The sequence below is a fragment of the Patiria miniata genome, unplaced genomic scaffold (assembly GCF_015706575.1).
Source record: "Patiria miniata isolate m_02_andy unplaced genomic scaffold, ASM1570657v1 HiC_scaffold_6, whole genome shotgun sequence".
Taxonomy (NCBI): domain Eukaryota; kingdom Metazoa; phylum Echinodermata; class Asteroidea; order Valvatida; family Asterinidae; genus Patiria; species Patiria miniata.
The window spans coordinates 1,382,540-1,514,005 of NW_024037073.1; the positions used below are offsets into that span (position 1 = coordinate 1,382,540).

The 131,466-nt window shown below is 38.8% G+C and overlaps 2 protein-coding genes, 1 non-coding gene and 1 pseudogene across 5 annotated transcripts; 2 read left to right on the forward strand and 2 right to left on the reverse strand.

Annotated features, from left to right (window-relative positions):
- LOC119742719 overlaps positions 1-2,449 on the reverse strand; it is a 13,696-nt pseudogene extending 11,247 nt beyond the window's left edge.
- Positions 2,450-7,477: 5,028 nt separating this feature from the next.
- LOC119742524 (advillin-like) lies at positions 7,478-63,009 on the forward strand. 3 transcript variants are annotated; one of them, XM_038218483.1, is made up of 24 exons: positions 7,478-7,629; positions 14,530-14,708; positions 21,737-21,802; positions 23,049-23,176; positions 23,752-23,857; positions 24,149-24,259; positions 29,081-29,274; positions 30,213-30,291; positions 31,982-32,080; positions 39,493-39,646; positions 40,711-40,835; positions 42,068-42,205; positions 43,206-43,364; positions 44,376-44,486; positions 45,001-45,084; positions 46,360-46,418; positions 47,311-47,410; positions 47,956-48,093; positions 48,621-48,686; positions 49,627-49,752; positions 52,389-52,454; positions 56,378-56,407; positions 57,729-57,836; positions 58,601-63,009. In XM_038218483.1, the coding sequence occupies exons 2-24, from the start codon at positions 14,565-14,567 to the stop codon at positions 58,712-58,714; spliced, it is 2,505 nt and encodes an 834-aa protein (XP_038074411.1). In that variant the 5' UTR covers positions 7,478-7,629; positions 14,530-14,564; the 3' UTR covers positions 58,715-63,009. The 3 variants fall into 3 exon arrangements, with proteins under 3 accessions (XP_038074411.1, XP_038074412.1, XP_038074413.1); XM_038218484.1 differs by lacking the exon at positions 56,378-56,407; XM_038218485.1 differs by lacking the exons at positions 52,389-52,454; positions 56,378-56,407; positions 57,729-57,836; positions 58,601-63,009 and adding an exon at positions 50,364-50,438.
- On the forward strand, positions 58,133-58,205 carry Trnaa-ggc. The gene has a single exon. It is a non-coding gene; the product is annotated as a tRNA-Ala (tRNA).
- Positions 63,010-83,209: 20,200 nt separating the features above from the next.
- Positions 83,210-113,538, reverse strand: LOC119742523 (CTD small phosphatase-like protein). Its single transcript, XM_038218482.1, has 9 exons — positions 113,103-113,538; positions 104,713-104,834; positions 102,236-102,274; positions 96,566-96,667; positions 91,213-91,269; positions 88,599-88,691; positions 87,171-87,269; positions 84,846-84,932; positions 83,210-83,612 (listed from the first exon to the last, which is right to left on the reverse strand). Exons 1-9 carry the CDS (start codon positions 113,176-113,178, stop codon positions 83,475-83,477), a joined length of 813 nt encoding a protein of 270 aa, XP_038074410.1. The 5' UTR covers positions 113,179-113,538; the 3' UTR covers positions 83,210-83,474.
- Between the last annotated feature and the right edge of the window lie 17,928 nt (positions 113,539-131,466).

Genomic DNA, 131,466 nt, shown 5'->3' on the forward strand with positions numbered 1-131,466 from the left:
TAATTGATGCAATCGTTAAAACACCACGGCAACATTCTGAAACCGTATAAAAAGACCGCTGACAAAATGAGTTGACTTCTTACCAAACCGTTGCATTTACTGATGGCAACGGACGAGCTGTTATGCGACACCAACTCCCCGAAGTAGTAGCAGTCCCTCTGTACCTCCTGACTCGCCACCACCGTGCCGTTCCGTCCAAGCGTTTCCATCCGCAACCCCTGCCGGGCCAGCCAGGGGTTCTTGCTCAGGCGGAGGTGGTAGTCCTCCCGGAACGCGGTGAAGTGGACGTCGTGTTGGTGGCGGTGCGGCACGGCATCACGGAGGGGTTGTTTTGTGGGAGAGTCGGTGGGCAGGTCCCAAATGTCCACGATGTCGTAATTTGGGTCCCCTACAGGAAAAGATTTGCCAAAATTGTGTTTGATTAATTAATAAGTCCAGGGATGGGAATGGATTATTACACGACAACAAAAAGGGTCAACTCCACTTTTGGGGGGTAAGACTCTACACGTTATTACACACAAAGAGTTCCTGGCGTGCAAAGAATCTGTGTTCAAGTATAGTTTTTTTCTTGGCCTGTTAAAAGCCAAACTCTGAGCACTGTTGGTTTTGTTTCTCCAGAATAGTCCGGATATAAATAGCGTTGAGCCTTCTTCCTAATATTTTTTTAAACTCAAAATTAAAGCTTGAGAATTCCGAAAACTAACGGGTAGGTCATATTGTCAGATGAGTTCACATTACCATTTTTGGATGTCACGGTGATTCCTCCGAAGTAGCTTTTGATGTCTTCATGCGTAAGATCATGTCCGTCCTGATTAATTTACCAACAAAGAAAAAAAGTGACTTCATTTTAGAATGCTTAATTACGAACGTTTGTTTGGTGAAGTCACTTTGATTAGTCCTATGTGTATTGTTTACGAAGAATAATGTTGTTAAAAGGGCGATGAGATTGTGCTGTATGTTTCGGTAACAGTCTTGTTACATCATTTGCAGCTAGGATAAAAATGGGGTCCCGTTTAAGAAAAAAAATCACACTTTGTTCTCTCTCCGGCATCCCAAACCAAATCAAAATAAACCGCTGTGTGGACCATCGATCTGTTCGCGCAATTTCCACTGAAGAAAAGATTGTCTTTTCCCCGGCAATCACAGTTAACTAGGTCATTTTACTTTGTAAAGTCGAATATACGGTTAACTGTTATATACCTTCATACTTTGAAACATCCGTCGACACTCCAAGCCGTACTTTTTAGAGGTCAATTTAGTTGAGGTCAAGGCCATCAACAAACGACATTTCCCAACCAAAACAAATCCGAATACTCAATTATTCCAGGTAAAGCTAGCATGGAAGTTGAAAACACACCTTTTCGGCAATTGCAAAAACATCTGTTGAAACTTTAAGGGTACAAGTAACGAGTTGTATTCTACTTCCGATTCATATCCTTGACCTCAACTTGTATCACGCTCAAGTATTACTTTTGCTTTGTGTAATGGCCATCAGGTATGTGTTTTCCCTAGTACAATTTGGTTGAGGAATAAGAAGACAGTTTGAAATTTATTTTTGTCGCATACCAGTTGTGCAAAAGCGCTTTCTTTTGGTTTATTTTGTTTGCGAGGAAAGACAAAGTTGCAACACTCTTTTCGCTCCTTGCCGTGCTCATTTTATCACTTCATTGCAATAGAGCCGTCGTAGATGCGTTGATGAAATTAAATCGACCAGCAATATCAATCAATGCACAGTCAAAATTTCACTTCAGTGATGCGTCAGGCAAAACAAAAACAAAACAACACTTATAAACAAGTTATAAAACAATTGCTTCCAATAACTTTAGGCCTAAACTGTGGTTTTAATTTCTTGTAAAAAAATACCACTCTGATTCACAAGCGAAAATCCTTTTTCGACGTTCAGTATTTGAATTTATTATTGGTCAGAAAAGACATACCTCCCCACCTTTTGATAATTTTTTTTTAATACAGTGTATCTTACAGCATAATGTAAAAGCGTTCTCTTATCGTGAACAGGGTAATCTCTTCAAAATGAATTACACTTATAGAAAAACCGCAATCAACGATTCGAAATGGCCAACTCCTCATTTTTACCGTGTGATTCATTAAAATCAAACAAAAACAGATGAACAGTTGAATTCCTTTCTTGAACTTTGTTTGCATTCTCAAGATTTGACGCACGATGAAAAAAACTGTCCTCCAAACACTTTTCAAAGAAGTGAAAGAGTAAATTTCATGGGAAGAACCTGCATGGTGTACTTACCAAGATCGCGGGTGACGAAGTCACACTTCGTGCCGATAACACCGCTGCAATGAGGGCAACTACAGACACAAAAGTCAAAGTCATTTTGAAACAACTCCAACTACCTAAAAAGTTTATAAAAAGCTGAACTCGTCTTATAAGAGAAATATTCTGCTAGCTTCACTCTGAAAATGTGAGTCCGATCACCCGAACTTGCCCTTAAATAACAGTCCAGGACCGGTTGCGAGGGTGAGTGACGTCATCTTCCTAGTAAAAGTTGTCCACAAACCCAGCTGTGAATTGGCCAGCATACCCGGACGTGGTAGAATCGTGAACTTAGTCATTGCCAAATTACATCATGACTTCAAAATGTTGCCCATAAAGTCACATTAAATTTGGGTGACAGATCACGGTTTTTGTGCGCCTTGTTGCGTGGTTTAGTTTTTAAAGGAGCACTATTTGTTTTTAATACTTAAAAATGACTTTGTTAATTAGCTTGGTAGTGATTATGAATTTGAGATTCGGTCAATGGCGTAACTATAGGGTTAAACTTCTGCGGGGGCACCTTGGGGTGCATACAATTTTTAAGTGCATGGGGGGTGGGGGGCACTATGATATCAAGTTATATTTTTGATCAATTCAAGATTTTCAATGGGGGCACCCGGCTGGAAAGGAGGGGGGGGGGGACCGGCGTATTATGAGGGGGCATCAAGGACGGACCCAACAACAAAATTCCAGGCCACCGCAAGCGCTGCAAATTCGAAAAGCGGGGGGGGGGGGGCTATTTTGACGCTAGAGGGCGATGTTTTTTCTTATCAATTTATTCACAATTCAGAAAGTCGTACGGTTAAGGGAAGTCCAACAATAATCATCTCAACAAACAACTTTTTTTTAAAAGACACTTCCATGCATGGTAAGCGGCAAATTTCGTAGTTACGCGACGTGGATTTGTCGTTAACACAGCGCATTCACTACATCGTGGCCGTGCGGCATCTGTTTGTCTCTTCTGTTGATACACTATCCTAGACGGTAGCAATAATTGCTTCGGTTTAGCTCGGCTAAGTTCGTTATAGATGGGCGCGGACATCCGGGATTTTTTTATTTTTTTATTTTTTTAACATTATTTGGCTTTACGTAGCTCCCATACCTATGTTCTTGGAACTCAATTGTTCTTGAATCTAGGTTGCTGAATGGTAACACATAGCAACCAATGAAAACTGGTGTGCAAACGAACAGATGTTTACATCGGATGACGTCAGCCCGCCCCCACCTATACCAAGAAAGTCTCTAAAACACATCCAAAATAGAAACTGTGAGTCCAACTTAGGCCCATATGTGGGAGAGGCACATTGTATTCCCCTTCAGTAAAACCTTATGGTAAAACACTTGAACAAGTTCGATATTTTTCTCCGAACTAATTTTCAATTTGTATATTTTATTTTGACGAAATGGCGTAATTGAAAACAATGGCAGAACCAGGATCGTCCACGGGTGGCTGGGGTTGTTGAAGTCCAGGATTTTTAGAGGGATGGGGTTTGGGAGGGGGTGGATGGGGGGGGGGGGGGGGGTTGGACTAGACTTTGAAGTCAACTCATAGAGGCCAAATGCCTAAAGCATTGAATGAGCTAGATCTGCAATAATATGACGTTATTCAGGCAACTGAAGGAAACGTTTTTTCCCCCGCAAACCTTCCCCTTCAAGTTGGATCTGCCTTTGAAAAATAAACTTTTATTTTGGTTCACTTTCGAACAAAAAGAGATCCATCTGGATTATTGTCGGGCTGCAACTAAATCGAAATTTGCACAATAATTATTCGATAACTAAACGTTAGCGATATATTTATTTTGCTCCATGTGTCATTAATTTAAAAGTAAATAACTTTTTTGTATTATTATTTTCAATATATATAAAAATATTAGCAATGAAAGATAATTATTTATCGGGACCAAACACGAAAAGAGTCACGGGGATCGAGAAAGCAACTTTAAAAATCCACCACGCACTGACTTGTGTCTTGTCTCTGGCTTGAACTAATTGGACCTATGGCATGCAATGTAGCTTGAACAGAGACCGTCCGGTCATAGCACTTCCAGTACCGGTTGAGTACCAGGAATACATGATGACAACTACGCAGGGTGTTTGTAACTTACTGTTACCACCGCACATTACTAGACATACTCACTTACATGTACATGATCAGGTCATATCCTGCACGGGCGGGACCACGCCCCCTACCAAGGCCTCAGATTTGGTATTTGCTATAGGTGGTCATACACTTAAAGGGATCTTGAGATGAATCTTTCTTAGGAACACATTTTGTGCAACTTTCCGTCCTCCTTTCAATGTATGAAAACTATTTGGCATTATCCCTTTTGGTTGTTTGAAAAGTGCACTTCTTTAAACATTTAACAAAGTGTCCATGCTTTTCCGGAAAACTGAGAGCGCTGTTGCTGTGATGTCGTTTCAGGAAGAAACTGTTCAGTTTAGGGGTTTGCTGTTCAAACTGTAAACCCAAAGATTTGCGCATTAAAAACATATATGTGAGAAAAGTTTTTATTGGCATTGGCGTCGCCAGGATTTTTTTTCCGGGGGGGGGGGGCAAAGCAAATTTCATTATATTCTCAATTTATCATTTTTTCTAGCGTGAGTAGGGGAGCATTTGCCCTACCCACCCCCCCCTTCAAAATAATTTTTCCTTTTTTCCCCCTTGTTCCTTTTTTTCGTTTTTTTCGTTGCCCCCCCCCCCCCCCCCCCCCTCGCGACGCCCATGTTCATTGGCTTACTGCCAGGTTCGGACACAAAACGAATCGCCAAAGAAACTGAGAAAATTTAGCAGCAAAGCACCCAAAATATTCTGGCAACTTTTGATATTACTTTTTGTATTTTTGTCATTATTGTATCATGTTTTATGTAATCCAGGGCCCCCAGGGAGAACAGTTCATTGACAACTGATGGGGCTACCCTGGTAAAATAACACAAAATAAAATTAAATAAATAAACAAATGCTGAAATAGCTGAATTATTGAGGTTTCTCCCTGAAATGACATTGCACTTTTGCTCGTGAGTATGGAAATTTACATTAGCATAAAAACCAAAAAGAACCACAATACCCTTGAAAATGGCAAAACGAGAATTGAAAATAAGGTTAAATGAGGACACTATAAGGTGCATTTTCAAGGATTGCATTAGAAACATTACATGGCATGTGCCCTTTAATGATCTTAAGAAATGGTGAAACTTAATGATTTACTTTGTCGTTCCAAACCCATACAAACAGAGCCGCACCCGTATGTGGTTAGAAAATAACAACTATTTGCTTACTTTGTTGCTATGAAGTGAAATTAATATTATGGGAGCGGGACGTCCGTGAAAGGTTTGTCTGTGGCTTACTGTGACATAGCAGAAATAATAACAGAAGAAGCTTTCTTCTTAGTGAAACTGGAAAATTGGAGGGCTGAGTCAAGGCTGGGGCGTGGTTGGAGTGGCTACCCCCCTCCCTCCCGACCAAAAATAATTATTTAAGTCATATATAATGCGAAAAAGAAAATCCCAAATTTTCTTAAAGGCATATATAGGATCATTTTCTTTTCATGCATTTTGTTCGGTTCCATTTATTTCTTGATTGTTTTCTTAATGACAGAATGCCAGACGGACTATTTTCACTGGTTGTTCATGGTACTGATATCTTTAATCCAAGTAAGCTGTTTGATATTAATTCGGTAGGTTACTTTTGCGATAATTGCAAAGGATCCTATACGCCTTTAAAGTCGTCACTCAATGTTGCAAATCATAATAATTATTATTCCACTGTATGCTTCAGGCTTTATGATCTGTTTATACGTTTAATACTGCAACGACTCATCCACCACAGCCCCCCCCCGAAAAATCTTCACTATGACACATCTGCCACCCTCTTTTAGACAATCTTGGATCCGCCATTGCACACCGCACGATTTAGAAATGTGGTATTTGCTAGAAATATTTGTAAAACATTATGGATTAGCTATTTTGCATACACTGTGTTTGAGCTTACATTGGCTATCAAGAAAAGAAAATATGGGTGGCATTCGGTAACTAGAACCCGATCTATAGTTTCCTTATTATTTTTGCTTAAGAAATTAGGCGGATTTGGGTCCATCCAAGCTCTTAAATAATTGCAAACGTTTCTAGGTAACAACATTCGCAACAATGGAAAATAAAGGGGGAGGGGTCCGACACTAAATGCACGAGATACATCATTTCACCACAAATGTTCACACAAATGCCAGAAACTCAAGACTGCGACCACACTGAAATCTTTGTGTTCACAATTCTACTGTCCAGATTCGTAACCGTTCAGGTATCGTAGCGCCCTCAATATGTCTAGAGGCACATGAATGTGCTCATCGCATTTACCAGATTAGAGTCAGATTAGAGCCAAGTATGCGATAAAAGCGTGCTACTGTTTTCCTTTGACGAAAGGTTTTAGTTTCGTTCTTTTATATAGACATTTTATTTTCTTTGTGTACACAGCCAGGAACATTTAGGTCTCTCAAGTCCCGAAATGGAAACATGTTCTCGATATTTCAACAATGAAACTTGACTAGAAACCTGGATGTGAGAAATTCCGGACTTGGAGGTCGCAGTTGGTTGTAAGGCCGCAGCAATGATGTTTACCGCTATGGCTTCTGTTCCTTGCTCTATGCTTATTTATAGATTGTCTTCAGTAGCGAAATTCATAGCCCGTCATCATAAGGAACCTAAATACCTGACGGGACACGGTTAACTTAGGTTTACGCAGTGTGCTTTTCCGCGTCTCACATAGCAGAGGAGTTTCTCTTTTTGTCGTTGGTTATCTAGGATCAATTTCTCCTTGAGGGAAAGATCGGGGGTGTTTTTGAGAACGGACCGCTCCCCCATATGGTGCATGTGCAAGTACAAATCGAACGCAACCACTCACGCGGAACAAACTTGGACTCTGTCCCCAACCTATATTACTCCACCCTACCCTGTAGCCTGCATTATGCGGACCTCAGCTGCTTCACTTAAATAAAATTTAAACCCCACAACATCAATTTTGTTCGGAAATTCTTTTATTTTAATCTCTTTATTTCCTTAAGTTTTTCTGCCCTCAATAATAAGTCAATATATTTCTCAAAAACGACGGATCGGAGGAGAAAACCACAGTGTTCGAAAACAAATATGATTAAATGCCAAACGACTGGATCAAGTTTATTAGAAGCCGCTTCATTCATTCATGGGTGTGTTCTCATCGCTGGTTCCCGCGATATAATTGATAAAAGTAACTAGTGGCAGTGCACCATCGATCGCACTGCATCTCACACATGTACCGCACGATTCATTGAGCTGGAATCTTCTGGAATTCAAGTTTTCGTCTGAAATTTAAGGTAAGGAAAGCTTATGCACTTTGTAGAAATCGTAAAATAGATTGTAGCTCTTATAGTTTATTGTAATATGCGTTTACGAGTGACTGACAAGTCTGTAAATTTGATATATATTGTGAGAAAAAAACCCGTTCAAGCTAATTCACCGGGCCAAAGTAATCATGTAGGCTAGGCCAAGGCGTATGGGTCCGGTTACTGCACCGGGTCATGCAGATCTGAACAACTTCCGGTATATTCGAAATCGAGATAAAGTGGAGTCTGCCTGTGCCTCCGATTTTTTTTCTTCACTAAGTAATGGTGTAGATAGGGAGTAATTGCAGAATACCTCGCCACTTGGAAATACACTCCTAAAATCTCTGGCTACGCGGTCACTGGCGGTTGGAATCACTGGCATGACTGGAGTGGAAAAGCATGAAAAGAAACAATTCAACTTAAGTCCAAACCAAATGTTGCCAGCTACGCGGGTAACTGAGTGGGGGTCCCCTTAAGAACGAAGCAACACAAAATGAATGGGAGTTGCTGAAAAACTTGAAAGTCCAAACCAACTACCCTGTTGCTGGCTACCCAGCTACGAAGTGGGAGTCCCCTGAGCTTGATATGCTTGAGAACGAAGCAACATAAAACGAATGGGAGTTGCTGTAAAAAATTCTAAGTCCAAACCAACTAGGGGTCTAGGCCTACCCTGTTGCCGGCTACGCGGATACGGAGTGGGAGTGCAGTGGAGCTACTCCTAGAACTATGATGTTCCGCAGAGTGGAGTCTGCGGAGCATCATAGTTCTAGGAGTACAGTGGAGCATGACGTGCGTGTGTAGGCCTAGTAGTACATGTATACAGGTAGCGCTGAGAAGGTTTATTGAGTGCAAACAACCGTGACGCTGTAGCCGGCTACGAGGTGCATAGATCGAGTGGCAGGGAATTTTGCAATTGTGTCGGTAAATTTTGGTGTCGTCCTTATAAGTTTGGATACGTTTGGTCTGCACAATTGTCATTTCGGAAAGAATTGCGTACTAGGACTTCAAGTTTTTTCAACTTTACACTGATTTATTTTCAAGCGCTAAAAAGTTGCTTCCTGTATTTTAATGTATCCATTGAAATAAGAGTAATTAATGAGTATTTAATAAACTAAATATTCATGGGAAATTAAATATTCATAATGATGTATTGCACTGTCATTGGCCCACGCGTCGTTGATGTCATGCGCATCGCTAGACTTGACTAGACTCTTCAATCATTGTCGATATTGCTGCCCACAATGTCTGCTGTCCAAAAATGTGTGCATGAAAAATGTGCTCCAAAAAACACATTTTTCATGACATGTATTCGCATAAATTATACATGTACAGAGCTTCCTGGATTTGTCTTGGAATGAAATCACAAGGTAAGGTGAGCATTGATGTGTTCGGCGGCAGATAAGTGGCACTCAACTTTCATTCCGTCATTTAGAGCCTCTTAACTGACGGGTATCATTTTGCAAGTTATGGCAAAATAGTATGCAAAGTCTATGGCGTAAATAAGCCCAATCTATTGTATCAAACTCTCCATTGACAGTTGACTTTCATTGTATAGTGAACATCCACTTAGCTAGTTGCAAACATGAGATAGAGCCGAGTTGTTTAATTAAATATTAAATATAATTAATGACTTTTATTTTTCTTTCTTTGGCATTTGTGTTCTTGGGACATGGAAAATGTTATTTAAAAGAAAAAAATACTTCTTAATAATATGAAAATAGATTTGGGAAGAATACTATACATGGACATCACTAATGTTTCCCTGCAGTGACCTACATGTATCAGCCATCAGAAAGGCTATGTCCTAAAAAGTCAAGTTTAGCAGGGAAAACATTGAACATTTTGAAGCATTTACTGAGAAAACACTTGGAATTTTTCAGACCAGTGTCATAGGGTTTGTGCACAGGGCGTCAAGTGATGTCCAGGTATGGAACTCTTTCCCTTGATTTGTATTTTTACATTCAATTTTGCTCCGTTTGTGCAAGTCACTCTTGTTAAAATAACAACATCAACCTTTCAAGCGATGTGTTCCGAATGCAGTGCGCACGCAAGATTCTCCAACTTTTGAGAGCATGGAGAGTTACCCACGTGAATGTAGCCCTGCCCCTACCGGTAGATTGGTCAATTTATAACACCAGTGACCATGGGATTAATGTGGCAGACAGTGACTGAGGTCCTTGAGTTTGAAATGTCATCACATCAATGCAAATGAACCAAGCACCCATTTTATTTTTTTTTAAAGAGGTTGTGGAATGCTCGAAGACATTTCCGTCATTTTTCGGGTATGTAGCCTAAGGTGTGATGAAATAAAAACGACTATTGTTTCTGTCATAAGATGAGTACAAAAGGTACTTTTGAGAGCTGTTTTTCAAGTCCTGTCATGCCTGTTTCGACCCGAACGTGCAATTTGTGTAAAAGTCGTCGTTGCGGGCAGCAAACAAAACACAGTAAATCGTGACGTAATAAACAGGACTCCCGATGCAGAGTAGCATAAACGAGTCCTGTTTATTACGTCACGATTTAGTAGTATGTTTTGTTTGCTGCCCGCAACGACGACTTTTACACAAATTGCACGTTCGGGTCGAAACAGGACCTGAAAAATAGCTCTCAAAAGTAACCTTTGTACTAATTTCATGACAGAAACAATAGTCGTTTTTATTTCATCACACCTTAGGCTACATATACCCAAAAAATGACGGAAATGTCTTCGAGCATTCCACAACCTCTTTAAATGATCTGGCATTCCCAATGCACAAACAGATTTCCCCACTGTATCCTGTGCCAATGTGCTGTGTCTTCTTCTGAAATGAAATGCGGCTAAATCTCTGCAACAAAATATGAGGAGCACTAGGGTTTTGGAACTACTCCATCCTTACTCTGCTGAATTGAGATCAAAAAGAAAAAAATCTTTTGGATTTCATTGATCTGAATAGTGAATAAGGGATCTTTTACTCTAGTTGTGGGATAAGGCCAAAAAAAAAGTCTCCGGTTTCTGGTATGGAGCTTGCCCAAAAAGTGGTGCGGCGACGCGGCTTTTTTTTTTTATTACCTGATTTTTTTTGCTTCAAATGTCGGCTGATGACTGCAAATGGTGCCCGACTAAACTTAGTGCAAATATATGGGAGTCCAGAGAGGCCACATAAAGCTTATTCTCGACCATAACCCAATCTAAAAACATGTTAAAATTGTGCAGCAGCAGGATTCCAGTCAAACCAGTGAGTTTGGCGGTTTTGAGACATCATCTTTCATTGAAAAAAAAACTTTTTCATTTTGCCGACGCGCATGGCTACGGCGATGCGCGCGCATACCAGAAACCGGAGACTTTTTTTTTGGCCTAATGCTAGATTTGATGACAAGTCGTATTTTGTCTGTGAACTTCAGTCGAACTCCATCGACGCGGCTGGTATACGTAATCGGCCAGGTTGTGACAAATCTAGCGATTTACGTTCTCGCACCGTTATTCAGATGCAAGCAGCGCAGTGCATTTTGCAGTGAGATCCAATCGCGCACTGTTATGCAAGTCAGGACTCTTTCATTCCATTACATGGGGAGTTCTAAACATATTAATTATTATTCCAAACATAAAAGAATTTGACATAAAAGAATTTGTGAAGTGTAAGTCTCATGCTGAAGAAGAAGATTGAAGCTGGAATAAGAACCAGTCAATTCAGCTTGGCAATTCGGTATCGGTACCCGTGCACAGTTACGTTGCTCACCTATTTCACTGGTACACATTGCACTATCCTAGACGTGACCACCAGCGCTTGCATATGCAAATGTAACACGTTCTTGTGCTTCATTTCTGACATTTAGGGAGTATTTGCTAGACTTTACGTTCAACAATAAGCCTTCTGCAAGTAAAGGTTGACCTTTGTTTGCAGCAATTTGTACACCGACTTCACCAAACTTTGACTACAACACTGTTCTTTAATTTAGGCAGTAATTTAAAGGGCCTAATTTTGAAATCGGAATTCACCTGACTGACAACATTTTAGACACTGTTTTTGGGGGCAAGGTCTTGCATAGTTTGTTAGTTATATTTACATTAAAAATCAATTGGGTACTGGTAGGAAATTCATCCAATATATGTTTGATTTTTTTTCCGCCTGCCAATACTATATTTGGAAATGTGAGATTTCTTTTATTTTTTCTTTATGCTTGGTCTCGGTCTCGGAAGTCTTGGTCTCAGTGTTGGTCTCGGTCTTGGCCTTCGGAAGTCGAGTCTCGGTCTCAAAAACTGGTCCCGGTCTTGGTCTCGGTCTCGGTCTCGAATGCCCCGGTCTCGGATATGGAGGTCTCGACTACAACCCCGTTCTTCATACATGTACATGGTCTTGTAGCTAAAATTGTTTTGGAACAAATAAAAAGACAATACATGTAGGGCCTATCTGTGCAAAATATTCTAATGTATGAATTTAAAAAGGGGGGGGGGGTGGCCGGGAAAAAAAGGAAACAGGCGGGGATGAAATGGTAATTTTTTTTTTACTTAACTCAAGTTTCTGGACAAGTCTGAAATCTACTTGTTTGTTTATACATAGTCTGGCTGCCTAAAATTGTAATGTCAACTTGTAGACAACGATACACTTTTTTGGAAAAAGATGAGATTGTTTTATTGTGCTACAAATATGGAGGACTACTTCTGAGTTTATTTTCCGGTACTTTGTGGTTAATGAATGCCTTGTTTTAATTTTAATTTGTTGAACGAGAAAAGGTGCAAGAGGTAAAATTTCTAGAAATGTCATGTAACATGCCTATTAAATTCATGCATTGGCCTGCATGCATGGTACATTCACACCCTTGCGCACAGTGCAGTGGGAGTGGGACCACAATGTCAGGCCATTGCGGCCCCTCACCGCAACTGTCACACGCTGTACAAAGCTATTGTATTACCGGCCTACACTCATTGTTCCTGCCTAGAACAAGGTGTGTCATTGACTGAGCCACACTCACACAAGGCCAATGTCCATATATAGGGCTGCGCATGTTTGGTGGGTGTGGTGCCTGACTAGTGCACTACTGGCTAGACTTGTCAAGTCCCTGTGTAGCTCTGGATTTCATTCTTAAAATCACAAGCAAAATTACCGGTACAGTGCATACTAAGTAATAAGTTGGACTAGAGTAAAAAAAACTGGACTCACTACAGCTTGCAAGTTGTTCTGTTTTTGATTTCCTGATTTTTGTTCGACTCGGTCTGGAACGATCTGAGCAAATTCAGAATGAAATTAGAAATTGATATATTTTATTGAGTCAAGCACTTGATCGTTGGTGGTTATCAACAAAAGTAAACATGAAAGGGTCACTTGTTTGACCTAGAATAAGCTTTAGCTGGGTTTAGTGTGTGCAATTTACATTACGATCACACTCTAATTGGGTTGAAAGTCTTTCGTCATGGTACATGGACATACAATGTACCATGCAGCCTGTTCAAGGTCTATTTCTTTTCAACGTGTATTTGGTTCTCCCATATGCGTTTTATTGATTTGATCCAATTGTTGTAGGGAAATGCAATTTTGTGAATTGGAAACATTAGACTGGCATATCAGTCTGTGAGATGTGTGATAGTACGATTGTACACTTTTACTGACACCCCTCAGTGGGAAAGATTTCCATTATACGAAGTTCACAAATTTTCCTCTGTATTGACTAACAAGCCCCCAGATAGCAATTTCATGTCATCAAAGTCAATTTGAGCAGTGAGAAAATACAAGCATTTTCTTAGAAAACACTTAGAATTTGTCAGTCCAATCTCATAGGGTTTGAACGCAGGGTGTTGAGTGAACTTCGTATATGGAAATCTTTCCCCTCGGTGTTCTTCACAACTTTTGTTCATAAAGTTGCAGCACATATGTGGCAGTTTGGTCTTTAGCACCAAAATCCCATGGAAAGAAAGTTTGCCAAAAGAATTAAGTTAAACCATAACAAGGAGTGTTTCTGTAGCACTTGGGATCTCTTTCTTGAGTAGTGTGTAATTAGAAATTTCAAACACTGCTCATTTTGTCTTTTTTTTTTAAGATGAGCAGAACACAAAGTTGAATTAAAATTAATGCGTCCAGTTATCGATATCTTCTTAGATTTAGAACCACACCAAACTCTCAAGAGTTACATGTACATGGTGCAAACAAAAAGCTCCTCATAATGATACATGTAAATGAGGAGTAAATTGATTCTCCTCTATGCAAACCATTTACAGTCTTATTTAAATGAAAAGTTAGATATCCTCAACAGTCAGTACATCCATGGAGGATTCTTCCATGGTGCATCATACTACATGGAAACATCAGAGATTTGGTCCCTTTAAGAATAACAGACATACCTGGTGTTCTGACGATATCTTGAGTGCATTTACTGGAAGATTGCCTTTCATAAATAAATCAATGTCTCATCAACCAAGATATCATCACTTGTGACATGTGTGATGGCACTACTGTATCAATGTACATGTAATAGGACAGCAGTGTTTATGTGTTGACTCAGTATGGAAGGAATCCTCATAAAAAAAAGGCCAGCAATCGTCCTGCCATAGGCACTGCCAGATGTTACTTAGTGGCCACTGGTAGGGTAGTATGGTGGAGGGATGGCCCTATCGAAGTAAAACACCCAGTCGAGGTAAAACACTGGTAGCCGGGTAGCTGGGATGGGTACCCGTAAAAGAAACCCAACACCCAAAATTCAAATCCCGGAAGTTGTCGGAAGGGCTTTATAGCTTTATTGTGTAAACTGCAACTTTTGCGAATGTCATCTGTATGTATGCATGTATGATGTACATATATATGTACATAATCCTGAAATCTGTATTTTGTTTTCCATGTTCCAATTCATGTTTTCCATGAATTGTTAGAAGTTTAAGAAGTCTTTGTCATACTCTTCTTTTCTTTCTCAATTCACATACAGTTGTCTGCCAGTAACGCCGCCAGCGCAAGAACAACATGGGTATGGTGGACCCAGAGTTCCGTGGAGCCGGCCAGAAGGAGGGGCTCAAGATCTGGCGAATTGAGAAGATGGCCGTGGCCAAGATCCCGGAGAAGGATTATGGGTATTTCTTCATGGGGGACTCCTACATCGTCCTGCATGTTAGTATTGCAATTTTTTATGAAGCTCTTAAATGTAACAGGCAAATTCTTGGGGAACATTTCCAAACCTTGTCTTTGTCCCTGGATTCAGATTCATATCTGGCTGAAAATCATTTGAATGTTTAATATCAAAAACAACCCGAAAAGGTAATTTAAATTTTTGCCTCATTGTAGAGGATTTGATGTTTCTGAACCAGAACACAAATATAGTGAGCAGAGTCTCTGAAATCAGGGGAATAAAAATCTCCTGAAACTGAAACGAAAGAGGACTGGAAAATATTTTAAGTTCCATAGCGTACTCCGTTTGTGTGTCTGTATGGGTGTCTGTACATGTGACATGTATGTTGAACTTGAAATACTAAAAAAAGAATCGGATGACAACTGACAAAGGATGTTATTCGTGATCTCCACCAACTCCCTGCACCATACCCTGGGGATCAAAACATTGCTTTATATGGGCATTGTGGCCTAAACCACAGTTCACGGATGCCGCGGTATCCGTTTTGTTCATAGCTGTACTGTATTGCTTCCTGTATCTGCTTTTACACCAAACAATGCCAGGATTGTTGGACTTGAGATGTGGGTGTAGCTACTATGGGAAATGCTAGGGCAGAGATTTTTGAAGGATGTCCCTAGCTGGATAATGCAGGCTGAAAGTTTGGCAACAGAAGTTCCTTCAGACGTTGTGCTCGAATGAAGTTAGAATCACTGGTTTTGGATGCTCTTAAAATAGCTCAAGTACATTGATTCGCACTTACATTGTATGCTTAGAATGTTAACTGGAAAAAAGTCTGTTCCTGCATGTAGCATTCAAGTGTACATTTCGTACATTCATGACAGACACGTAGTGTTCCAGTGGGGGAGTGTGGCTAGGGTTTGTGACTTCGCGATCAGAGGGTCAGGGGTTCGAATCCAGCTGCTGAACATATCGTGTGCCCTTGGGTAGCCTTTCTCCACCCAGGAGTATTAATGGGTACAGGCATTAGCTGGGGAGTAACCTGCGATGGACTGGCATCCCATCCAGGGGGAGTAGAAATATTCTCAGTCATTTCTGCCAAGGAAACTGGAGATAAACGCAGGCCTGATGGGCCATATGGGCTCGTGACAGACTTTACTTTACTTTATGAGAGCACATGTAGGATATAAAGTGCAATGCATTATGTCCTGAGCACAAGGTTAAATCAGGTCAAATAAGGTCAGAGTCGGGAATGAGGAAACATGATACAGTAAATCCCCTAGGCCAATTCAGTGACTTTTGTACTTCCTTACAGCAATTAACTTTTACACAGTGTAAATCTGATTAAATTGATCACAGCCCCGGTATTGGATTTCTGGCTGTTTTAAATGCATTGTTTACAAACTTCAGTCAATTGTATCTTGCTTCCTTTTCCTTGTGGTTACCTGTTCATTTCATTGTGGCCACCTGTCCAGAATGGCCACTTTGTCAATGGTATCCATCGTGGACACTTCTCCATGATGGCCACAGTATTATGGCCACAGTATGAGGGCCACAGTATGAGGGCCACAGTATGATGGCCATCATACTGTCACGTTGGCCAAAGTATGATGGCCACAGTATGATGGCCACTTCTCCATGATGGCCACAGTATAATGGCCACAGTATGATGGCCACAGTATGATGGCCATCATACTGTCACATTGGGCAAAGTATGATGGCCACAGTACATGTATGATGGCCACTTCTCCATGATGGCCACAGTATGTTGGCCACTTCCCCATGATGGCCACTTCCCCATGATGGCCACATCTCTATATATAGTATGGCCACTTCTCCATGATGACCATCTTTCAGCGGCCACTGCAATTAATTCCAGTTGCTATTGCATTGTGTATACTATCCGGTGCGCAGATTATCCTATAAACTGTGCCCAAAAAACTGCCCATTAATTTATTTATTTATTTATTTTGTTTTATTTTACCAGGGTAGCCCCATCAGTTGTCAAGGCACTGTTCTCCCTGGGGGCCCCGAATTACATGAAAACATGATATAATATCGGCAAAAGTTACATTACCATAAAAGAACCCAAGGAATTAAAACCACACAAAATTAAAACCATAGATTAAAACAGACGGTGTATAGATAAAAAGATTTAAAATGGAACATTAATCTTGAATTAAAAAATTACTTTACACGTATCTTGTTAAATATGAGGGAGTGAATTATCGAGTGTCCATGGTCCTTATAGGTCTTAAAATACAAACCATAATTATGTAAAACCAGCACCACTGACCTGTAAATTTAATGCGATTTAAAATCAGTTAAAATAAAAAAAATCAGTAGGCCACCCTTATATTCATATTTTGCATTTTCACACTCTCAATAAGTAATCTTAGTTCTTACCCAGACAGGGCATTATTGTCATAGGTTACTTATGGCATGCAGATTCCAAATCCAGTGATACGAACAGCTTACATTTTCATCGCTGCATTTCAGCGCAGCTGCTTACACGGCCCAGTAATTAGATTAGTGTTGTAAGTCATTACAGAATCGCGTTAAGTCTCAGCTGGCTTGCAGACAAAAACTACTAGGCATCGAAAGAAGAAAAAGTACAAGTTCATGTATGCGAAAAGAAGCTGATTGCCCGTATGACTCTCAGAAATCAAGACCTGGTGGTGACCAAGTCTATGCATAATTTATTTCTGTTACCTTGTTAGTCACCTTTAACCTCGCTTGTCACCTTTAACTCTACGTCCTTCACAAGCACAAAAACCAGTGACACCTCTTGGAGAATTCAGAGTTAAAGGTACCGTACACTACTAATAACGGGTATGGTATACAAAATTAGCATTTGCTGTAATTTTCAGATGTAAATGGATTTGGGGTTAGCATTTTGTAGCAAATGTTGTCACATTGGCCTGTTTAATTAAAGTTTTGTGTTCATGGATGCCGGAAGCCCCCCCCCCCCCCAAAAATGCTGTTCTTGTAGTCTGGCTCCTTGACCCTACTACAGACGAAAAGGGGCAGCTTATTTAATTATAGAGAATTGTCAGGTCAGGGAACCAGACTAGCTGGCTTGCACCCGTTCACAGATGTGTACCAGTAACAGATTGCAAACAAAATGTGGACTTAAACTAAATTTGGTAAATTGGGGGCAGTATTTGAAAAAAAAAGTCAGTTTTTTTTCCAACGATGGAAAACTTTGGAAATTGATACAAAAATTCCACTTGTATTGAAAATGACAGCACACCAGATGCCATGATTTCACATGATGCTTAAGACTATCGTTCACTTACAGTCAAGTACAATAGTGAATTTAATTTGGTAGTTTGGTTTTTTTAATGTTTGCGAAATTGTACATTTCCTAAAAGTTTGACCATGCATACCATGTTCAAATCAGACTGAGCTACAGGGCACTTCGTTTTGGGAAACTAGGAGCAAACATTGTGTATAAAACATGATTTTCATTTTGATTTTCCTCAAATACTTTGACAAATACTAGTACATGTAGTTAAAAGGTGAAGCAGTTAAGCATTGACTGAAGATTCATCTTAAAAAGACTTGAAAATAGCGGTTAAGTGTCAGACCAACTAATCTCACTCTCTGTATTTTAGCTTAGACCCTTCTGAATTCAACAATATTCATTAAAAAAAATGTGCATGGTGTACAATTTGCTACATTTTGTAAATCCACTAGAGTCGCTGTAAAATCCAACAGAAATTATCGATTTCTGCAGTTGTGGGCTGTAGTACTTTATGAAGAAAGGTCAATGGACGGAGGAGCCAGCTTTTTTGTGTTCATGAATCCGTACTTTGTAAGTTAACCTTTATAATGTACTTCCCGTCTACGTGCAGATCGTGCCCTGTAGGGTACATTTTGGTCGGCAACTTTCACCCATGAATGATGAAGTTCTGGTTGACCTGCACTCATGACCTTTACCTGCACTTCCTTTAAATTCACGGGTCACCCCGCATCAGGGATTGACAGGGGATAGGTAGAGGTCAAGGGTGAACTCTCAATAGTTTGTATAAAAATGGCCATAAATTAGTGAGTTGGCATATATAGGCCTATTGTACATACATACTTGTGTATACTTTCTATTTAAAGGGAATGTACATCATTGGCTTTTGCTGTTTTAAATTTTTTTAAAAATGAACTACATGTATTTGAGGGGTTAGTATAATAGATCAAATATTGTTACACTGACATGTTTGAAGTTTTGTGTTCGAAAATGCTGGAAAAACAAAAACGTTCAAGTAGTCTGGTTCGCTGACTCCACTAAAGATGAAATGGATCAATTTATAGATGCCGGAAAATTGTTAGGTCAGGGAACAAGTCTAGCTGGCCTGCACCCGTTCATGAACATGTAACCAATAGCAAACAAAATTTTGACTGAACAAAATGGTAAATTTGGAGCAGTAGTTGAAAAATAGTTAGGTTTTTCCAACGGTGGTCGGCCGACCACCGTTGGAAATTTATACAAAAATACCATTTTCTTGAAAATGACTTCACACCAAGTGCCATAATTTTACAAGATGCTTGAGACTGTCATTAACCAACATCCTAGTAAGGTTTTTCGTAAAAACCTGGTAGTTTTATTTGTCGATATTTGCAAATGTTGTATATTCCCTTTAATATGGTACGTGTACATTTAACTTAGGAGCTCAGGGCTCAAAATACCCTTATAAGTGTGTTTGAGTGAATTTTAGTGGTTTCCCCTTACCCAAATAGTTCAGTGGTCTTGTTTCTTTCGACATTTACATTTGTGCATGGTGGTGTGTATAATTTACGGGTAGTATGGAACCGGGCACCCTATTGAAGTATAACACGAGTACAAGAAACCCAACCCCAAAATTCAAATCCCGGAAGTTGTCTAAAGGCTTTAAATAGCTTTACGGTGTAAACTGCAACATTAGCGAGCATCATCTGTCGTGCATTAAAATACACATAAACACGAAATCTGTTTTGATTATCAATATACATGTAGCCTGGTTTTCATTTTGAAAATGCCCCACAAATGGCATTCGGAACCGTTCTTTTTCATCGCTTAAGAAGTTACTGAGTAATTTGTAAAGTTGGTTTGGTTATCCAATTTCATAATCTGAAACCGGTTCCTGACATCAGCGGTCTGGTACCCGGGTACCTGGTTCCGATGCACACTCCGAGCACTCAGCTTACAAAACACAACAGAGTACAGTCGAGTCTCGTTAATACAAACTCGTTCGGACCTAGCCAAATTGTTTGTTATATCAGAATTTTGTTTTAAGAGGAACATCAGTCCTATTCATTGTGCACATAAATGCACAGTCGGGACTAAGACTTTATGTTTGTTATAACCAGAATTTTGTATTAACAGAGTTTGTACTAACGAGATTCGACTGTAATGACATTAATAGTTTACAATCTTAATGCTACTAAATTTGTCCAATACATATAAAATGATATTACTGTTTGTGAGGAAAAAATGGCATCGTAACGCTGTTCTCATTTGCAATTTAAGCCTCTTTAGCAGGTCAAAAGTTTAGTTTGTTCTGCTCTAAACAGTGTCCGAAATTATAAGGCTTAAATCTTGCCTGGGATTTTTCAGATATGTCTTTGAAATTCTTTTCATTTCAATTTCTTTAGCCACTACACCTGTGATACAGGAAATGTTTACTGAAAATTAAAGCACTTGGTTTGTCCGTTCTAATATCTTCATATATAATATGTACATGTACATGTACCATGTTGTCTAAACACTTGCATCAAGCATAGAGCAAGGAACAGATTTACCCGTGTGTGCAGTACACTGTACGTGTGTTGGACCTACAGTACATGTACAGTATGTATCAATGCAATGTACACGTAGCTGAAAAGGTATGTACATTGCATTACACATTCAGTGCTATCTGTAATAACACACTCGGTGAAACATACTGAATTTTTTGCCATATAATTTCTAAAGCTACTCTTTAGACTTTAGGAAGAAACTGTTTATTTTTCAAATTCCAGAGAGGCTGTCCATTGAAAAGTCTTATTTATGTCTGCCCCTCATGACAGTTTTGTTGCTTATCCATAAATACATGTATTGTCCAACTCCATTCGTGGATTTGTGATTCATTAGGTATTGGCCTGTGAACGTGTGTGGGAAAATGTTATTCACTGGGTAAATCAAGGTCTTCGGGTGCGTTTACATACAATGAATGACAGTGTATCAATTCACAGTGCGGGCCGAGGGGTACACGCTACACTGCACATCAGACAATAGTCACGGAAATTCGTTTTCCAATCCTGAAAACAGATCAAGCGTGCTGGGCTCAACCTCGACAACTATGTCATTGCATTATAAAATGTAGCCATTGTCAGCATTAAACCCTCCACAGGTATTGAGTGGTGCGCTATCAAATGTACGGGAGGCAGAATTTTTATGAAGGAGGTTTATAGATGGTATTTTGATAGTGAAAAGTTTGGAGTAACTTTGGTCTGGGGAAAACTGATCGCTTTTTTATCGATTCAAGATTGGACAGGGTAAAAAACTTATTTGAGGTGGGAATAAAACACGTTACCTCCAGGACACTTTACTTACGTTCTACCAACTGAGTTATTCAAATTATTCAGTGCTTTATTCCAAAAGTCATAGACATAAGTTCAAATCCTAAACTGTATTTTTGTTCACAATTTTTATTTTTAAGGGGGATCCATAAAAAATTAAAATCCAAATCATAAGACTCCCGTGTTAGTATTTACCCAATTGTTATCTGCCTGATCAATTAAACGAAAGTTGAGGTCAAAATTTTTAGTCATCCTTTTTCAATAATTTTCAAAATGTTGTAAATTGTGCAAACTGATACAGAAACTGAATATTGACCTTGACTAGATAAGCCTATAGTCAGCACACAAAATAATGAAAAACAAAATAGGATGTCACACACATTTTAGATCTTATGTATATACGTGGTGCAAGGATGTGCTGCATTGCCGTAAAATCACGTAGGCTTTTGAGGTCAATTTGCATGCTCTCTTTCTTAAAAACAAGCAAAAATAGTATCCAATTGTGATTGTTTTATCTGAATTCCCTTTTGTGCTGCAGACAAGGTCTTCAGGCAACAGCTTTGTATGGAACATCCATTTCTGGCTTGGAAAAGAAACATCTCAGGTACAGTGGAAACAACCAAAAACAAAAATTTGAAAGATTTCCGAAATTTTTTTCATTATTCTTACTTATTCCAAATGCATATAAATACGTGATGTTTCATGGATTTCTCGTGATATTCATACATTTTGTATGAAATATTTACAAGTAATTCACTCAGGTGGGACTCGAACCCGCGACCTCCTGCATTCCAGTGCAGACGTCTTACCACTCGACCACCGTCTTACCACTCGACTATCGTGTGGTAAGACGTCTGCACTAGAAGGTGGGAGGTCGTGGGTTCGAGGCCCACCCGAGTGATTTTTTCCAACTTTCACTCGGAAGGTGGCACACTAAGCGTACAGTGTTTGTACGTCGGTGAAAGTAATTCAATTTTACATTGATTGTTTTATAACGCCTGAATACATCCCGGTCATCTGAGTGGTGGGTCGTTTATCAAGTGTCATCAAATTATTTGTCCCGACCCATGGCCCGGCCGCACCGCAAAAATAGAAGTTCCATTGCATGGTAAATAGAAGTTCCATTGCATGGTAAATAGAAGTTCCATTGCACGGTAAATAGAAGTTCCATTGCACGGTAAATAGAAGTTCCATTGCACGGTAAATAGAAGTTCCATTGCACGGTAAATAGAAGTTCCATTGCACGGTAAATAGAAGTTCCATTGCACGTTAAATAGAAGTTCCATTGCACGGTAAATAGAAGTTCCATTGCATGGTAAATAGAAGTTCCATTGCATGGTAAATAGAAGTTCCATTGCATGGTAAATAGAAGTTCCATTGCATGGTAAATAGAAGTTCCATTGCACGGTAAATAGAAGTTCCATTGCATGGTAAATAGAAGTTCCATTGCACGTTAAATAGAAGTTCCATTGCATGGTCACACTATTGGTGGCGCTAAAAAAACACAACGCTGATGGTTCTGATAACAAGGACTTATTCAGGGGTTGCTTAAAATAAATATGAATGGTTCACTTTCTTACATTGGAAAGAATAATTTAATTCTGTTACAGATGGAACGTTCTCCTCATGGAATGGAACGTTCCATCTGTCACCTCATGAAATTATTCTTACCATTGCACTTGTAAACATTCTTTATTTGTAAAAGCACTATAATTCACAAGCAAAATGGAAGCAAGGAAGCGTTCACGTAAGGATTGCACACATCAGAGAAATGAATTACGACTAGACAAATATGGGAAGTCTATCTTGAATTGCTTGAACAGTGATCAGATTTTCTTGATTGCGTGTAGGATGAGGCGGGTGTGGCAGCATACAAGACCACAGAGTTGGATGACCATCTGGGCGGGTCCCCCACCCAGCATCGGGAGGTGCAAGAATCCGAGTCCAAACTCTTCTCGTCTTACTTCAAGCAGATCATGTAAGCATACTTTTCGTGCTTTTTGTTGTATACTTTTTACAATTACTCATTCTTCGTAGTTAAACCTAGTCCGAAAATTTGGGACTCTCAATACTGTGTATTCCGAATCCATTACTATCCAAAAAAAGGGCCGTATTCTGTAGGATTTTGTTGATCAGAGCAAGAGCAGCAGATCTTTTGCCCTAACTGTTGGATACAGCAGGCTGCCTCGTAAATATCTAAGGAAGAACCATCGGCTGGAGTCTCGATCCTGCATTTGCCAGATATCATTGTAAACTAGTTGTCAGATTTTAGCAGTTCATGAAACACATTATTTCCTCAGAAAACATTTGACAGAATGTTGCTTTTTTTTTGGGGGGGGGCAGTTGGAGAAAAACCCCTGCCAAATCTAGGGAAAACTAACAGTATGGGACTGGAACTGAAGTCTCATAGCAACCTGAGTAGGTTTCTGACGCTCGTCACAGAGGTGAAAGTGAGGCAAGCGCCACCATGCCAACAGACAGATCGCAAAGGGACCATTGCTTATCTTTTGTATCAGGGATTCTTGTCATTTTTTCTTCTTCTTTTCTTTTTAGCTACCAGAAGGGTGGCATTGCCTCCGGCTTCAGACATGTGGAGAGGAACAAGCATGACCCCAAACTGTCAAAGGTCAAAGGCAAGCGCAACGTCAGGGTCATCCCGGTAAGTTTTCACGCGGACGCTCTGCGTTATATCACCAACATTGTACCTTGTGTGCAGGGTCTTTTTGAGCTGTGTAGTGGGGACGAAAATGTTAAAAAGTCTTTCGAAACAATAAAAGGTAATGTTCCTTGGAACTTGAGGTGATGTATTCCATGGAGTCCATCAGATCGTCATACGTGAACTTTTTACAGTATGTCGCATGATCGATTCTCAACCGATAAGATATCACAATCTACTACTATGCTATAACAATATCAAGATTTGGGTACCGTGTTTGTTTGGGTTTTCTAGGTTGACATGACATGGGATTCCTTCAACAACGGCGATGTGTTTATCCTGGAGCTGAACCCGAAGATCTACGTGTGGTATGGGTCCAAGGCTAACCGGCAGGAGAAATTGAAGGTAGGGTTAGGGTGGGTGGGACATACCCCTAAGCTATAAGAGTGAGGCGTGGCTGTAGGGTTCAGGAAACAGAAAAGTTAGAACATTTTTTTTATCCAGTTCACGTCGGATGACGTGTATACACCCAAAGGTTTTGCGGTATTCGGAACTGATGACGGATAAACACGCAACGAGCGAGGCCGGAAATATCTGTCAGAGATCTGCTCACAGCGAGCTAGGCCAGAATATTAAGGGAGGAGATCAAAAGGATTTTTCCCGTTCTGACGCGAGCGCACGGGAGGAACGGGCCTATTGTTCCTAATCCCCCCGGGCGCCTGCGTTCGCCCGGGCCCCGTTCCGACCGCGGGATCACGCTCGAAATTGCCTAACAATAGCACAATGAAATGGTCACGCTGGGTGCCCACAGCACGGTAGTACAATAGACCTGTGCGGTGACGACGGTGGATAATGGCAACTGCTCAAATACTATCCGAAGAAACATCGGCCACACTGAAATTTACAAGGAGACTTTGGAAATGTTGTGATAAAATAATGTTTGTTGTTTTCTCATCTCTTGCAGGCGATGTATAGTTGAAAGATGGATAGTGATTTAACTTGTTAAAATGCTCAACAAATCGAGAAGACGTTTCGGAAATTAGAGTTACATTGTACATGTGCATGTTTGATAGTTTTGTGTATTTGAAGGGAAATGTGCAACATTTTACAACAGTGACGTCTGATGGAGTGACTGAAGGAAATATTCCTGAATAAACGATCCCAGCTGGACCCGCCAACCAACCCATGGACTAAATAATGTCCCGGGGCCACCACGTGGTTGATCTCAGGAAAGACGCACTGCTAAACTATGTCAGGCACAGCTGGCCACTGGTTATCTACTGTCAGATCAGCGAGGCTGGCTACATTTATATACAATTGTAACAATCGTGAATCGGTAGTTGGCATTTTTTTTTCGTTGGATGTCTCATAACCAAAACCATTTTTTCGGTGAGGATATTGAAAAGCATGAGCAGGTATACCAATAGCCCCAACAGTAACATTATCAACTACCCAACAAAGAAGTTGATAATACTTCACATTTGTTTGCATTCTTTTGAGCCTTATTATTGGGCCATCTAAAATATTGTTTCGACGTACATCCCCGTGAAGAAATTACACCGTACGACTTTACCTTCCCTGTAACTGAAAAAAACTTCTTTAAATGTTCCACAAATTGAGAAGACTATGTGGGGTCTTCTCCTTTCTTTAAAAAATACATTTCGTGAGTAGTTTTAAGAGATATATACGGGAATAAAGGGAGTGATTCCTTGATTGCGGGGGACGTATTAAGTCGTGAACCCTAAACACGACGGGTGGCGTCAGCACAGAGGTGACTCTCCGACCCTTAACTTTGCAAAGGAATCAAAGTTAAAATTTTGTGAAGGCTTCTTGAATTATCAAAAACAGTGGACTTTCTAATCACAGCGTTGAAGATATAAAATTCAAGAATACAATTTCCTTTTACCAACAAGCTTGGAACAAAGGTTTAAAACAATTTCCAACATGTCCAATAACTTTTTCTCAGCAAACGAATTCTCCAAAAACAAATTCTAAGACAGCTAATGGATTTATCATTGAACTATGGGTTTTTGAAGTGCCTTATGCATATTTAAATTTTATGCAAATAGCTATAGCAGATGCAGTTTCCAAACTGATAATCTATGATTGGCATACAGCAGCGGGGTGGCGATAGGCGTGGGGTTCGGGGCCCGCTTAAGGGCCCCGGAAAATGTCTGATTTTAGATGCTCTGTGGTGCAATCTGAGGCGATTACTGGGCACTTCCTCTGAAATTTTGAAGCAGAATTTGTTTTAATTTTAAGAAGAATTTTCCTTCATTTGTTAAAATGTACTCTTGTTCTAATAAAGTTCCTTCTGTACTCAAAGTTGAGAACCATGCTGTTCTCCCCAGGATTTTTTCAAACCTGTGGGGGAATTTTTGTTGTGATACAGCAACCTGCGAAGCCACGGCGTGGGTTCGGAGCCCGCATAGAGGGCCCCGAAAAATTTTGAACTTAACAAGCGCCGCAAACATTCAGTCTGGTCGGCCCTACATCGCGCCGTACACACGGCGCAGTGTCAGTGATTGCTGCACTGTGAACGGCCCATCCCACGTGGCCGAAAATTCTGCACTACTGCAAAAACACGCTGCGATGTTTCTCCACAGGTTCGAGTTTTGCAATCTCGTCATTTCAATGGAAAATACATATACAGAAAATGAAGATCACGTTCTGTGAATTAATTTGCAGAAAATCTCTTTTTCCATCGATTTTTGTTTGGTATTTTTACTATTTTCACAAATTTCCCGAAAGCGGCAGCATTCCTGAGCTGCCGCTTTCACATACAAGGTTTCAAAATAGTCACATACAAGATTTCTGGCTACGCAACCGGCAGTCCCAGGCATCACAGGGGAGCCTCCTAGCGACAGTATTTCTAAGCAACAAGGTTGGAATGTGATGGGCATGCAGCCATGCACCTGTGGCTCAGAGTCAGATAGCTAATCGCTCCAGTTGCGCGTTGAAGGAAGTCATATTCTTGAAAGCAGACGGTCCGTGATGAAAGCAACCAATGGCATATTTATTTGCCGGGAACCGGCTCATTTCATTGGCTGAGATACTATCATCACTGTTTTTCATCTAAGAATCTTCCAATTACTGGCGGCAAGTTCTCAAAGGCCTTAAAGTTCGGTGGCCTACAGGCTTTGTAACGAACAAGAGTGGCATTGTATCAATTTGAACAATGCGGCTATCAATCATTCTCTGGAAAGGCTTTTCGGAGCTGAGATTTTTTTCGGAGCTGAGATTTACTAGTCCCTAAAGTTAATTGAAAACTGAAGGAAATATTCCTGAGTCTACGACCCCAGCTGGACCCACCATGCCAACAAATCCATGGACTAAATTAATGCCCCCACCACGTGGTTGATCTCAGGAAAGACGCACTGCTAAACTATGTCATGCACAGCTGGCCACTGGTTATCTACTGTCAGATCAGCGAGGCTGGCTACATTTATATACAATTGTAACAATCGTGAATTGGTGGTGGGCATTTTTTCGTTGGATGTCTCTTAACAAAAACCATTTTTCGGTGTGAATCTTGAAACGCATGAGCAGGTATAAACCAATAGCACCAACAGTAAAATTATCGACTACCCAACAAAGAAGTTAATAATTCTTCACATTTGTTTGCATTCTTTTGAGCCTTTATTATTGGGCCATCAAAAATATTGTTTCGACGTACATCCGCCGCGAAGAATTACACCATCCTACTTTTACTTCCCTGTAAATGAAAACAACAACAATCATATTAAAATTTAATTCATAAAAAAGAAAACGAATCCGTGGAAAGGTTTTGCGTGGTGGCAATGGAGTTTCATCGAGATGAATATTACAGCCCCATTTCCCTCATATTTCCTTTAATACTTGTTTCTTTTCATGTGTTTACGTCGCCGTATTTCACATACCTCTGCTGTTGCTGGCGGCCGTGCACGGGGGAGAACGGAACATTAACATGACAAAGGACGCACACAATGAGACTTTTAATGAGCTCGGGTACTTCGCTGGGCGCCTGGTAAGCCGGGCGTTCTACCCCGGGAGAACGGTCCTATTGTTGGGTTGAGTTAATCCCCGTTCAGAACGGGAGGAACGCGGGCGCTCGCGTCGGAACGGGAAGAATCCTTTTGATCTCCTCCCTAAAGACAAGGGGCCATGCATTGGTCCTTGAAAATGCACCTTTGTGACCCATTAATCCTTATTTTCAATTATCGTTTTGCAATTTTCAAGGATGTATTGGTGCCTTTTTGGTTTTATGCAAATTCAAATTTCCATATTCATGAGTTAAAGTGTGATGTCATTTCAGGCGTAAACCTCAATGTTACAGCTGTTTCAGCATCAATAAGTTGCCAGAAGTTTGGATGTTTTGCTGTCGTGAATTTTCTTTTCTTTGGCCATTCATTGTTGTGTCAGTACATTGGCATAAGCCAGTGAGCAGACTTTTCTCAAAAATGTTTTCAATGAGCAAATTTTTGGGCTCACAATTTTAACAGGAAACTCCTAAACTGAATGGTGTCTTCCTGAAATGATAGACATCTAATAAAATCTAGAAATGACAAACTGCCTTTGCATTGTGAATTGTGTGAGCAAAATAGGCTGTGTCACGTGGCCTGTGATGATTTGTTACGCGATGCGTGAATATCATGTGGCTTCGAATCACGCGCATAAATGCATGTACGTAAGCGCGCAGCCGATGATTGGGTTGGTACGAGTGGGATTTGGTTGAAATATTCTATACGCGCAGCATTTTGCTCCCAGATGCGATACCAAATGTCGTTTCTAGGTTTTATCAGAGGTCTATGCCTGAAATGAAATCACAGCAAAAGTTTAAAGAAGTGCAGATTTTAATAAAATTTACCAAAAAGGGATGGCAAATAGTTTTCATACATTCAAGAGGTGAAGAAAGTGGCAAAAAATGTGTTCCTAAGAAAAATTCATGTCATGGACCCTTTTATGGAGAGGAGCTGAAAATTTCATGAGTGTCGTCTGTTGCATGTTAAAATGCACATAATGTGAAATATGTCTTGATTTTCAATGTAACCTGGTTTTCATTTTGAAAGTTCCCACAAATGGCATTCAAAACCTTTCACTTTCATTGTCTGAGAAGTTACTAAGTAATTTGTAAATTTGGTTACGGGTACTTAATCCTGGAACCGGTTCCTGACATCGTTAGTTGGGTACTCGGGTACTCGGTTCTGATGCACAACCCTATTCATTTCTTTTTGTTTTGTTTTGAAGGGAGGACAGTATGCCAAGATGGCCAGGGATGACATGCACAGTGGCAAGGCCCACATCGTGTACCTTGAGGAAGGTGAAACACTGCCTGAGGACATCACTAAGGCCTTGGGATCTCCCCCGAAAACCTTCAAGAACTCACCGGAGGAAGACGAAACCTTTTCCAGGAAAAATGTCTCCAACACCAAGCTGTACCAGTAAGAGCGCTTGATTCAGCCAGTTGTCCAAGATGTGATTTCTTGTTTTGTCCAAGATTTTATTGATCCTAGTTGCTTTATACAAGGAAGCTCTCTGAATCCTTCAAAATCCTCCACTATAGACCCTTCGCTTTGACGTCACATGATTTCTTGGTAACGTGTACGGTCAGCCATCTTGGATTACACACAGTGTAAACGCGTTAGCAAGTAAGTGTATGATGGCTACGCGTTCTACGCGATCATCATGTAACAAAACCCAGATAAAAATTCCTAAGCCCGTTAAGACCAGATTCTCCAATTGTTAACAGGCTTTGACCCCTACTCAATAAATGGAATGAAGACCTTGAGTTTGTATCCTAGTATCATCCATTTCCTTGTTTACACACCTACAGTACCCCTAGAACTATGGGGCTCCAAGAAGCGAAGAGCCTCATAGGTGGAATGCCAACAGTTGCCATGTAGTACTACTACCACACAAATTCAAGACAGAAACTAATGTATTTGCATAATGTGCTCAAAAAGTGTTGTTCATTTTGCCCCCAACTTTTTTGCCCCGACATACTCAAATTTGTTGTGCTGAACAAAGAATGGGTCGAGGTGGTCCCGGTTTTGCCAAAAAAAAAAAAAAAAAAGAGATGAAAACAACAGTGGACATCAAATTTGACGTGATTGCATGCAATGGCATGTACGATCGCGAACGTCTGCACGCATGTTTGTAATCCAAGATGGCCGAAAAACAAATTGGTGATGTCATCAAAGACCACCCTATACAGCAAACTTGCATCTTTTCCTCAAACTTTTTATTTTCTAGTGCATCAAGGTTCATATGAAGCGTTTGAAACATTGCCTGTCTGTTCCTAAGTCTGCCAGTCCATGTTTACAATTTACCATGGTTTCCTTTTTCCTTTTTGTATGTTAATATTTGTTCTCTCTCCCAGTGTTACTGATGAGTCGGGTGCTCTGGTTGTCACAGAGAAAGCAGTTTGCCCTCTGACCCAGGATCTGCTGGACTCCAATGTAAGCCTGCCCTTGAAACCTGTTGATTTTTCCTGACGTCCTCCACCTCTGTTTTTTTAGTTCGCTCTGAACATGTTATATTAACCCTAACCTTCCCAAATCCTCCAAAATCTTCTTTACAAAATGGGGGATTTTGCAGGATTGAGGTTACACTGCAAAAGTATGTTGCTGATTTCGGAGGATGCACTATGTCAAGATCTTGGGCCAGACCTTGTGTTGTTTATGCTCAGCCGTGCATAAATTTAGGCCTATATTATACTTGAAATCCTCCGCACTGCGCCAGGATGTCACTGGCTCTGCCTCAACATATTGACAGTGATTGCTGGAGGATTTTGCAGGATTGAGGCAGTGGTCACCTCTCCAAGGACCACATTCAAGAAAAAAACAGAGGATTGAGGCTGTATGCAATTTTTACATGGAGGCGGTTTTAGGATTTTGCAGGATTGAGTTTACATCCTAGCAAAAAAGCCTAGGAATTTAGAGTTAACTTGTAACAATGGATAAAATGGGGCTTTAAACTCCATAATCCTATGAATTTGTTTTCAAATAAAAAAACCCAGATTCTCTCGGCATCCAAAATTCATGTTTTACTCGTTTGGAGATGACAATACCCTAAAGCGCTGTGACATTGAACCCTCACTATTACTGAATATTCAGCGGCTTCCAACATTTCAGCATGTTCCTCTCCATGTGCTTTCACAATAATCACCAGAGCTTTGTTTAAAGCCATGTTCATATTGGAGTCTTTTGGGGGTAAAAGTAACTTTACGGAGGCTGTTGTCAACCTAACCAAATTAAGTCCAGTGCAGACGGCTAGTAAACCTCAAAAAATTTCAAAAGCTGACTATCGATTTTAAGTTCATGGTCCGCAGTGGTGAGTTTCACAGGGCCACTGGGTCGTGGAAGACTTAAATTGGCTAGTAAACCTCAAAAAATTTCAAAAGCTGACTATCGATTTTAAGTTCATGGTCCGCAGTGGTGAGTTTCACAGGGCCACTGGGTCGTGGAAGACTTAAATTGTTAATTTTATTTAACAAATGACTCTCTGTGGGCTGGAATGAATCCAAGTGTGTTGAATAACCACGAGGAAATGGTAACAATCACATGCGGTAACTTTTTACAAACTTAAAAGCTACAGTCCATCATTTGCAGCTATCTGAAAAGTAACTGACGTAATTATTGTTGAAAAGCATACTTGGTTGAAAGATAGTAAGGGGATTCCCTGTGGAATTATTCTTTCCGGCAGCTGTCATTTTGAAGAAATCAATGAAAGAAGGTCTACAGACGCATCCTTGGAAATTTCCGTTAGTAGTTCGTTTTTTTATTCGGCGAAGCGCGCACAAGCGTTGACACAATGCACATGCGCGCGCAGTTGCTATAATTCATCGGCTCAGTGAGAACGTGTCTCGGACGCTGAATTCAGGCCCAATTCAAAACATGACTTAGCAACTTTCGATTTGAAATCGAGATCCAAGAATATTGTTTTCTCGGAATATACAGCATTCACTGAGCTGAAACTTCATCATGCTAGTTGTTCAGCACCCTTCTTTAGATTTTGAGCACTTTTGTTGCTTCAGACAAACATAATGCACAAGTTACAAATGATGGACTTTACCTTTAAGTCTAATGTGAATGCAGTTCAAATTTTGTTTGGTTAGTTCACCTTATTTTATGTGCTTGCTTCCAACAGGACTGCTACATCATCGATCAAAGCAGCGCCGGCATTTACGTGTGGAAAGGCAAATCAGCCACTCAACAGGAGAAAGTCAGGGCCATGAAGAATGCCGAGGTGAAGTATTGCCACGGCGACGGCTGCCCCGGCGACGGTCGCTGTGGGCAGTCCGTGGACTGTGGTTGGCTTCTTCATTGCACTGAGGCAGTCTTGTGGGGTCAGGGGTCATAAAGGAAGAAACAAAAATCTAGAAGAATTCAAATTCAAATTTGAAGAATGACAACATTTTTTTCAGACAATTTTTATTTCATTCGGTATTGCACACTAAAAAGTCTAACCAAGGTACTTTCATTCCCATTGGCTGATGGACATACAGATTAGCAACCGCTTTGGAATGCTTGTATTCTGATTGGCTATTTGATATGCAAAGTAGTCACCAATTTGACCTCTGACCCCTCAGGCCTGTCCATTTCCCTATGAGGGTTTGAAAGGTTATTGCCAGTTTTTTGTTGGCACTGTTGTTGCGGTATCACCTGAATTCCCCACTGTCACTTGTCCCTTTTCTGCCACTGAAACTTGCACAGGGTCCCCTAGTATCCTCCCCAGTACACCCACTTTGAATACTATCCTTTCCTTTACTGCAGATTCCCTCGCTTACTAACACTAACCTGCAACACTAACAGAACACACAGTTACACTTATGCTAACAAATTACACAGTTTTTTTCAGTTGTGATTTACTCCACATTACTAACAATCAAGAAAAACTTCAACACTTTTTAATATGACAACTACCACAATGTGAATTGAGGTATTCATTTTTGTGTTGTTTATTGTTGTATACAATCCACCATGTCGTCATTTTCATCACTTTTCATTTCCTTTTCCAGAGAACATTGTTTCTTTTATAGAATCATGTGCTGGTAGTCACAGCCTGTTATCTTGTTCTGAAACAGAAATGTTTTTTGAAGAATTGCACATTCGGCTATGAAACAATAAATGTAACGCAGAAGTCAAAACAAATCCGTCAATCCCACTTTACATGCATTCCTCTCCCCTTCTTTCCCCGCCTCCCAAATAGACACTGGGTTATCTTGCCACTTGGGTACAAACTATGCGCTCAATATATTTCCCCCGTAGCATTGAACGATGCAAGTTGAAACCCCCCCCCCATGCACCTTCCTTTAGTGTGAATATTATGAAATAATGCTCGATAGATACACTGAAGTTCAGTGTTGAGTTTGTCGGTAATCAATCTTGTAGATTGTATACAGTTTGCCATGGAAGCTTCCCCCCCCCCTCCGGCTCTGACTGAGTGCGTTCGATTACTTCCCCCAGCTTACTCGCGCCTGCTCCTCGCGTGATGACAGACATGCGCAGTGGAGCTAAATAAACGAATGGTTTCGGGTAAAGTTTCGTGCAAGAGCTGGAAAGTTGAACTTTGACATGACACTGAGGCTGCATCCGAATCAACTGTCTAGAGCTAGGTCTAGGTCCGCGGCCATTGAAAATACAACGCGGACGGGCTGACAATAGACGTAGCTGTAGCTCTGGAAGCACATGGCCTGAGGTGCTCGCCGGAGATCACGTTGGCAGCCATATTTATTGCATGGCCTTATGGGATACTTACCCAACTAACCGGCTCGGCGAGGCGGTTACTTGGGCCAGGCTCGAGTAAGCGCGAGAAGTCACGTGAGAGGTAAATCTAACACTGTTGCACTTGCACGAGTAAGCGCGGGGGAGGTAATTGAACGCACTCATAATTAGACTTGACAGCGCCCTCTATCGTTCCTGCACATAGCCTAAACAGTGTATCATGAATCTGGACAAATATGCGATAGATTGTGTAAATCCCACTTTTCCCCTCCTTTTCTCTGGTTTGCTTATATTTGGTGTTTCATTTCTGCACATACAATCAAATTATTTTTGATGGTGATTTTATGGGATTTGAGGTTTTTCGTGATTCAGAGTACAGCATGGGAGAAGTTAGTAGATGCACCATGTGAAGGGTTTGATCGCGAAACGAGAACTTTCTGAGAAGAACCAGAGGCGTTGACATGATGGTTTAGGCAATATGCTTTAACCGTTATTATGAGAGCCACCACTCAAAACCATTATTTTCTAATTTAGAGGCAATTGACTCGCATGGCGTTGCTTCAAACTTCTCCCAAGAAGGCATGAAATTTCTTCTATCATTTTTCTAAATCTTATGCAGTTCTTCGTTTTGCATAGTTAAATTTGCATACCCTGAACTCTTCGAGAAATTGATGTTTTACTCCCAACAACTTTTCAATTTGTATGTTTTGTTTGAATAGAAAAAAGCCAACTTTGTTCCCATTTTGGGCGTCTTAGACCCTCTGAAAAGGGGCTCTCAATGTGCACACGAATGAACCCGCCCTGCGAGAGCCAAAATATTGTCTGGCAACCAATAATTTGAATTTTTTGTGAAGAAATAATTCAATAACTAAACGTCGGTGGATTTTTGTGGTTATATGTCTCATTCAATAGTGAATAACTTTTATGTCGCTTGAACAATAGCAATTTGAAAAAAAAGCATTACTTTTACCAGTGAAACTCAAAAAATATTACGAGGAACACAGCTTTAATAGGCATTCTTTTTATACACTTTTCTCTGAACACCATTTTATTTTGTCATTCATTGCCTTTTCACCCACATGTAGCTCCTTATCATACTTGTAGTCAGTTTTATCATATGTTTGTGTTAACAATTTTCATTATTCATTTCTTCCATATGTATTCATTCTCACACAGGATAGAGTACATGTACTTTATTCATGTAGTTTTGTTGTAACAATCATTTGCCTTTAACAAAGATCCTTATTGGATCGCTCTGTTATGCCCTCTAACTTTTTTTATGATTCATGTAGTTTTGTTCTAACATTGTCACTGTGGGCATGTTTTCATTTTGTTTCTCAACAGAGAGTTGAATAATTCATCCTCATCCATTTTTTTATTTCATTGTGTTGCATCTGTATTTGTGTTTCATATTTAAGGTAATCAACATGATATAATTATTATTCATGTACGGAGTGAGTCAAAAAGAAAATGACAGAGTTAGAAACAAAATTGAAAATTTAAAAGGGGGGGGGGTACTCATTATGCCCACCATGGAAAAATTATGTACAAATTTCATAAACGAATGAAACTTCCCACAGACGTTAAGTTTCATGAGAAAAACATTTCCAGATGTGGAGCCATCGCAAACTCGCCCTTTTAGGGGCGTGGCAGCCGTATTAAAAAAAGGGCGGGCGGGGTAGTCATCATGGTGGGGACAATTCATCAGTATTTTGTCACACATGCACTGGACTATTAAACAAGCAAAACGAATACTAACAATGAAATGAAAATGATTAAATGAAACAAAATGCAGACCCGAAACATGTACAATGAAGAAATATTGAACAAATGAAGAAGTATTGAACTAAAAACAACCGCAATTGATAAATTAACACTGATAATCAAAAATTACTCTGAAAGGTGGAAACAATAATAGTGCACTTTTGTATACAGATGCAATCATCATTACTAATTCATGCATATCAGCCATGGTCACTTTCCAACTGACACCTGGGACTTAAAGAGTTTCATTAACAGACCTCAGTGGACTAGATTTCATTCTGTTCATTGCTAATCAATTACAGTGACAGATTTGGAGTGGGAATGATCAGATCTTGTGATTTTTTGCAGTGGAGAAAAAATGAGAAATACATAATTGGCCAATCACGGATGCAAAATCACCAAAAATGCTCCTTTTGAAAAAAGGTTCATTGTAGTTAGTTTTTCTACAAAGTGCCATTTTTGCTTCAGGTTTTGTGTGAATTTAAACTGAAATTTTTGCTGCCTTTTTGAAAAATGTTTGTAAAAACGGCTCAAAAGAATATATTATGCATTGGATTGCTGCGTTGATAATGTCATGGTTGCAGTGATTTTCAACGAACTGATTTCATCACAAAGCAATGTGTTTGTAAATCAGTTCTGAAGAGGAGTTGTCATAAGTTATATTCATGGCTATTTAACCAGTTTGCGCCGGATGATGTGTATACACTCAAAAGTTTTGCGGTATTCGGAACAGATGACGGATAAACACGCAGGGAGCGAGGCCGGATATATCTGTCAGCGACCCGCTCGCAGCGAGTGAGGTCGGAAATATGAGTGTGCTCCCAAGGGTGATGGCTTCAACCCGCTTGGCTTGAGGTCAAGTGAAAAGTAATCTCGCGCCTCGTTTCGTTCTTGTCAAAATAACCCTGGCGCGAACTGGTTAAGAATAAAACAAAATTGATGTAAACCTTTCAAGAATATTTTTTTTCCTCAAATGGAAGATTTTTTTTTCCAACAGTGATTTGCCATAATTTTCCCCTTGCAAACCACAAGATCTTTTCGTTCCCATGGAGACAGATTTGGAAGGTGATACAGTAATCACATTGACAACAAACTGATAATACCCTGTTATTTGCCTCCTCTTATGATTTACGACTTAGCTCATTTTATAGGTTTTACAAACTTAGACAGTAGTGTATTTCAGTAAGAGCAGTCAAAGGATTGCACGCAAGAATATACTTTTCAGACTCTTGATTCCAATCACAGGTTGCACTCCATTTGTATAAATGTGATTAACATGTACATGTACATCATGAAAGTTATTTTGAAGCACCATCATCTTAATTCACGCTGACCCTTCCAGATCCTTCAAAGTCCACCAAAAAGTTTTTCGGAAGTTTTCAGAATTGAGGAAGTTACTACCCAGGCACTATTACTGTACATGTACATGGAAACTACGTACATGTATGTGTTGATGTCTCTACAAAGTTTGAAGTCCAAAGAATGTGCCATTGGGTTTCTGCACTTTGGTGGAATTTGTAGGATTTGGGATGGTAGTGAGCTTAAAATAAAATGGTGTTAGGGTTCATTTACAGAGTGAATTAATCCTGATAAACATCAATATTGAATTTTGAAGATGACAATATACATATATGGGTCATTCTCTAAATCTGGGGTCCACTTTTGTTTCTTGTCCCTGTTACATCTGACATCGACGCGATCTGACATCTAACATGATTTTATAATTCTGGATGAACTCCTTAATGTATTCGTCCTTATTATGTGAAGCAGACGACCTACACAATAAATAACACAATTAGTCTGAAGTCATTTTTAATGAGACTTGAATGGTAAATTACAAAGTTTAGTTACAGGGACAGGATAAACGTCAAACACTTTGGTACCTAAGTATATAGAATGACCCATATACAGTATATTTTTGGACCAAAAAAATATGCCAAAAAACACCCAAAGCTTGGAAACTCCAGTAGCCCTGTATTGAATTTTTTTTGTACGAGGATTGACTGCATAACACAATTAATACCCCAACAAAATGTTTGTACAGTTATCAGTGTCCTAAATGTTAACCGTTCACAAACAGAAATGATGAACCAATTCATGTACATGACATTTAAATGGAGTGACAGACAGGCCATGTGGAAGGTTGAATGTGGTCATGGCATTAATGTGCATGCAGCGTGCTTCCAGGCAGCTGTCGTTATTCGATACTCAATTAAAGAGATTGAGAACCAGACACTACCGAGCACCGAATTTAGTATAGCTGCTAAGATGCTGTGCGGTTTGCTTGTCTGCATTTTTTTCATTAGCATCCCAGCTCACGAACAAATTCGAGGTGTATCTTGCGACATCGTTGATTGTATAATTTTTGGAATGAAAAGGGTTCAAAGATGAATGTTATGGATTCTGTTTTAGCAAACTTACAATTCTGTTTGCATCTGTTATTAGAAATTTGAGAGTGGTTAAAACTGCTGACAGACTGCAAATGTTTCAAAGAAATTGCCTGCACAATGCCTTTCCGATACCAGTTAAATGTCATATAACTGCATCAGACTGTTGTGAATGTTAACAAAAAGTAAAATGTATCTTGAGAACTAAAATTTTGACATTTAAGCTATTTATATCCAAATCATGACTGTATTTTGTTTTATTTTGTGACACAGTAGCTTAAAATACTGCAGTGATATTTTTAAATTTTGCTTAATCACAAGTGTGATTGTATGTGTAAAAATCATTCTGGTGCTGTACATTGTACGCTAGTTTGAGTTTTACAGTACACAGTGCTAGTAAACTGCCCAATGCTATACTTGTGATAACAACGCATATTTTATAAATGGTAATCAAAATGGGACAGAGCCACACCCTTTGGCCCAAAAAAAAAAGTCTCCGGTTTCTGGTATGGAGCTTGCCCAAAAAGTGGTGCGGCGACGCGGCTTTTTTTTTTTTTGTAACCTGTTTTTTGCTTCAAATGTCGGCTGATGACTGCAAATGGTGCCCGACTAAACTTAGTGCAAATATCCACAGAGTCCACAGAGGCCACATAAAGCTTATTCTTGATCATAACCCCATCTAAAAACATGTTAAAATTGTGCAGCAGCAGGATTCCAGTCAAACCAGTGAGTGTGGCGGTTTTGAGACATCATCTTTTATTGAAAAAAAAACTTTTTCATTTTGCCGACGCGCATGGCTACGGTGACACGCGCGCATACCAGAAACCGGAGACTTTTTTTTTTGGCCTTTCCAACTTTTTTTTTTTCACAAGCAATGTTTCATAAGTACAGTACTGTCAGTTAATATGAATAGTAAAGGTTGCTTCCAGTCTTTCAGAAAAGGTAAAGCAAATGTTGTGGGAAAAACTCACGAATATATTTAGGCATAATTTGCCAAACCATCAGTACATGGCAATGGCCTGTGGTACAGTATAGTACGGGCCAGTAGAAATCTGGCAGTTTTGCGCAACTGTGTACTGCAATTTAATGATGCAGTAATAATGCTAATTTGACCAACTTTATAATTAAAAAAAAGAATTACACCTCACTTCAGATGGATATGTTATCTTGCAGTGTTGTAGTCAAGTACTTTTTAAGAGCACAGGAACTTGCTGAAACTAGCATTTGTGTTTTAAAAGCATATTGGAATGAACTGCCCAAATTACATGTACATATGCACAAGCTTTTTCAGAATGTGCGAGTACAAGTATGCAAAATAGTACTTGACTACAAGATCTGCAACTCTATGAATGAAATATTTTCAAAAGAACCACAAAGGGAAACTCACTAGGTGAATTATAATGATTTTGGAAAAGTTGAACAAAGAAATTGACTGGAGCGGGGTTTTGAGCCTGCGACCTCCGGATTATCGTTCAGGTGCTCTCAGTTGGTAGAGCACTGGAACGGTAATCCGGAGGTCACAGGTTCAAACCAAGCTCCAGTCAATTTCTTTGTTCAACTTTTCAAAAAATAATATTTTGAAAATGTTTTTCTTTAAGGATTTTTTTTCTTGGCTTAGTATCAGTGTTGCACAAGTTTGACAACATTGTCCTGTGGTGAAAGGTTCACTTTCTGTTTTGGATTGATTTTGCGGTGTTATTTCTTTCTGACTTTGCAGCAGTGTGTTCTTGCGGTCGTCGAGTGTTTTTGCATTTTTTCTAAGTTTCTTTTCCACGGAATACAGGGGTTCATAAAAGCCAAGCAATACCCCAAGGGTACCAAGATCACTGCCGTCAATGACGGCGGGGAGCCGACCGCCTTCAAGTACATCTTCAAGAACTGGCGGGATAAGAACGCATCCAAGGTCGGGGAGGTCAAATCGCCCAGGGGCAACATTGGTAAGTTGTGGAGGGCCGGTAGGAGTCGTTCATGCCGTATGATGTAGGCTGACTGTTCCAAGCCGGTTTGATTTAGCTATTAACCCTAACTCTCTAGGCCTTTTTGCTTGAATGTAGCCTCAGTCCTGCAAAATCCTCCATTGTTTCTTGAATATGGTCCGTGGAGGGGTGACCACTGCCTGAATCCTGCAAAATCCTGCGGCGGTGACTGCCAATATATTGACGCTTGGCCAGTGACATCCTGGAGCAGTACGGAGGATTCCAAGCATAATCCAGGCCAATATTTATGCATGGCTGAGCAAAAAACAACACAAGGTCTGGCCCAAGACCTTAACAAAGTGCATCCTACGAAATCAGTAACACACTTTTGCCATGTAACCTCAATCCTCCAAATTCCTCCACTTTGGCAAAGAAGATTTTGAAGGATTCAGGGCGGTTAGGGTTCAGCTTGAAATGTTCAGACCAATCAAGTGAGAACAAATTTGACCAAGATCTGAATTTATGGTGAACCCAGGCTGGGACCTCGACTGCATAATAACATGCAAAACAAAATCGGGCCAACTTGACTCGCTCTTCAGCTGACAAATTCTCAAAAATGTTCAGGATGCGAAGACAAGGTCCTCAGCATTTCACCAGCCAAGTTTCAGGTTTCAATTCAACTGTTTAAGGAGACCTTTCTTCAACAATTTACACCTGAGAGTGATCTCCTACACAGTATTGAGGTCCCAAATTTGCCCAGTTTTAAGCAAGACTTGCTAGGCAAGACTTGTTAATTGGTTCAGTCCATGTATTGCTGCTATCTTTTACAACCAAACTAAGCAAAGCTGGTCAGTCCCTGCAGCCTGGCTTGTTTAAACTAAGCCAAACTAGTTCATACCGGTTTAATCTGGATATGTTAATTTTGAATGGAATGGTTAAGAAGGACAACAACACAACAAACAGAACAATTTTCCATAAAACTCAAGTCCATTAAATAAAACCACCACAAAACAAAACACTGCTTATATTTTCAGGTATTTTTCTGACCGCTTGGTTTTCTTTTTGTGCTCAAATTAACAATTCAGCCAAGATTGACTACAAGAAATTTGACGCCACCACCCTGCACAAAAAGAGTACCTGTGACTTTGAGGCAGACCCATCCCTGGCTGCGGCACATGGTATGCCTGATGATGGAACCGGTGCTGTCAAGGTAAAAACTACTTGTTTAATTTTCCACAAAAGTCAATTCCATAAAAAAATCAAATCTAAAGTTTATTTCCAGTCAACAGGAACGGTGGAAAAATAGGAGGAATATCCTTGTCTCAGTTCACTTTGAGTGGATGACGAGTGGTGGAGTTGTTTTGACTTTCTTCATTTTTTCATTCTTTGTTTAAATTTTCTGTAAATGTTTGACACTGATCTTCAACACTGAAGATCTTTTTCTTATTAAAATCGTGTGTATGTTATAAACGATATTTGAGGCTTGCTTGGTTCATTTTTTTTTTTAACCCCGGACCCATCGAAATCCAACTGCATGTTTTGTTGGGATCTGTTGGAGTGAGGACTGCACTGGTAAACTGATTATGCTTTTACATGGGGTTTAGGCATACCACCATAATCAGAGTCCAACAGTCTGCGTGTTGAGTTTGTTAGAAGGTTCTTTGTAAGAGTGAGGAAGGTTCTTAGTAAGTCACTCAAGGTTAGAGTTAAGAATAATAAATTATTTATGTATTTATTACATTTGTTTCCCCAGGGTGTGCCCAAACAGTTTAAAACTGGTTTCCATTGGGGGCCCTGCATACACTTACAAATGACTACACATATACACAAATACAATACATTGCATATACAATATAGCACAATGAGATAGAATAAAAGCATATGGGATTTAATCATTAAGTTAGAGGTCTACAGTTTGTCTGCATAAAGGTTGTATGCATAAACTTTTGTCTGAAAAATTCTCAAGAAACGTGTTACTTCTTCATGGGCCTATTAAGTTGAGAGGGTGTACTGTGAATGTTAGGCTGGTTTGGGTTTGGAAGTTACAGCTTAATATGTATACATGTGGTAATGATGAATCGAGTCGTTGTTTTCCACAATGTGTATAGCCTTGCTTTTTTTTTCAATTTGGCATTTCTTTATAATGAGCAGTGTTAGAAAATTTTCCCATGATTGGCTGAGAATTGTTTGTTCCACACTAAACAAGTATGCAACTTTTCCTCAGATCCACTGATTTCCTTGTTTGATTACTTCTCTTGAATGCCATTGCAAATTGAAAAACACTGTAAAAAGTTTTGTGTGGTTTGGAGTTTCCTTGTTTTTTTTTCTTCTAAATTCCTAGTTGCATGCCTAACTAAAATCGAACCTTGTGTCAGGGCGTCTATGAAAATTGTGGTATTCTGCTTGAACCTGTTGTTGTTTTGGGTTTGTTTTCCTCGGCAGATTTGGCGTATTGAGGATTTTGAAATGGTGGAGTTGGAAGCCAGCCTGTATGGTCAGTTCTTTGGTGGGGATAGCTACGTGATCCTGTACACGTATAAGGTCCGTGGCAGAGAGCAGTATATCATCTTCTTCTGGCAGGTCAGTAACTTCTACTTCTTGTCCTATGCGGCTACTCGTTTACAGCCTATTCAGCGACTTAACGAGTAAGAGCGTGATCATAGATGCAATTGAGATCTAGTGATTATTGAGGAATGTCACTTGAGGTCACAGGTCAGTGGTCTCCCACACGCCCACCATATTAAACGTCTACGGTTGCAGACTAGTAAATAAACTGCCATAGACCCCAGTCGTGAATTCACAGACTTCCGAAATTCAGGAAAAATACTCACAACTCTTCAAGGTGTTTGAGACACACCTGAAATTAACGTTTATTTCATCATCTTTCATTTTCTGTTCATTTGTTTTGGGGTTTAACCAATTACTTTTTGGAGAAAATTCCATCCAAAGGTGATCAATGCAATCAGTCATATTTCATTGTACATGTACTGTACGATCAGTCGATCAAGCGCCGTGCTAGACATCCAAAATGGCAGATTTGTAACTGTTCACATGCAAAACTTCAATAGACTGTAAGAATTGTACGCGAGGGCAGGGTGCGTACGTGCACCTGCTGATACTGGTAGTAATGGTGCTCATGTGCCCTTCAGTATTGACACTCTTGTTTGTTGGGGTGTTTGTTTGTTTGTGTTTTTTATTTCAACTTTTAAGGGGGAAAGCATTTTCAATATGACTACACTGAAGGACGTGTGTCTGATTATTATGATCATGATTATATCGTGTTTACAATTGTAATAACCTGATATTGATGAAAATCATTGATGATTGATAAGTGTCGTTTTGGTCCCTATCATCATTAGGGTTAATAATTTTCATAATGTGTTTGTTATAAATTGAATATTGAATATATAGTATGAGTGGAAGTTAGTGGTCGGATTAGGAGGACAAAAAGGTAACCAGTAAATTTGAAGACCAGGTCTAATAAACAGATTTGTCAGCTGTCTTCAAGACCACTTGTGATTATTAAGACATTCATGATCTTTACTTGAAACTCCTCCCACCACTCCCCCGTCTCCAACAGGGCCAAGAGTCGTCTCAAGATGAGAAGGCGTCGTCGGCCATCCACGCCCAGAAGCTGGATGACTCTATGGGCGGGGCCCCGGTCCAGGTGCGTGTGGTGCAGAACAAGGAGCCTCGGCACTTCCAGATGATCTTCAAGGGCAAGATGATCATCCACTTGGTATGTACATATCTGTAGTTTGTTCTTTCAAATAAGTACTTGTAAAAAAAACCTAATCGGTTACTCACGTTACCAAACTGTAACGTGAGTAACTGATTTTGTGCGTCTTGTTTATCATACAAAACACATTTTTCTGGATGTCATCTTTGGTGCTTAGGTAGGACTAGGTCTACTCTATCTACCATGGGGATAACAGTTATTAAACCTTTTCAGTAATTACAGCCCAAGGAAACTCAAAAGTACATCAAATGTAACTTGAGTAACCTTGGAATTGCCCTTGTGCAAAAATCTACATGTTTAATCAGCCTTAGAAAAAAATAAATCATGCTTCACCCAAAACTTTTTCTAACCATCATTCCATTGTTAACCTGAAAAAAACCTGAAAAATTGTATTAAGGTATTTTAGTTGTAAAAATGTTCTTTTCTTTATGCTTCCTTCTCTAAAATCAAGTTAATAATTAAATTTTTAAAGTGTTTTGATTGTTGACCTAGGCCACCATTACTTTGTTTCATCTTTATGAAAGTTTTGCCGTGGTACACGGGTTCGAATCCTGACCGTGGGAACATGGTGCTTGTGCTCTTGAGCAAGGCACTTTACCATTATTGCTTCGTCCTTCGGATGGGACGTAAAGCCATAGGTCCCGTGTGTTGTGTAATGCACGTTAAAGAACCCAGTAACACTTGTCGCTAAGAGAAGGGGTTTGCCCCGGTGTTTCTGGCAGTGGCAGCAATTATGCGCCGCAGCACCTAGCAAAAAAAAAAGAAGGTGCTACATAATGGGTCTCATATGTTCATGTACTTCATTTACCTGGCTTTGGTTGCATTCTCCCCAGCGCTTTGTATCCTCTGGCAAAAAGCGCTATATAAATACAGTTATTATTATTATTATTATTTTTTTTGGGGGGGGGGGATATCTCATTAATCATTTCCTGTCATTGTTTCAGTTTTCTACAATTACCTTTTTGGTGGCAATTTTCTTCACCTGTTTGAGATACTCCTTACATCCCTCAGGGAGGCAAGGCCAGCGGTTTCAAGAATCGTCAAGAGCAAGACAAGGCAGAGGCCACGGCAAGACTGTACCAAGTCAGAGGGACAAATGAGCTCAACACTAAGGCCATCGAGGTGAGTGCGATGAAGCTGAGATGGCCATTGCACAAAGAGGTCTACATCTTTCTAGTGTTCTTCTGAATAGTCTGGGAAAACCGGGAATTCCTGTATTTTTTTTATGAAACAAATTCTTAGATTTGCCTTTTAGCCTTCAAAATCCTGCTAAACTTGAATCTTAAAAAAACAGTCACATTGATGTGGCAAACATGGACTATTTTTGAAGATTACATACATCTGAAACAATCTACAACTCAAAAATGTAATCAGTGGAGTTGCAACCGTGAAAAATAACAGTTAAACAGCTGCCCTCCCCCTCTGCTGAAAGTTAGATTGTTTAAAAATGCGCATTATCTTCAAAATTAGTCAAAGTTGGCCACATTAAAGTGACTTGCCTTCTTTGAGAATTTCTTCAACCCAGACCTGGGTGACCTGTGACCTGTCACATGCGAGACATAATTTGCCATCAACATGACATTAATCATCAGATTTTTTTATACGAACCGCCGTTCACTTCTTTCTTCTGTTGAAGGTTCCAGCCAGAGCAAGTTCTCTCAACTCCAACGATGTGTTTATTCTCAAGATGCCCAATGAGACCTATCTGTGGTGTGGTAAGGTAAGCATTTGCCTGTCTGAAGTTCCCAACCTGCTTATTCAGCTTGTCTGGGACTCTGTGACAGTATCATGCCAGGCATGGAGAAAGAAAAAACTACTCCCTTGCCTTAAAAACTGTTTTACTGAGAAATTGTAAAATTGGAATTTCGGCAGAGTTGCCACAGTCATGGAAAACTCCTGGAAAATTTAAAGCTGTCATGGAAAGTCATGGAATTTTGTAATTTTACAAGGAGTCATGGAAAGTTGAGATTCCAAGGAAAAAGTCATGGAAAAGTCATGGAATCCTGCTCAAACCACACTGGATGGTGGGTCACATTTGGTTAGGCCAGCCTTCCACTTTACATTAGGAAGACAGTGACACGATACAGGCTTTCAAGTATTCCTACTTTTTCCTACTTTTTCCTAGTTTTTTTTAGTACCTTGATCTTACCTTTCCTACTTTTTTTGAAATTCCTACTTTTTCCTACTTTTTGTCCCACATTTCCGAAATATGAAATGTCATCGCAATATTTTTCATAACAGTGTTACACACTGTCGTATGTAAAGCAGACAATGAAGGTTTGGGCACAGGAACACAACTGTTTTTCCAAGAGCTTAGTTAAGGATGGAGCGCAAGTGTTGTGAGTGTAGAACATGCCATGGATGACTAACAACAAAAAGTACTGAAAGCCTGCAGAAGTCTTACTTTTATCCTGATTTTGTCCTCCAAAGTCCTACTTTTTTGGGGGAACATTTTGATTCTACTGTTCTGCTTTTTCACCTGGGTCTGCTTGAAAGCCTGCAGGATACCTTATAACAGAGATGCCACTTTTCAGGTTTTAACCTGAATTCAGGTTTTTTTTCAAAAAATGTGACAAATTAAAAGTGCTGGATTTGGTCTGAAACATCCAGAAAACACATTTTTGAAAGGGGGTAAGGGCAGTTTCAGGTTTTTTAGTAGTGTTTCAGGCTTTTTATTGATATATATGGGGGGATCTCTGATTATAAAGTGTTGGTGACATGTACATTAAGTTTTACTAGAAATATGGGAGGATCAGATGGCCGTGAGTGGTAGTGGAGGCCATTTTGGTTGATGGTAATGCACATTGCTTAGACCTTCATTTTCAGTGTTATGACCGGCCAGTTTATCGTAAATTAGCTTTTAAAATACAAAAAAAAGTTGAAGGAATTTTGGCCTTAAAAGGTCACGGGAAAGTCGTGGAATTTCATTTTAAGATTCCTTTGGAAACCCTGTTTCTGGCAAAATCAATTAAAATGGTTTATTTGTTTTTAACAGGGAGGCAGTGGTGATGAACGAGAACTAGCCAAGGCAGTGGCCAAGACACTAGCTGGCAGGTAGGCCAGAGGATGATGATCTTATTCCTCGCACTTCAACCATCCAATGTTTACTGTCCATACCTGTTCATTTCATGCAACTATGACGGGGGCAAGATTTGTCAGGATTTTTCCTGATTTCGGGATTATTGGACAGGATTTCTTTTTCTGAATTCAGGATTTTTTTCAGGATTTTTCTTGATTTCCGGATTATTGGACAGGATTTCTTTTTCTGAATTCAGGATTTTTGTCAAGATTTTTCCTGATTTCCGGATTATTGGACAGGATTTCTTTTTCTGAATTCAGGATTTTTGTCAGGATTTTTCCTGATTTCCGGATTATTAGACATCTTTTTGAAATCTGAAATTCCAGAGGCTGTGTAACAACTGATGATGTTCTGGTAGTACCCAACGGATAACGTATCACCGACCGATAATGTCACACAAATTGACCGATATTGTATCACTAACCGATAATGTAACAAAAATTGAACGATAGTGTAGAAAAATGTACTACACTATCAGTCAATTGTGGTAACATTATCGGTCCTAACCGATAATGTAACGAAAATTGACCGATAGTGTAATAACTTATTCCAATGCAGGTCTCAAAGAGCTTCGCAATTAAAACCCCTGTTCAAGAGACCAGTTTTCTGCAGCAGCTCGAGATCAGTGCAATCTGGTCTTCACCTTCACTGGTACCCATTTAGTAAAGTGGATTGCCCAAGAACACAAGCACCATGTTCCCCACCATGGTTCTATCCCATGCACATTGTAGTTTTTTTTGTACCATGGCACACGAGTCGAACACCTTCACCATTGAACCACATCAAGTTTTAAGTGGTAGGCGAAAGCGAAGAGCATTCTGAGTTTCAAAGTTTGAAATATGTTGTGAATTCTTTTTTCATTTTCAGGGCGTCAGATTACACCATGGTGCCAGAGGGACAGGAACCCACAGCTGTCTGGAGTGCATTGGGAGGCAAGGCGGCTTATGCAAACACCAAGGCCTTTGAGGTATGCATTGAGTGTTTCTCTCTCCCGCACACCTCAAGAGCTTTGCTCAAGTCAAGTACGAGTCGGTGACACTCAAGTCAGTTCTGAATCTGTTGCTTAGTTCGGTCTTTTTTTTTTTTTGGTAGCCCTAGGCAGAAAAAAAAATAGTTCTGCTTCCTATTACATACCTTTGAAAAATAGGGTCGGTTGGTCGGTCGGAATTTTGGTTTTTTTTGCCAATTTTTTTTATGCAGATTGAATGGGGTATTCAATTATATGCAAAGTTTTAGCCTTAATTATTTCCATTGCACTACGAAAGCTATACACAAAATGGCCACAAAAAGTGAATAAAACCTACCTTTTTGTCAATATAATTAAGTTAGATTATTCCTTAAAAAAATAATGGAAAATTCAGTACAAAAGTATTGCAAGAAAAACAACAATTTAGAAAAGGAATCTATTTTCCGGATGAAACTCGAAAATTGCACTTGGTGGGAATGCTACTTTAAGCAGCCACTTGTAGAAGACCTTCAACTTGTAGAGGACCTTTCATTTTCTCCTCTCAGAGTGAAGCGCCTGACTTCCCCCCTCGCCTGTTCCAATGCTCCAATGCCGCTGGTAACTTCAAGGTGGAGGAGATTAACGAGTTCACACAGGAAGACATGGTTCAAGATGACGTCATGTTGCTGGATGCCTATCACACGGTAAGATTTTATCTTGAGATATATCAAACCTGTCCCAGTGAAACCTTTTAAAGTTTATTCATTTATTTCGTATCCTGCTGAATAATACAGATGATACCGATGATGCACGATAAAAATGATCGGTAATTTTCGAAAAAATAACAGACTAGGTCAATTTGAACGCTTAATTTTCTGAGTAGGAAATTCAGAACAGTATTTCTGAGTAGGGATAATAAATGTGATGTTTAAAACCCTTAGGGGCCAGGTCGCCTTCGTTGTTTGGCTCAGGCCATTACTGGTAGCCAGTCCCCTAACCGGTTTTAAACCATACATTTAACGGCAAGGCTGTCAGTAATTAATTCGATAGAACATTGCCAAACCAGATTGGTTGGGTTAGGATGTTGATTTAATTTACATTTAGTTTCAAGAAATTTTGCAATGTTCGATAAATAGTTTCAACGAAATATATTTAAAGAGTAAGCATAGTGGGAAAAAAGTTGGATGTCAGACTTATTTTTCTCTTTTTTGAACACTTTGCTGTTGTGTAGGTGTTTGTGTGGATTGGGTCTGGTGCCAATGAGGTGGAGAAGAAAGAAGCCATCAAGATTGCACAGGTAAGTCTAGGAACCAGCAGCCAGTTTCACAGTACCTGACCCTTCCTTAGCATTTGGTTTTTAAAACACACTGAAGAAAAAAACAACAATCATGAACAAAGACTTTTTAAAAAGGTTCATGTAAGGCCAAAAAAAAAATAAGTCGGTCTCTGTTACGCGCGTGCGTCGATTTTAATCATGCGCGTCAAATTTTTTTTTCCAAAAAGTTCCGCGGCAGCTCTAACAGCGCCCTCTATTGCCGCACCTCCTCAATTTTTTTTTACCAAAGAGCACCAAGGAATGGGAAATTGCACCAAGGCAAATGATCGAGAGCACCAAGGCAAATTATGGAGGACACCAATGTACATGAGGACACCAAAAAAGCAAAATAGTACCCCACCTTGTCTGTACAATCCAAGCTTGAAAAAAAAAAAAAAAAGCCCCCCCCCCCCCAAAAAGCCGCGTCCCCGCGTCAATTCCGGAACTTTGGTCTGATCAGAGACCGAATATTTTTTTGGGGGAGCCTAAAGAACGTAGTATATAATGACAGTGACAATGCATGTTGGGATTGATCACTATGGCAACAAGACCTGCTACAGTGGTACCCGGGTCGACTCGGGTTAGCCCCGTGCCGTTGGATTAGCTCTGACGTCATTCTCGGGGCTTACACAGGTCAGACACCACAAACCCGGCTCATGGAGCGGAGTCAGTGGTGGAAATATGTCAGACGCATGTGTTGTTCAATCCAAGAAATGGACGAACATTGCAGCTGGACGGATTAGCCTGGCTGTCCTGGCTAAACCGAGTCGACCCGGGTAAGCTAATCGAGCACACCCTTTATCCCATCCCAGAATGTAGTTTTTGAGTTCCCGTCCTGTTTAGTACCAGTCATGATTTCAAAAACTTTACCGCAAAACAGTTTTGGATTTAGTTAATGCTCTGCTTTGTCTCTTTTCTTCAGGAATACATTTTGTCGGATCCTAGTGGCCGAGACGTGGATGCTACATCGTTGATTAAGATCCAGGAAGGCAACGAGCCGTTGCATTTCACTGGTCACTTCCATGCCTGGAACCCCAACTACTTCAAGGTAAAGCAAATTCCCCTCCCCTTTCCAGCCTCGGCTTTGCTATGTCCTGTTTTCCCCTCAAAATATAACCCTTGTTCCTTAAAAAGGAGTGTGGAAAAAGGACCATGACTTTGTTCCTTACACCCCTTGTTATCAGCTGTATCCTCCAGAAAAGGCCCCTCCTCCCTTCAAGATACGGCCGCCCAACCACTGCCATCCCACCTTCCCTTATTCTCCCTGTCCACTCCCCCCCCACCGCCCCTCCTCCCTGCCTCCTACCCCTCTCCACCCCGACCCCTCCCAACCCCCAACCCTCCCCATCCTCCACCCCCACCCCCATGCTCAACCTCACCCCCCTTTCCCGCCCCACCCCAACCCCACCCCGAACCTCACCCCATGCACGGCACAACTCCTGTCCATATACATGTAGCAACTCTTTATGTCCAAGAAAAGACGTTTAAAACTATGTCAGTGATTACTGCATTTCCCCCCCTGTTAATCATGTATTCTTATGAATGAGACACAGATACATATACCCTGAAGCAAGACAATGCCAACCCTGACCCCACCCTCTAAAGTTAATCCTAATCCTTCTTAAATGACACTAAAATCTAACAATGTATTCCTGAAAGGGACTGGAAAGAGAATATACCGCCCTGCGGAGCACCCGACATGTAAGGAATCCGTTGTAGAGCATTTCTGTTGCATTTGATGCATCGGCAAGGCATGGTACCATGGGCGACATTACTGATACTTATTTTATGAATTTATTTTAGGTCCATGAGGGGTCAATAAAAGTTGCCAGAAATTGACTTTCTTTTAAAGAATACCAAAGGAACTGTACATAAAATGAAAAGTTAATTGTTGCTTTGCAAAATGCATAGGGAATGCATGGACTAATAGAGTATTATTATTATAATTATTATAATTTATTTCTGGTATTGAAACCAAGGATTCCTCAAAAGCGCCCCAGGCACTGTATCTCGCAAGCCTGAAGAAACCTGTCGAGAGAAGAAAATGAGAAGAAACTACAACTTAAGAGGTGGGAGGAAAACCCCAGAAGAATATTCTGGGGAAAACCCACGGAATCAGGCAGGGACTGAAAACCCAATCCACATATTGGCCCAGGCAGGAATTGAACCCGGGTCACAACAGTGGAAAACTTCTTGGACGAGGCTGTTCGTGTATGATTTTGTTTGTTCGTGAAACAGTCGTTGAATCACCTCCGCCCGCCATTTTGAAAACAGTTTGGTCCTCCTCTCTTCCGAATCGTGCGGCAACTCTAAAAATTCTGTCATGAGTAAAATATCAATTCATTTACCTCAAACACTAAGCTGTGAGTGTCTTGTATCAACCTTGATAAGTTGTGCAATGACAGGCTCTAGGACGATCATGATTTGCTGTTAAAATAGGTTTACATAAAGTTTCAGTTGCTACACCAAAACTTACGCCACCTAAAATTATTGCACAAGTTACGCCATAATTTGTTACGCACAATGAAACTTCCGTGAAATTGTCACCACTAAGATGTTGCGCAGTGTGAAATGTTTTTCAACTTACGTAATCAATTGTGGCGCAAGTGGACGCAATAATGTAAAGTTTTGTGAAATCAGCCGCAGCACTACTTAGTATCTCAAGCATGTCGATAACAGCAGAATGCAATGCATGCATGCTTGACTAATTCCTTTTGCATTGAGTGATATTAACAAATAAAATGCAAGAAAAAAATCAACTTCAGTCATTTGTCTTTAATTTAACAACAATTTCTCAAAACTGAGTTACATCCAAAACCCTGAGGGATAACATGACAGGTTTATTTTTCAATAATATCATCTTTGATTTAAATACTTCGCTTGTGGCTAATTCAAAACCTGGTAAAAAGTGTATCATTCATAAGTCTAATTCATGACAGACTTTATCTATTTGTCTTTTTATTTTTGTTTATGTTCTGTTTACTCTTACCCAAACCTTACATACTCGATCAAAATCCATCCCCCATTTCGACGGATTTTGGCAGATAAGCCATTTGTACTAAGTCCATCAAAATCCACCAGCACCAGTGATGTTTCAGCGGATTTGGTCCTGAAGCATTATGTGAAGTAACGTGAGTGATGGATTTTGACGGACATGGTCATCTATAAAACTAAGTAGGGAGTTTATTAAAGAGTTAGTCAACTTTTGTTGTTTATTGAAACTGTTTTCATTCATCACTGACAAGCTGCATAAGTCTACTCTAATGTATTGTATTATTTTGTTAGTTTCAGTCTTGGCAGCATCTCGTATCTTCGTTCACTGCTCATGACATTCTTTACTTTTATTTTCTTTTGCATCGCCCTCCAAATGTAACGGAGCTAACTAACGGTTAGCAGCAAAGTTGTGCTAACGACAGAAACAATTATCTTAATCGTTAAGCATGTTTCAGGGCCTGGACGTACTGATGCTATGTGCATTTAAACAAGAACTATCATCTCATTATTTTGAGCAAATTCTGCGTCTTCAATCAAAGTAAGCATGCTCTGTGTTGTGCTTTACAGCTTACCAAAACCGTTATTTAAACAACTGCTTGAAATTATATTGGACAAAGCCTGGTATGCTGTGAGGATTGTCCAAGCGAATTCTTCATAATTGAAATGTGGGTATTTTCTTTGTTATAACAGGAGCTGCCTAACTTGGACGACATGAAGGCGCAGGCTAAGAAGGAAAACGAGAAGATTGCTATCGCGGTAAGATATTGGACAAACAATTTATCGCATCATCGGCCCGATTCACGGGCTCTCCGGTAGTCATCCATCAGCTGAACAGCGCCCTCATTTGTCAGACTTCAGACACACTCGTTCATTTGTGCTCGCTGTCCTTTTCCAAGGCTGCCGGTGATGGCTAGTTTCTTTGAGCTCTGATTGGATACATTTTTTGTCCAATCAGTGACCAAGGGTTAGCAATGCTGCATGCACAAAGCTTGTGCACAGACGGCAGTCACGGCACATGTATTGATCGTCGTGGTGAACTACCCACAATGCTTTGCATTTTCTTCACAATTATGTGGGGCATTTTGGCAAAATGAGACAGAACTGGGCACGGGCCGTAGTGGGGGAAAATGCCAAAAAAAAAAATTTTTTTTTTAAATTTCAGATTTATTGATATTTTTGATTGTTGGTACGTCGACTTCACATATTTTAAAGAAACTGTGAAAATTGGGAATAAAAGTGTTTTTAGGGAAAAACAATTTCCATTTTCATTATCACGACTACAAAACAGTCAAAAGCTCAAAGGACTTTTTCTCGCTTTGCTTTTTTGACATGTCGATATATGCGAACTTTGAACTGTCATAACTTGTGAACAGAATGTCCGATTGAAGTGCAACAAACAGCGCTGTAAGGAGAATGTCATTCTCTTTCCTAATACCCACAAACTCTGCCCAGTTCTGTGCCATTTTGCCAGAACGCTTCACATAATGTGAAAAGAGATTAGCCATCACCAACTCCCTTCGTCAGGGCAGTTGAGCACGAGGCAACATCCCAGGTAGTTTTTGGAAAGTTTCATTGCTGCGATCCATTAATTATCATTTGCTAGAAACTATCGATTTTTGAGAATTTGTGTCATGTGAGTGTGATATGGTGCATGTCATCATCTAGAATGGAGTCATTCTGTAGATTGCAAGGTAAGACTTAAAGACACCACCATGTGTGTACAGGGTGAGTCAAAAAAGTGAAACCCAATTATCAGGACCATTGTTTTAGTGAAGTTCTGCATGTAGCACTTTCAAAATCTAGGATACGAAAGCCCAATTCATAGGCTTTCTTTTAGTACAAGAATCATTCAAATCACTCATGTACTTTTCAAGTTATGGAATTCTAAACACAATCACCGTTTTAGAGTTCTGTCCACGGATAACAAGAAGGTAAGTGTTCTTTCAGCAAAACGAAAACAAATCACATAGGGATGTGTGTGAATTGTTTTCGTTTTGCTGAAAAAACGCACACTTTTTTTTGCGATCTGTGGACAGAACTTTAAAACAGTGGTTGCGTTTAAAATTCTGTAACTTGAAAAGTACATGAGTGATTTGAATGATTCTTGTACTAAAATACGCTTTTCAATTTGGCTTTAGATTTTCAAAGTGCTAAATGCATAATTTCACTAAAAAATATTGCTGACAATTGGGTTTCGCTTTTTTGACTCACCCTGTACTGTACTATAGCTTTCGTCACATCTTTTCAGTCTGAATAATTTCCATCTAACAGCTTTTGTGAATGTAATTTGTGTTTGTTGTCGCTGTGTCCATGTTGCTAATACTTTGTTGAATCATAACGCATGCCATGGTCCTGACCTATCACATCTGTTACATGTTTCTGTAATTTCTCTCCGCCAAAATTCTAATCTTACTTCTGCTTTTCTTTCCCCGTCCTTTTTCATGAATGTCTTTTGTAAGTCAAAGGGGTGAACATGTCAAGAGGAGTTCACGTCAAGTGATATCGATATAACGTTGAGGCTATTAAACCCATTTGTTCATGCGTTAGTATTTGGGTAATTCCATGGTAACTTGTGTTACATTAAACGGGGGTCTTCTGTCAACTCTGTGCTGTTATTCTATAAAGTCAGAGCATTTAGGGTGGTTTTTTTCTCACAGGAGATCCCTAGAAGTTAAGCAACTAAAGTACAAAAAAGAGGCCAACAAATTAAGTTTCTGTTGGCATTTGGCAAGAGGTTTTTTATCGGTAGCTTGAGTCACAAAAAAAGGACACCTCGCAAAAATTGAAATACTCTTGCATTTGGAACTTTCTGCATACTGTGCACTGTTTCAAGAATCTTTTTTAGTATCCTTACATAATTAGGGTGTAAGTCATATGCGGCAATAACAAGGATTAAAACATAATCAATCATGAGATCTCTAGGGGGATATATATTTCAGTAATTCGCGTTACGGCAACTCACGTTGCAGTCTTTGCGCCCATCTTTGGTACAAGTTAAATACAAGTAAGAAACTTATAATCAAAATATAAAAAACCTCTTTTGGCATAATCTATGAATCTTTCTCTCTGCCTTAAAAAAAAAGTCACAATAACACTTGCATTTTGCATGTGAAAACAAGTCGCCAAAAGGACTTCCTAAAATCCATAATTTCAGCTCCTAATCCAATTTTGTCACAAAAAGTACATTTGACCATGTATTCCTTTTCACTGGCTCACCACTCAAATGAAAGTTCCTGTGGTCCGCTTTAATTTGATACCGCATTGGAGGTTGTGACACTTGTAGTTCTGAAGATTTCATAAATGTTCCACTTTTCAGCCATTTCCACTTTGGAGTGGAGTTGCCCATGTTCGATTTTGCTTCGTGGACGTTTTCCATATCATAGTAGTCAATCTGTTCATGTCATCAGACAAACCATAACATTAAAAATTACTCAAGGCATCACTGTTTGTCATAGTTTTGATCATTAGTAGAGACATTAGAATACCATAGAATATTGTGACTTGATGGAAGCATGTTTAATTGTTAACCCAATGCATGGTTGCATATAACTCAAGATTGATGTTTGTCATGCTGCAAGGGTAGTGAATTAATGTATAATTGAGATGTTGCCTGAATTTTTTTCTCAAAAACTTTAGGTTTAATTTATTTTTTACTCACAAAAATCATTTAATATAACATTAAATATGACTAATGCTAGGGGTTTACATCGGACCGGGTACCCGTGAACCAGGCCGCTGATGTCGGGAACCGGTTCCAGATTATGGGATAGGGTAACCGTAACCAACAACAAGAAACTTCTCAGACAATGAAAAAGAAAAGGTTTTAAATGCCATTTGTGGGATATTTTCAAAATGAAAACTAGGCTACATGGAAAACCAAAACAGATGTCATGTTTATGCGCATTTTAACGCGCGACAAAAGTTGCAGTTTACACCGTAAAGCTAGAGAGCCCTTCAGACAACTTCCAGGATTTGAGTTTTGGGGTTGGGTTCTATTTACAGGTACCCGTGTAGGGTAACCGGTTCCTGTACTACCCTTAAATGCACACCACAACAGGAAGAAAATTGTGCATGTGTTACCTATGCCCACATTGAAGATTGAAATGTTTGTCTCAAGTTTTCCATCTTTTTGGCAAACGACTGTTGAAATGTTGTGCCATCAATTGTGTGCCAAATTGTCCTGCATTAAATTGAACACATTGCAGTGCATTAACTTTTACATGTAAATTCATGAAATTTCACAGGGGGAGATGTTTTTCCAGAAGTCAAAAGCTTGCAAAATTATTCACTAATTTGTGGATAATTTTAAAAAACCATTTTTTTTTTAATTTTTAATTTAAAATTTTAATTAAAAAAAAAACATTTGATTTAGTGCTAATTTTCCTTTTTTTCTTTTGGTTTTTTTCTTACAATTTGTTACTTATCAATCAGATCAGTACATTGTATTTTAGGCACAATTTTTGGTTCTCAGGAAAATGTGTTTTATGGACTCAAGATTTAAAGAAACCATTCGAGGGATCTTTCTTACATTTAACATATGGAATCAATTAGCTTGAAAAACCTTTCCCCGCAGCCCGCTTTTCTAACTTCTGTTTTGCATTGTGTTTTTGCTTGTTCTATTAATCCTCTTTTTTTGTTCTGCATCTGTTTGTTGGTGTTTGTTAACTCTAACCCCGCAGTCGGCTCCCGTCATGGTGAGAATTGATGAGGTAGGTTTCTATGACAACTGCATCAAAATAAAGTGTCTCTCTTTCCAATTTTTGATTTGTTGAGAGAAACGTATCCTGAATTCAAAAGAGCAGGAAAATATTGCTTTGATTGAAAGAACTTTACTTGAATTGCCTTGCCTCTTTGAGATTTCTCACTAGTTTTTGATCCGAGGGTCGAACATTTTGTTGATTTTTTTCAAATTTGAGAGTAACTATGGCAGGTGTGTAAGTGCCACCCCGGTAGTGTTTTCTTATTGTGGTCACCGGATTGGTTAAAAGTCTAGTTCATAGGCCAAAGGTAGCAGGTGTAGGCAAGAGTTATTTCTGCCTGTGTAGTATGGAGATGAGTGTGTTATTTATAATTCATAAATACCTGAGACATTTTACCCATTTCTTTTGGTAGAGAGCCCGTCACGTGGGTGGTTTTAAACCGCCGGTAAAACACCGCTGTGTTCTGTGCCACATCGCGCAGTCTGTGCCACCGTGTGTGCCAATCTCCATATAATGGAGATTTTTAGTGCTACGCGCATCAGGCACATACCATAGACATGGGCAGAGGGGTGTTTCACAAAACATGAAGTATAATTGTTGAACAAAATCGTTGGAAATTTGTGATTTTTTTACTTGTTTTGACTTTTTGACCGAAAGGTATTTATGAAAGGTGTTTATGAACGTTTAAAACTGGCAAGGGGCCTGGACGAGGATAATGGCCCTCGCCTTGGGCTTGGGCCATTATCAGCAGCCAGGGCCCTAGTTGGTTTTAAACGTACTTGTTTAATACCTGCCAAACACATATATAAGTTTAGGCCCCTGAGCTCGTGCACTGTCTGAATCTGTCATTTGTAAGCCAGAACTGAACGTAAAAGACACCAAGTCCCTGAGATAATTTGAACCGCAGTTGTGGTTCTCTAGGAACCTGCTGAAGCTATACAATAGCATTGAAGGCTCTGAGTGCTTCATTACTATGGCCTCCGATCATCCTGAAAATCTAGTCTCCAATCGAAGCTTTTAATGAGCTCTTTCCAACTCTCATTAAATTCTGTCTGCAACAAATTAATGATCAACTAGCACTGGAGAGTAAAGACTTTCATGACTATTACCCCTGATCAACCAGCCAATGATTCTTGAAATCTACAGTGTAACTTAACAGAGCAGATATGACTCGGTGCCTTTCATTTCCTGAATCTCGATGTGACAATCAACCAGTTCTGTTTTCATCACATTCCATCTGAAAGCATACATTGTAATTTGTCAGTAAATATCAGTTTTTGTTCACTTTGAATATTCTTCAACCCCCTCCCTCTCCTTCTTTTCCAACTAGATCCCTAAGAAGGATGATGGTGAAGACTTCAACTCCCTTCCCAAGTACCCACTGGAGAAGCTGCAAGCTCAAGAGCTTCCTGACGGTGTGGACTCCAGCAAGAAGGAGGTAAGGAGTTAAGCCCCGCCCCTCGGGAACCTGTCATGGGTGAAGGAGTGGCCCTTTAAAAATTGTAAAAATCAGGGATTTTTCAACTTGACCTTTCTTGGGAAAAGAAAAATTTGTTACGAACAGATGGACCTGTATATTCTCTGGAAAAAACTCAGAAGCCCTTTTTTTTAAAATTCAATTTGCTTTTTCCCTGCTCTTCAACAAATTGATATTTTTTCACATAACAATTTTATAATTTCTGGTTAGAGCCCCTTGAACAAAGACATTGACAAATTGGAGAACCATCAACAAAGGGCTGGATAGCTCAGTTGGTAGAGCACCGGAACGGCAATCCGGAGGTTGCAGGTTCAAACCCTGCGCCAGTCAATTTCGTTGTTCAACTTTAAAAAACTTATTTTAATATTTATGCCATATTCTAATAAAAAAAACTCTACTTTGTTTCTTTTTTGGGTGTCTGTAATCCTATGAAAAAAAATCTGCAATTTTGGGTTTCTTCTGTTGGGCCACCAATCAATTTACAGTAAATATTCCCTAACTAAACATGCTAGATTTTTTTCATTTGATGTCTTATTCAAAAGTGAACACTCTTTGTATTGCCAGATTTAAAGAATTTGATTTTTTTTTCCGGGTCAAACTTCGAAATAGTGAAACAATTTTTATTATTATTGTGGAAACATTTTTTATTATTATTGTAACATTTGTTTGTAATGTTCACTGTGTTTCATATTGTGGTTGTGTCCTTTTTTCCCCTTTTTGTTTAGTATTATTTATCCGCTGCTGACTTTGAGAAAGTCTTTAAGATGAAGTTTGAAGCTTACGTCAAGTTACCAGCATGGAAAAGAACCAACTTGCGAAAGGGAAACAAGCTTTTCTAGACATTTTTTTCGAGCTGTCAAGAAAAAAGGTTAGGTTGTAATTAAAACTTCTCAAAACCGATGTATTATTTCTGACGCTGTAGTTTTAGAGAATATTAAATTCAACCGAATGTTTGGAGAAAAAGCTGCAATTGTTTTTGGTTTCCTCAAGGGAAGACTGCTCATTATAGATAATTTATAAACAAGTCTATTGCATATTGATTTCGTAATTTTAAGATTTGTTAATACAGAGTTTTTGTTTCCTGGAATATTAGTTTGTGTGTTAATAAGAGGTGTCAGAGTATTTTGAATTCTTGAATTGAAAAATTAAACAAATATAGCCTTATTGATAACTACTGTTTCGTAAGGATGAACGTTTGAATGCACGGCTGCAGAAGTTTTTTCAGTTAATTTTTTTTTATTGGTAAAAATACATGCTTTTTGGTACTGAATATTGTCATTTTCTAAAATTTCATGCATGTCTAATCAAATGCACCTTTATTTTCCTGAGATCCGACTCACAATTTTGAAAATGGAAATATTCAAAAAGCAATGGGAATTTGTGCCCATTATATTTTTTTGTCATAGGTTTTTTTGGGGGGTAGTGTGTGGTGGAAATTACAGTAAATATAAGTGCATGACATACAAATTTTAGTTGAACTTAGAAAATCGCTCAGGTTTCAAAATAGGAAATGTTAGATATAGAGGCAGGAAAATAGAAGAGTGACGGTTGTGGTCTAGAATTGAATGGTAAGTTTAACGTTAAGAAAAGAGACTGATTATTTGCATGTTACATTTTTGCGAAGCGTTTGGCTAACTGCAGGCTTAAACTTTGTGTCTTAAGTCTGATGCCTGTACACACGGTGGTCAATATTCAAAGGTCGAGTCAAGAGACCTGACTGACTGGCTGGCATTGTTTTGATAAGGCTGATTTTATTATTGTATGTTTAATGAGTTGTATCACAAGAGGGCGGTGTTTATATTCAGCAGTCTCACGTAAAGGCAAAGAGTTATCTTGTAGGTTGAGCTGACAGATTAGCTGATTTCTCAGCAGATTTTTGGAGTATCTTTGTCCCTTTCTGGGAGTCCAGAAACATTTGAGTGTGCCTGTACTTCAGTTTGTGCTTTCTGAAAAATTCCTTTCCCTGCTAATATTTTTTTTTAAATACGCTCTAAAGCTTGTATCAAGGATGTGACGAAAAATTGGGAAACTTGATTGTTTTCCCAGCTGTCTTTCACAGCGTCACAGCCCTAGTGTCTTTCTCACCGATCCATTCCCTGATGAGTCCGATTCTGTCTGTTGGTCTGTCCATCTAACCATCCGTCAGGAGTCGGATATTTCAACCTTTTCTCCACTCCCTGTACTGTTGTGTGACCCCGTGTATCTCGCGCTGCTTGTTGATTCATGTTCCCTTCCTCTCATTTTCAAAACAGCTCGTTTTGGGACTTGTACCCAAAATCCAAAAGTCCATTTTTATTACTCGTCTGTAGCTGCCGTTTCATCTTTCTACTTTGGATGATTCAAGCAATCCAGTAATTATATAAGTTGGATGATTCAAGCAATCCAGTAATTATATAAGTTGGATGATTCAAGCAATCCAATAATTATATAAGTTGTGCTGAGATACTTTGAACACTAAGCTTTACATTGAAGGCTTAAGGTGGACACGGGACAAGGAAGGTTTGATGAGGGCCTATAGATCCTCCACCACTTGTGACATGTTTAGAAAAAATGCTAACGTTGTCCAAGAAATGTTTTGAACGTCGGAACACTTGGCCCTTCTAAACATTGGCTCACTCTCAGAAATGATTCACACTGAAGATCACCTTAAAGGCACGTTTCTCAAATTCTAAACTGCCTTTACGCATTTGACTGGAAAAGTCTTGTAAAAATTAAGCCTTTTAAAAAAATTCCCATACTAAATGTTCTATTTTGTTGGCTGCATTTGGCCAAAAAAAAAAAACATGCTTGAGAATTTGAGGACTGTATCATGTGTGGTGAGTAATGGAGTGCCTTTTTCTATAATAATGAAACAATCTTGTAAGATTTCATCCGTGCATGGTGGCTGTTTTTAAAGTACACTGTACGCAAAAAATGCATTGCGTTAAAAAAAAGGGACAATCTTGTTAGCCTTGTGTTCTTAGGATTCTTACTTTTGAAATAGTAGTCTAGAATATATGGTTTCTTTAATCAAATATTGTTTCATAGATGAAATATAATATCAGTATAATCTATAGTGGCTTATTTAAAAAGAAAAAAATAGAAGTAGATTTGGAATTGCTAATATAAATATGCCGACAGAGGAACTATTTTTAGCATTTAATGGATACAGTGACTTGATATCACAGATTTTGCAGAAATTGAAGTTTACAAAAAGTGCCAGATTTTTAATGAATAAAAGGACAATTCTATAAGCTGCCTTAGCAGTGCTTTATTTACATGTACCATAGAAAATGATAGTCTTTTAACATTTACGCAGATCTTTATGATTGATTAGATTTTGGCTGTGATTGATTGATTAGATTTTTTGATTGATATTTTTGGCTAGGGAATCATTGTTTTAAATATTCACTTGTAATTGAAATCTACGACACAAAAATTTGATTTTTTGTTTTTTAAGTCTGTACTTAAGCATCTGATGTTGTGAATTCTTATTTTACATCTGTTTTCATCAATTCCTGCCTAAGGTGTCATTTCAAATAACAAAATGACATTTTTCCCCCCGATTTCTGCTATTTTTGTCTAATGGACAAAGAAAGGCTACACATTTGGAAATCACAAAGCATATTTTGTTGAATTTCCTTCCATTCAGTCAATGAAAAACAGGTCAAGAGAATCGTTTCTATTTTGCATCCAATCTATTTTGATTGCTGTTGCATGCCAAAGTCAGGAACGAAACAAGATTTGAATTGCTTTGTGAAAAAAACTATTAAATATCTTTCACATCTTTCACTTTTTCATTTTAGTTTTGTGATTGTTCATGTTGCCATAGTAACCATTTTGTTTTATTTGAAAAGTGTGGATTAGTTTTTGTTTGTATATTTTGTGAGTTGTTTTTTTTAATTTGTAATTATTATTTGAGTTGTAGTTGCACCAAATACCGAGGCAAGGTAACTCTCGATTTGACAAAAAAAACCGATTTGGTCATGCCAACTGTCATTTTTCATGACGAGAGTTAGCATTTTCATTTGTCCCATAATTTTTTTGGAGTCATTATAAACCACACATTTCCACAATTTTATACAATTTCATTTTTCGGATGCGAATTCAGTCATTGTGGATACTGATTATCTATTTCATATTTCAGTTATGCCATTTTCTTAAAAATTGTAATAAAAATATTAAAGTGAACCCCGTTTGCTATTTCCCAGGTTTGCAACGTTGCTGATGTTGCTTGCATCGTGACTTTGGGCGCGATCCCTGGCTACATGGCATATGTAGGGGTTTATGGCTTCCGACTAGTGCCCTTTGAATAAAGATATTGACAAAATGGGGAACCGACAAAATGGGGAACCGCCAACATAGGGCTGGATAGCTCACTTGGTAGAGCACTATAACGATATTCCTGAGGTCCTAGGTTCAGACCCCGCTACAGTCAATTTCTTTATTCAACTTTTGATTAATTTTTATTGCACTCAGATGGAATGAATTGGGTAAACAAGTAACAATTTATTGTGTAGTTTGATAAATTCAGATTGTATTTCTGCAAAATGCAAAACTTTTGCACAACAACTCTTCAATCGTGCCTTGTTCATATCACATTCCTGCCTTTGGTAGTGTTTTTCTTTTTAACCCTAAAAATTTAAATCTGGTTTTAGGATATTTTACATTTTACAGAAATTGTATCCAATGGCATGCATTGTTAACCATGGAGCAAGTTCGGGCGAGGACCATTATTAGTCGACTAATGGTTGATATGTGACGAAACTCACGCCTGCGCACTAATAGCAATGCGCAAACGCCTTCAGTCAAACGATGGTCAGAACGTCATCTCGAAACTTTTGAATCCTGGCTCCCCTGTGCTTCATAGGCGAACCATCCTTCCTTGAAGCTAAGTTTAATAGTCAAACTGTGGTCAGCTATATAGTAAACGCCCGAACTTGCTGTATTTTTTGGCCCAAACTGAATAACACTAACTCTTGATGTTAGAAATGGTAGTTCAAATTGTATTTCCTTAGTGTTTACAACAGACATACAGGGCCTAGGGGAAATTATGGTAGTGCTTTGCATGCGTTTGGTCGAGTAGAAACAGATTGTAATAGTTTTGTGCCTTGAGACAGAAATAAAGTTTGAAATATAAACGATTATAAATGAACGCCAGTGTTTAGTGTTTGACATTTTGTTCCCTTTTGCTGGTCCCAGAGGGTCGGCCTTGAGTTCGCTCTTTACTTACCTCACTTACTGACTGTCACTTTTGCTGGGCAGTGCTATTGTATATGATTACCTCTTAAAACTAATGAATGGGTTCAATTTGGCGTATTGTGAATACACACACGAACATGATAAAAACTTAAGTTAATAGCAATTCTGAATCGACTTTTGGCAGAAATCGTAGATTTGTTTGGCAAAAACAAACTTTCGGATTGATTTTACTCCATATTTTCGACGAAATTTCACTCTCAAAAGGACATCTGTCCTGTATTGGAATGCATTCCAGGTACCCTTAGTAGGCATCTTCCTTGAAAGTTTCACTAAATTTCATTTTTCGGCTATTTGTCCAGAAATGCATTGAAATGCAATCTAGGTACCCTGGGGCATCTTCCCTGCAAGTTTCAAGGAATTTCATTTTTTTAAAATTTTTCGAAAAAAATTGCAAGGGGTTAGCCTTACATTTTTATCAAAATTTGGCCAAAAATTGACTTTTCTCCAAACAACGCAGAAGGTCCTTCAGAGGCAAGAGGAGCATCAATCACTATTCAAACACCCCAAATTTTAAAGATTTGGGCAAAAGCATTGATATTTTTGACGAAAAAGTTAACATTTTCGACCGATTTTGTCCCAAAGCTTAGGCAACATTTTCTGTACAGAAGCACGTCTGTCATTAAATCGAATTGGAAAGTCTTCTATGGTCCATAAGGCATCTTCCATGCAAGTTTTAGGGAAATTCATTTTTCAGCCAAAATTAAAAAAAAAGGCAAGGGGTTTAATAGCCTTACATTTTTATCGAAATTTGGCCAAAAATTGACTTTTCTTTAAACAACACAAACAGTCCTTCAGAGGCAAGAGGAGCATCAATCACTATTCAAACACCCCAATTTTGAAGATTTAGGCAAATTTCATTGATATTTTTTAGGTAAAAAGTTAACATTTCGACCAATTTTATCTCAAAATTGAGGCAATTTTTCTTTTCAGAAGCACGTCTGTCATCAAATCGTATTGAAATGTCTTCTAGGGTCCATAAGGCATCTTCCATGCAAGTTTAAGAGAAATTCATTTTTCAGCCAAAATTGAAAAAATTGCAAGGGGTTAGCCTTACATTTTTATCAAAATTTGGCAAAAAATTAACTTTTCGCCAAACAACGCAAAAAGTCCTTCAGAGGCAAGAAGACCATCAATCACTATTCAAACAATCCCAAATTTTAAAGATTTTGGCAAAATTCAGTGATGTTTTTGAGGGAAAAAAAGTTAACAACTTAACATCATTTTCGACCGATTTTGTCCCGAAATGTAGACACATTTTTCTTTTCAGTAACACGTCTGTTATCAAATCGAATTCGAATGTCTTCTAGGGTGCATAAGGCATCTTCCATGTAAGTTTTAGGGAAATTTATTTTTCGGTGAAAATTGAAAAAAAATGGCAAGGGGTTAGGCCAAAAAAAAAAGTCTCCGGTTTCTGGTATGCGCGGCGTCGCCGTAGCCATGCGCGTCGGCAAAATCAAAAAGTTTTTTTTTTCAATAAAAGATGATGTCTCAAAACCGCCAAACTCACTGGTTTGACTGGAATTCTGCTGCTGCACAATTTTAACGTGTTTTTAGATGGGGTTATGATCGAGAATAAGCTTTATGTGGCCTCTCTGGACTCCCATATATTTGCACTAAGTTTAGTCGGGCACCATTTGCAGTCATCAGCCGAGATTTGAAGCCAAAAAAAAAAAAAAAAAGCTCCATACCAGAAACCGGAGACTTTTTTTTTTTTGGCCTTAGCCTTACATTTTTATCAAAATTTGGCCAAAAATTGACTTTTCTCCAGACAACGCAAAAAGTCCTTCAGAGGCAAGAGGAGCATCAATTACTATTCAAACATACCCAAATTTTAAAGATTTAAGCAAATTTCATTCATATTTTTGAGGTAAAAAGTTAACATTTTCGACCGTTTTGTCCCGAAATGTAGGCAAATTTTTCTTTTCAGGAGCACGTCTGTCATCAAATCGAATTGGAATGTCTTCTAGGGTCCATGAGCCATCTTCCATGTAAGTTTTAGGGAAATTTATTTTTCGGTGAAAATTGAAAAAAAATGGCAAGGGGTTAGGCCAAAAAAAAAAGTCTCCGGTTTCTGGTATGCGCGGCGTCGCCGTAGCCATGCGCGTCGGCAAAATCAAAAAGTTTTTTTTTTCAATAAAAGATGATGTCTCAAAACCGCCAAACTCACTGGTTTGACTGGAATTCTGCTGCTGCACAATTTTAACGTGTTTTTAGATGGGGTTATGATCGAGAATAAGCTTTATGTGGCCTCTCTGGACTCCCATATATTTGCACTAAGTTTAGTCGGGCACCATTTGCAGTCATCAGCCGAGATTTGAAGCCAAAAAAAAAAAAAAACAAGCTCCATACCAGAAACCGGAGACTTTTTTTTTTTTGGCCTTAGCCTTACATTTTTATCAAAATTTGGCCAAAAATTGACTTTTCTCCAGACAACGCAAAAAGTCCTTCAGAGGCAAGAGGAGCATCAATTACTATTCAAACATACCCAAATTTTAAAGATTTAAGCAAATTTCATTCATATTTTTGAGGTAAAAAGTTAACATTTTCGACCGTTTTGTCCCGAAATGTAGGCAAATTTTTCTTTTCAGGAGCACGTCTGTCATCAAATCGAATTGGAATGTCTTCTAGGGTCCATGAGCCATCTTCCATGCAAGTTTTAGGGAAATTCATTTTTCAGCCAAATTGAAAAATTGCAAGGGGTTAGCCTTACATTTTTATCAAAATTTGGCCAAAAATTGACTTTTCTCCAAACAACGCAGAAAGTCCTCCAGGGTCAAGAGGAGCATCAATTACTATTCAAAAACCCCAAATTTTTAAAGGTTTAGGCAAAATTCGGTGATGTTTTTGAGGAAAAAAGTTAAAATTTGCGACCAATTTTGTCCCAAAATTTAGGCAATTTTTTCTTTTCAGAAGCACGTCTGTTATCAAATCGAATTGGGATGTCTTCTAGGGTCCATTAGGCATCTTCCATGCAAGTTTCAGGGAAATTCATTTTTCGGTGAAAATTGAAAAAATGGCAAGGGGTTAGCCTTACATTTTTATCAAAATTTGGCCAAAAATTGACTTTTCTCCAGACAACGCAAAAAGTCCTTCAGAGTCAAGAGGAGCATAAATCACTATTCAAACACCCCAAATTTTAAAAATTGAGGCAAATTTCATTGATATTGATGAGGAAAAAAGTTAACATTTTCGACCAATTTTGTCCCAAAATTTAGGCAAATTTTTCTTTTCAGAAGCACGTCTGTCATCAACTCCAATTGGAATGTCTTCTAGGTTCCATTCGCCATCTTCCATGCAAGTTTTAGGGAAATTCATATTTGGGCAAAATTGAAAAAATTGCAAGGGGTTAGGCTTACATTTTGATCAAAATTTGGCCAAAAAATTGACTTTTCTCCAAACAACGCAAAAAGTCCTTCAGAGTCAAGAGGAGCATCAATCACTATTCAAACACCCCAAATTTTAAAGATTGAGGCAAATTTCATTGATATTTTTGAGGTAAAAAGTTAACATTTTCGACCGTTTTGTCCCAAAATTTAGGCAGATTTTTCTTTTCAGGAGCACGTCTGTCATCAAAACGAATTGGAATGTCTTCTAGGGTCCATTAGGCATCTTCCTCGCAAATTTTAGGGAAATTCATTTTTTGGTGAAAATTGAAAAAAATGGCAAGAGGTTAGCCTTACATTTTTATCAAAATTGGCCAAAAATTGACTTTTCTCCAAACAACGCAAAAAGTCCTTCAGAGTCAAGAGGAGCATCAATCACTATTCAAACACCCCAAATTTTAAAGATTGAGGCAAATTTCATTGATATTTTTGAGGTAAAAAGTTAACATTTTCGACCGTTTTGTCCCAAAATTTAGGCAGATTTTTCTTTTCAGGAGCACGTCTGTCATCAAAACGAATTGGAATGTCTTCTAGGGTCCATTAGGCATCTTCCTTGCAAATTTTAGGGAAATTCATTTTTTGGTGAAAATTGAAAAAAATGGCAAGAGGTTAGCCTTACATTTTTATCAAAATTGGCCAAAAATTGACTTTTCTCCAAACAACGCAAAAAGTCCTTCAGAGTCAAGAGGAGCATCAATCACTATTCAAACACCCCAAATTTTAAAGATTGAGGCAAATTTCATTGATATTTTTGAGGTAAAAAGTTAACATTTTCGACCGTTTTGTCCCGAAATTTAGGCTGATTTTTCTTTTTAGGAGCACGTCTGTCATCAAAACGAATTGGAATGTCTTCTAGGGTCCATTAGGCATCTTCCATGCAAATTTTAGGGAAATTCATTTTTCGGTGAAAATTGAAAAAAATGGCAAGGGGTTAGCCTTACATTTTTATCAAAATTTGGCCAAAAATTGACTTTTCTCCAGACAACGCAAAAAGTCCTTCAGAGTCAAGAGGAGCATCAATCACTATTCAAACACCCCAAATTTTAAAGATTGAGGCAAATTTCATTGATATTTTTGAGGTAAAAAGTTAACATTTTCGACCGTTTTGTCCCAAAATTTAGGCAGATTTTTCTTTTCAGGAGCACGTCTGTCATCAAAACGAATTGGAATGTCTTCTAGGGTCCATTAGGCATCTTCCTCGCAAATTTTAGGGAAATTCATTTTTTGGTGAAAATTGAAAAAAATGGCAAGAGGTTAGCCTTACATTTTTATCAAAATTGGCCAAAAATTGACTTTTCTCCAAACAACGCAAAAAGTCCTTCAGAGTCAAGAGGAGCATCAATCACTATTCAAACACCCCAAATTTTAAAGATTGAGGCAAATTTCATTGATATTTTTGAGGTAAAAAGTTAACATTTTCGACCGTTTTGTCCCAAAATTTAGGCAGATTTTTCTTTTCAGGAGCACGTCTGTCATCAAAACGAATTGGAATGTCTTCTAGGGTCCATTAGGCATCTTCCTTGCAAATTTTAGGGAAATTCATTTTTTGGTGAAAATTGAAAAAAATGGCAAGAGGTTAGCCTTACATTTTTATCAAAATTGGCCAAAAATTGACTTTTCTCCAAACAACGCAAAAAGTCCTTCAGAGTCAAGAGGAGCATCAATCACTATTCAAACACCCCAAATTTTAAAGATTGAGGCAAATTTCATTGATATTTTTGAGGTAAAAAGTTAACATTTTCGACCGTTTTGTCCCGAAATTTAGGCAGATTTTTCTTTTTAGGAGCACGTCTGTCATCAAAACGAATTGGAATGTCTTCTAGGGTCCATTAGGCATCTTCCTTGCAAATTTTAGGGAAATTCATTTTTCGGTGAAAATTGAAAAAATGGCAAGGGGTTAGCCTTACATTTTTATCAAAATTTGGCCAAAAATTGACTTTTCTCCAGACAACGCAGAAAGTCCTCCAGAGTCAAGAGGAGCATCAATTACTATTCAAACACCCCAAATTTTTTAAGGTTTTGCAAAATTCGGTGATGTTTTTGAGGAAAAAAGTTAACATTTTCGACCAAGTTTGTCCCAAAATGTAGGCAATTTTTTCTTTTCAGAAGCACGTCTGTTATCAAATCGAATCGGGATGTCTTCTAGGGTCCATTAGGCATCTTCCATGCAAGTTTTAGGGGAATTAATTTTTCAACCAAAATTGAAAAAAATGGCAAGGGGTTAGCCTTACATTTTTATCAAAATTTGGCCAAAAATTGCCTTTCTTCAGACAACGCAAAAAGTCCTTCAGAGGCAAGAGGAGCATCAATCACTATTCAAACACCCCAAATTTTAAAGATTTAGGCAAATTTCATTGATATTTTTGAGGTAAAAAGTTAACATATTCGACCAATTTTGTCCCAAAATTTAGGCAAATTTTTCTTTTCAGAAGCACGTCTGTCATCAACTCCAATCGGGATGTCTTCTAGGGTCCATTAGGCATCTTCCATGCAAGTTTTGGAGAAATTAATTTTTCAGCCAAAATTGAAAAAAATGGCAAGGGGTTAGCCTTACATTTTTATCAAAATTTGGCCAAAAATTGACTTTTCTCCAAACAACGCAGAAAGTCCTCCAGAGGCAAGAGGAGCATCAATTACTATTCAAACACCCCAAATTTTTAAAGGTTTTGCAAAATTCGGTGATGTTTTTGAGGAAAAAAGTTAACATTTTCGACCAATTTTGTCCCAAAATTTAGGCAATTTTTCTTTTCAGAAGCACGTCTGTTATCAAATCGAATCGGGATGTCTTCTAGGGTCCATTAGGCATCTTCCATGCAAGTTTTAGGGAAATTAATTTTTCAGCCAAAATTGAAAAAATGGCAAGGGGTTAGCCTTACATTTTTATCAAAATTTGGCCAAAAATTGACTTTTCTCCAAACAACGCAGAAAGTCCTCCAGAGGCCAGAGGCAACATTTTCGACCAATTTTGTCCCAAAATGTAGGCAATTTTTTCTTTTCAGAAGCACGTCTGTCATCATCTCCAATCGGAATGTCTTCTAGGGTCCATTAGGCATCTTCCATGCAAGTTTAGGGAAATTCGTTTTTCAGCCAAAATTGAAAAAAATGGCAAGGGGTTAGCCTTACATTTTTATCAAAATTTGGCCAAAAATGGACTTTTCTCCAAACAACGCAAAAAGTCCTTCAGAGGCAAGAAGACCACCAATCACTATTTAAACACCCCAAATTTTAAAGATTTAGGCAAATTTCATTGATATTTTTGAGGTAAAAAGTTAACATATTCGACCAATTTTGTCCCAAAATGTAGGCAATTTTTTCTTTTCAGAAGCACGTCTGTTATCAAATCGAATCGGGATGTCTTCTAGGGTCCATTAGGCATGTTCCATGCAAGTTTTAGGGAAATTAATTTTTCAGCCAAAATTGAAAAAAATGGCAAGGGGTTAGCCTTACATTTTTATCAAAATTTGGCCAAAAATTGCCTTTCTTCAGACAACGCAAAAAGTCCTTCAGAGGCAAGAGGAGCATCAATCACTATTCAAACACCCCAAATTTTAAAGATTTAGGCAAATTTCATTGATATTTTTGAGGTAAAAAGTTAACATATTCGACCAATTTTGTCCCAAAATTTAGTCAAATTTTTCTTTTTAGAAGCACGTCTGTCATCAACTCCAATCGGGATGTCTTCTAGGGTCCATTAGGCATCTTCCATGCAAGTTTTGGAGAAATTAATTTTTCAGCCAAAATTTAAAAAATGACAAGGGGTTAGCCTTACATTTTTATCAAAATTTGGCCAAAAATTGACTTTTCTCCAAACAACGCAGAAAGTCCTCCAGAGGCAAGAGGAGCATCAATTACTATTCAAACACCCCAAATTTTTAAAGGTTTTGCAAAATTCGGTGATGTTTTTGAGGAAAAAAGTTAACATTTTCGACCAAGTTTGTCTTAAAATGTAGGCAATTTTTTCTTTTCAGAAGCACGTCTGTTATCAAATCGAATCGGGATGTCTTCTAGGGTCCATTAGGCATGTTCCATGCAAGTTTTAGGGAAATTAATTTTTCAGCCAAAATTGAAAAAAATGGCAAGGGGTTAGCCTTACATTTTTATCAAAATTTGGCCAAAAATTGCCTTTCTTCAGACAACGCAAAAAGTCCTTCAGAGGCAAGAGGAGCATCAATCACTATTCAAACACCCCAAATTTTAAAGATTTAGGCAAATTTCATTGATATTTTTGAGGTAAAAAGTTAACATATTCGACCAATTTTGTCCCAAAATTTAGGCAAATTTTTCTTTTCAGAAGCACGTCTGTCATCAACTCCAATCGGGATGTCTTCTAGGGTCCATTAGGCATCTTCCATGCAAGTTTTGGAGAAATTAATTTTTCAGCCAAAATTGAAAAAATGGGAAGGGGTTAGCCTTACATTTTTATCAAAATTTGGCCAAAAATGGACTTTTCTCCAAACAACGCAGAAAGTCCTCCAGAGGCAAGAGGAGCATCAATTACTATTCAAACACCCCAAATTTTTTAAGGTGTTGCAAAATTCGGTGATGTTTTTGAGGAAAAAAGTTAACATTTTCGACCAATTTTGTCCCAAAATGTAGGCAATTTTTTCTTTTCAGAAGCACGTCTGTTATCAAATCGAATCGGGATGTCTTCTAGGGTCCATTAGGCATCTTCCATGCAAGTTTTAGGGGAATTCATTTTTCAGCCAAAATTGAAAAAAATGGCAAGGGGTTAGCCTTACATTTTTATCAAAATTTGGCCAAAAATTGACTTTTCTCAAGACAACGCAAAAAGTCCTTCAGAGGCAAGAGGAGCATCAATCACTATTCAAACACCCCAAATTTTGAAGATTTAGGCAAATTTCATTGATATTTTTGAGGTAAAAAGTTAACATATTCGACCAATTTTGTCCCAAAATTTAGGCAAATTTTTCTTTTCAGAAGCACGTCTGTCATCAACTCCAATCGGGATGTCTTCTAGGGTCCATTAGGCATCTTCCATGCAAGTTTTGGAGAAATTAATTTTTCAGCCAAAATTGAAAAAATGGCAAGGGGTTAGCCTTACATTTTTATCAAAATTTGGCCAAAAATTGACTTTTCTCCAAACAACGCAGAAAGTCCTCCAGAGGCCAGAGGCAACATTTTCGACCAATTTTGTCCCAAAATGTAGGCAATTTTTTCTTTTCAGAAGCACGTCTGTCATCATCTCCAATCGGAATGTCTTCTAGGGTCCATTAGGCATCTTCCATGCAAGTTTAGGGAAATTCGTTTTTCAGCCAAAATTGAAAAAAATGGCAAGGGGTTAGCCTTACATTTTTATCAAAATTTGGCCAAAAATTGCCTTTCTTCAGACAACGCAAAAAGTCCTTCAGAGGCAAGAGGAGCATCAATCACTATTCAAACACCCCAAATTTTAAAGATTTAGGCAAATTTCATTGATATTTTTGAGGTAAAAAGTTAACATATTCGACCAATTTTGTCCCAAAATTTAGGCAAATTTTTCTTTTCAGAAGCACGTCTGTCATCAACTCCAATCGGGATGTCTTCTAGGGTCCATTAGGCATCTTCCATGCAAGTTTTGGAGAAATTAATTTTTCAGCCAAAATTGAAAAAATGACAAGGGGTTAGCCTTACATTTTTATCAAAATTTGGCCAAAAATTAACTTTTCTCCAAACAACGCAGAAAGTCCTTCAGAGGCAAGAGGAGCATCAATTACTATTCAAACACCCCAAATTTTTAAAGGTTTTGCAAAATTCGGTGATGTTTTTGAGGAAAAAAGTTAACATTTTCGACCAATTTTGTCCCAAAATGTAGGCAAATTTTTCTTTTCAGAAGCACGTCTGTTATCAAATCGAATCGGGATGTCTTCTAGGGTCCATTAGGCATCTTCCATGCAAGTTTTAGGGAAATTAATTTTTCAGCCAAAATTGAAAAAATGGCAAGGGGTTAGCCTTACATTTTTATCAAAATTTGGCCAAAAATTGACTTTTCTCCAAACAACGCAGAAAGTCCTCCAGAGGCCAGAGGCAACATTTTCGACCAATTTTGTCCCAAAATGTAGGCAATTTTTTCTTTTCAGAAGCACGTCTGTCATCATCTCCAATCGGAATGTCTTCTAGGGTCCATTAGGCATCTTCCATGCAAGTTTAGGGAAATTCGTTTTTCAGCCAAAATTGAAAAAAATGGCAAGGGGTTAGCCTTACATTTTTATCAAAATTTGGCCAAAAATGGACTTTTCTCCAAACAACGCAAAAAGTCCTTCAGAGGCAAGAAGACCACCAATCACTATTTAAACACCCCAAATTTTAAAGATTTAGGCAAATTTCATTGATATTTTTGAGGTAAAAAGTTAACATATTCGACCAATTTTGTCCCAAAATGTAGGCAATTTTTTCTTTTCAGAAGCACGTCTGTTATCAAATCGAATCGGGATGTCTTCTAGGGTCCATTAGGCATGTTCCATGCAAGTTTTAGGGAAATTAATTTTTCAGCCAAAATTGAAAAAAATGGCAAGGGGTTAGCCTTACATTTTTATCAAAATTTGGCCAAAAATTGCCTTTCTTCAGACAACGCAAAAAGTCCTTCAGAGGCAAGAGGAGCATCAATCACTATTCAAACACCCCAAATTTTAAAGATTTAGGCAAATTTCATTGATATTTTTGAGGTAAAAAGTTAACATATTCGACCAATTTTGTCCCAAAATTTAGTCAAATTTTTCTTTTCAGAAGCACGTCTGTCATCAACTCCAATCGGGATGTCTTCTAGGGTCCATTAGGCATCTTCCATGCAAGTTTTGGAGAAATTAATTTTTCAGCCAAAATTGAAAAAATGACAAGGGGTTAGCCTTACATTTTTATCAAAATTTGGCCAAAAATTGACTTTTCTCCAAACAACGCAGAAAGTCCTCCAGAGGCAAGAGGAGCATCAATTACTATTCAAACACCCCAAATTTTTTAAGGTGCTGCAAAATTCGGTGATGTTTTTGAGGAAAAAAGTTAACATTTTCGACCAAGTTTGTCCCAAAATGTAGGCAATTTTTTCTTTTCAGAAGCACGTCTGTTATCAAATCGAATCGGGATGTCTTCTAGGGTCCATTAGGCATCTTCCATGCAAGTTTTAGGGGAATTCATTTTTCAGCCAAAATTGAAAAAAATGGCAAGGGGTTAGCCTTACATTTTTATCAAAATTTGGCCAAAAATTGACTTTTCTCAAGACAACGCAAAAAGTCCTTCAGAGGCAAGAGGAGCATCAATCACTATTCAAACACCCCAAATTTTGAAGATTTAGGCAAATTTCATTGATATTTTTGAGGTAAAAAGTTAACATATTCGACCAATTTTGTCCCAAAATTTAGGCAAATTTTTCTTTTCAGAAGCACGTCTGTCATCAACTCCAATCGGGATGTCTTCTAGGGTCCATTAGGCATCTTCCATGCAAGTTTTGGAGAAATTAATTTTTCAGCCAAAATTGAAAAAGTGGCAAGGGGTTAGCCTTACATTTTTATCAAAATTTGGCCAAAAATTGACTTTTCTCCAAACAACGCAGAAAGTCCTCCAGAGGCCAGAGGCAACATTTTCGACCAATTTTGTCCCAAAATGTAGGCAATTTTTTCTTTTCAGAAGCACGTCTGTCATCATCTCCAATCGGAATGTCTTCTAGGGTCCATTAGGCATCTTCCATGCAAGTTTAGGGAAATTCGTTTTTCAGCCAAAATTGAAAAAAATGGCAAGGGGTTAGCCTTACATTTTTATCAAAATTTGGCCAAAAATGGACTTTTCTCCAAACAACGCAAAAAGTCCTTCAGAGGCAAGAAGACCACCAATCACTATTTAAACACCCCAAATTTTAAAGATTTAGGCAAATTTCATTGATATTTTTGAGGTAAAAAGTTTACATATTCGACCAATTTTGTCCCAAAATGTAGGCAATTTTTTCTTTTCAGAAGCACGTCTGTTATCAAATCGAATCGGGATGTCTTCTAGGGTCCATTAGGCATGTTCCATGCAAGTTTTAGGGAAATTAATTTTTCAGCCAAAATTGAAAAAAATGGCAAGGGGTTAGCCTTACATTTTTATCAAAATTTGGCCAAAAATTGCCTTTCTTCAGACAACGCAAAAAGTCCTTCAGAGGCAAGAGGAGCATCAATCACTATTCAAACACCCCAAATTTTAAAGATTTAGGCAAATTTCATTGATATTTTTGAGGTAAAAAGTTAACATATTCGACCAATTTTGTCCCAAAATTTAGGCAAATTTTTCTTTTCAGAAGCACGTCTGTCATCAAATCGAATTGGAATGTCTTCTAGGGTCCATTAGGCATCTTCCATGCAAGTTTTACGGAAATTAATTTTTCGGCCAAAATTGAAAAAAAAATTGCAAGGGGGGTTAGCCTTACATTTTGGACAAATCTGGCCAAACATGGACTTTTCTCCAAACAACGCAGAAATGTCTTCTGAGCCCAGACGAGCATCAATCAATATTCAAAAGCCATAAATTATCAAGATTTGGGGGAAAACATCTTCAATATTTTTGTGAAAGAAATCAATAATTTTGACTGGTTTTACTCCTCATTTTCGGCGACATTATTAAAAGCACATCTTCCCTGCAAGTTGCAAGGAATTTCATTGTTCGGCCAATTGAAAACAAATTGTAAGGGGTTAGCCTAACCATTTAAATCAAATTTGGCTGAAAATAGACTTTTCTCCAAACAACGCAGAAATTCCTTCTCAGGCCAAGACGAGCATCAATCACTATTGAAACACCATAAATAATCTTGATTTGAGCAAAAATCTTCTTTTTGCTAAAAATACTCCTTTTTTTAACGATTTTACGCCACATTTTCATTTCAAGTACAAGGTGTACGTATAATGAGTTATAGGGCGCACGTACGAGTTGTAAGTCGTACCTACGGGTTAGCAGAAACAAATGGGAAATTTATTTCAACATGTCGCTATTTACAGCTTCATATATTTTGCCAAGTCCATAAAAATATCAACAGCTAAAACAAAAACCTGTTATAGTGTGACACACAAGCAAAATGTTACCAAGCCATATAATATAGGTTTTATTCTCGATTTTTTCAAACTCTTATTCAAATGCATCCCTTGGTTTGGTTTTACAACTGTACATAAAGACGAACAAGTTCATGCCCGATGGTTCAACAAATCAATCCAGCAATGTTACAAAATGAGATGCTGGATGTAATACTTGGTTCAGTCAGTGCTATATGGAAAGTTAAAATTGGTTTTCGTACTTTTTTTTTCTAAAATATTATATCTAAAGAAAATCAGTAACCAACAGTTATATTTTTAGGTAGGTTTAGCAACGGTAAATCAGTGTTACTTGGGGAAAAAGTTCTTGTATTTAGAACTGAATTTTGCATTTTATATCTTAATTAGGGCAAACCAGGAAAATAATAAGAACGGGCAGTGAGAAATATAGCGTTACACATTCCTATACATAACTTTCATCAATCCTTTACTTTTTCCCATACAATTTTCCAAGGGAATTTAAACAGGAATTTCAAGAAACCATTTGACAATATTAACTATGTTGGAAACCCTTGTTACGTTTAAAATGCAATAACTGTGTAAGATACAATATGGAGACAATTGACTTGTGACGTGAGTCCTATACTCTACAAGTAAAACTCCAGAGAGAAAAAAATAATAGCCGCCACAATCTCTTCAGATCTATTATAAAACTTGTCAAGGTAAAACTAGTATTACATCTGTTTCTCAATACCATTTGTTTGTGTTTGTATAATTGTACATGTTACAAAAAAGTCCAACAAACTGTAGGGAGAATACAATCCGATTCACCCACGATAGTAAAATGCTTTTTAACTATAGTTGGTATATACACACGAGTTTTTTAATTTGTAATTTTTTTTTAACCTCCAAAATTTATTAGAAAATACTATACACAAATGAACCCAAACATTAAATCATTAGAACATACACTTCGGGGTTAAACGTTTGTTATTATTGCCTCTACATAAAAATATATGTGTTGTGTTAATTCACATTTCACTGTACAGTATGATTAATCTAGAAAAACAAAACACACAAAACAAACTGACGACGGAGGAAAAAAGTGCATCAAAACTCACTATTGGAAATGCAATGCAGAACACTCACAGATAGCAGTATCATGAGGGGGAAAAGTACGCCATAGGTTGAAACTTTTTTTTTCTCCAACTAATTATATCTGCAGTATGTACAAATGTTGCATGAGGTTCTCCAACTCACCATGGATAATGACTAGTTTACTAATATCAAAATAGTGTTGCAGAACATAGCTTTACAAACCAGAAACCTGCAACGGTTATACAGGGGTCCCTTCTTGGGTTGAATGTTTGAATGAGTTCATGCAACAATCCAAATCGTCATAAACCATTAGCACCCGTACTACACCGTGTTACAAAAAATGTACTTAATTCACCGGAGACTCAATTCAACCGAAGAGTGCTCGGACAGTTTTGGGCAGTACAGGGAGTAACGGGTAGGGCGGTTTGGGGCGGTACAGGGACCAATTGGGTTTACTACGTCATCAGCTTTTTCCACTAAGTTCAGCAATATGGAAAAATTATGCAGAATTTTGGACGCGAGCTCTGTGCTCGGTTCAAATGAGGACCATCTTTTCTTGGACAAGACAAATACTTCGCCTCTTGGCTCTTGAGCAAAACCTTGAGAAGTAAGACTGAAACATTAAAGTGCTGGTCTGACAACAAAATCTAGCAAAAAGTAACGTGTTTGAGAGATTTTTTTTGCCCGTGGTTTGAACAGCCAAAATATCAAACAGCTTTGCAAAGACAACACTGAGAATTTAATCGTCCTTTTAGATTCTAAGACACTAATTTTTCGAAGCATACGATTTGTGAAAGCTTACGGTCAAAAATGCCTTATTTAGTCCATTTTGTTTTAATTCCAAGTCACTGAGAACATGCAAGCAGAGTGAACATACCGCATTTTGCTAAACCCAAGTTGAATTAAATTAGCGTTCTCTTAACATGTATCCATGTTAATGAAGTTACAGTGAAATCTCGATAAGTCAAACTCTGATAACTCAAAACAACTGATTAGTCAAGCAAAGAATCCACTGCCATCAGTAGTATAACAATGATGTACAACCCTGCTTAACTCAAAACTCTGCTTTAGTCAAATTTAGAACCTGTTCCCTTGAGGTTTGACTTACCAAGATTCCACTGTAACTGCCGTTTGCTAAGCGACAAGAATCACATTTTCAATGTTATACCCACCCTAAGCTAATCGATACAATAGATAAATGTGGTGAACTTTACACGATAATTTCTTATAATTCAATCCAATTCTATTCAAACCAATGGTTAATGCCGGTCCTAACCTAAGTCGTACAGTGATAATAGATAGGCACAGCAACAATATATACTGGTGAATTCTTAGATAAAATGTGACTCCATGTTTGCAGATTGGAGTTTCCTACTTATTTCAGAAGCTGTCTATTCAGACTACGCTGACCACATCTTCAGAACAATTTGTATATATTTATTTATTTTTTTAATTGAGAAAGAAAGAAAGAAAATACATGGATGGGTTTCATAGTACAATGTACATGTCTAAGATCTGATATGCAGGGCCTTAGTTTTCATTCTTGCTTTGTTTTCTTCCCGTTGCAAAAAGAATGTTCCATCATAAAATATGACTATATAAACCCAGGGCCAGTGATCTATCCATCACTGCAGCCATCTTGGACAGATATCCCGAGGGCATGGTTGGCATCCCCACAGAAACAGGCAGCACCTCCCCTGCACCAGCCTAAAAATCAAGCATAAGCCTCAATCTGAATTTCAGAAGGCTTGACAAAATGGCCGCTGTGCTAATCGCAGATCTGTGTGCTATTATGTGTTACTTCAAATTACCAACATGACCAACGATGTAACCTCTCTAGGTACAAATAGATGAAGACTAAGAAGAACTTAGGTGTAGGTAGCATTTCATATGAAAAAGAAAAAAAAACACCAACATAATACAACATGAAGGGCTACACAGTATTCCCCCTTAATGCAGTATGCCTTCTTAATGCCCTTTTTTAGTTCACAATTTAAAAACCTTTGTCAGCAATGATTTATCTGTTTTGCAATGAGCATTTTTTTTGTCGGCAGAATGAAATTATTCTGCCGTTCATTTTATAATAATGCATTAAAAATGATTGGATTTAAGAAAAAGGATTTAAGGAGTAAGGATTTTTTCGACGTAATCTTTAAAGAGGCATGTCCCAGATATTACCTAACCAAGATGCTTAACATAAAACCTTATACATTGTAGTTAGCGTCAGCGATGCACAGCATTAATCTAATTACAACTGAGTAGACTGGTTAGCGTGCTTAAAAATAAATGGCAGATTACAGAAAATTTGCTAAACGAGGAATTTTTGAAAACAAAATGTACAAACCAAAACTAAAAAAGAAACACATTCTTTGGTTTAGGAAAATTAGAAATTTGATGGCGCTTAAAGAGTATGTTGAGTGCGGCCAAATGCAAGTCCATTTTGTTTTACCGCTCATTTTTTTTCCTTTTTAATTGTTAAGGTTTGGTTAGGGATACAGAACTAATGTGTTTTCTTTTTCGTATTGTTCAAATATTATTTGTTTATGTATGGTACACTTCCACACCTAAGAATTAGTGCTCCTTGCTAAACACGCACTTGGTTAATAGGTGTTCAACATTGTAATATTCTGTTTTGTATTTCTAGATATTTCTACTTTCTGGATAATTTTTAAAAGAAAAAAAATATATTACAAAGACTCAGTAATTCACGCAGATCAATATAAGGATGTTTCACAAACAGGATAAATACAATATCGATAATAAAAAGGTGTGTTTTTCTAGCAAAATAACTCCTTTTGGAAACAAATATTTTAGGCCTCTCGTCAGAAAGAAAGTGGGGAAATTCTGCAGATTGGCCGTCATATGACAGACAGGCTAACTGTACATACACATCATGACAATTATGTTGTTTAAAACAATTCTGTTGCAAAAGGCAGCCACTAGCACAAACTCCAGCACGTTGCAAAAAGACCAATTTTGCCGCCATATCATTGCCAAGGCTTTGCACTGAAGTTGTTGCCAACCGACAACGATTCGGTTGCAGATTATACCAATTTTGTTGCAAACTCTAGCTATTCAGTTGCAAACTGATCAACGTTGCAGGTATTTTGTTGCCAAATGACTACAGCTATTTTTCTGTGATCTGTAGCCCTAGCTGTTTCAAACTGAAGCTATTTTGTTGCATACTGATTACAGCAACTGACAATAGCCATTCTTTTGCAAACTGGTTGCAAAATGATTGTAGTCTTCTGTTGCAAGTTTTACTACAACCTTTCTGTTACAAACTGTAGCAAATCTGATGTAAACTGAAGCTAGCCTGTTGCAAACTAACTACAGTGTTTCTGTTGCAGACTGTTGTAATTGTGTTTTAAATTGAGTGTAGTCTTTCTGTTGCTAATTTTACTACAACCTTTCTGTTGCAAACTGCAGCCAATTTGTAACAAGCTTTAGCCATTTGGTTGCAAACTGACTGTAACCTTTCTGTTGCCAACTTACTACACCCTTTCTGTTACAATTATGTTGCAGACTACTACAACCATTCTGTAGCACTACCTAGAGAACCCCGTCGATATTCGTTTCTTCTCTGACGAGAGCCCAAGACAGTTCAGATAAAGAAAAAAAACCAATATCCTATACATGTTACTGCTATGCTCATTATTAGTCATATACAACTCCTGCGGGGAAATATATATATATATCATCATCACAATAATATTCTATGGGATATTCCATTGTCCACGCCAAACCACATGACCTACTTCAACATGTGGTCTTCACTTTAAAAAAAAAATCATTCACTGGTCTCTAAGACAAAAAATCTCACAACAATCAACAAAAAACTGCGATTAATAACTGATTTTTTTCCCCATGAATTTTTTTTGTCATTTTTTTCGCATAGAAAAATCAGTAGGAAAAATAATTTGGTTGTCTCTGCAGAACAGGCCACACCAATTTACAGTCATATATATGTTTTTTTTTTTTATATATGTACAAACTACATCAAGTGCAATCGTTGTGTTCTAGACTAACGCAAGCTTCGAGCAATCTTGTTGGAAGAGAGTTGGACGAGACTTTACTTTTCATTCATTTCATAATTTTTTAATTGTACCAAAGCTCGTTTTGTACCACATTGGGGTATGAGTTTAGTATTTTCATCCTTCCAAGTTAAGTCTCCCAAATCTCGCCAAGCGTAGCTCAAAATCCTACTTTTTCCGATGTTGACGAACAAACGCAAACTGTATACATTTACCCGCATCTCCACAAGCGTGACTTTTCCACGCTCTGGATTTTTTTTTCTCCTTTTTTAAGGAGGAAGTTCACAAAATCTGTAGATCAACGCTAGATTAAGTTTTCACAAAATCTGTAGATCAACGCTCGATTAAATAATCTAGTGCCTTTTAAAAAATTCACTCAAACATTGTTCATTTTTGCTTTTATACTTCTGCCAGTGGTTTTCAGAAACAGGTAAAAGTAAGTGGGGGTGACCAATACTAGAAACTTTTTCTTCAAAATTTCACAGGCATTTGTCAATTCCCCTACCCCCCTCCCCCCAAAACAATCAGCTTCCCATATTCAGCTCTGAGGTTAGCACACATTTTCTTGCCCAAAGAAAAAAGAAAAAAAAATTCCCCTGTATTTCAATTTCAAAACTACTACTATCTATATATTTCCTTCCTTTTTTGTTGTTGTAAACTTCCCTTTTAAAAAGTTGAACACATCAATTATCTTTGATAGCAATGATCAGATAATAATCATACAAAAATTAAAACGGACAAAAATCAAACTAGGATTAAATTCATCCATGATTTAAAACGCACCCCATTTTTAGGATTTTTAAGTACATGTATCTTTTTGTATACTCTCCGAGTGAGCAAAAACATCACCAGTAAGCTACATGTAACAATGTGAACCTAACCCCACATACATTACACTCTGATTATTTAATTCATCCATTTCGTATAATTCATTTTAAAAACTTTGTACAATAGTTTGGCGGGTTTAAATTTTTTTTTTTCATTCAAGCTACTCTGCAGTATTCTACAGGACGCCTTGACCAAAGAACAGGATTTTCAACCACAAATGTTTCACTGGGGTTTATCTTAGAGTTGACGAGCACATACTGACATTTTTAAGGAGTGTTTCATCGAACAGTCCCACAGAGATTTCATTGACTAGACCTGTGAATACATTGGCACCAAAAATTAAAAAAAAAAATTACTTTGGGGGATTCTTTTGTTTGTCAATTTTCAAGTTTTGCTTCAAGACGCCACATCATTAAGTTAACCACATTCTATAGAACGCAGTAAGCTTGATCAAGAACTATGTTAAATCATGGTTAACCACTGTTAACCATTGTTAACAAACATTATGGTTAACAACTGTTAAACATATTTATGGTTAACCATTGTTAACCACAGTTACGGTTAACCACTGATAACAGTAGTCACTGTTAACAATAGTTAACCCGAGTAATGTTTAACTGATTGTACCAAATAAGTCAACTTTTTTTGCAGACCAGCTTACCGATGTAGGTTCGCTCACTGGTTACCAACAGCTGTGCATATCTAGATGTACAGCAGGGAGCCAGGACAGGGGGCATATGTTTTCTACGCCCAGCGATTTCTGTACCGAGTAGCTCAATGAGAATGGCCCCGGGATATTTTGAACAAGCGTAAGAATAAAATCTGTCTTGATGTTTTGGACTGGCTTCAGAGTACAAAACAAACCTTGGAATCACTTGGAACGAAAGTTGCCATATTAAATGCCCATATGAAATAACATCAAAGCAAATGTTGGTATACATCCATGCCATCAATGCTGCTGTGCAATAATGACTGGTACCCGCTACCTGGCATTATTAGCACTCAAAGCAAACACTGGGACCAATGATCCTGAAACCATTTGGCAGAGACCCCAAAACCTTTAAGGTTCCAAGCAAATCAATTCAGATACTGGAAAAAAAAAAAAATTCTATGCATTCTGTGCAAATTATGGATGTCAGTGGGCTTAATCAATTTTATTTTTGCTGTGAGGAAAGAGATATTTAAGGAAGAGGGTACTCTGCTGGTGGACTCTACAACTCAATTATGAAACAAAGTATGCTTTGTTTCACAAAAAAAAAAATAAACAGCATACACAATGGGCAGGTACAAAAACACTTGTGCCCAACCTCGTCCCCAGTGCTTACTTTATTTCCAACCTGGTTTCCAATAGTAAGCCCTGGATAGGAAACGGTCTTCCTGTATCCTGATTCGATATTGCAATTGGCTAGTAATGGATTTTTATCGTGTACTTAGTGTTATTATTCACAACGTGCAGTGCGTCTTTTCGCGATCATTCGTCCACGTCTTCTCAAAAATACTTATTTCCTTTCCAATTTGTTCATATAATATGAAATGTGATACCGCATATTGTCTCGAGAAAATTGTAACAGTTTAATTTTTAAAAAAAATTGTGTTTTCGTAACTTATGCCGTGCTTGTGCTGCGACAAATTGACTCTGATTTTATCCCAGACACCGCATACAAAAACAAACCCTAATGTACAGTGTAACGCATATCCAGGCACCAGACTATTCCTCATTTGCATACGTGTTCAAAAATCTTGCACATACAAATGATCCAATACCAGGGTAAGAGAGCAGGTAGTGATGGGCGCGTTCTGTTCGACACCCTGGGGACGAGGTTGACTTGTGCCATGATTGTAGTTATAAATAGCATACAGGACCCTACAACTATTTCATGTCGAGTAAATCCCCCCCCAAAAAAAAAAACACCCCACTTCCCTATTCAATCTGATTCATTTACAAAATACTGTAGAGCTTTATAAAAAACAACGGAACCAAAAAAAAAAAAAAAAAAAATAACAGACAGCAACCTATATGAGAGGGTGCTATGCAACTATATGGTTGTGGTTTTCCCTTCGGAGGATTTTGTAGACGTCGTCCTCTTTGGCGAGACGATCTAGAAGCGGAAGGACATCCAAGAGTTCCCTGTCGCCCATGTCGTCGAACCACGATGACACAGGGATCTGTGGATACGGGCGCAAAGTGAACATCAGTCTTAATCATAAAAAGTATTAAAGTAAAGTCTGTCACAAGCCAATGTGGCCCATCAGGCCGGCGTTTATCTCCGGTTTTAGTAGCATGAAACGACTGAGAATATTTCTACTCCCCCTGGATAGGATGCTAGTCCATCGCAGGTTACTCCCCAGCTATTGCTGGCACCCATTTATACTCCTGGGTGGAGAGAGGCAAGTGGCTTGCCCAGGGACACAACATATGACCAGCGGCTGGATTCGAACCCCTGACCCTCTGATCATGAGTCACGAACCCTAACCACTTGGCCACACTCCCCACACAAAGTCTCAATCATAAGTCAATCTCAAATCCATCCCAAGTCAATCACAAATCCATCCCAAGTCAATCACAACTCAATTGCAACACAAATCACGAGTCAATTAAAAGTGAATCACAAACAAATCACGAGTCAATCAAGAGTAAATCACAAACAAATCACGAGTCAATTAAATGTTAATCACTAGCCATCTGGTCCCCAATCACGTCGCTAGCTATCCTCTTGTCACTTTTCGGACTGTGCTTGTGAATGACCCGCATTTTATTAGTGACCAGACTTAAGATGGACTCAGTTGCAACAGTAGTTGCAGGGATGCCAGTGGGTTTTTGCTCCAATGATGGAAAACATTTTACCACGATCGCAGTACACCATACATATGTCGCAATACCAACGATAGTGTAGTTGCGGGCCCCTCTTTTAGTTCTGGTCAAATTAGGTATCATTACAAAATGACTTTCTCAACCTTACGCAGACTTGTCTTCATTCTAATTACACCATTTCTTGTAATTTTGAACTGACTCATTTTAGGACAAACATCACGAATACATCTCAATTTTTCATAAGGGAATACACACATGTATGTGCTTGGCCGGTTTTAAACAAGTACATTTTAAACGTACCTGATTAATCCTGACCAAGCACATATTTATTCCCAGTCACAAATACCTTTTGGTCAAAACCACATGACGGGCTCTCAACCAATAGGAAGTGGTAAACTGTCTCAGGTATTTATGAATGCTGACGAGATAAGCTGGCTTACATGTACATTTTGTATCAGACAGATTCAATTTTCGAGGTGTATAACAAAAATTACAAGCTTTTTTTTTTCAAAACTGGGGAGAACTAGAGTAGAAAAAAAGAGAGAGATTTTTCCGCTTCAAGTGATGTTAAATTGTGTTTTTCTTACCGCGTTGTCTTGATGGAAGATGTAAGATGCGGGTGAATTATCTACAATGATGATTCGTTCTAGTTTGCGGCCCAGTCGACTCAAGTCCTGAACAAGAGAGAACAAATAGAGTTAGTAAATTTACAATTTTAGTTTTATCCATGGGCACCTGAGGGGAACATTTTTGACTGGTTGAAAGAAGAAAAATCTATTCTAAATTACGTCAAATGGCTCACTTGGCCGTGTTTACTTCAGGTTTCCTTGTTTGGAAACGATCGAGGATGTATCTATTCCCATGGATAAAATGGTTACTCCACAAATAATGGTGTCACCCGTATATATATTCCCGGGTGGAGAGAGGCAAGATTGAGTTAAGTGGCTTGCCCAAGGACCCAGCATATTGGCAGCAGGTGGATGATAATCCTGACTACCTCATTATGAGTCACAAACACTGAACCACTAGGACTTAATCCCCAATTTAGCCAGGTTCGCCTCACCTCGCAAAAAAAACACAAAAAAAAAACAACAACCTTATTTCGTGGGTCTGTGCTCTCTGAAAAAGGATTTCATTTTGCACACAAATGAACCCACCCTATGAGAGCCACATTATTGGGCAAGTTACAGCAAGGACCAGTGGTAATACCTGGCAGTTATTACTACTGGTAATAATTGCCGTATTGACTAGCGTAGTCAACCATCATCGACTAGACAGAGTTCGGGCTAACTTTAGTCGAACAACGGTTAACCATTGGTCAACAATAGTTCTTGCGCAGACTTGCCCATTGTCTGGCAGCCAATAATACGGGCGATTCCCAATAGTGCGCCTCCAAGAGTTTGCAACGCGTTGGCCAATCACAATGCGCGAAATCAGTCGACCTTTTCCAAACGCGCATTGGGTCGACAGATTTTGCGCATTGTGATTGGCCAACGCGTTGCAAACTCTTGGAGGCGCACTATTGGGAATCGCCCGTATTTGATTCTTGTGAAGAAATAACTAAACATCAGTGCATTTTTTCGTTCGATGTCTCTCTCAAAAGTGAATAAAGTTTATATTCTTAAGAAAACAGCAATTGAAAAAAAAAGGGGGGGAAATCAATTTTTTGAAGTGAAACTCAACAACAGCACTGGAAATCATCTTTTAGCCAGAGTGAGCCCTCTAGAGTCCTATAGCAGCCAATCCACCTGTCTAATTCTGTCAGTATCCGTTTTTTTTATGACTAGCCACATCATTTCAGTGCATCAGCACAGTATCTGATAGGCAGTCTATCACACAGGATATTGAACCTGCTCGGTCCATTTCCTGACTGCGGTTTCAAGGCCAGCCTAAACCACTGTACATAATGCATGGGGTTTCTCATGAGCAAAGAAAACAAGTGGCCAGGGTTACCACACAAACACTCTGTAATTATTACACCAGGCTTGGAAGAGGTACAATTTGTGAGGGGAAAACAATTAAGGAATTAATATTACTGTTTGTTACCCTCCGGTACAAAACCAATTGGAGGTCCTACTGCCATTTTTTTGAGATACATGTACAGCCTACAATACAATGTACAGGCAAAAATTATCCGAATTCAGATTTAGGCGTTAAAAGCTACAATAACGAATATATTTCACTTTCAATGAAGTAAGTTTGTGAATTTCTTGAGGAGTTGATTTTGGAATTTTTAAAGACAAATTTTTCAATTTTTAAAAACTTTCCGAGGCCTGGGAATTGGGAACTGAAAACATATTACTATAACTCTGACAACTTTTGCCCAATTTCCATATTCTATAGATCATTGGAAAGCTTATATTAAATGTCCTTTACCATGTGCCCAAAATTCCGGGTTTAAAAAATTGGTCCAAGTGACTGGTTTTGTGCTCGAGGGTCACATCTGAGATATTTTTCACGATCTTTTGAGATTAACCCTAGGTAACTCACTAGTGTCTTTTACTAAGTACTGGACCAAGTCCGCCAAATTCCATCACTGACCCTGCTTCACATAATGCTTTAGGACCAAGTCTGCTGAAATCCACAAGACCACCACTACTATAGGTGGATTTTGATGGACTTGGTACTCATGGCTTGCCTACCAAAATGCCCAAAATGGAGGGATGGATTTTGATGGATTTGGGAAGGTTAGGGTCAAAGGAGAATCCAGTAGACAGTGGTCTCTTGTCCTGTGTTGATGCATTAGTTTCTCCACGTGTAAAAAAATACAGTAAAATAAAAACGAAATTATTTATGACTCAAGGGCTGTACTTTGGCAGTTTCTGTGTTCATGTTAGCAGGGCAAACAGAGACCCTAGGGCCGCCGCATGTTGTCCCTGACTTATGTCGTCCCTGACTTGTGGTGGTCCTACCTTGATGTAGTTGCCTCTGTGGAACACGCAGGATTCTCGGAAGAGCCGTGACCTAAACACACTGCTCTTGTCCAGGAGATCAGCTACGGGATCTGCATACTGTTAAGTCAAAAAAAAAAAAGAAAAGGTGGATCAGTCAGTATGGGAGATACACATTGCTTTCAGTTACACATCCGAGAACGGGTGCAAGCCAGCTAGTCTGGTTCCCTGACCTGACAATTCCCTGATGTGTTTTGTCTGAAGTAGGGTCAGGGAACCAGACTACAGGAACAGCACTTTTTTTCTTGGTTTTTCCATCATCTTTGAAAACAAAACTTTAAACAGGTCAGTGTAACAATGATTGCAATAAAAAGCGAACCCCAAATCCATCCATTTCTGAAATTACAGCAAAAGCAAATGTATATAAACTTTAAGTGGGTATTTTCTGTCCGAGTATAAAATTATTGCAATTATGTCGCCACTGTTGAATCAGTGGTTGAAGCAATAATACATCATCTGAATATTTTTTTGGTTTTGGATGAGAGATACATCGTGTTAAGGCTGTATACATGTATGTCATGGGGGTCAATCGGTGGGGGGGGGGGGGGGGGGGGGGGTGGGGGGGTGGGGGGGATGACAAGTCCCCCGACCACTATTTTCGTCCCTGAATAAAAATTGTAGCCAACATAATGATTCTACAGCTCAGAATAGCTGATTCAATGACTCCAAACTCGAAAACAATGTTTAAAAGATGATCTTTTGCTCACAAAAATTGTTTTAAGTGGTCAGAAATTGCCTCAAATTGCACCACAGAGCATCTAGAATCCAACAATTTTCCGAGGCCCTTTAAGCGGGCCCCAGACCCCACGCCGTTTGGGCTTGCGCTCGCATTAGTGCCGATCGAGGTATGTCCCCCCCCTCCACTTTTGAGAAGCGATTGACACCCTTGATGTATGTTCTTGAATATGGCTATTTTCCATCGAACTGTTTTACTATGGTAATCATTTCTTGAATTTTGGCAGCACTTACATATCAATTGAATTAGTAAGCTTTACTTGTGAGATGTATAAACATAAGAAAATAGAGCGCTACATCGCTATACGTCCAATCAGTGAAGGTAATGAAATATATTTTTAATTTATTCATTTTAAATCTGCATACACATGCATGAGCCATAAAAGTACAGACAAATGCGGCTTAAAATCCGTTCGTAAATGTCCTTCACACAAATGCACATGTGACGCATTTTCAAGTGAAGAAACGTCTTTGTGTAAATTCACCAGAGTTGAGATGTGTTCAGCTTTTGTGAATTCCCAGCATTCGCAAGCTTGTGACAGACAGGCCCCTTTCCGTGGTAAAATTTCAGATATACCGTGACTGAAAAAGCTAAATGGAATCTTTTTATTTATCCCCTTCAGACAGACAACATAAACACACTTGAAACCCTACCTTTGCTAAACTTGCAGTGAACAGAACACACTCGTAGAGCTCGCCCATTCGTTTTAAAAACTCGTCCACATGCGGTCTCTTTAAAACGTACACCTACATGTACCAAGGAATGGAAAAGAAGACCAATTAGAGTTTAATGTGTTGTGAATGAAACCCATCAGAGTACTCATTAACTGTGGAAAAGAAAACTTTTAACAGCAAATTGCACTGTTTATCTTAATTACACAGGCAATGAGTTACTCTGTATGAAAGCATCAACGTGAACACAATCGTTAATTGTGCAGGTATCGTTAAATTTACAATGCACCTCTGGACAAAATTCAAAATCAGTCGATACTTTGAAAATTTGCAGGTACTGGTACACTGTACATCTAATGTTTGGCTAACATTTGTGATTGGCAACTTTAACAGCAGCGCACGAATAAAAAAAATGGGGGGATAAAAAAATGGGGGGATAGAAAAGTGCAGAAAGGGGAATAGAGTATTGCAATCCTCCCATGTTGGGAAAGTTGGGGGGGAAAAAATCAGCAACATTTTTGAAGATCTTTGGTCACTGCTGACAACGCATGCCAATTCAGGCTTTAATTAATCCAGAAAATATTTGGCAAGGGTATTGTTAACAAGCTGTGGTGGTGAATAAGAAATTAAGAATTGGGTTTAAAAAACTGTATTTCACTTATTGCTATATTTCCCATCTTAACACTTGTACCTCCCCCCCCCCCCCCCTCCTAAATGCTCCGCCTAAATAATTTAGACGATACATGAACAAACAGTGATCAAGTACATGCACATGTATAGTAACATAAAAAAAACAATTCACTTTACAGTCAAATTGTTAAGGTTTATGCAAATACAGGAACATTGGTGCAGGGAAGATATTACAATAAGTAAAAATTATTATAATAATAATGTGTACATAAAGCGTACATGTATATCCACCAGTATTGGTGCTCAAGGCGCTAGGTACATCATTATTACCCTGCTCATTGGGCCCATGAAACATTCTAAAGACAATCTCAGCTCCCTGGGGAGTACACAGCTCAGATTATGCCATTGCAGCGCAAAACAGCTAGAATCAACCGCAATACTCATCTCTGCCCTCACAGGTACCCAATCTACTCCTGGGCGGAGAGATGCAATGAGTGACAAAGTGCCCTGCCCAAGGGGAACACGCACCACAGCCCCCAGGTGGGAATCGAACCCCTCAACCTGCAGAATTACCCGCAGACCCCGATTTTGATAAAGAATATTACAGTGTACATGTATGTTAAAGTTGTCCAGCACTGCATAAAATCACTCTCACATTATAAAAAAGACCTAGAAATTGTTGGAAATCAATTCCAATTCGTGTCAACAGCTGGACCAATAAAATAAGCTAGACAGGTCACATCGCTATTAAATAAATTCAGGTCGTTGGATAGGTTATTTTCTACCAGCAAGTTCTGCACAGTCCAAGCTGGAAATGTCACAACCAAGGGTAGAGTGAGTGCGATGGTGCAAAGCCGGCAATGTTCTGCAGCTGTTGTCGGCGGCAAAGACAGAAGCTTCAATTTTACGAAGCTCTGTGCAACACTGATCTCAAAAATGTCAAATTAACATGTCCAGTCATCCAGTGTTCCAATTCAAAACTTGGAGTGATACTTAAAAGGTACACAGGACCATTTGCTTCTTTGTGCAATTTGTTGTTTGTTTGAAACCTGCTCAAAAATCTTAAGAAGGGTTTATAACAACTATTACTTGTTGAAGTTTCAGCTCAGTGGATACTAAAACATTTTGAGCAAATAGAGAGCACATGTGCGTAATTTCTGGGGTCTTGAAACAAGATTCCGCTGCTAATGCATGTTAAAAATATTTTTAAAAACCCAAAAAACTGTGCCCAAAGGCACACTTCCATACACCACCTTCAATGATTGGTTTCTTCTAAATGATACCATTTCAGGCGGGACAATTTCACAGGGTATTTGGTAGCAGTCCTATCTTCACTTTGAGCAAGCATTTTCATGTTAAATCGGTAGGTACGTTTTTGGGCAACTGCAAAATATTCCTCCTTGCCTTTAAAATTTCTATACAGATTATCAAATTTCCCTTCCCCCTCATAACAAAGGGGAGGGGGGAGAGAGAGAGAAAACCCTATAGACTTATCAACATGACTGCTCGGTGTGCAAATGCATTTTGGCAATCATTTGGTTTAAGGCCAGGGATGATATCATCAATTAAAAAAAAAGTCTGCAAATGTATGAAATGTCTGAAAAATGCCTACCTTTCTATACTAATAATGTCTTTCTCACAGATTTATTAAGTCTGATTTCAGACAAAACACTGAAATATCTCATGCCTGGTTAAGGGCATCTGGGTGCACATAACGTGTATTTACAACCTGTGCATCAGTAATGGATTCTAATTAAGGTCCCTGGATACATGTAAGTCTATGCAACAACACTTGCATCCGTATCTTAATAGAGTATGTCTGTCCGAATGCTTTAAATTATGATAAAGAATTAAGTACACGCTCACTACTTAAATCTGACTTTAGTTATAATGGGGCCAATTATTTTTTTTTTACAATCAGGCCAAATTTTATCTTCATTACATTTTTATTTCTGCCTTTTCTTACCTGATGGACCGTACCGTCAATCTCTACAGGAACAATAAAATCTGCATTGCTAATGGGCTGCAAGAGGAAAACACACACACATCAAGAAACTAGAGTTAATTATTCATGAACTGGCAACTGGACAGATGCGAATTATATTTGCTACTGCTCAGAGGCGACAAGAAAGCACGAGTCTACGTAATGTAGAAAACGCGGTAGTTGCGATATGTACATGTATGTGTTTATTAGATTGTGTTCAAATAGAAAATGCGACTATTTTTTTTAACAAAAGGGGAATGTGCACCATTTATCTGATGTTTACACACATAGGGGTGTTTGTATCTCTTGTTTTGAAATTGACCACACGGAAAAATGGTACATTTGTACAATTTGAAGACATGTTAAATGCTTGTGTTATTTTTATATGGGAAACAGATAGTGGTGAAACTTTCTTTGCCTTCAAATTTTATCCCCTTCAACTCGTCAATTATTATTTTTTTTTCTGTTAAATGGTATTTTTGTCACATGTCCTATTTTCATACAGGTGAAAAATTTGCATGTACACTGTACATGTACATGTATGTACATGAGCAGTATTGGCAATTCAACAGATCTTTATATTTGTGTTGTAAGTTCTATACATATACATCAGCCCTACATGTACATGTTAGTGCAGATTTTTGAGTCAGTAGGCCCCCCAACATGTTACATTTTTGTAATTGTCAAACATATATACATGTACATGTACATATCAATGTCCATATTTAAACTCTTCAATAATACACTTGTTATTAATCATTCACATTTTTGGCCTAAGTATTAGACAACAGAGTAGAAACTACATGTACATGTCCATGTTCAATCAACATAAATAATTTGTAGAGTGGGCATTTTAATATTTATCCATTTAAGCGGAGTGCCACTGCGTGGTCACAAATCAAATTTGATGAAATATTTCATATAAACAGCAACTGTTAGAAGAAGAAAAAAATCAATAATATATTGATTGAACAAAAGTATGTGATTGTGTTTAGTGCAAAAACAAGAAAAAATGTCTTCTACATGTACATGTACATGTACATGTACCGGTATGATACATGTACAAAATATAATACATGTGTATTTTAAAATTCTTCTTCTTGCTTTTTTTAATCCTAACCTTCCCAAATCCTCTTTGCAAAATGGAGGATTTCGCGGGATTGAGGCTATATGGCAAAAATATGTGGCTGATTTTGGAGGATGCACTGTGTCAAGGTCTTGGGCCAGACCTTGTGTTGTTTATGCTCAGCTATGCACAAATTTAGAGGCCTAGATTTTACTTGTAATCTTCCGCACTGCTCCAGGATGTCACTGGCTCTGCCTCAACATATTAACAGTGATTGCTGGAGGAATTTGCAGGATTGAGGCAGTGGTCACCCCTTCAATGACCACATTCAAGAAACGACGGAGGATTTTGAGGATTGAGGCTGCATTTTTTACAAGGAGGCAGTTGGAGGATTTTGCAGGATTGAGGTTGCATCCTAGCAAAAATGCCTAGGGAGTTAGGGTTATTGAGTTCCCATCAAAATAGGAATTCTAGATAGGAGCAACATGCTTTCCATAAAGACAAATCTATCTTTACACAAATTGACAAATTGCAGAATGGTGATTTTCATTTTTTAACTTACATACGTGTACAATGTACAAGGTAGCATTTCATGAGGAATTGTCAGCTATGATGATAAAATGCATCAAGACACGGCAGAGTGATTTAATACCAGGTCTGTAAATCGGATCAAAAGACTGCTTTTTGTACCATTTTCTATACTCTTTTTGTAAATGCAAAGCTCCCACATTCCAATGGTAAGGTACAAGTACATGTCATCTTGCCACCGTCTGAAATTTCTTCCGTTTGACTTATGTACATGTTCTCAACATTATAAATTAATAATTAAGTTCTGCTTTTTTTCCCCCTAATAAATACTGGAGCCCATGACGTCAGTTCTAATCGTTGATTGATAACGTTTTGTAAGTACTGCTCCCATATGGCATGTGTGGTGTTGGGTGTTTATATACCAAATACGTTCAGTGAGAAATATTGAACATTGACCTGTTATCACTGAACGATGGTAAATAGTGATGAACTACATGTAGTTTCAACGTATAGTACATGTACATGTGACATGTTTACAGTTACACTGCACTAGCTAAAAGGCCGGGTTTGTAATTTATGTACACGTAGAAATTTGCAAAAGGATAATTTACATGAAGGGCCTGTTAAAAGTACAGCACATAACTGTCTGTACAATGAATGCTACAAAATGTACATGTGCAATACATGTACATGTGCAATACATGTACATGTGCAATACATGTACATGTGCAATACATGTACATGTGCAATACACATACATGTACTGTACATGTACCGGTAGATACATGTACATGTACATGTTTAGGTATGTACAGGTATGTGTATGTGTATGTATGTGTATGAAGATGAGCAGGCATGTGCAGTACATGAACCTGTACAATTGTACATGTACATGGACAATTGGAGATACACGTAAATAGGTATTTACACATCTACATGTACCGGTACGTACATGTATATATACATGTACATTCACCTCAATGTGTACATGTACGTACATGTATAGATATTAGATATACACACAAACACAGTTTTGTGGTGGGAACCATACAGGACATGTGTACATGTACACCTCCATATGTACACATTGTGGAAGGAACCATACGTAAAATGCCAATACATGTACCAGACCATAAGCATGAACATACATGTATATCCCCCTGTTTACAATTAATGCCAACAAAGTCTGCAGATGAAAACAGACATGAAAACAACAAATTAAAACATGCACTGCACGTGAATAACAGAAGTACATGTACCAATATAGTACATACGTGCACATGTACGTAAATGTGGCGTGAAATCTGAAACTGATACCAGCAACAAAAACAGGGCAGATACAAATCAGAGTGAATACTGTGTGGGTGGCAATGACATATATTAGAGTTGTTGGGGCGTCTGGGGCCTGAAGAACAATTTGCCAAATCAGTACAATTCCAACAGGAAACAACCGCAATGGCATTTGAGGTGCACTTATTTTTATCCAAAGATTTCTTTTCTTCAGTTCTGATTCGTTTATTTTTTTCAGCCAAGGAATTATTCTAGAGTGTCTAGTCGACGGATTATACTGAATGGTGTGGGTCGAGGAGTGAAAGGAAAGAGGCACAGACGGGAAGAATTTGTCGGTCGCACCAAGTATCGGCGTATCTCGATTTTTTTTGCCAAATTGAGTTTTTGTCATTAACGTTATTATTTCATCAAAGTGCTCATTCTCAGAAAGTTTTATTCCGATCGGAGTTCTAATTAACTAAGAACGCTAATTAGACTGTGTGGCGTATCTCTAAAAAATGAAAAATGCTGCACCATGAAGTGGCGTATCCTGATACGCCACTTTACACGCTAATTCCCATAGTGCTATGACGTCACAAAGGAGCGTCGACATGAAAAATTGGAATTTAGCATTTCACGAACCGGCGTATCTCCGCATCTGGCACACGGCCACTATTACGCGCGTTGTATAACATAGGATAAACATGATAAAAATCTGTTTCACGAAGTGACGAATAACTTTGGAACTGAATTTCTCAAAAACTAAGCAACTCAGATGCACACGGATTGCATACATTAAAGTTCAATCTATAATTTAATAGCAAAAACTATTAAATGGAATGAGCCAACAAAATAATGACCAACTTTAACTTATGCAATTTATAACAAATGGTACCGGAAAAAAGTTGCACTTTTGTATTCGTTAAACTTAAAGGTGAGTGTGAACCACAATGTGCACGTTTACAAAAGTGCAACGCTTTCGGTATCATTTCTCATAAATTGCATAAATTTGTACACATTATCACTGTTTTGGGCCAAATAAAGAGTATGGCTGGATTGTTAAGGAATGTCTGTACTGATCGGTCGTTATTTGAGCAAGAGGTGCTCAGTAGTTTTTGAGTTAGACAAAAAAGTATTGGAAGGGGGGGGGGGACTTTCTTTTTTGGTTGAGTGTACATGTACATGCACAGTACAAAGTGCATACATGTACATGTACATGGACTTGCAGCATTCACACACACATGTAGGGGAGCAACATGAGTCACCGGTCTCCCGCCACTTCATGGTTAGACTAGGATGCAATCAGTATGGGGCTGTATCATATTTAAAGTGCAAAGTACCAGTCTTGTTGGCATACATGTACATGTGCATTTTGTGCATGTAAAGGGCCCACTGCATGTGTGTGCCCAGGAACAATTTCCCATGATGTAGGCCTACAGTACACACCGGTACTTGTACAGTGGACATGTGTATTTACCATGAGCTTCCAATGCATTGGTTTGAATTTATATTTGGATCAAAATATGTAATTTGTTAATAGGAATTAACTTCACACATCCATAGGTAGTGACAGAGATGTTTGCCAAAGTGTGACATGTTAAAGTTCATTTGAAGGCTACATGTACACGACATGTAAAATGTAGTTCAAAACATTGGTGTCCATATTCGATGTGATGTTCACTGGTTTTCAGTGAGAAATTTGTTGTAAAAACTTTTTCAACAAACTGCTGTGCATGTTTTTTTGTATCTATAGCAAAAACATATTTTTTTTGTACAGTTATCTGTGAAATGTGGAGCAAGGGGAATCAATAACTAGATTTTATAAGGTCAGTATAAACACATTGGAAAGTGAGGAAATTGATGTGATACTGATGTATAAAATTGTGTTTTGAAAAAAAAAAAAAAAAAAAACCCACAATTTAAAGGCATATAGGATCATTTGCTTTTCATGGATTTTGTCTGTTTCCAATAATAACGCCACTCAAAATCCAAAGAAGACTGTTCAAAACCTAACCTGTTGAAGTTTCAGCTCAGTGGATATTAAAATTTTGAGAAAACAGTGAAAATTATGCACAACCTTTGTTCGCGGAACATGATTTTTGTCAATAAAACTTTTGACTCCAAAAATAAGTCAATTCACTGATCCTTGGAAATTACTTACATTTCTTGATTTCTTCTGAATGACAGCAAGCCAGATGAAATAGTTTCATGTGGTGTTTAGTAACAGTACGATCTCTAATCCAAATAAGCTTTTTGATAATAATTTGGTACGTTACTGTTGGGATATAAGTGCAAATGATCCTATGCCTTTAACTCTTAACTACACTACATGTACAAGTAATTGAATTCCAAAAAACAAAATCATACAAAAATGCATCAGTTCGAATTGGCCTTTCATCTGTATGTGTAATACCGAAGAAGAAATCCCCAAAGAGGGCCAGGCACAAAGACATATCTTAATGTTCACCTCACCTTAAATGAACTATGTACAAGTGTTTCATCGAGATCGATGACTATGCAGTTTTTATGGCCGTCGCTTTGTCGTAACGGTGGCAACAGGTATTTGTGCGTCGTCTGTGGAGGGAAACAAACGGTTGAGATTAAAACAAAAATTGACAAAACTGAGACAAATGATTTTTAAAGAAATGTCATCTTTTAGTCTAGTAGTACGTCAATGTCTCATTTGTGGGTGGTGTTAAGCCAAACACAATGATACAAGTATTGCGTACACATACATGTACTAGCACGTTTGTTTATGGTGTGAATCGAGGATTTTCTTTTGTTCCTCTTCCCTTTTCCTTTGTTTGTACTATAACTTTTTTGCAACAGCTCTCATTGGTTTTGTACACATTTTTCAACCAAGTAGACCTCGATTCCGTTTTGACCTCGATTCACAATGTTGCACATGTGTGTCCTCGATTTACACCATAAACAAACGCATCTACTGAGATAATGAGGATTTCCAAGTGTCTATCGCTGAAAAGTTCCCCTGAAAAGTTTCTGAATTCTGGTCATACATGTAGGTATAATGTAGGTTACCTTTAGAACTGGTAGAATATTTTTTGTTAACTACACGTGTACATGTAAGAATGTGACATATCAATAACGGTCAACACTTCTTCCTAAGGCAAAAAAAAAAAAATAGTCGGTCTCTGGTCAGACCGAAGTTCCGGAATTGATGCGGCGACGCATTTTTTTTTTTTTTGGTGGTTTTTTTTTTTTTTTTCAAGCTTCAATTGTACAGACAAGGTGGGTATTATTTTGTTTTTTTGTGTCCTCATTATACATTGGTGTCCTCCATCATTTGCCTTGGTGCCCTTTATCATTTGCCTTGGTGCAATTTCCCCATTCCTTGGTGCTCCTTGGTACAAAAAATTGAGGCGGTGCGGCAATAGAGGGTGCTATTGTAGCTTCCGTGTTAATTTGAAAAAAAAAAAAGTTTGACGCGCATGATTAAAATCGACAAGCGCGCTGAACAGAGACCAAGTTTTTTTTTTTTTTGGCCTAACGCACAAAAGATTTGCTATGAACAAAGTATACAAGCACCTGATTAACTTTATTTTAAATGCATGGTTTTACAGTGGATTCCATCATTGACCGGTATACACGTACATATATGTCAATCATCAGTCTTCACACATGTACAATTAATACAAATTGCTTGTTTAAACTGATGCATAGATAACATAACCCTTCGGCACTTTGGCACGCATCTGTGTTGAACAGTATGACCCCAATAGCGTTATAATGCAGACATGTCGTGATAACCTGATCTTCCACATTCCACATGGTGCAGGGGGGGGGGGTGTGCACATAGCACAACTAATTAAAAAGCCCATGCTTCACCACTGGAATCTCTTTGATGACGGTTAAAATCAAAGATTAGAAGGATGCACAATGTGTACATTTAGAGAGCACACGAAACTGGCAATTATCACCCGCTAGTGCAACACAATGTACAAGGTACTGGGCATTTCTCCAGTGTGGCCTTGATGGCCAGTTTAATGTATTTCTTTGTAGATATCAAACATGGTATGCGTGGTGCAACTCCCACGCATATCACTGAGTGAATGAGCATGATATTAGGCCATCAGCATGAGGGTTTGGTCGGTATCAAATGAGGGGAATAATGCCATTGTGGTTTTTGGCAAGGTACCGGTATGCACCCCTGTAGTTGGAAAATATGAGATAGCATTGCAGTGGTGGCAGCTTTTTGGGTGCTATCACCTTTTTTTGTAAAAATGACGGCCAAAATGCTTCTTACCACATATAATAAATCTGGTAACGAGCATATTGGCGGCCATTTAAAAAAAAAATTAAGTAAAAGTGATAACACCCCAAAAATTGCCACCGTTGACACTGCAAATCTATCACACATTTTCAAACTCTAGATTTGCATACCTTGCCAAAAATCGCTATGGCATAGCTCTTTTTGCTCATTTGATACCGGATTACCGGTGGCCCAATTTTTGAACCGAAGCTGATAGCCTATATGGGCATGTCTATAAATTTGTCTTTGCTGTTAAAGTACATGTCAACATGAGGCATATTTTCTTTTGGGAGGGTGATCCACATCAAATACACACACGCAGACATGTATATAGAACCGGTAAATTCACTTAAACTTGCTATCCACACAATGTACATTGTACAGAGTGACAAACAAGGGTTATTTTTAGGTTGTTGTTGACAATGGCAAGTGCATACATGTGTAAATCTCATTGAAACCACACAAAGTGCGTGATGTTATCAGTTAAAAGATGCAGACCTGTACAAGTCCATTCTCTGCCAATGTAAACCATACCTTAAGGAATGTGTTCCCCGTGCTATTTTCGAGTTTCACCTCAAATATAGATTTTTTTTTTTAAATTGCTATTTTCCTAGAATGTAAAAGTTATTCACTTTTGAATGAGGCATCCAACAAAAAATTCTACCGACGCAGAGTTATTGAATTATTCCTTTACAAAAATTGAATAACTGGCTGCCAGACAATAATTCGGCTCTCGCAGGGAGGGTTCACTTGTGCGCAAAATGAAATTCCCTTTTTAGAGGGTTGCAGCCGCCCAAAAACAGAATAAAGCCTTTTTGTTCAAACAAAACATAACAACTGAAAATTTGTTAGGTGAAAAACAAAGCCACAACAATTTTTTGAAAAGCAAGGGGAATACAAACATGTATACAAACATGTATAGTAAAGCACATTACGTCTGCGCAATTGAGGGCGATCTTTGATACGAAGAAGTCCTTCCATCATCAACAGTCTGTGGTCTCACGATTTTATTGCTTGCAAACAGACTTTTTGTTTTTGAGACACACACTGCATTCATACTAATGTTGCCTTCAACTATGTTGTACCTTAACAATAACCCTTCAAAAGCCTGAAGTTTTGGAGGTTTTTGTTCGATTAATTAAGGGGGAAAACCCTTCTCATCACCCCACTACAGGGGTTATATGTACGCACGTGTGTGGGGGGGGGGGGGGGTGAAACGTATCTGCTGACAATATTTGGTTCATGTATGAATAAAACATTCAATTTGGGCGATTCACAATGCAGTGCACCACCAAGAGTTTGCCACGGAGAGTTCATTTTTCCCAATGCATTGTGGGAGATGGTCGACAAATTCGCAGCGCAGGACATTTGAAATTGTTTATTTTTTCCGGTCAGTAGTTTCGTAAGCGTATGATTCCGGTATCTGTTTGCCCTTTTGTTTTCTTTTTATCAATATTGGTTTTTTTTGTAAGGCGGCAGAACGCAATGCCCAAATCTATAACAAATTAGCTCAAGTTGTCTACTGACACTCATGTTTTGTCGACCGTAAACTTGAAACATAGACTCTCCATGGCAAACTCTTGGTGGCGCACTGCATTGTGAATCGCCCGAATTCAAACCCAGGGCTGTGGGGTAATGTAATTTTGTAGCAGTGAGGGATTCAACAACAACAACTCCTGTCGCAGCCAAACTGCCGAAGTATTCCCACTACTTACGCAGAGTTTCAAAAAATCTCACGTCCCAAAGTGGTACATGTACATGTACACATAAATACAAGAGTAACATGCACTTTTTTTCATAAAATAGAAAAGAAACGAACTTCCACCTCCAAAAGGCATTTCTTCTTTGTTTTTAAGATCACTAAAAGTAAATTGTGTATAATTGTATTTACAAGCAGACAATGTGAATGCTACAGCAAGCAACTTTGCAAAAATATGTAAATGTACAGTACATTGCAGGACACATGCAACTCTGCTGGTCTACAGGGAACTACCAGTAAACTCCACAAACCACCAAACCACAAAACCCAAAGACATATTACTGTACATAGCCCCTGGGGAATATACGCCATCAATAAAAACCCAAGGTCTATTCACTTAATCTAGGATTCTCCAATTTTATGTAGCAAGATCATCAAATTGTCAAATTTCAACAGATCTTATTTCAAAATGCATGGGAACAGATGTTGCAGAGTGATAAGCTTACAGTACACTCCTATTATATGATTTAGAGTACACACGGTCCCTTCATGTGTCATGTGAATATTATCACGAGAAAAACATCTGGCAGCGAACAGCGAACTTGATAGTCTCAATCACTTAAGTTTTGTTTGGCAGTTTTCTTTATGATGTATTGCCAATATGATGAATTTTCAAAGCAATTATGTTTTATCTTAAAGGTAAATGGACCATTTGTCATTTATGTAAATTGTGTTTTATTCCTTTTCATTAGAAGCAACAAAAGTGATCAAAATCTTAAGACGGATGCTTCACTACTAACCTGATGAAGTTTTAAGCTCTGTGAATACTGTTTATGTTGAGAAAACACATTACTCTGGATCTCGTTTTCAGTTCAAAAGTTGCCATGTCATATTTTGAATTGCACCCTCTCGTGGCACAAGCTCGAAATCAGCATTCGGGACATGATTCTCGTTCATCTGATTGTAGCTACATTGTCACACACTGAACCGCCGGATAATAGCAACCGCACGTGCGCGTGCGTCATGTCAACGCTTGCACCCATTGAGGTATTCGCCAAATAACAAATACAAATTTCCAAACATGTATCACTTGACACATCTTTGGAAATGACCTTCTTCATTGTTTTCTTCAAAATGACAGCATGCCAGAAGGAATAATTTCACAGCGAGTTTAGTGTCATTACTATCTCTAAACCAGGTAAGCTTTCAAACAATAATTTGGTCGGTTACTTTTTGGATAGCAGCAAATGGTCCACTCTACCTTTAAAGGGAATATACAACATTTGGTTTTGCTCTAATTTTCAGAAATAAATGGATTTCGAGGATTAGTATGCTATAGAAAATAATGTTAAACTGACTTGTTTCATCTTTTGGGCTTGTAAATGCTGGGAAAAGCAAGTAAACCAATTTTGTTCTTGTAGTCTGGCTCCCTGACCCCACTTAAGATGAAACGGAGCAATTTACAGACTTTGGGGTATTGTAAGGTCAGAGAATCAGTCTAGCAGGCTTGTACCCCTTCACAGGTGTGTAATCAATTGCAAAGAAAAATGGGGAATAACTAAATATAAAAAATTAAAAGCAATTTTTGAAAAAAGCCAGTTCTCTCCAACGATGGTCGGCCGACCAGCGTTGTCAGCATACCAGGAGCCACGATTTAACAGAATGCTTTAGAATGTCATTCACTAACAATCCAGTAAGATATTTCGTTATAATTTGATCATTTCGTTTTTTGATGTTTGCAAACGTTGTATTTTCCCTTTAACAGAAAAAAACCCATCTATTTTGGACATCTGTATCTCTCTCAATAAAAGGTTTTTATTTTGCAGGTTGCTTTTGCACACAAACAAATCCACCCTGCTGGTATGCCAGTTCCTGGTCCCAACATTATCGATTCAGACAGGGGGCGGAAACCAGTCTACCCGATGGGAACTGAATGGATTTGGAACAATTTAGAACAAGCCAGAAATCATTTGGAACTTGTAAAGTAGTAATTTCATTTAAGTAAACGTGGGCCAATTTTTTTTTTTCATTTGAATTAAAAAATGAAATCTATTTTTCGGGGAGAAATTTGAAAGTCATCTTTTATGTATCTCAACCCCCACCTTCTCAACAATTGTTTTTAATGAGTTAGGAGTAAAACAAAGAAGGAAACAACAACAAAAGGACCACCTACCGGGCAGCTAGGGGCATAGCTTGATGCAGGCTCATGCAGCTGAAATGAGGAAATGGGACACAACAATTGAAGAAATCAAGCACAGCAAAACCACAACAAACACAAGAGAACAGCATGTACATGCACACAGTCATGTGCGTGTGCAGTGAAAAGAGAAGCGCTGGCGAAACAGATGCTTTAGAACATTGCCAGGGAGCGCTCATGAGGATGTGGAGAATTTTAATGCCATAGTTTGTTTTTAGCAACTGCCAACAAATACGTCAGGTTTCTAAACTGTCCCTGCAAATCCTGCAAAGTAATGGAAATAACCCGTCGCTTTTCATACACCAAGAACTTTTGGTGAATTAACCCTAACTCTGTACTGTCTTTTACTAAGTACTGGACCAAGTCCGCCAAAAATCCATCAATCACACTGCTTCCAATGCATGCTTTAGGCCTCCAGGCCCAAGTCTATCATACTACATCAATATATAGTCAAACCAGACCTGCAGGACCAAGTCCCCCCCAAAATCCAAAAAAAAAAAAAAATGGGGGATGGATTTTTGATGCTTGTGGGAAGGTTAGGGTTGATTTTGTTTTGCTTTTTCAATTTACAAGCATACATTTTTTATGTACATTGTCAACCTGAAGTACTGAATGATTTGTTCTTTTAAAAAGATTGCAAATGTTTGCCACTGCTGATATGTACTGTGACTTGGTAGACATTCAATATTCCTTGGCAGGATAAAGCCAGAAGTCTCGGTCTCTTTCAATGATCTGTTATTGCATTTCGACTGATTTCTATCACATGTAAAATGACTTCAATGTACAACATGTACAGTGTACGTAAAGGCATGCGTGCAACAGATTGAGGCCCAGACTGAATGACTTTTAGGATGAAGATAAACATTTTTAAGGACTTTTTCATATGCTACATTGTATGTTTAAGATTCAGGGGGTTTTTTTTGTTCAAAATTTGTAAAAACTACGAAAACTTCTTCAAAAAAACTATTCACACCTTGCCTTTAAACAGGATAATGAAACTGGGTCAATGAATGAGAAACCTTCAGCTTCGCAGAGCTGTACAATTAACAAACCTCCACACATTTTTAAAGATTTTTTTACACGCACAAAAGCTCACATTTGCACACACTGCACACTCTTTTGTATGTAGTGGTACATGCTGTTTCCAAATCTACAAACAGTACATAAATACAGGGTGAGTAAAAAAAAAAACGAAACCCAAATGTCGGGACCATTGTTTTAGTGAAGTTCTGCATGTAGCACTTTCAAAATCTAGGATATAAAAGCCCATTTCATAAGCTCTCTGTTAGTACAAGAATCATTCAAATCGCTCATGTACATTTCAAGTTACGGAGTTTTAAACACAACCGCCATTTTAAGGTTCTGTCCACGGATCACAAATAAGTTCAGTGTTCTTTCTGCAAAACGAAAACATATCACATAAGGATGTGTGTGAATTGTTTTTGTTTTGCTGAAAGAACACACACCTTTTTTTGTGATCCGTGGACAGAACTTTAAAACGGTGGTTGTGTTTAAAACTCCATAACTTGAGAAGTACATGAGTGATTTGAATGATTCTTGTACTAAAAGAAAGCTTATGAATTGGGCTTTCGTATCCTAGATTTTGAAAGTGCTACATGCAGAACTTCACTAAAAGAATGGTCAGACATTTGGGGTTTGTTTGTTTTTACTCACCCTGTATATTTAACTGACACACAACTATAAATAACTGCATGCTACATGTATGCGTACAATACATTTACACGAGTGCACAACTGCAAAACAGGATGTAAAAAGGGCACAACACATAGTGCAGTGCTGACAATGGCACAGAGTACTTTATTTTGTGCAATTATATTTGATTGTACATTGTGTGTGTATGCTAACATAACACCCAAACTGCCGATCATAAAGGGTTTAGTGAATATGAGTGCAACTTACACCAAGTGTTTGTGAACAAGAATGCTTGAAAATATTCTTCGGTGTTTTTTTTTTGGGGGGGGGGGGGGTTTTGAAGGGGAGATGGGAAGATCCCAAACTCAGCTTCTTCAAGTGTGGAGGTGTGCACAGCTTGCACTGGATAGGAAATATTTTGGGTGGAAAGAGGGGCCGTGGGCTATTTTATTATTTATTTTTTTTTACAACTGTGAATCAACCCAAGATTATGTTTCAAAATGAGGGAATCAAATGTAATTAATGAAAAAAAAAATTAAAAAAAATTAAAATAAAAGAAATACAAGTAAATCCCTTTGCCATTCATGAGAAACACTGCCATCTTAAAAAAAAAAATGCTGTTCACTTCAAATGATTGCTTCACTTCAGTGTTCACTGCTGACCAGAAAGATTCTCTCAACTGTCACATCAATATTGTGACCACCAACCAGCCTTGACAAGGAACTAACAAAGCTTCAATTTTAACAAATTATACTAAACAATATCGAGAAAAAGTGATGAGTGGATATTGTTTTGGGTACCTTCTGTCCATTTTCTTCGGGAGGTGGGACTGTGGTGGGAGGCGTTCGACCCGTCGACCCGAAGCAACACAAGAATGAACTAAGTAAGCTGCGACTCCTCGGTTTCCTCGCTGTCGTTGGTGCTACAGAGAGAAGACAAAAAGACAAAAACAGTCATATGGTTATTCATGAGGAGAGAACTCAATCCTATCAATATTCATGATTTAAAACCATTTTAATAACCCTAACCGCCCTGAATCCTCCAAAATCCATTTTGCAAATTGGAGAAATTGGCAGGATTGAGGTTACTTGGCCAAAGTGCGTTGCTGATTTCGGAGTACGCACTGTGTCAAGGTCTTGGGCCGGACCTTGTGTTGTTTATGCTCAGCCGTGCATAAATTTAGTCCTTGATTATACTTGACATCCTCCCACTGCCTCTGCCTCAGCCTATTGACAGTCATAGCTGGAGGATTTTGCAGGATTCAGGCAGTTGTCACCCCTCCATGGACCATATTCAAGAAACAACGGAGGAATTTGCAGAATTGAGGCTACATGTATATATGCTATTTTTCCATGAGGCCAATTGGAGGATTTTGCAGGATTGAGGCTACATCCTAGCAAAAAGGCCTAAGGAGTTAGGGTTCTCTGCATCGGTGCATCCATCACAGGGGATGGCAAAAGTTCAAGCATGTAAATTGTGATTAAAGGGTCAAGGTTCAAGTCCACTTGCCAACTGTGCACTATATCCTTTGCATTTCCCATGCATACATGTACATGTACTTCAGATTTCACACCAATTTTCTCCTAATGGGGAATATATGTTTTACCCCTTGTGTGGTAGGGCTGTGCATTTCAAATAATTTAGTATTCAATACTTCGAATTTGATCGAATATTCAAATATTTGAAATGCGTTAATCAAGTTAAACATGCAACAGCCTAAACTGGCCGCTGATCGAGATTTGAACGCTCGCGCTTTTGTTGACAATTGACAAAGATCTGATTAAACCAACATAAAGAAGAAGTAGTGGAATGGTTGATATTTGACCAATTTTTGAGACCAAATTTAAGCTAATAGTCCTCACAAAAACTGTCAAAATTGTGCTCATGTGGATTTCCATACAAGTGTGGCATTTGACAAACAATGAAACCACGTAATGTACACGATTAGAACTGTAAAGAACACGGTGGACTTTTTTTGTAATCATCTCTCGGCACTCTGGCATTTTCGAATATTTGAATTGAATAAAAAAAATTACATTCGGATGATGACCGAATATTTGAATATTTGGTTTAATCAGCACAGCCCTTTTGGTGGGGGATGGAAATATTCTCAACTTTATAACCTACATTTCCATGCCATGGATAACATTTAGCAATCGTACAATTTCGTGAAGATTTTTTTCCTCAATTTTATTGTAACCGAGTTTGATGCATGGCATCAAGCTGCAGGTAAATTCTGCAATGCATCTTTCCATTAAAAACAAAATCCTCCGTTCAAAATTAACCCTTTCTTGTTGAGCTTAATTAGATGGAACCATTGTATTAGGCAGGGAATGCAAAAAAAAAAAAAAAAAAAAAAAGGCTGAAAAGCATCCCTCTTGACAATTGAACAAGCCACGTGATTTTGATTTTCGAGTTACATGTAACTCCCAAACAGACAGCTTTGACATTACATTTATATTCTGCACTCTGTCACCTGAAATTACTCCCATTATTATGAACAAGACTAGTCCAACACTGCGCATAAGGCTAATCGCCAAGGGCACCAATACAAAGTACATGCAAATGGCAAGAAGTGCTTTACCATGTGCAATGACCATTTGCAGAATTAGACCCTTATGCATTAATAATGTACTGTGCATGTTCGTGCTGGTTTAATCATACCGGTATGGTTTAATAAGTCACAGTCATCCAACCATGAAGCATGCACATGTATGTGCCATTATTACAACGCTGCAATAACTACATGTAGACCATTTTCATTACATGTGCTTGAACACTTCAGTGCACTGGTATGTAATGCACGTGCACAGGTACATGTACATGTACGTGCACAGGTATACATGTACATGTAAGTGCATGTACGTGCACAGGTACAGGTATACATGTATGTTCATGTACACATGCACTCACAGATTGGCGGTCTCTTGTTGTGGTCACCTTGGATGCCATAATACAGTCATTACTGTTGGCTTGACCACAAGCCACAGGAATGCTAATATGGCCCAGCTTACCTGACAAGGTAACACACACTAAAGGGTTCATCAAGGTTGTCATTGAACACAGCACATGCACATGACCATGTGTGATATGTTAAACTGTAGTTGAAAGAACCTTGCAGATTTACACTGCTCTCATTACTACACTCACACTGTGCATTTCGGTTATCATTAACTATCATCAAAGATTATGACAATTCCCTGCAGTTTCCTGGTAGTTTTCAATTTCAGAATATTGTGGTAAACAACAAGGGATACAAGTGTTTTTTAACTTGTGTTAAATGTAACGTGAGTAACCGATATTGTGCATCTTGTCTATCATACATAACACATTTTTCTGGATGTCATCTTTGGTGCTTAGGTAGTTCTAGGTCTACTCTATCTACCATGGGGATAACAGTTATCAAACCTTTTCAGTAAGGTAATTACAGCCCAAGGAAACTCAAAAGTACTTCAAAAATGTAACGTGAGTAACCATGGAATTGCCCTTTAGAAAAAAGGGAAAAGAGTTCCATACCTGGACATCTCTTGACACCCTGCGCACAAACCCTATGAGACTGGTCTGAAAAATTCAAGGTGTTTTCTCAGTAAATGCTTCAATATCTTCCATGCTAAATTTGACTTTTTAGGACATACCCTTTCTGATGGCTGATACATGTAGGTTACTGCAAGGAAAAAATTAGTGATGTCCATGTATGGAATTCTCCCCCCCCCCCCCCCCCCCCAAGTACAATTCAAAAAAATCCTACAATCACACAAGAACATCATGTAACATTGGTACTTTCATCCCAGGGCTTTTCTTCATGACCCCAAAAATGTGGCGGTATAGCCACTAGCTATTCCTGCCTGCTGCACTATATAAAGAAAGAAGTTTGCCCATGAAAAAGGACCTTAGAACCGGTTTTCAGAAAGTCATTTTGGCCTCCAGAGCAAAACAAACGATAAACACCTTAACAATTCTTTACTCCTCAACAACCTCAAAATTCCCTCCGTCTTGCGGGACACAATTCGGTGGGCTACAGCGGTCCCGCCGCCAACTAACATTTATTTGTCCAGGGATTTTATGTGAAAGGGCAACCATGCATGATACAGATCTATGTGTACATGTACATAATGCAATCCTCAACAGTGGGCAACAGACCCCCTTTTTCTGTCAGTTGTGGCTTGCGGTTTTTCCTGTATTGCTATTTCCGTAAGGTTCCGGCAAGGCTTTTCAAGAAAGAAAACTTGTTTCCTGTTCAGTGTGGAGGAATTTTTTAAAGGGGTGTCCCCCATCCTGTTACTGTACATCACAAACACTGTAACAGTGCTCTATCAACTCAGTTATGGTCCAAAAAATCTGTAAATGTCTTTGTTCTTGGGATTTTTAAGTATAACCATTAAAATCCCTCTCACTTTAATTGTTCTACATGTATCAACTTCCACAAAAACATTCCTATTTATAGAAAAAGCACAACATACATGCTACAACATACCGGTAAAGTAAGAAGTACTAATAGCCTTTAGGACTTAACCCGTATCCAGCTCAATCCAACAGGATCCAATTCTTTTATATTTGTTGGGTCCTGTTGGATTGAGCAGTAAACCCCTCATACGTGTTCCTGTTGAAATCGGTTGGATTCACCAGGCAACTGTAAACATTCAGAGTCGGATTCTGCTGGGTAACTGGTAAATAACGCCAAGTTGGACTCTGTTGGATCCAGCAGGAAACAGAAAAATAAGGCACAGATGGATTTTGTTGGACAGAGCATGCCAGTCATTTTATATGTTAAGGTACCCAACAACTTCGCAAGTTGGGTAGGGTGGGACTGTGTTGGTTTAATCAGGAAATGAGTAACCATCAGACTCTGTGGGATTTAGCAGGGTAGTCCTGGGCAACTACTAGGGGTTTGTTATAGTAGGCTATCTCATGGTAAGAAAAGAATAAGTACATGAACAAAGTCGGGTGTTTACATTACATGTATGTGTACCCCCAAACAAGACAACATTTTCTGGTGGCCAACAGCAGGGTGCACCAAAGCAAAGCAGGAAAACCAAAGTGCATGGAGTGATGTGTGGTCTTGCCCTCAACCCCAGGTCAACCATATTGGTTTCGTGTTTCTCACTTGCCTTTAAAAAAAAAAAATGAAACGTTTACAAACAACCACAAGAATGTGACACAATTATGCTTAAAGGGGCGAGCTAACTGGCTATACATGTTTGTTCAGAGACTATATTGTATACCTTAGACCAACAATCGCTTACAAAGTACAGTGCCACGCCACCATGGTACAGGATTTCTTTTATTAAAAAAAAAAGAGAAGATTTCACTGTTGTGAAAGCACTCTTAGAGCAAATTTCAAGAAACATACCAAGGCGCAAAGTGATATAATATTTTGTTGTACAGTTATTGTACCAACCTTTTAGAAATATTTTTGTTGTGTAATTCAACACCACGGAATAGGATTTCTATGATAGAAAAAAGTTTGGACTGCTGTGAAAACGCTCTTAAGAGCAAATTTCAAGAAACATGCCATAGTGCAAAAGTGACATTTTGTTGTACGGTTATATTGTACCGTCCTTTTAGAAATATTTTTGTTGTGTACCTCACAAATTTTTTTATTAAAGGCAATTTCAATAGCTCTGCCAGCTACATACGTTTATTGAAAAATCTTTGTGGCTTCATTCTCTTTGAAAGTTTTAATGTTCTCTCCTTGGCAAAATACATTTCATTTCAGTCCTGATTATTGTCTGAAGTTTCATCGTAAAAACCTTTTAGTATTTAATTGGAACCTTTCCAGATTCTCCGGAATCCATCAATATATAGGAATTAACGTAAGCTTGGCTGGTTTTAAATAATTACATTTAGCGGCCTGGTCAAGGATAATGGCATGAGCCCAAGGCGCGATATGTGCAACTTAGGGCAGAATGCAGCAGTGTTTTACTGGCGGTTTAAAACCACCCACATGACAGGCTCTCGACCAATAGGTATGGGCAAACTGTTCCAGGCACTTATGAGTGTGCATTAAACTGTCAGGATCACAAGTTACATTGGAAAATGAAACTGATATACGAGTATTTGACTCAGTTGTGTGCTACAATTCACATTCAGCATGATTTTATAGCCATTAAAATGGTAATGTACATTGTGCAAGCTACATCAAGTTTGTAATAGTGAATTACATTCCATATAGTGCATAACATTCAATAATGAAAGTTGTCCCAAGAGTCATTTCTCATCAAATCAAGATTTGACATTTCTGCACTAAAATGGCTATTTGACATTTCCTGCCATAGGCCTATATGTACACTGCATTGGAAGGACATTATCAAACTCACAAGGGAAGCTTTGCCTGTATTGATGTCGTAACTTTACATGAGTGCTGTATTGATAATTGATATCGTAACTTCACATTCATGAGTGCTGTCTTGCGATTTGTAAGAGAGACAGTCCTGCCTGTGAAATCACATACCCCCTAGTACTTCCTCAGGACTACCCTGCTAAATCCAACAGAGTCCAACCGGACTTTCCTGTTCAATCCACTGTGCCTCATTTTCAGTTGTCTGCTGAATCCAACGGAGTCCAACATGGCGTTATTAATGCGGTTCAGTTCCCTGCTGAATCCAACATTTTGCACGAGGAATGTACACAAGGGGTTAACTGCTCAATCCAACAGGCTCCATCGGGTATGTGACATAGTTGGATCCTGTTGGATTCAGCAGGGTTAGGGTTAATACACTATGCGTGAAGTTCAAGCAAGGAGGGGAAATGTACATGTTCTGGGACTAGAGTGTATTGTAGCATGTACCGGTACTTGACATATGGCCTACATGTACATGTAAGTGGTCTGTGGTGTACCGCAAACAATATCCAGGTACCTCTACTTCCAATATCAATGTACATGATACTCTGGGTTCTCTGATTAATCTATAACTCTAACTTTCATTTATGCTGGATGAAACAAAGTCACATTGGGAACAGTATTTTACATACGTGTAATTGTGTAGGGGGATATTTTTTTAACAACTGGAAAATATCCGGAAAAGGAAATATTAACTATCACAGCCAACCTCCCTCCATAAATAAATCGAAATATCTGGGTTCACCACATTTCCTCCATCATAAATAACTCACACATGTAGATGACGCAGCCTCTAAGTTCAAGATTTGTATGTTATTGAAATGCAATGAAAAATGAGTCAGAAAATGGCTTATACTGGTGGATTTGTGTGTGTATGTGTACATGTATGTACTTTGTTTTCAACCGTCCAATGTACACCATTTACTGTATAACATTTTTCCGGCCTTTAGTATACAGAACCTTCATGACATGTCTTAATAAAAACAGGTAGTAAAATGTGTTTGCATACTTGTATATAATTCCGAACAAGAGGCGATGATTGTTTCTTCAAATTTCATTTTCATCTCCTGACCTTTTTATCAGTGGAATTTAAAGATAGTAAAATCTTCCCCTTTGGTTTGATGCCCTACAACATTCGCTTTTACAACATTAGCTTGGAAGATGGTACAAACTGTGAGGACCGCTTACAATGCGTCCTCAAACAGCTGTTGTAGTGCAAGCATGTGCTGTTGGTATTGGTCTGCTATGCAGCACTGTACATATCTTTGCTGGAACCATACCACTGCTGACATTGTTTTTCTGTTTTGTAATTTATTCTATGAAAAACTCAACTGGCCACTCTGCTATTGCACACTACATGTAAATACCCATTTTTAAAATATGCTGAATGTTTATTAATGAGTATTGCCTCGACCGGTTTGGATGTATACGGGGATAAAAAAACGGCAGTGTTAGGCCAAAAAAAAAATAAGTCGGTCTCTGGTCAGCGCGCGCGTCGATTTTAATCATGCGCGTCGATCTTGGTTGCGGTTCCAGTACCAAAGCTGTGATGCGAGTGGTAAACCTCATATTAGTGCATAAAACAGTCATCGGGTGTTACGCTTCCGCGTGACGTCATGCGCCAACAGCCAGCGCAGCCGGCAAAAACGAGTAGTTGACAGCGATCGCTCTCTCTGTGCCTGTTAATCGACCGCCATTCATTGTACACAATTTTTTTTGTGCACAAACCAATGGCGGTCCTGGCCAATCCAGCAAGGTTGTCAAGTTAGCGGTTATTCCTCCTGTTTTCACTGCAATTGTAGGCTGAATCTTCATCGTGGATCGTTTTTTACTTCAAGGACCTGTGTAATGGTTATTCCAGGCAAGTTTGGGGTGAGTTGCAGTTGCAATTAGTGTGTAACGGGGACAAAATTGAACATTTTCCAAAAATTTTTGCAAATACTACAAGTTACGAGAAAAATTCGCTCCAGCCCTAGATGACAACCCAATGATAAAACTCAGGGCTGGGTAACTCCAGCTAGTACATGTACTGTGACACCAACATTTCCCCGGCTCGAATTGTCAAATTTCCAATGAGCATTTGAGATGGGGTGTCCCACGCTACCATTTTGTCACTCTGAAACTGTGAAAACATTTCTTAAAATATTTGTTAAACATTTACAAAATTAAACGCAAAGACAAAGTCAAATCCATACGACAACATATGTTGATGACACTGACAGTGGTTACATGTAACTTAATAATAGTTTTGGTAAGTGTAAACAGACATGACGGGTCCAACATGACAAAAGCAATCAGGCCTAGGCAAGTGTCATCAAACTTACAAAAGGTATGAAACTGAAAGTCTGCAATTTGTGGCCATGTCAAACGGCCTAGGCCTACATGAACAGTGCACATTGTGATATTTCAAGGGCAAGGCCCATAGCAATAAAAAATCATGGCCATCACGGCCATGGTCATGATGGTTGATTTTCTTAACTTTCCAAAAGCTTGAGTAACTCCAGCTCCAATGCTCATCAGGAATTCGACATAAGTGTCGAATTACTGTTTTGATGAGCATTGGACTGGAGCTGGAGTTTATACTCAAGCTCAGACTGAGCCGAGTGACTGAGCTAACTTTCCAACTACTGTTCAGTTGGGAGGCCCTCACTCATGTCAATGTCATTATGTAGGCTAAGCCTTAATTATACTGGATCAGTGTAAAACTACATGACAACAATCACTGATTTTAGGACTCGCCAACTTTATACAACATGTGATTGTGGATCGTAAATGTGTGCACCATTTTGACTTCATTCAAATGATTGACAAGATTGTACAACTTAACCTCTGTGAGTAGTCAATACCTACCAGAATCTGCGGTTGGGAAGGCGTTCAGCGGTTCCTCATCCCGGTTGACTTGTGTTATAATGGACGTACTGTCCATCTAGGTTGCAGTGGCTATGTTGCCCCGCCAAGAGACGTAAAAATCCACCCAAATCCAGGCGAAAACAACGCATCAACTTTCAAGATGGAGGCCTAGGTCAACAAAATACTACTGATTTCACATTGACGGTTTCTAAAGTCCAACACGGACGTAAATAAAGATCGTATTTTGTGAATTTCGAATTAAATAATGCGACTTATCTCTCGTTTGTACTGAGAATTGAGGGAGGGGTATATTTCTTAACTTCCCCTCTAACATTTGCGGCTTCAGTCTCGTGGGTTTTTGTAGAAATATGTAAAGCTATTTTAGCGCCAAAAGAAAGTATGGGGTAAAAAGAAACCGCCAATCTAGTGCGATGACATTTCTGGTGATAATTTTTGACCCTGAAATTAGAGCAGGGACCAGCGCCCTCATGTGACATCGTGGCTTTGAAAGGGTGGCGCTGTTTTATTACTACTATAACATAATCACATGTAACATAATCTACAGAACTGCAGAACTCGTATTAACAACACAACCTGTTCTGACTTGTACTTTTTGCCAGTAAAACTCTTTCAAATCCATTAAAGTAATCAAAAGCTGAAAACGAGCTTCTTGTAAGCTGATTGAACATTTTTATAACACTTCCAAAAAACATTTAAATTCATTATTCAAAGATGGAGAAGCGTAAAAGTCTTTCTATTTGATTGAGTCGCCATTTTTTTTTTTTTTACAGAGTTAAATAATGATAATAGCAATATTCCTCACTAGCGATTGTTCTATCTCTTTTGTGTATTCTTATGGAAAATGGAAACGTATACCTGAACTATGCAAATCAACACTCTCGGGCTAGCGGTTGCAATTGGAAGACAATGGGCGTGTTTTTACACTATTCTGTAGCATATTAAAGCATTAACTATGGTCAGTTTAATACATATTGTCAAAAGCTTTTATAGCCGATCAGGACTCAGCACAAGCACTCTTGGCCCTTTAGGCCCTTCGAGACTTGGCCTGGTAAAAAAACTCTTGGCCCTGTATAGGTATTACATTTCCAGACTTTTCTGATTCTGATAAACCTTCGTTAGCACATCATTAGCTGAAGAATTTGTGAACAGATTTTGCAAAGTGATATGAAAATATCATTTGGAAGCCATGTGAATACATGTACTATATAGCTAACACAATTGAATAAAGATATAACATTCACACAGCATCATGGTTGGTGTTTGAACCTCGAAGTTGATAATCATTCATGTTCAGTCTACTGTATATTAAGTGAAGGATTTTCTCACTAATCAAATCAAATCTCTAATATATTAAAGCATTAATTATGGTCGGTTTAAAGAATATTGTCAAAAAGCTCTTACAGCCGATCATAACTCGGCACAAAATTACCTTGGCCCTTTATGCCCTTCAGGAAGTTGGTTACATCTCTTAGCCCTTTAGACCCTTCAAGACTCGCCTGGCAACAACTCTTGGCCCTATATATAGGCCGTTCGGTTCTGTTCTGTTCTGTTCGGTTCTTTTCTTTTCTGTTCTGTTCTGTTCTGTTATGTTCTGTTTATTTACTATAGTCTATCTGGAATCCCCCAGGGCACTGTCTTGGGACCCCTGCTGTTTCTCCTCTGCGTTAATGACATCCCTTCATATGTTTCTTCGAAAACCAGACTGTTCGCTGATGACGCCAAAAAAAAAAAAAAAAAAAGGAAGAAAAAAGAAAAAGAGAAAAAAGAAAAGAAAAAGAGGCGCGAAGTCATAGTGGTATAAATTTAATGGTGGGGGAGGGGGGGGGGCAAAATGTCCCTGCCCCCTCTAAAAAACTGATAAATCTAGATTGTGTTGAGAAATACAGGCATTTATTTTTGGCAAAAATATGTTTTGCCCCCCTGTAGAAAAAATCCTGGCGACGCCCATGCCAGAGACCTCTCCAAACTACTACCAATCACCCATATCTTGGCCTCATCCTGAGTGCTGACTGTAGCTGGTCGTCTCACATCCGAACAAAATTACCAACAACTTCAAATCCTGTAGCAGAAGGGTTAAATCCCAACTTTACCAGTCTCTCGCCCGCCCAAAACAAGAGTGTGGTGTCTGCGGCTGGGCCACCTTCACTGAGGAAGAAAAAAAATCAACTTGGAGGTATCCAGAGATACGCTGCCAGGATGTGTTGTAACAACTTCACCAGGCTTGCCAGTGTCACAGATTATGTTGAACCAGCTTGGTTGGCCTCTACTAGAAACACGGCGCTCCATAGCTAGACTAATCATGATGTACAAGATCTCTCACAACCTCGTTGAACGACCTTAGGCCCAAAACAAAAAGTCTTAGGAGCTCGCACCAGTTTTCATATCACCGACCCAACGCTAACTCCAAGCTCTACAGCACCAGTTTCTACCCGTCAACGACCATCTGGAACGACCTGCCAAACACTATCACCATGCACCATATCCGACTTAAACCAGTTTAAACAAGCCTTAGTGGACCACGTCATTGGGGAGGGAACCAAAACCCAAGTCAACTAGCTCCAGCACAGCCGCCCCAACTCTAGTGGGATGCGGATTCTACCGTTTTAGCTGGAGCAACTGATACAGATACAGATAGTCTTAACCGTAAGAGGGACAGAAATGTTGGCCTGGTCATAAACAATAGAGGGAGCCCTATAAATATAGTACATGTAGGTCATAGTAGATAGACTGCCATGGACCTCAGTGGTATACGCAGCTTTCCAAAATTAATTATTGTTTGTATGAGTATGTTAAAATTAACATGCTCACAACTCTCCGAAATATTTGGGACACTCATCAAACTAAAAGCTTATTTCATCATCTTTCATTTTCCGTTCAATTTCTTTTAGTTAATTATCACTTTTGGGAGAAAATTCCTTCCGAAGATGATCACCCCAAAAAAGCAGTCCTGATGAAGTCCATCGCAATTTTGAAAACGGACGCCTACGCTCTATTGCAAAATAGAGTCATTTTAGGGCCTAACTTCATCAACATTTCACAGTAATACGAGGCCGCAGTCCTCTGCACGGCTTCCACCCTATAATTTTTTCTTTTTTACAAATCCTCAAGTTCACGCCCCTCAGAATGCTCTAATACTGGAGAACTTCAGGGTGTGCAAATCGTGATTTGGCCGGCGGGCCCATGGACATCGCGAGGGGGGAAAAGCCCCCCCGGAAAAGCAAAACAAACAAACAAACAAACAAACAAACGAACAAACAAAAAAACGTAAAAAGAAAAGAAAAAAGAGGCGCGATGTCATAGTGGTGTAAATTTAATGGATTTGGGGGGGGGGGGATGTCCCTGCCCCCCTTTAAAATTGGTAAATCGAGAATATGTTCAGAAATACAGATTTTTTTGGGGAAAAATACGTTTTGCCCCCCTCTAGAAAAAATTCCTGGCGACGCCCATAACTGGGGCTATTTACAGGTACCTGCACCCTGTATGTCAACCATCCTCCCCGCAAATTGTTTTCTGCAACCAAGTATAGTCACTTACCGTATAATACGCATACCTGAATCATACCACGCAAGTGTAATAGGCCTAATAGATCACGTTATTTGGGATGGCTTGATAAGGGTTAATTCCAACGAAGATTGAAGCGACATTGCGGCCTAATGGTTGATGCTGGGTTTCATGCCCCCCCCCCCCACCCATCCCTAAAAAAGGAATTAGTTTTCTTTCTTTCTTTGATCGTGTTCAATTCAAGTGCTACTTTTCAATGAAATAATGTTTACCCTTTATTCCCTTATTCAGGGCACTGGGGCATTTTAAAGGGAAATATGAGAACTGTTCCCTTTACAACTGACGCTTATTATCATCAGTGACTATTTTGGTTAGCAGAAAAAGCATCCCGCCCATCTCCATTCTTTTATAAACGCCGCACAACTACACAGCGCGTATCAAAATACTCGCCACTTTTTTGGCGAGGCTCCAGCGTCAGCGCAGGAACACGTACCGACATTATTTTTTATACCATTTTAAAGCTTGGAATCTGAACCTTATCCCTATCGAGTATTGGTTTGATTTTTCAAATTGTTTTAAAATAATTCGTGTTCAAATAAAGGCATGTCGCAAACAAACTCAACCGATTTCAAGGAAAAATGTTGTGTTGTCGCAAATAATATTTCGCGCTGAGTTAATGCCAACAAGCTGTTGACATAACATAAAAAACAGTTGATTCACACTGCACTTGAAACGAAGAACAATTTTGTGAATTTATTTAAGGTGTAGTCTACGTGGATCGAAAAGAATAGGAAACACAAAAATTGAAAAGCAACGAGATCGTCACATCATGAACATGACAAACCATTTCCACATTTTAGGAAAAAAATGCGCATGATTGATTTTCTTTGAAATCGGTTGAGTTTGCTTTTGACATGCCTTTATTGAACACAAATAATTTCAAAAACCTTTTTGAAAATCAAACCAATACTTACTAGGGACAAAGTTAAGATTCCAAGCTTTAAAATGATATAAAGTACATAATGGCGGTACGTGTTTCCGTGGCGACGCTATAGTATAAGCCTCGAAAAAAAATGCTGCGGGTATTTTAGGACGCGCTGTACATAGCTGTCCAAAAAAGATTTACACTTATTCAGAGGCAGATTTCTCAAAATTGGGGAGAAATGTTGGATTGTTTTAAGATATTCCTAAACTACAAGATATTTGTAGTATATGATGAAAACGGCGTTGAAAATAAAGCTCAAGTTCAGAAATAGCGGCCATTTACAGAAAAATAGTCAAAGCTATACTGTTAGTTTGTCCACACGTTAGTCTATAGCAGTCATGTACACCTAATTACATTACATATATTACATATTTTTGGCATGCAGTGCTATTGTGTTGAGTATCTCACAGACATGCGTGTGGACGAATTGGTTTTTGACCATCAGCACCGTTGCATATACCACGGAGATGCTGTAGTTAAATATCAGAGAAATTGTAGAGAAATTCCGAGAAATCTGCGTCTAAAATGTGTAAACTTTTCTTTTTGGGACCACACTGTATTGTTATATTTTCTTTAATTTCCCACCTAAAATATCCTGCCATAGGTTACAGCACAATGGTTCGAATCCGTTTGTAACCCAATCATCATAAATCATTATTTCTACATTCTATACAAAATGCCGGTCGGTCGATAGTACAAGACGGTGCATTGTCTGTGTATTATTGCTTACGATTATATTTTTGCAAAAGGTGATATAAAAAAAATATTTCTAATTTTTTTTTTTTTACCTCTTCCTCTTCCCATTTTCACCGTTCTATATTTGGCGCTGCTCCTACATGTGGGACAATACCTAATCTCATCAAGATCCCGTCTGTATATGAGGGAGGAAGAAAGAAACCAATAAATTACGATTCGCAGAGGAGTTTCTTTCAAAATGAATGCAGTCTGTGTGACGCAATGACGATGTGATTAACCCGGGGTGCAGAAGCAACCGCGAGAATTCACCGGTCCCATCGCTGACCAATAACTGTGTAAATAATTCAATTTGACCACAACCGTCTTGAGAAGGTGTGTTTTTTTTGGGGGGGGGGCGGAGGAGGGGGTTGAGAATTTTCCTCCCCGCACAATTTGTTGTCCTCAATAGCATAAATTATTGGGGAGTTGCTTGAGAATGTTCTATTAATTTTAGATGTGTGGACATGTCGACAGGCTCCGGCGCGTCATTTTCAACACCTAGAGACAGGAAGTAGACAAGGGCCCGGTGCACAATTCCTGTCTGTTCCTCTGCAGAGCAGACACGCAAAAATACCTAATTTTTCATGTGCCTGCATAATAATTGCAAGAGCGAGTCTGAATTTAGATCGCAGCTTGCCGAGAGCGCCATCAATCAACAAGAATTAGCTCATTATTACTTAATGCGCGGCGCGTTACAAAGCGTTGGCAGCGCGCCTAGCGCTGGGATTGGTATAAAAGAAGTCCGGCTGTTTCCGAGCGAGTCATCCGACTGTCTCCAAGGGCGGTGGTTTCAGGCGCACCATGGAGCTGTATACTCGGTGTACAATTGCCCGCATCCTTTGGTTCATCGTGACCGTTCTTCCAATTGGTAAGTTTCTCCCTTGTTGGGGTCTCTCTCAAGTGGTGAGAGTGGGAAGATTAGGTTTTTCTAAGAGAGGGGCCTGGAACCGTTTTAAACCTCTGCCCGTAACATTGCGTCTTTTGCCACGCAACCGGAAATTTGGAGTAAATTACATTTTCTTAATTTTGGAAGATGAAGTTAGCAAATTTTGAGAAGAAAATTACCCAAAGTCGAAACGAAAGGGGTGAGTGGGAGAGGGAACAATTAGGTTAAGGGGAGGGTTGGGTTAATGTTTAAACTGTGCAAACTTATCTCTTATTGGAATGGAATATTCGTTATATTAGTGATGCGAATATATGGGGGGAAAATTAAGACAATGAGAATGCGAAACTACTGTGAACATCTCCAATGGGAAATGGAATGACATGTTCAACTAAACTGCGGGAAAATGCCCGCTGCATCTTGATGCGCATTGTAGAAATGTCTCTATTAAAGTCCAACAAATTACAAGTACTGATAAAAGTTAAAATTGTCGTCCTCTAAATTTGCTGGTCAAATCGGGAATACAGATAAAAGCAAGCATTTGCAAAATACTCTTAGAAGAAGGAAAATCATTCATATTTTCAACATCTACAGGCTTTTGTTTTATTGGAAAGCACTCGGGAACACTCTAAGTGGTGGTGCAATTCACAGAATAATATTTTGCAATGCTGCAGTGACCAAATATCTGAAAGGATTCTCCCATCAAACAATTTTCCGCCGACCGGAATTTTCCCGACATATCTCGACTCACACACATAATTTTCTTACTTTTACCTTCTGTGCTCTTCTCCCCTCTACCATCGCAACGTACCCGGCCCGTGCCGTGCCGTGCAGCTTTCGCCACCACGAACTGCTCGGCTCGGCCAGACACGGGCCCCTGCCTGAACAGGCTAGAAAGATGGGCGTACGATGCGGACAGACTGACCTGCGTCCCGTTCGTCTACGGAGGCTGCGGGGGAAACAACAACAAATTTCTCTCACAGGTGGAGTGCTTACGGATTTGCAAAAATGGTACGTATGGTTTCACTTCAGTCCCTTACTCTTTTTAGGACCAAGAAATTCTTTGAGAATAATTAATTTTTTTCTTCAAAATTCCACATTAACTTTCACGTATTACATCATGATAACAACGTTTGTCATTACATACCTGAAAACGTATACTACCGATTTCACGAGGAAATCCTTACTCAAAGTGAAGCTATATAGACTGGTACCAAATACCCTGTGTGTGAAATTCTTACGCCTTAAATGGTAGAAATTTGGAACAAAAATAATCATGGTTTCAGGTGGTTTAAGAAAGTTCGCCAGCGGGAAATTTTTTACGTGCATTATAGCAGTGGAATCCAGTTACGAGACCAACACGTTTTGTGCATAGGCCAACGTTTTCTCTGTTTTCCCAAAAAAGTATATACATTATCCACTGAGCTGAAACTTCATCAAATTACCGTATATGCGCCCTGTTTAAGATTTGGAGTCATTTTGTTTGCATTATTTTCTTCAATCAGGAAAAAAATGCACGAGAACCAAATTATCATATTTACATTTCAACTGAAAAATGACCTATTTTCAAAATTAGCCCATAAGAGTATGTTGCGGTTACTATAATACTCAGTGTCCTCAGAATCTTGCCTTGTGCAATGGATTCACAATGACGTAAACAAGGGGCGGGGCCTATAGTCACTAAACCACAAGCGTCTTTGAAACCTGGTCTCTTTTTACCTCTAACATTGCACGTGACCTGTCACTCGTGTTACTGTCTCAGGCAGTTGTCAAGTTTGGACTATTAATGTGGTCTCATGTTACACGTCACTGTTCTAAACAACTGAAGTCCGTATTTCACAAAAACCCAAATTTCACACTACACCGCGTCCAAATTACCTGGCCACCGGTGACAGCCCGATAGTCCGAAGGTTTGATAGTCGGAAGGTTCGTTAATCCGAAGGTTCGTTAGTCCGAGGGTGTGTTAGTCCGAAGGTTCAATAGTGCGAAGGTTCGTAAGTCCGAATGTTCGTTAGTCCATTGGTTCAATAGTCCAAAGGTTCAATAGTTCGAAGGTTTGATAGTCCGAAATGTTCATTAATTCGAAAATATAGAATAAGGTTCAATAATCCGAATTAGGTTCGATAGTCCAAATAGACGATACATGATAGTCCGAATAGACGATACAGTTTGATAGTCCGAATCGACAAGAAGGTCCAACAGTCCGAATCGACATGAACATTGCATGAAAACTATTGTCAATTCGGACTGAGGCGCCTGTCACACATTCACGATGTAGCGTCCGGATCACGACAAGACAGTGCTGAGACGCATGACTCGTCGACATCGTGAAACTCGGAACAACATCTGAACTTTATCGGAACGACTTAGAGCGTCGTTTCGGCATCCTACAGGTCTTGCATGGTCGGCAGTGGAGCCGCAATTAGTTTCAACAGTTGAAACATACCGTGACGGTCGGCACAAAAATCCAAAACGGATCAAAGTCTGTTCTCTGTCTGTTCTCAAACGGTTGTGTCGTAACGAAGTCGTAACAAAGTCGCAGTAGTCGATACGAGATCGGCAGTGCGTCGTACACGGTCGACCAATTTTTTTAGCCGACTTTGAGACGACCATTACGACGTAAAAATCCCAAAATGACGTCACTCTGTCGTTTCGAGTCGTTTCGGCTTCAGTTCCCGGTCTTTTGTGTCGGTACTCAATCGGTGTCGGTAGGCCTACTCTGTCGGTACTTTGTTGGTTATGTTATAACGAGATCGGGACTCAGTGGTGAACTTAAAATCAAATGAACGGATCCAAGTCGTAGCGAAGTCATAATATTCGCATCGAGGTCTTTTCGGGGTCGTAAAGTATTCGGGACTACATCGCAGAAATTTGAATTTGGCGCCACGTTTCTACGTAGCCTATTTGGTACGATTTTCAAATAATGTTTAAATCTCATGGTTTTGACGGGGTTTTAGTCTTTGGTATTGGATGTGCGTGACAGGGGCGTAATGGAACCTTGTGTGCTTTCGGATTAATAAGCCCTCTGACTATTGAACCTTATTTTCATTTCGGGCTATTGAACCTTTGGACTAATTAACCTTATTCTTAATTCAGACTACCGAACCTTCGAATAACGAACCTTTGGACTATCGCATCAAATAATCGGATTAACGAACCTTATTTCACTAATGAAACTTATTTCACTAACGAACCCCGGTTATGGGTACTGTTTGTGTTAGGGGCTATCAAACCTTCGGATCAATAAACCTCCGACTGGCCACCACCGGCCAAAGACAGTCCATTTGGGTACAGCCACTTCCATAGACGCATTTCAAGCCGCAGCCAAAAGTCCTTCAGATGCAGCCTTTGTCAAAACTGAGTGATAAATACAGATTTCATAATTCTTGTGATGCTGTATGTTCCAATGGACAACACATAGCCTTTTCTAATGACGTTCAAGCGGCACTAATTTTCAAACACCCGTTCAGATTCTTTATGCAGATTCTTGGATAGGCCTATTAGTGTTCATGAGCAGGACACTTTATCACGATTGTTTCTTTTACTTTTTTCATTTGATATTTTTGTCTAGCTACGGGATAGCTCAGTAATTTCATTGTGCCCCTCCGTTAGTCCGTAGCAAACCGTCAGTCTGAGTGACACCACGAAGTAACACCCAAGTGGACTCGAGTGCTCGCTACGCGCGCGTATTTTACAGAACCGAGTGATTTTCGTTTTCACGAAGTAACACTCATGTACACTGTGCGCTGACTCGGTCATTTTCGTTTTCACGAAGTAACACTCATCTTCATTTCACCAGTTTGGAGGCTTTTTATAAAATTTTCTGTAATCCTACGGTATTAATTACATTCCTGCCAAACGTTTTAGAACGCTTTAATCCTAAAAGTATAACCGTGTAAAAACGAAAATCGTTCCCGCCAGTGTCCGATGTGCGCACGCACACTTGAGTGTTACTTCGTGAAACCAGCATTGATCATTTTGCGGTTTTCACGAAGTAACACTGAAGTGGACTTGGGTGATACGCCGTGGTGTCTATTGCTCCTACATATTTTGACCAATTTTCAACCAAACTTGGTTAAAAGTACCAGTAGCCCAGCCCTAACATGTTACGCGACCAAACTGGGGTCAAAGGCCAGTATGGGGTCACTGGAGTCAAAAACCTGATTTTTTTAACACGAATTTGTTGGCCCACAGCTAATTCCGATATATTCCCGATCGAGCTTGTTTTTCAATAACTGTTTATTTACAGTGTATATGTGAGGTGCAAGCATTTCATATTGGCCTTTTTCATACCAAATTAATCACTGAAGCAAGGACTGAATGTCAAGTTTAAAGTAAACAAAATAAACAAAAGAACGAACGCACAAACAAAAACCAGATTTTTGGGTATGCCGTGTAATACAAACTGGCATCAAGCTCGCCTGATCGATCTAATCTATAGCAAGCACTCCAAGCTGATGATGTGCGCAGTTTTCGGCTGTTTGCCCGGATAACGTACGAAGAGTTGATCGATCAAAGTCAAGGGTAAAGCAATATCTTTCCTGGACTTGAGCTAATCGTTTTTTGTCCTAATCTCCATTTTTGTGTTTTGAACAGGAAGATTCTTCGCCGCAAGGAGCCGTCGCAAGTGGCACTTTGCGGGAGCGTTAGAATCAGCCGGAAAGAAGCTAGGATCGATAGTAAGGAAGAGAAATAATTAGGAAGTTCCGTCCTGCAGAAAAAAAGAAATCTATATGGATTTATGGTCACTTCAAGTGTATTGACAAAATGGAGATACCGGGTTGGACAACTGGGACTATAGATGAAAACTTCCAGAAACTTGAGCCAAAACCCGAATAATAACTTAGGCTACGGGCTCCGTGAAAATTATTAACCCCTCCCCAACTCCCAAGCGGTGAAAATGTGGACCATCGCTGTTAATGTGAGGCAATTTCTCTGGTAGGCAATGATTCATATTTTGTAAACGGGTGAAAAACGCGCGAACCAATTAAGTTCAAATAGTGACGTCATTCGCTCGCTTAAAATTCTTCTACACTCTTACCTCTTAAGTTGACGCACGGCCGAAGGCCACAGATCGACATCAATTTTAAATTGTTTTGTTCGTGCTCTGGACATATTTTTTGTTTGTTAAGGCTCAATGGTATTGGGGAAAACATCGAACTGTTTTTCTCTTTTTTTCATTTTTTTTTAAATATGTTTGCTGGTTTTTTTCGTTCGATTTTGCGAATAGCTGGCGGCATGCAAACACTGTCATGGCTGGACCCAGAAACAAATTAAGGGGTGGGGGGCAAAAAAGATTGGGAGACTTGGGGGGGGGGGGGGTGCTGAGCCTCATTTGACGACATGGGGCGCCCTTGGCCCACTCCCTCTGGAGCCGCCGTTGAGAACTGCCTAAACCGCCAAGGCTACGCCAAGACTCCCCAGGGGCCCCCGCCCCCAGGTCCCCCCCCCACCACCACCCAAAAAATCCGAAATTTGCCACTGAGGAAGTTTTTTTGTAAAGCATTTTCATTTAGTTATTAAAATGAAGAGGAATCTGGATGACTATATTAGGCTTTTGTTAGCTGTACGGTTGTAAGAAATGTGAATAAATTGTTTTAAAAAAGGTCCTCTATCGTCAAAAAGGGGTCCAGCCCCCCCCCCCCCCCCCCCGTTTTTCGAAATTGCAGCACTTCCGATGGCCTGAAATCCTGGCTACGCCACTGCAAATCTCTACTCTATTTGCACTTGCATTTCTCAAAGTTTTGGGCCAGGCATATAGATGGTTTGTAAAACATCGGAATACGAATTGGAACTTGAATGTTTTTTTTTTATTTCGATAAATTTGTACCCCCGAAATCGCTTTAATATGCTTGGATAGATAACACTTTTAAAATGGGACTGGCTTCAAAACGAACTTCGTGTGATCATCTTTGGAGAAACATCATTCCAAATGATTATTATCCCCAGAAAAATTGAATAGAAAGTGGAAGATAATCAATCAGGCTTAATTTGATGTAATTCAGTAATAGTGAGTAGTTTTCCCGCTGTTTTTGGTATTTATGATTGGTTACCATGGCAATTTATTCACCATAATAGAATTATAAGATCCGATGCCATATTCTTCGTTTCTTTTTTACATGCCCCACAGATACTGTCACGGTATAGATGATTTATTGAAGCTGATTATGTGGTTTGTTGGTGTGATATTTAACAGGCACATCTTCACACTGGTGTTATAACGCACGAATACGGCGGAAAATGGAACCTCTTCGTCGTCTTATCTGTATTCTTTTTTAAATCATTACCTGACCGTGAATAACCCGAGCGCAGCTTTAGCTGAAGGCTCTTTTGGCGATGAAGAAAGTTTTTAAAAAAAGAAAAAAAAATTGTCCAATTTTCAAAAAAATTCGAAGATTTTGACAGTTGCAGAATACAAAAAAGTAGCAAAATGTTGTTGGAAATATTTTCAAGCAAGAGTGCTAATTCTGAGAAGCGTCGTGGATTTCAAGACAAAACTGGGGAAAGTATTGCGAGTACACAATAAATTCTCAAGAAACCCTTTCCTCTTAAAATGATGGTGGGGTGGGTTGGGGTGGAGAAGTTGGCCCAAGTTACTTATAGTAATTATTACTGTATAATAATCTTCCTTTTTTGTGGTCTGACACATCTTTGATGACAAACCTTTGTCTAGACCAGGATAATGTTTTCTTTCTTTCTTTCTTTTTTACAGATTTTTAATTATTGTCCGAAGATATAAAATAAAAATAAATAAAAAAATTGAACAGTAGCTGGAATAATCCTTGCGCTAAGATAACACTTTTATTTTATTTTTAATTAACCGTCAATTTAGCATTTTAGCACTCCAAATCCAGACTCCAAATCCAGTGTGATTTGATACATGGAGACATGTGAATAATAGGGAAAAAAGATCGTATACGTCTCCACAGAGCAATTTCTACAGGTGAATACGTCTCCTCAAGATTATCACGAAATAGATATATGGAATTTACTCAAAAACTTGGAATTTCAAAGATGTGTTGATTCGTCGCAAATTGAAGTATTTTATGTAAGGGATATTAAGTTCAAATATCAGCCCAGGAAATTAATTCTGGCTAAAATACGAGCATTTTGAAACTACATTTTAGTACAATTTTTTAGTACACAAAAACAAAGAAATGACTCCACAAGGACACAATTTTCAGTATGTGTGAGCTTGTTTTTGCATTCAATAGGATAGGGGACTTTGAACAAAAGAGGACCACACGGTCCACAATTCCCGAAGGTCCACAATGTACAAAACATAATAATGGGAGGTTTTTCCAAAAGGTTAGGGGGTCCATGCTTGAAGGTGTTTATAAACTAAATGTGTGTGTGGCTATACCTTGTTAACAAATGGAATGACTTTAATAGCTGCTTATGGTTAGTTTTCGCATTGGATTTAACTTATTCGTTTTGGCGAGGTCCTTAATCATAGCTCGTCTGGGTCTTTTCTGTCTGAAACTGCCAAGAGGTAAACAAATAATTTGCTGTCGGAATTATTACATGTAAATCACGTAAAGTACGGTGGTCATAGAGGGATTGTCAACGATATTGTAGAAAAAAAAACCTTTCACCAAATCAAATTTGTTTTTATTCTGTTTATTGTCAATAAGTATTGTCTGCATATAACCATACGACGTTACTGCACTGTGTAATTGAAAACACACACGTTAAACTACGTTAAAGTCGTAATTGTTTGTTTGTTTGTCGGATGTATTACCTGTGAATGACATTAAATACGGTAGTCATAGATGGACATCAACTATATTGTAGAAAACAAATCTTTCACCAGACGTTTTTTTTCTCGTTTATTGTATGGACATAACCAAAAGACGTTACTGCACTGTGACTGTGTGCATAAATACACACACATTAAACTGTAAAGTCATTAAAACAATTTATTTTGAGTTGTGCTTATTAGACATTTAAATCACATTAAATTGGTGGTCATAGATGGACATCAACTACATTGTTGTAAAAGTTTCTATCACCAGCAGATCAAATTTGTTTTTATTCTGGTAATTACACACAGCGTGTGCCAAAAAAAGTGCAACATTCAGAAAACAGATAATTAAAACTTTTTAATGGTTTTTTTTTTACTTCAATGAAAATAATGATATATTACAGCCTGACTATTTCTCAATCCACTTCTTCTTGCCCCACTCTATAGGTACCTAGATCCTGTACAATAAATTAAGTGAAAGGGTGTAAATATTGTACGCCACTCTCACCTGGACATGCTGAGTCTGGGTCCAGCAACATTGAATAGGCACTGAAGTTGGTGACATCACAGGTGAGAATGGCCCAAGTAAAATGTACAACCTTTCACTTAATTGATTGTATTTCTGGATCTAGGGACCGCAATGGAATGGGGTGAAAAGGACCGGATTGAGAAATAATCAGGCTTCAATGTCTTTTCAATGTATATCCAATGCTTGACCCGGACTCATCGTTGTCCAGGTGCGCGTAGCCCAAGTAAAATGTACAATCTTTCACTGAATTGATTGTGTAAAAACCCGAATGGAATCGGGTAAAAAGGGGTGGATTGAGAAACAGTCAGGCTTTAACGTAATATATAATTTCACTGAAGGAAAAAAAAACAGTTTTAATTATTTGTTTTCTGAATGTTGCACTTTTTGACACACTGTATATCACTAAGAGTATGTTGCACAGATATAACCATAAGACATTACTGAGTATGGATATAACCATACCGCGCTACTGAGTACTGCACTGAGCACATGAATACACAAAGTACATGTAAAGTGATCATTTAAATGTTCAATTTCCATACATGATTTTCAGGGAAAAGGTTTTTCCAAATGAAAAAGGCATGAACTTGTAAAAGTAATAGTGTGCGATATTTATGTTAAAAGCCCTGTAAGAAATCACCAATTCATAAAGCTCTCAAATGGAATGAAGGGAGAGAGAAAGAAAGATATTCACGACATTATCATAATTATCACGGTGACAAAAATAATAGTGCAAAAAATCAGATTCTCGTCGCAAAGAATGGGTAGTTTATTCAATGCAATCTGATTATTCGAAATATACTGAATTAAATTATCAGCTGGCATGGGGACATTTTTCTCAGCAATCACTTTGTGTATAGACTGCAGTACGTAGGGTCTTTCAAGAATGTTTCAATGTGTCGGTGTGAACATGACTTTGTATACACATTTAATTCGCGGACATTGAACAATAGAGGACAATAAGGGTCCACGATTGACCGAAGGTCCACTTTTGAGATGTGTGTGTGTGTGTGTGTGTGAGTTTGTGTTACATACCCTATGTGAACAAAAGAGGTCCACATAATGCAGGTTGTGTTAACGTTATGTGGACTAAGCCGTGTCCACATAAGGTTTTGCCCTTTCTGGAAAACAGGTTTAGAGGCAGGAAAACTTCGGTACTAGGCCTATTGCAAAACAGAACGTTTTTTTTTTCATCTGAATTTCACAGAATTACGAGCTCGCAGTCCTGTTCACGGCTTCCACGTACATTCTCTTTTATACAAATCCTCAAGTTAATGGCCCACAAAATGCTCTAATAGCAAAACAATTGAGAACATGCAAATCGTGATCGGCGTAGGCAATTTCGGGCCTATTTACTGACCGTGCACCACCCATAAAGACAGCGGGAAAGTCGCCCAAAGGTTATCGGTCAACCCCGGAAAGATTGAACAATCAGAAACTGAAATGGGGTTAATCGAGTTTTAAATTGTCTTGAATACCTTTGGGAGTTGTATTTTTCCCCATTTTGTATTTATTACATTTTTATTGAAGTGGGGCTATTTATCATTGGTGCCTATGGGAAATTCATTTACCGGTCTTCACCCTCAACTGATATTGTAACAGGCCGCGTAATGGCGATGATTGCATATAGGCCTAAACCCTTTAAAAAAAATCAAACAGCAGCTTTTCCATTGCGGTGGTAAAAAGCACATGCGGTATGCTGTATTGTTATTAGCCAGAACAAGGATGGAAGGACCAGGAATAGACTACATTATCATTAAAAGTAGGATGCTTCTATTAATCAGTGAGACATCATGAGGACTTACAACAACTTCAAAAATCCGACAGGATTCCGTAGTGTAGTGATAATCACGTGCACCTTATTACACGCGCAAGGTCCCTGGTTCGAGCCCTGTCAAAGTCTTCACCACGCCGATGTCTGCACTGACACGCGCCGTCACCGTATGTCTGAAGGTCTGACATGCGGGATCCGTCCACTGATCTCTATATAAAGACTGGATAGCGGATATGCATACAACATTCACACAGTAGACTTTGCATATTGACCAATTCGCCCCCGGTCTCACGAAGATGGCCGCGTATATACTAACGTTCTACGCGTAAATACGCGCGCGTTGTATCAACAGTTGACGCGCATTTTGGTCACGTACACATATTATGATGTTCTAAAAAGGACACATTTCCGTAGTAACTATTATTTCAAAAACGCCGAAAAAGTGATTTGCGGCATTATAAAAGTAACCACGACGTTAGAAAAATTGTAGTAAACCTTGGTCAGTTGGTCAGTGGTGGTGGCCAAAATATAAGTCAAGTGAACCGCGACGTTACAAAAGAAATCATGCTGTCTATAAAGACGGCAACTTGTCCTTTGTAGATCACCAGCCGGTCTCACCAATATGGCGTCAAATTCGTACATTGTGCGGCTCTTTATTAGCTATCCAGTCTTTATATAGAGATCAGTGGATCCGTCACACTCCAACTCGTTCGACGTGCACGCTGGCGCACGTCCATTTTGTCCATTTTGCAACAAAAATTTCGCTGCCAAACAGGGGTTAAAGCCCCCCCCCCCATTAATTTCAACTGTTAATCCGGAATAGCTATTATCATAGCCTATTATATTTTTAATTAAATTATCTTAAAAAGTGACAAGATTTAAAGACAAGTTTCCGTAACGCAGCCAGTCTTAGCAAACTGTAAGGCCTACTCAAACACGTATGACCTCAACCTCATCACCATGGATACGATCCTGCTGCACCATGTTGGTTCCCATCATGCCTTGCGTGACCTTAACCCCTGAGAACAAAACAAAGCGTTTCCAGTAAAGGTTTCGAGAAAAAACGGCTGTTGTATTAATATATATACGTGTCAAAAACATGTCCTAAATAACTCTGTTATTTACATGATCTAAAATTTTGGTTTAATTCCATTGGTAAAAACACAAGAGTTATTTAGGATCAAGTCAAGGATATCTCTTGTTTGCATAGCGCATTGTTAGATTTTCTTGATTTTTTTCACCAATTATAACAAGACCATAGGCTTGAAATGCTATAAAATTCGATAAGCTTGTCTGACCAACTTTTGAGACTTATCAGCGATTTCTTCATGCACAATGTTTATCGGGACACGCTGTAGAAATGCCATTGTATTCCTCTCCTATTCTCTTGCATGGACCTGCATGAAATGGGGGGGGGGGGAGGGAGAGATAAAGCAGTCTTATTAAAGGAGGAAGGTGGCAATTTAATAACTGACATACATGTTGTCCTCGGCTTTTCCGGGAGTCAGTTGAGACAATGAACCTGCTTACCGAGAAATCGGGACAACGGGAAAACCAAGCGATTGGAGAACTTGGGCTGTACTGGCGCCGAGGATGACGGTAATAAGAGTGGGCGTCAGGGAGCGTTTGGTGACTGACGACTACGATTAGAACGGACAAGTCGGAATCTCAATTAAACGTTCACCGCGTGGAATACTGGAATCAATAGTCACAATCAAGACTAGAATTGCTTGGAAAGCTTTTGCAAGATCTCTTCGCCCACTGTAAGCAGACTGGCGACCAGGCCCCTAGCCACTTGTTTAAACCCGGCCAAGTACATTATTTATTCCGTCATTACATTTCACTCGTCTGTTGTGAGGTCTTTCAACTTAAATCTTCAAAAAATAATTCGTTTTACACATTAAAAAAATCAAATGTGAATTATAAATTTAAAGCTCATTATTTTTGGATCACTGATTGACGTCACTTCCGAACAGAACGTTGAACTTCTCTTTTGTGAATCAAATATAAAATCAGCGAGGGAACCATGTATAGACCTATTATGTGATTGCTTGGCTGTACACTACTTCGTTTGCGGTGCATTCTTCAATTGTTTTGGGCGGGGGGGGGGGATAGTTCAGAAACGGTGTGGCTCTTCAACTTGATGTCACAATGTTTGGGTCAGCCATGAGCGTTGCGGGGGAGGGGGGGGG

What these genes read in the sequence shown, in the direction of transcription:
- LOC119742524 (XM_038218483.1), top strand. Translation starts at nt 14,565, where the DNA reads ATGGGTATGGTGGACCCAGAGTTCCGTGGAGCCGGCCAGAAGGAGGGG. An exon ending in ATCGCCCAGGGGCAACATTG is followed by an intron (nt 39,647 to 40,710) that starts GTAAGTTGTGGA and finishes TTAACAATTCAG; the next exon opens with CCAAGATTGACTACAAGAAA. An exon ending in ATGGAACCGGTGCTGTCAAG is followed by an intron (nt 40,836 to 42,067) that starts GTAAAAACTACT and finishes TTTCCTCGGCAG; the next exon opens with ATTTGGCGTATTGAGGATTT.
- LOC119742523 (XM_038218482.1), bottom strand. Translation starts at nt 113,178, where the DNA reads ATGGACAGTACGTCCATTATAACACAAGTCAACCGGGATGAGGAACCG. An exon ending in TCACTGCAAGTTTAGCAAAG is followed by an intron (nt 87,270 to 88,598) that starts GTAGGGTTTCAA and finishes TTGACTTAACAG; the next exon opens with TATGCAGATCCCGTAGCTGA. An exon ending in ACAGAGGCAACTACATCAAG is followed by an intron (nt 84,933 to 87,170) that starts GTAGGACCACCA and finishes TCTCTTGTTCAG; the next exon opens with GACTTGAGTCGACTGGGCCG.